This window comes from Oncorhynchus gorbuscha, linkage group LG02, assembly GCF_021184085.1.
Source record: "Oncorhynchus gorbuscha isolate QuinsamMale2020 ecotype Even-year linkage group LG02, OgorEven_v1.0, whole genome shotgun sequence".
NCBI lineage: Eukaryota > Metazoa > Chordata > Actinopteri > Salmoniformes > Salmonidae > Oncorhynchus > Oncorhynchus gorbuscha.
The window spans coordinates 111,466,631-111,599,143 of NC_060174.1; the positions used below are offsets into that span (position 1 = coordinate 111,466,631).

General features: G+C 44.0%; 3 protein-coding genes across 11 annotated transcripts; 2 read left to right on the top strand and 1 right to left on the bottom strand.

The window, feature by feature from the left end:
* Positions 1-11,780: 11,780 nt before the first annotated feature.
* Positions 11,781-58,986, bottom strand: alg9 (ALG9 alpha-1,2-mannosyltransferase). Of its 2 annotated transcripts, none has more exons than XM_046331038.1 (15): positions 58,947-58,986; positions 42,753-42,888; positions 37,670-37,804; positions 36,274-36,344; positions 36,019-36,107; positions 31,908-32,043; positions 31,447-31,534; positions 31,080-31,185; positions 29,126-29,248; positions 23,879-24,033; positions 22,995-23,124; positions 20,618-20,765; positions 20,194-20,323; positions 13,181-13,308; positions 11,781-12,178 (listed from the first exon to the last, which is right to left on the bottom strand). In XM_046331038.1, exons 3-15 carry the CDS (start codon positions 37,802-37,804, stop codon positions 12,055-12,057), a joined length of 1,563 nt encoding a protein of 520 aa, XP_046186994.1. In that variant the 5' UTR covers positions 42,753-42,888; positions 58,947-58,986; the 3' UTR covers positions 11,781-12,054. The 2 variants fall into 2 exon arrangements, with proteins under 2 accessions (XP_046186994.1, XP_046186985.1); XM_046331029.1 differs by lacking the exon at positions 58,947-58,986 and adding an exon at positions 56,493-56,993.
* On the top strand, positions 56,502-74,222 carry lg02h11orf1 (linkage group 02 C11orf1 homolog). 8 transcript variants are annotated; one of them, XM_046331091.1, is made up of 5 exons: positions 61,736-61,940; positions 65,119-65,174; positions 65,510-65,762; positions 73,450-73,519; positions 73,713-74,222. In XM_046331091.1, coding segments are annotated over exons 1-5 (471 nt in total). In that variant the 5' UTR covers positions 61,736-61,850; the 3' UTR covers positions 73,715-74,222. The 8 variants fall into 8 exon arrangements, with proteins under 8 accessions (XP_046187030.1, XP_046187023.1, XP_046187047.1 ...); XM_046331083.1 differs by having other exon boundaries at positions 61,742-61,940; positions 73,450-73,546; positions 73,708-74,222; XM_046331050.1 differs by having other exon boundaries at positions 61,811-61,940; positions 73,708-74,222.
* A 3,358-nt stretch (positions 74,223-77,580) lies between these two features.
* LOC124015704 (dihydrolipoyllysine-residue acetyltransferase component of pyruvate dehydrogenase complex, mitochondrial-like) lies at positions 77,581-116,206 on the top strand. The gene is made up of 14 exons (XM_046331116.1): positions 77,581-78,054; positions 92,962-93,063; positions 94,216-94,340; positions 95,201-95,342; positions 95,607-95,733; positions 97,010-97,185; positions 97,916-98,057; positions 98,163-98,233; positions 103,756-103,857; positions 107,346-107,453; positions 108,009-108,127; positions 108,216-108,378; positions 108,506-108,642; positions 115,283-116,206. Exons 1-14 carry the CDS (start codon positions 77,791-77,793, stop codon positions 115,410-115,412), a joined length of 1,908 nt encoding a protein of 635 aa, XP_046187072.1. The 5' UTR covers positions 77,581-77,790; the 3' UTR covers positions 115,413-116,206.
* The last annotated feature ends 16,307 nt before the right edge of the window (positions 116,207-132,513 follow it).

The following is a 132,513-nucleotide window of genomic DNA, read 5'->3' on the forward strand; positions in this document are numbered from 1 at the left end:
GTCTGATATTATGATGTATAGCTGGGTCTGATATTATAGATGTATAGCTGGGTCTGATATTATACATGATATATAGCTGGGTCTGATATTATAGATGTATAGCTGGGTCTGATATTATAGATGTATAGCTGGGTCTGATATTATAGATGTATAGCTGGGTCTGATATTATAGATGTATAGCTGGGTCTGATATTATAGATGTATAGCTGGGTCTGATATTATACATGATATATAGCTGGGTCTGATATTATAGATGTATAGCTGGGTCTGATATTATAGATATATAGCTGGGTCTGATATTATAGATGATATATAGCTGGGTCTGATATTATACATGATATATAGCTGGGTCTGATATTATAGATGTATAGCTGGGTCTGATATTATAGATGATGTATAGCTGGGTCTGATATTATAGATGATGTATAGCTGGGTCTGATATTATAGATGTATAGCTGGGTCTGATATTATAGATGATGATATTATAGATATAGCTGGGTCTGATATTATAGATGATATATAGCTGGGTCTGATATTATAGATGTATAGCTGGGTCTGATATTATAGATGATATATAGCTGGGTCTGATATTATAGATGATGTATAGCTGGGTCTGATATTATAGATGTATAGCTGGGTCTGATATTATAGATGATATATAGCTGGGTCTGATATTATAGATGATATATAGCTGGGTCTGATATTATAGATGTATATGATATTATAGATGTATAGCTGGGTCTGATATTATAGATGATGTATAGCTGGGTCTGATATTATAGATGATATATAGCTGGGTCTGATATTATAGATGATATATAGCTGGGTCTGATATTATAGATGATATATAGCTGGGTCTGATATTATAGATGATATATAGCTGGGTCTGATATTATAGATGATATATAGCTGGGTCTGATATTATAGATGATATATAGCTGGGTCTGATATTATAGATGATATATAGCTGGGTCTGATATTATAGATGATATATAGCTGGGTCTGATATTATAGATGTATAGCTGGGTCTGATATTATAGATGTATAGCTGGGTCTGATATTATAGATGTATAGCTGGGTCTGATATTATAGATGTATAGCTGGGTCTGATATTATAGATGATATATAGCTGGGTCTGATATTATAGATGATATATAGCTGGGTCTGATATTATAGATGATATATAGCTGGGTCTGATATTATAGATGTATAGCTGGGTCTGATATTATAGATGATATATAGCTGGGTCTGATATTATAGATGTATAGCTGGGTCTGATATTATAGATGTATAGCTGGGTCTGATATTATAGATGATGTATAGCTGGGTCTGATATTATAGATGATATATAGCTGGGTCTGATATTATAGATGTATAGCTGGGTCTGATATTATAGATGTATAGCTGGGTCTGATATTATAGATGATGTATAGCTGGGTCTGATATTATAGATGATATATAGCTGGGTCTGATATTATAGATGTATAGCTGGGTCTGATATTATAGATGATATATAGCTGGGTCTGATATTATAGATGATATATAGCTGGGTCTGATATTATAGATGTATAGCTGGGTCTGATATTATAGATGTATAGCTGGGTCTGATATTATAGATGACATATAGCTGGGTCTGATATTATAGATGTATAGCTGGGTCTGATATTATAGATGACATATAGCTGGGTCTGATATTATAGATGACATATAGCTGGGTCTGATATTATAGATGATGTATAGCTGGGTCTGATATTATAGATGACATATAGCTGGGTCTGATATTATAGATGATATATAGCTGGGTCTGATATTATAGATGTATAGCTGGGTCTGATATTATAGATGACATATAGCTGGGTCTGATATTATAGATGACATATAGCTGGGTCTGATATTATAGATGTATAGCTGGGTCTGATATTATAGATGATATATAGCTGGGTCTGATATTATAGATGTATAGCTGGGTCTGATATTATAGATGATATATAGCTGGGTCTGATATTATAGATGATATATAGCTGGGTCTGATATTATAGATGATATATAGCTGGGTCTGATATTATAGATGATATATAGCTGGGTCTGATATTATAGATGTATAGCTGGGTCTGATATTATAGATGATATATAGCTGGGTCTGATATTATAGATGATATATAGCTGGGTCTGATATTATAGATGTATAGCTGGGTCTGATATTATAGATGATATATAGCTGGGTCTGATATTATAGATGTATAGCTGGGTCTGATATTATAGATGTATAGCTGGGTCTGATATTATAGATGTATAGCTGGGTCTGATATTATAGATGATATATAGCTGGGTCTGATATTATAGATGTATAGCTGGGTCTGATATTATAGATGATATATAGCTGGGTCTGATATTATAGATGTATAGCTGGGTCTGATATTATAGATGATATATAGCTGGGTCTGATATTATAGATGATGTATAGCTGGGTCTGATATTATAGATGATGTATAGCTGGGTCTGATATTATAGCTGGGTCTGATATTATAGATGTATAGCTGGGTCTGATATTATAGATGTATAGCTGGGTCTGATATTATAGATATATAGCTGGGTCTGATATTATAGATGTATAGCTGGGTCTGATATTATAGATGTATAGCTGGGTCTGATATTATAGATGTATAGCTGGGTCTGATATTATAGATGATATATAGCTGGGTCTGATATTATACATGATATATAGCTGGGTCTGATATTATAGATGTATAGCTGGGTCTGATATTATAGATGATATATAGCTGGGTCTGATATTATAGATATATAGCTGGGTCTGATATTATAGATGTATAGCTGGGTCTGATATTATAGATGTATAGCTGGGTCTGATATTATAGATGTATAGCTGGGTCTGATATTATAGATGATATATAGCTGGGTCTGATATTATAGATGTATAGCTGGGTCTGATATTATAGATGTATAGCTGGGTCTGATATTATAGATGTATAGCTGGGTCTGATATTATAGATGATATATAGCTGGGTCTGATATTATAGATGATATATAGCTGGGTCTGATATTATACATGATATATAGCTGGGTCTGATATTATAGATGATATATAGCTGGGTCTGATATTATACATGATATATAGCTGGGTCTGATATTATAGATGTATAGCTGGGTCTGATATTATAGATGTATAGCTGGGTCTGATATTATAGATGATATATAGCTGGGTCTGATATTATAGATGATATATAGCTGGGTCTGATATTATAGATGTATAGCTGGGTCTGATATTATAGATGTATAGCTGGGTCTGATATTATAGATGTATAGCTGGGTCTGATATTATACATGATATATAGCTGGGTCTGATATTATACATGATATATAGCTGGGTCTGATATTATAGATGATATATAGCTGGGTCTGATATTATAGATGATATATAGCTGGGTCTGATATTATACATGATATATAGCTGGGTCTGATATTATAGATGATATATAGCTGGGTCTGATATTATACATGATATATAGCTGGGTCTGATATTATACATGATATATAGCTGGGTCTGATATTATAGATGATATATAGCTGGGTCTGATATTATAGATGATATACTGATATTATGTATAGCTGGGTCTGATATTATAGATGATATATAGCTGGGTCTGATATTATAGATGATATATAGCTGGGTCTGATATTATAGATGATATATAGCTGGGTCTGATATTATAGATGATATATAGCTGGGTCTGATATTATAGATGATATATAGCTGGGTCTGATATTATAGATGATATATAGCTGGGTCTGATATTATAGATGATATATAGCTGGGTCTGATATTATAGATGATATATAGCTGGGTCTGATATTATAGATTATAGCTGGGTCTGATATTATAGATGTATAGCTGGGTCTGATATTATACATGATATATAGCTGGGTCTGATATTATAGATGATATATAGCTGGGTCTGATATTATAGATGATATATAGCTGGGTCTGATATTATAGATGTATAGCTGGGTCTGATATTATACATGACATATAGCTGGGTCTGATATTATAGATGTATAGCTGGGTCTGATATTATACATGATATATAGCTGGGTCTGATATTATAGATGTATAGCTGGGTCTGATATTATACATGATGTATAGCTGGGTCTGATATTATAGATGTATAGCTGGGTCTGATATTATAGATGTATAGCTGGGTCTGATATTATACATGATATATAGCTGGGTCTGATATTATAGATGTATAGCTGGGTCTGATATTATAGATATATAGCTGGGTCTGATATTATACATGATATATAGCTGGGTCTGATATTATACATGATATATAGCTGGGTCTGATATTATACATGATATATAGCTGGGTCTGATATTATAGATGATATATAGCTGGGTCTGATATTATAGATATATAGCTGGGTCTGATATTATAGATGATATATAGCTGGGTCTGATATTATAGATATATAGCTGGGTCTGATATTATACATGATATATAGCTGGGTCTGATATTATAGATGATATATAGCTGGGTCTGATATTATAGATGATATATAGCTGGGTCTGATATTATAGATGATATATAGCTGGGTCTGATATTATACATGATATATAGCTGGGTCTGATATTATACATGATATATAGCTGGGTCTGATATTATAGATGATATATAGCTGGGTCTGATATTATAGATGATATATAGCTGGGTCTGATATTATAGATGATATATAGCTGGGTCTGATATTATAGATGATATATAGCTGGGTCTGATATTATACATGATATATAGCTGGGTCTGATATTATACATGATATATAGCTGGGTCTGATATTATAGATGTATAGCTGGGTCTGATATTATAGATGATATATAGCTGGGTCTGATATTATAGATGATATATAGCTGGGTCTGATATTATAGATGATATATAGCTGGGTCTGATATTATAGATGATATATAGCTGGGTCTGATATTATACATGATATATAGCTGGGTCTGATATTATAGATGATATATAGCTGGGTCTGATATTATAGATGTATAGCTGGGTCTGATATTATAGATGTATAGCTGGGTCTGATATTATAGATGATATATAGCTGGGTCTGATATTATACATGATATATAGCTGGGTCTGATATTATAGATGTATAGCTGGGTCTGATATTATAGATGTATAGCTGGGTCTGATATTATAGATGATATATAGCTGGGTCTGATATTATAGATGATATATAGCTGGGTCTGATATTATACATGATATATAGCTGGGTCTGATATTATAGATGATATATAGCTGGGTCTGATATTATAGATGATATATAGCTGGGTCTGATATTATAGATGATATATAGCTGGGTCTGATATTATAGATGATGTATAGCTGGGTCTGATATTATATGATATATATAGATTATAGATGATATATAGCTGGGTCTGATATTATAGATGATATATAGCTGGGTCTGATATTATACATGATATATAGCTGGGTCTGATATTATAGATGTATAGCTGGGTCTGATATTATAGATGTATAGCTGGGTCTGATATTATAGATGATATATAGCTGGGTCTGATATTATACATGATATATAGCTGGGTCTGATATTATAGATGTATAGCTGGGTCTGATATTATAGATGATATATAGCTGGGTCTGATATTATAGATGTATAGCTGGGTCTGATATTATACATGATATATAGCTGGGTCTGATATTATAGATGTATAGCTGGGTCTGATATTATAGATGTATAGCTGGGTCTGATATTATAGATGATATATAGCTGGGTCTGATATTATAGATGATATATAGCTGGGTCTGATATTATAGATGATATATAGCTGGGTCTGATATTATAGATGATATATAGCTGGGTCTGATATTATAGATGTATAGCTGGGTCTGATATTATAGATGATATATAGCTGGGTCTGATATTATAGATGATATATAGCTGGGTCTGATATTATAGATGATATATAGCTGGGTCTGATATTATACATGATATATAGCTGGGTCTGATATTATAGATGATATATAGCTGGGTCTGATATTATAGATGATATATAGCTGGGTCTGATATTATAGATATATAGCTGGGTCTGATATTATAGATGATATATAGCTGGGTCTGATATTATAGATGATATATAGCTGGGTCTGATATTATACATGATATATAGCTGGGTCTGATATTATAGATGATATATAGCTGGGTCTGATATTATAGATGATATATAGCTGGGTCTGATATTATAGATTATAGCTGGGTCTGATATTATACATGATATATAGCTGGGTCTGATATTATAGATGATATATAGCTGGGTCTGATATTATAGATGTATAGCTGGGTCTGATATTATAGATGATATATAGCTGGGTCTGATATTATAGATGATATATAGCTGGGTCTGATATTATACATGATATATAGCTGGGTCTGATATTATACATGATATATAGCTGGGTCTGATATTATACATGATATATAGCTGGGTCTGATATTATAGATGATATATAGCTGGGTCTGATATTATAGATGATATATAGCTGGGTCTGATATTATACATGATATATAGCTGGGTCTGATATTATAGATGATATATAGCTGGGTCTGATATTATAGATGTATAGCTGGGTCTGATATTATAGATGATATATAGCTGGGTCTGATATTATAGATGATATATAGCTGGGTCTGATATTATAGATGTATAGCTGGGTCTGATATTATAGATGATATATAGCTGGGTCTGATATTATAGATGATATATAGCTGGGTCTGATATTATAGATGATATATAGCTGGGTCTGATATTATAGATGATATATAGCTGGGTCTGATATTATAGATGTATAGCTGGGTCTGATATTATACATGATATATAGCTGGGTCTGATATTATAGATGATATATAGCTGGGTCTGATATTATAGATGTATAGCTGGGTCTGATATTATAGATGATATATAGCTGGGTCTGATATTATAGATGATATATAGCTGGGTCTGATATTATAGATGATATATAGCTGGGTCTGATATTATACATGATATATAGCTGGGTCTGATATTATAGATGATATATAGCTGGGTCTGATATTATAGATGATATATAGCTGGGTCTGATATTATAGATGATATATAGCTGGGTCTGATATTATAGATGATATATAGCTGGGTCTGATATTATAGATGATATATAGCTGGGTCTGATATTATAGATGATATATAGCTGGGTCTGATATTATAGATGATATATAGCTGGGTCTGATATTATAGATGATATATAGCTGGGTCTGATATTATAGATGATATATAGCTGGGTCTGATATTATAGATGTATAGCTGGGTCTGATATTATAGATGATATATAGCTGGGTCTGATATTATAGATGATAGCTGGGTCTGATATTATAGCTGGGTCTGATATTATAGATGTATAGCTGGGTCTGATATTATAGATGTATAGCTGGGTCTGATATTATAGATATATAGCTGGGTCTGATATTATAGATATATAGCTGGGTCTGATATTATAGATGATATATAGCTGGGTCTGATATTATAGATGATATATAGCTGGGTCTGATATTATAGATGATATATAGCTGGGTCTGATATTATAGATGATATATAGCTGGGTCTGATATTATAGATGATATATAGCTGGGTCTGATATTATAGATGATATATAGCTGGGTCTGATATTATAGATGATATATAGCTGGGTCTGATATTATAGATGATATATAGCTGGGTCTGATATTATAGATGATATATAGCTGGGTCTGATATTATAGATGATATATAGCTGGGTCTGATATTATAGATGATATATAGCTGGGTCTGATATTATACATGATATATAGCTGGGTCTGATATTATAGATGTATAGCTGGGTCTGATATTATAGATATATAGCTGGGTCTGATATTATAGATGTATAGCTGGGTCTGATATTATAGATGTATAGCTGGGTCTGATATTATAGATATATAGCTGGGTCTGATATTATAGATATATAGCTGGGTCTGATATTATAGATATATAGCTGGGTCTGATATTATAGATGTATAGCTGGGTCTGATATTATACATGATATATAGCTGGGTCTGATATTATAGATGATATAAAGCTGGGTCTGATATTATAGATGATATATAGCTGGGTCTGATATTATAGATGTATAGCTGGGTCTGATATTATACATGATATATAGCTGGGTCTGATATTATAGATGATATAAAGCTGGGTCTGATATTATAGATGATATATAGCTGGGTCTGATATTATAGATGTATAGCTGGGTCTGATATTATAGATGATATATAGCTGGGTCTGATATTATAGATGATATATAGCTGGGTCTGATATTATAGATGATATATAGCTGGGTCTGATATTATAGATGATATATAGCTGGGTCTGATATTATAGATGATATATAGCTGGGTCTGATATTATAGATGTATAGCTGGGTCTGATATTATAGATGATATATAGCTGGGTCTGATATTATAGATGATATATAGCTGGGTCTGATATTATAGATGATATATAGCTGGGTCTGATATTATAGATGTATAGCTGGGTCTGATATTATAGATGATATATAGCTGGGTCTGATATTATAGATGTATAGCTGGGTCTGATATTATAGATGATATATAGCTGGGTCTGATATTATAGATGATATATAGCTGGGTCTGATATTATAGATGATATATAGCTGGGTCTGATATTATAGATGTATAGCTGGGTCTGATATTATAGATGATATATAGCTGGGTCTGATATTATAGATGATATATAGCTGGGTCTGATATTATACATGATATATAGCTGGGTCTGATATTATAGATGATATATAGCTGGGTCTGATATTATAGATGATATATAGCTGGGTCTGATATTATAGATGTATAGCTGGGTCTGATATTATAGATGATATATAGCTGGGTCTGATATTATAGATGATATATAGCTGGGTCTGATATTATAGATGTATAGCTGGGTCTGATATTATAGATGATATATAGCTGGGTCTGATATTATAGATGTATAGCTGGGTCTGATATTATAGATGATATATAGCTGGGTCTGATATTATAGATGTATAGCTGGGTCTGATATTATAGATGATATATAGCTGGGTCTGATATTATAGATGTATAGCTGGGTCTGATATTATAGATGATATATAGCTGGGTCTGATATTATACATGATATATAGCTGGGTCTGATATTATACATGATATATAGCTGGGTCTGATATTATAGATGTATAGCTGGGTCTGATATTATAGATGATATATAGCTGGGTCTGATATTATAGATGATATATAGCTGGGTCTGATATTATAGATGATATATAGCTGGGTCTGATATTATACATGATATATAGCTGGGTCTGATATTATAGATGATATATAGCTGGGTCTGATATTATAGATGATATATAGCTGGGTCTGATATTATAGATGTATAGCTGGGTCTGATATTATAGATGATATATAGCTGGGTCTGATATTATAGATGTATAGCTGGGTCTGATATTATAGATGATAGCTGGGTCTGATATATATGCTGGGTCTGATATTATACATGATATATAGCTGGGTCTGATATTATACATGATATATAGCTGGGTCTGATATTATAGATGATATATAGCTGGGTCTGATATTATAGATGATATATAGCTGGGTCTGATATTATAGATGTATAGCTGGGTCTGATATTATAGATGATATATAGCTGGGTCTGATATTATAGATGATATATAGCTGGGTCTGATATTATAGATGTATAGCTGGGTCTGATATTATAGATGATATATAGCTGGGTCTGATATTATATGATATATAGCTGGGTCTGATATTATAGATGATATATAGCTGGGTCTGATATTATAGATGTATAGCTGGGTCTGATATTATAGATGATATATAGCTGGGTCTGATATTATAGATGATATATAGCTGGGTCTGATATTATAGATGATATATAGCTGGGTCTGATATTATAGATGTATAGCTGGGTCTGATATTATAGATGATATATAGCTGGGTCTGATATTATAGATGATATATATGATATATAGCTGGGTCTGATATTATAGATGATATATAGCTGGGTCTGATATTATAGATGATATATAGCTGGGTCTGATATTATAGATGATATATAGCTGGGTCTGATATTATAGATGTATAGCTGGGTCTGATATTATAGATGATATATAGCTGGGTCTGATATTATAGATGATATATAGCTGGGTCTGATATTATACATGATATATAGCTGGGTCTGATATTATACATGATATATAGCTGGGTCTGATATTATACATGATATATAGCTGGGTCTGATATTATAGATGTATAGCTGGGTCTGATATTATAGATATATAGCTGGGTCTGATATTATAGATGTATAGCTGGGTCTGATATTATAGATGATATATAGCTGGGTCTGATATTATAGATGTATAGCTGGGTCTGATATTATAGATGATATATAGCTGGGTCTGATATTATAGATGTATAGCTGGGTCTGATATTATAGATGATATATAGCTGGGTCTGATATTATAGATGTATAGCTGGGTCTGATATTATAGATGATATATAGCTGGGTCTGATATTATAGATGATATATAGCTGGGTCTGATATTATAGATGATATATAGCTGGGTCTGATATTATAGATGTATAGCTGGGTCTGATATTATAGATGATATATAGCTGGGTCTGATATTATAGATGATATATAGCTGGGTCTGATATTATACATGATATATAGCTGGGTCTGATATTATAGATGTATAGCTGGGTCTGATATTATAGATGATATATAGCTGGGTCTGATATTATAGATGATATATAGCTGGGTCTGATATTATAGATGTATAGCTGGGTCTGATATTATAGATGATATATAGCTGGGTCTGATATTATAGATGATATATAGCTGGGTCTGATATTATACATGATATATAGCTGGGTCTGATATTATACATGATATAAAGCTGGGTCTGATATTATACATGATATATAGCTGGGTCTGATATTATAGATGTATAGCTGGGTCTGATATTATAGATATATAGCTGGGTCTGATATTATACATGATATATAGCTGGGTCTGATATTATACATGATATATAGCTGGGTCTGATATTATAGATGATATATAGCTGGGTCTGATATTATAGATGTATAGCTGGGTCTGATATTATAGATATATAGCTGGGTCTGATATTATAGATATATAGCTGGGTCTGATATTATACATGATATATAGCTGGGTCTGATATTATAGATGATATATAGCTGGGTCTGATATTATACATGATATATAGCTGGGTCTGATATTATAGATGATATATAGCTGGGTCTGATATTATAGATGTATAGCTGGGTCTGATATTATAGATGATATAAAGCTGGGTCTGATATTATAGATGATATATAGCTGGGTCTGATATTATAGATGATATAAAGCTGGGTCTGATATCTTCTCCCTCATCCCCCCCATCCTCCACCTTTCTCCCTCATTCCCCCACCCTCCTCTCCTCCTCCCCAGTCATTACTGCATTGTTGGGGAAGAGCTTGCAAGAAAGGCATTTCATTGTCCTTGTACACGGGACAATAACATTTGAATAGATAACAAGGAAATGAGAACTATGGTTGCCACTGATTAAAGTGTGTGTACTCCCTAAATAAAGGTATCTGAACTCAGTCTGTTTTACTTAGAGGTTTTTATTCTCCAATTAAAGTCTCGTACACTCGCTCTCTGACACACACACACACACACACCTTAATTACGCTATCACACATGTCAACATCACTTTCAAACATTTGATGGTCAGGACATGTCTCTTTCACACTCACATGACTTATGTTCTTAAAGGGTCAGAAATCTTTAACACACCCATCCCACCCAGAGGAATGAGTGGAGATGTTTGGGGTGGAGGGGGAACAGGGCAGACTTCAGAGCTGAGGGTCAGGGATCAGAGGTCAGGCGTGGCTGCGTTTGCGAGGCTGCTTTGGTCGTCGTGGTTTCAGGATGACATATCGTGTGTATGTGGTGTGATGCTCAGAGAGGAAGGGAATGAAGAACGCTCTGAACAGAGGAGACGACCTGAGAGATAGGGAGAGGACAGGAGGAGAGAGAGGGAGAGGACAGAGGAGAGAGCGAGAGGACAGGAGGAGAGAGAGGCGAGAGGAGGAGAGAGAGGACAGGAGAGAGGGAGAGGACAGAGGAGGGAGAGGACAGAGGAGGAGGGAGAGGACAGAGGAGGAGAGAGAGGAGAGCGAGAGAGAGGACAGAGGAGGAGAGAGAGAGGACAGAGGAGGAGAGAGAGAGGAGAGAGAGAGGAGAGAGGAAGTAAATATCACATTACCATTATATTTACTGCTGTCACACATTTAACCTCTCATTGTATGTGTCTAAATTAAAGAACAAACCAGTAAAAAGTTGACACCTACTCATTCAAGGGTACATGTACTCATTCAAGGGTACATGTACTCATTCAAGGGTACATGTACTCATTCAAGGGTACATGTACTCATTCAAGGGTACATGTACTCATTCAAGGGTACATGTACTCATTCAAGGGTACATGTACTCATTCAAGGGTACATGTACTCATTCAAGGGTACATGTACTCATTCAAGGGTACATGTACTCATTCAAGGGTACATGTACTCATTCAAGGGTACATGTACTCATTCAAGGGTACATGTACTCATTCAAGGGTACATGTACTCATTCAAGGGTACATGTACTCATTCAAGGGTACATATACTCATTCAAGGGTACATATACTCATTCAGGGGTACATATACTCATTCAAGGGTACATATACTCATTCAAGGGTACATATACTCATTCAAGGGTACATATACTCATTCAAGGGTTTTTATTTTGAGAACATTTGCAAAAACTTCTAAAAACCTGTTTTCGCTTGTCATTATGGGGTATATTGTGTAGATTGATAAGGGGAAAAAAACTTTTTCCTAATTTTAGAATGAGGCTGTAACATAACAAAATGTGGAAAAGGGAAGGGGTCTGAATACTTTCTGAATGCTCTGTGTGTATAAATATATATCTATCATCTATATATCTCATGTCTGTTTGTACCTGGCAGCGTTTAGAAAGGGTTTCGATGCGATGACGCTCCAGTCTGTGTTGTCAGCGTAGCGCGGCTCTCTGGGTGCCGAGGTCTCTAGGTCCAGATCCACAAGGTAATGGCACTGACGCACGTCCACCTGAAACAACACAACCAGAAGCTCTGTTGGAATCACTTTGACACATTCTGGAAACTGCTTTTACAGGAATGATGGAGTCCATCCAAATCATTTTGGCTACTGGACACTGTCCACGTTTTTCAAGGCTGTGTTGAGAGATTAATTTATCAATGATTCAAGCCCAGTTTAGATAATCCCCTCCATTGTGTCGCTGAGTTGTCATAATGCTTCATTAAATGTACATTATACCAGGGGTGTTGGTAGACACAATGTAAGTAACCTAATGTGTGCCCCTCTTAACTGCCCTGAATGCCTCTGCTGTTGTATGCAGTAATCATGTGCCTATGAACCAGAGTTATACTGTTAGCAATGAGGTTGTGTGTCCTAGTAGGAAGACCACTGTGTGCACTATCAGCTCAAACATAAATAACATTGTCATACCTACTTCTGACAAGCCTTCAAGTAAAGCAGTGAAAACAGTAAAGCAACCCAGAAGTGCTCAAAATAACCCATATTAACATATGTAGCCTAAAATACAAGGGTCATGAAGTCAATAACTTGCTAGTAACAAATGACACTCCTATTCTGTCATTTGCATCTTTATTTTGGTATTTTTCAGTCAGTAGAAAGGCCTCTTTAGTGTCCTAAGTTTTCATGTCTGTAAGCTGTTAGTGTCTTAACGATCGTTCCACAGGTGCATGTTCATAAAAATGTTTTGGTTCATTGAACAAGGGAAACTGTGTTTAAACACTTTACAATGAAGATCTGTGAAGTTATTTGGATTTTTATGAATTATCTTTGAAAGACAGGATCCTGAGTTTATATGGAAAAGAAGAAACTGCACTGGGCCGGCAGTGGAAGTTTCCGGAAAAGAGATGGACTTTGGATTATTAATGGGACGTGAGGCGGAAAGCGGGAGATATAGATCTTACAAACTAGGCGTGCATGTGGACTTCCATTTAATGTGGACTTCCATTTAATGTGGACTTCCATTTAATGTGGACTTCCATTTAATGTGGACTTCCATTTAATGTGGACTTCCATTTAATGTGGACTTCCATTTAATGTGGACTTCCATTTAATGTGGACTTCCATTTAATGTGGACTTCCATTTAATGTGGACTTCCATTTAATGTGGACTTCCATTTAATGTGGACTTCCATTTAATGTGGACTTCCATTTAATGTGGACTTCCATTTACAATTACAAGATGACAGACTGAGAATGGGATTGATTAAGTGAAGTTTAGGAAACACAAAAAACGTGTGGGTGCTGTGACCGTTCTTCCGAGTTCCTGACTGAGATAAATGGCAAAGGTATGTAGAAAATTAGCATTAACCACTGGTGTAGTAATGACTGCGATGGGGAAATGATTTATGGGTTAAGTTAGTGGGTTATCGTGGTTTTAGGTTGCTTTTTGTGATTTATTTTGATGATTGTTTTGTAATGGAGATGCTTAAAGCATTTTCTGCTGTTTTATTTAACATTGATGGAAAGTTATTATTATTTTTTAATTGTCTTGATATAAGTTTGAAGACAATTAGAAAATTAGCCTTGAAGTATATGACATTTGTTTAAGAGGAATTCATTTGGTATTGGAATGAATAAGAGTACTGTTGTAACTCAGGACTCCTTTAGACCTTCCTAAAGGTTTTAAAATCTACAAGGACTGTAGTTTTACAAACGTATAACTAAGCTACTGCCTGAAGGAGTTATGACTGATTTCCAACAATACCATTTTCTGTCCACCTGCTTGTGAAGTGGTAGCAGTATTGTCCCAACTAACCTTTGCTTCACAGCACTACCGGAAAAGATTTTAGAGTTCTACGTTTTAAAAGTTAATGATTTGAGCCTTGTGTAGAGAAGGCCTGTGTACAAAATGTGAAAAGGCGTTGTTGATGTAACTGATTCCTGGTTTTCAAGTGAGTTGACAGAATAATACCTGAAATCTTAGGAATTTAATTTAAGTAGTGAGAATTGAGTTGACAGATATTTGGAATTTAATTTAAGTAGTGAGAATTGAGTTGACAGATATTTGGAATTTAATTTAAGTAGTGAGAATTGAGTTGACAGATATTTGGAATTTAATTTAAGTAGTGAGAATTGAGTTGACAGATATTTGGAATTTAATTTAAGTAGTGAGAATTGAGTTGACAGATATTTGGAATTTAATTTAAGTAGTGAGAATTGAGTTGACAGATATTTGGAATTTAATTTAAGTAGTGAGAATTGAGTTGACAGATATTTGGAATTTAATTTAAGTAGTGAGAATTGAGTTGACAGATATTTGGAATTTAATTTAAGCGAACCAAATTAAAATAAGCCTGGAATTAGTTAACTGATTAAGACATTTAAATACAGTTATAGAACTAAACAAATAAAGAGGGTACCCCATTAATTAATGTGTGTAATGAATGAGTGCATCGTGAATTCATGTTTCACACTAATGTCACCCATGGCCACAAGATGGAGATGAAGGACAAGATAAAGTCCTGAGGGTTTGCAGCCACTTGACAAACGTTTTAGCCCTTTTTGTTTGTGAAAACGTGCCAACTGTTCATGTCGTTCATGCTCTCATTTCACAGGCACAGACTGCTCACTTCATCCCAGCAAGGCTGCTCCATTACCACAATGTGCTGTGAACAATGTCTCATGTCACACTGAAGCACTGAGCGTCCTAAACCCTGCCACTCTTTACCAACTGATGATGATGGTGAGCCCTATGATTGTGCTGTCTGAGTTGAGCAGGTCTGTAAGCCACGCCCCGATTTATCTGATGTGCCTTTAATTAAATGAGGATTTGGAACTATTTGTTGATGATTCCACTCAAAAATCACCACAAGGTGAACCATTCGTGGCTTATGCAGTACCTACAGCTGCCACTAGCTTAGAAAGTGTTAAACTACCACCCCATCTGTCAGCTCAGGCTGCCACTAGCTTAGAAAGTGTTAAACTACCACCCCATCTGTCAGCTCAGGCTGCCACTAGCTTAGAAAGTGTTAAACTACCACCCCATCTGTCAGCTCAGGCTGCCACTAGCTTAGAAAGTGTTAAACTATCACCTCATCTGTCAGCTCCGCCATCGATAAAAGACAGTACTGTGCAGCCGTCTTCATCGACCTCGCCAAGGCTTTCGACTCTGTCAATCACCATATTCTTATCGGCAGACTCAACAGCCTCGGTTTTTCGGATGACTGCCTTGCCTGGTTCACCAATTACTTTGCAGACAGAGTTCAGTGTGTCAAACCGGAGGGCATGCTGTCCGGTCCTCTGGCAGTCTCTATGGGGGTGCCACAGGGTTCAATTCTCGGGCCGACTCTTTTCTCTGTATATATCAATGATGTTGCTCTTGCTGCGGGCGATTCCCTGATCCACCTCTACGCAGACGACACCATTCTATATACTTTCGGCCCGTCATTGGACACTGTGCTATCTAACCTCCAAACGAGCTTCAATGCCATACAGCACTCCTTCCGTGGCCTCCAACTGCTCTTAAACGAGAGTAAAACCAAATGCATGCTTTTCAACCGATCGCTGCCTGCACCCACATGCCCGACTAGCATCACCACCCTGGATGGTTCCGACCTTGATTATGTGGACATCTATAAGTACCTAGGTGTCTGGCTAGACTGCAAACTCTCCTTCCAGACCCACATCAAACATCTCCAATCGAAAATCAAATCAAGAGTCGGCTTTCTATTCCACAACAAAGCCTCCTTCACTCACGCTGCCAAGCTTACCCTAGTAAAACTGACTATCCTACCGATCCTCGACTTCGGCGATGTAATCTACAAAATGGCTTCCAACACTCTACTCAGCAAGCTGGATGCAGTCTATCACAGTGCCATCCGTTTTGTCACTAAAGCACCTTATACCACCCACCACTGCGACTTGTATGCTCTAGTCGGCTGGCCCTCACTACATATTCGTCGCCAGACCCACTGGCTCCAGGTCATCTACAAGTCCATGCTAGGTAAAGCTCCGCCTTATCTCAGTTCACTGGTCACGATGGCAACACCCATCCGTAGCACGCGCTCCAGCAGATGTATCTCACTGATCATCCCTAAAGCCAACACATCATTTGGCCGCCTTTCGTTCCAGTACTCTGCTGCCTGTGACTGGAACGAATTGCAAAAATCGCTGAAGTTGGAGACTTTTATCTCCCTCACCAACTTCAAACATCAGCTATCCGAGCAGCTAACCGATCGCTGCAGCTGTACATAGTCTATAGGAAAATAGCCCACCCATTTTCACCTACCTCATTCCCATACTGTTATATACTGTTTTTATTTATTTATTTTTCTGCTCTTTTGCACACCAATATCTCCACCGGTACATGACCATCTGATGATTTATCACTCCAGTGTTAATCTGCAAAATTGTATTATTCGCCTACCTCCTCATGCCTTTTGCACACATTGTATATAGACTGCCCATTTTTTCTACTGTGTTATTGACTTGTTAATTGTTTATTCCATGTGTAACTCTGTGTTGTCTGTTCACACTGCTATGCTTTATCTTGGCCAGGTCGCAGTTGCAAATGAGAACTTGTTCTCAACTAGCCTACCTGGTTAAATAAAGGTGAAAAAAAATAAAAATAATAAAAGCTCAGGCTGCAGAATTGTTTGCTCTTACTAGAGCATTGATTTTGGCTAAGGGTAAAACTGATACGATTCATACTGACAGGTCATTTGGAGTTGTGCATGACTTCGGAATGCTCTAGAAGCAACGTGGGTTCCTCACCTCATCTGGTAAGACAATTTCATATTCTGAATTGGTTGAAAACTTGGAGGCTATTTTGTTGCACTTCCTTTCTCTGTTAAAACCTCTCTGGGATATGTGGGATTCTAGCGTCCCACCAAGAAAACAGCCAGTGAAATTGCAGGGCGCCAAATTCAAAACAACAGATCCCATAATTAAAATTCCTCAAACATACAAGTATTATACCAAAGAGAGGATTCACAAAAAGCAGAAAGAGAAAATGAATCACTAACCTTTGATGATATTCATCAGATGGCACTCATAGGACTTCATGTTACAGAATACATGTATGTTTTGTTCGATAAAGTTCATATTTATATCCAAAAATCCGAGTTTACATTGGCGCGTTATGTTCAGAAATGCATTGTCTCAAACAAACATCCGGTGAAAGTGCAGAGAGCCACATCAAATTACAGAAATACTCATCATAAACATTGATAAAAGATACAAGGGTTAAACTTACGAATAAAAATGAACTTCTCCTTAATGCAACCGCTGTGTCAGATTTCAAAAAGGCTTTACGGAGAAAGCACACTTTGCGATTATGTTAGGCCTGCACCTAGCCACAGAAACCCATACAGCCATTTTCCAGCCAAGGAGAGTGTCACAGAATTCAGAAATAGCATTAAAATTAATCAGTTATCTTTGATGATCTTCATCTGGTGGCACTCCCAGGTCTCCATGTTAGACAATAAATGTTTGCTTTGTTCGATAATGTCCCTCTTTATGACCAAATACATCCTTTTTGTTTGCACATTTTGTCCAGTAATTTGAATGCTTAATTAAGGCGCGTACACTAATTCCAGACAATTAAAAATAAAGTACAATAAAAGTTAGTAGAAACATGCCAAACAATGTTTAAAATCAATCCTCTGGTTGTTTTTGTCATAAATAATCAATGATATTTAAACCGGACAAAAGCTTTGTGAATAGGAAAGGAGAAACAAGAAAGGCCGATCAGGCGAATGGCTGCTGAATGGAAATTTCCACTGGCCACTGATTGAAAGTACTGTATCTCCCTCATTCTTCAGAGTAAAAGACTGAAACAATGCCTAAAGATTGGCCACATGTAGAGGAAGCCACAGAGCCCGTGGACTGGATCCTAAGTCTTTGTATGGTGGATAGGCTTTCAATGGAAAAACAGCCTTTCAAAATAATAGTACTTCCATGTTGGATTTTCCTTGGGTTTTCACCTGCCATATCAGTTCTGTTACACTCACATACATTATTTTAACAGTTTTGGAAACTTTAGTGTTTTCTATCCAAATCTACTAAATTATATGCATATCCTAGCTTCTGGGCCTGAGTAGCAGGCAGTTTAATTTGGGCATGCTTTTCATCCAAAATTCCAAATGCTGCCCCCTACCCCAGTGAAGTTAAAAACATGTTTTTCTTTACAGGATGTATCTGACCTACAGTCTACTGCTGGGCCAATGGAATTTGGCATTTGACGCTTTAAAAAAAGACTAAGAATGAAAGTGGGAGTCTATGGGCCTTAGGCATAGGCTATTCACAATCACAGCTTTATGAGAGATGCATATTAAGAGACGATGAGGCAAATCAAGTTCTGAAGACGGTACACTTCGCTTCTGTCCAGCCCATGATTTATAATCTAACTCATGACACACAACCTAGGCTTCAACGGTAAGACAGCCCGTTCCTCATCAGGTGACTCAACTCGGTTCCATCATGTGTTCACCACACAGACACACCTGTTCCATGCTGAAGCTCCACCACAAAGGAATACTGGAAAAGATTTGCCTCTACTTTAGTTTAGCCACTTTGCCCAGGCTTTCAACAACATTATCTTTCAACAACATTATCTTTCAACATATTTTTTTTATACCATCGTATATCAATGTTTTATTGAGTACATAACCACGATATTACAAAGGTTGACATCTCCCAACCCTACTTTGTACGTGACAAATAAAAATGTATTTGATTTAAGTAAATTTAAAACTTGATGGCTTTACTCAATACAAGTAGTATTTTACTGGGTGACTTTCACTTGAGTCATTTTCTATTAAGGTATCTTACCTCTTAAGTATGACAATTGGGTACTTTTTAAACCTCTGCCAACACACCCGCCACACAACACAGCCGCCACACAACACAGCCGCCACACAGAGGTCAGAGACTCACGTATCTTGTTGGCTCCTCCAGGTTCTGGTCGTTCATGTGGGCGGGGATAGTTTGAGTAGCAAATGGGCCGTCAGCGTATGGCTGGGGCAGCTGCCCTCTGAACTCTGATTGGATGAACTGCAGCTGCCAGCTGAAGAGAGGGCGGAGTCACACACTGGCATTCTAACACAATGAAATCAAGAACACTCAGAAACCGAAAGCCTTGTGGGAAGCTGCTATAGATGACACAGAGACACTCAGAAACCTAGTCTTGTGGGAAGCTGCTATAGACCACACAGAGACACTCAGAAACCTAAAGCCTTGTGGGAAGCTGCCATAGTGCTAAGTCAGTATCTAGATAATATGTGTGAAATGCTTGACAATGTATGTGGTATCAACAAAGAGGTATACAAAGAGACACTCAGAGAGAGCGAGAAAGACTGACTTGTTGGGCAGCAGAAAGCTGGAGGGGAACCGGTACCACTCTTTCCCAACACAGACACTGACGGGCCGGCCCTTTGGGACCGCGTGGAGAGACGGGTCCCGGGAGATACGGTGGAACTCTGGGTACAGATCCAGTGGCGCGTGGTAGCCTGGAGGGATAAACACACATATTCAAGGGTTTTTCATTTATTTTGACTATTTTCTACATTGTAGAATAAAAGTGAAGACATCAAAACTTTGAAATAACACATATGGAATCATGTAGTAACCAAAAAAGTGACAAACAAATCAAAATATATTTTATATTTGAGATTCTTCAAATAACCACCCTTGATGACAGCTTTGCAGTTTGGCCAGCTCTAGGAAGAGTCTTGGTGGTCCCAAACTTCCATTTTAAGAATGATCGAAGCCACTTTGTTCTTGGGGAACTTCAATGCTGCAGAAATGTTTTGGTACCCTTCCCCAGATCTGTGTGTCGTCACAATCCTCTCGGAGCTCTACGAACAATGCCTTCAACTCATGGCTTTATTTTTGCTGACATGCCCTGTCAACTGTGGGACCTTATATAGACAGATGTGAGCCTTTCCAAATCATGTCCAATCAATTAAATTTACCACAGGTGGACTGAGAACACATTCCCATTTACAGCAACGGGAATAGTTACAGGGGAGAGGAGGGGGATGAATGAGTCAATTGGAAGCTGGGGATGATTAGGTGGCCATGATGGTTTGAGGGCCAGATTGGGAATTTAGCCAGGACAGTGGAGTTAACAACCCTACTCTTATGATAAGTGCCATGGGATCTTTAGTGACCACAGAGAGTCAGGACACCCGTTTAACGTCCCATCCGAAAGACGGCACCCTACATAGGGCAATGTCCTCAATCACTGCCCTGGGGCATTGGGATATTTTCTTTAGACCAGAGGAAAAGGTGCCTCCTACTGGCCCTCCCAAATTGTAGAAACATTTCAAGGATGATCAATGGAAACAGGATTCACCGGAGCTGAATTTCGAGTCTCATAGCAAAGGGTCTGAATACTTACGGAAATAAGGATTTTATTATTTGTTATAAATTTGAACATTTTTTAAAATATTTTTTTACTTTGTCTTTATGAGGAATTTTGTGTAGATTGATGAGAAAAAACAACAATTTAATACATTTTAGAATAAGGCTGTAAAGTAACAACAACTACATAAACTAGTTTTAATGACTTCAACCTACATGTTTCAACCACTCCACAAATGTCTTGTTAACAAACTATAGTTTTGGAGAGTCAGTTATTGTAGGACATCTACTTTGTGCACGACACAAGTCATTTTTCCAACAATTGTTTACAGACAGATTATTTCACTTATAACTCACTGTATCACAATTCCAGTGGGTCAGAAGTTTGCATACACTAAGTTGACTGTACCTTTAAACAGATTGGAACGTTCCAGAAAATGATGTCATGGCGGCAGGGTAGCCTAGTGGTTAGAGCGTTGGACTAGTAACCCGAAAGGTTGCAAGTTCAAATCCCCGAGCTGACAAGGTACAAATCTGTCATTCTGCACCTAACTCACTGTTCCTAGGCAGTCATTGAAATTAAGAACTTGTTCTTAACTGACTTGCCTAGTTAAATAAAGGTAAAATAAAAAAAATACCCCTCATGAAGGAGATGCATTCGGTGTCCTAGAGATGAACGTACTTTGGTGCGAAAACAACAGCAAAGGACCTTGTGAAGATGCTGGAGGAAACAGGTACAAAAGTATCTATATCCACAGTAAAACGAGTCCTGTATCGACATTACCTAAAAGGCCGCTCAGCAAGGAAGAAGCCACTGCTCCAAAACCGCCATAAAAAAATCCAGACTACGGTTTGCAACTGCACATGGGAACCAAGGTCGTACTTTTTGGAGAAATGTCCTCTGGTCTGATGAAACAAAAATAGGCCATAATGACCATCGACCATTTCCAAGTTGTTTAAAAGGCACTGTCAGGTGCAGGTAAACGTCTTACCCCTTGGAATTGTGATACGGCGAATTATAAGTGAAATAATCTGTTTGTAAATAATTGTTGGAAAAATTACTTGTCATGCACAAAGTAGAGGTCCAAACAGACTTGCCTAAACTATAGTTTGTTAACAAGATAATTTGTGGAGTGGTTGAAAAACTAGTTTTAATGACTCCAACCTAAGTGTATGTATGTATGTATGTATGTATGTATGTATGTATGTATGTATGTATGTATGTATGTATGTATGTATGTATGTATGTATGTATGTATGTATGTATGTATGTATGTATGTATGTATGTATGTGTGTATGTGTGTATGTGTGTATGTGTGTATGTGTGTATGTGTGTATGTGTGTGTGTGTGTGTGTGTGTGTATGTCTGGACCTCTGAACAGGGCTACTGATCTGGACAGAGACAGCAGAGTGAAGAGGATCAGGGTTCCCACAGCCAGCCAGTTAGACAACACCGTGTAGTGTTCTAGACGATACCGCTGGAACAGGAAGTGGTAACACTTCTACAAAACACAGAAAACACTTGATCAATACACAGGAAACGTATGTCTTTATCCATTGTCTGACGTCAGAGCGACGGCCGTCTGCATCGATTGGTCTGTTAACTCGCAAACACTCATGGGAATAGATGAAAAGTAGTTAGGCTTTAACAACATTACCACGGTGACATCGTCTCATGAATCACCTTTCATCCTCAAAAGAGTAGCTGTTCTGCCATGAGTAGTGCATCGAGTTCTGCAGCACAGCTGACAGCTTTCTGCTGTGTTATCGAGTTGGCCAAATGTTCCAAAGTAACGAGGCACAGTGCCAGCTGTCAGAGTCAGATACATGCTGATTTCTGAGAACAGCCCCACAACTTTGGTGCCGTACAACTTCATCATCAAGCTGGCAACCTAGTAAACGTAACGGCCAATCAAACAAGCCAGCAGTAACCTAACTGGAACAAGTTTGCCCTGCTGATCAAGCACGGTTGATTGAGATAGTTTGCCTGATGAATTTGTACTGCACCAAAGTAATAGGACTGTTCTCAGAAATCAGTTGGTTTGCGTAGTTGTCTGCCGGTGTCCCATAGCTACATCAGTCATTGGAGACTGCAGTGATTTTCAGAAGGTAAGAACTAGTGTTAGGCTGATGAACAAAAATATTCATTTTTAGAGATGAGCTCCACGATTTGCCAGACAGGATCCTGGCGCTACTTGTTGGAAGACAATGGTCTTTAACAGCAAACTATGCGTCTGTCTATGTGTGTGTGTGTACCTGTAGTGAAGACAGTGCTATGGCCCCTGCCAGACAGATGAGAGGGTAGATGGGGAACAGGAAACGTTCCTCTTTATGAGGTCTGGTGAAGAAAACCAGCATCCACAGGTACATAGGAGACAGAGTCAACCAGTATGGCTTCCCCAGGTTCTGCACTGTAAAACACACACACACTATGTTAGAGTAAAGAAACATTTATTGGACATGTTAAGAATTTATATTTATTATTGAATATACAGTACCAAATGTTTGGACACACCTACTCATTCAAAGGTTTTCTTTATTTTTTTACTATTTTCTACATTGTAGAAAAATAGTGAAGACATCAGAACTATGAAATAACACATATGGAATCATGTAGTAACCATCCTTTGCCTTGATGACAGCTTTGCACACTCTTGGCATTCTCGCAACCAAGCTTCACCTGGAATGCTTTCAAACAGTGTTGAAGGAGTTCCCACATATGCTGAGCACTTGTTGGCTGCTTTTCCTTCACTCTGTGGTCCAACTCAATTGGGTTGAGGTCTGGTGATTGTGGAGGCCAGGTCATCTGATGCAGCACTCCATCGCTCTCCCTCTTGGTCAAATAGCCCCTACACAAGCCTGGAAGTGTGTTTTGTTTCATTGTTCTGTTGAAAACCAAATGATAGTCCCACTAAGCTCAAACCAGAATGCTGTGTTAGCCATGCTGTTTAAGTGATAGCTTTCCAAGATGGTGTAGCAGTCTGACGTCTGTTTTGTCTCTGTCTTGTCCCGTCCCGTGTATATATCGTTTTCAGATATATTTTTAAAATCAATTTCCATCTACAGACTGAACATACTCTCCTCCAACCCGCCTCACCCAATGTGGTACGGGGGTTTCAGCAGGTTCTTCTGTTGCGATGTCCCCCCGTGGCCCATCTGCTAGCCCCGGCCTGCTAGCTGTCTGAATCGCCATATCGCTAGCTCGCCTAGCTACTCACTGGACCCTATGATCACTCGGCTACACATTTCTCTCCCTAATGTCAATATGTCCATTGTTGTTTTGGTTACTGATTATCGTCTTATTTCACTGTAGAGCCTCCAGCCCTGCTCAATATGCCTTAGCTAGCCCTTTAATACCACCCCCCACTCATGCGGTGACCTCACCTGGCTTAAATGGTGCCTCTAAAGACAAAACCTCTCTCATCGTCACTCAATGCCTAGGTTTACCTCCACTATACTCACATCCTACCATACTCGTCTGTACATTATGCCTTGAATCTATTCTTCCGTGCCCAGAAATCTGCTCCATTTACTCTCTGTTCCTAACTACTAGACAACCAGTTCTTATAGCCTTTAGCTGTACCCTTATCCTACTCCTCCTCTGGTGTAGTAGAGGTTAATTAAAAGGTGAAATAAATTAAATAAAAAGTGTTCCATGAATTCTAAATAAATCACGGAGAGTGTCACCAGAAAAGCACCCCAACACCGTCACACCTCCTCCTCCATGCTTCACGGTGGGAAACACACATGCGGTTATCATCCGTTCACGTACTCTGCGTCTCACAAAGACACGGCAGTTGGAACCAAAAGTCTTGAATTTGGACTCCACCCGTCTAATGTCCATTGCTTGTGTTTCTTGGCCCAAGCAAGTCTTTTCTTATTGGTGTCCTTTAGTAGTGGTTTCTTTGCAGGAATTCAACCATGAAGGCCTAATTCACACAGTCTCCTCTGAACAATTAATGGTGAGATGTGTCTGTTACCTGAACTACGTGAAGCATTTATTTGGGCTACAATTTCTGAGATGCAGTTAACTCTAATGAATTTATTCTCTGCAGCAGAGGTAACTCTGGGTCTTACTTTCCTCTGGCGGTCCTCGTGAGAGCATCATAGCGCTTGATGGTTTTTGCTACTGTACTTGAAGAAACGTGAAAAATAAATAAAAGAAATGGACTGTTGTTTCTTTTGCTTATTTGAGCTGTTCTTGCGATAATATGGGGTTATCTTCTGTATACCCCCCTACCTTGTCACAACACAACTGATTGGCTCAAACTCATTAAGAAGGAAATCAATTCCACATATTAACTTTTAACAAGGCACACCTGTTAATTGAAATGCATTCCAGGTGACTAACTCATGAACCTGGTTGAGAGACTGCAAAGCTGTCATCAAGGCAAAGGGAGGCAACTTTGAAGAATCTCAAATATATTTTCATTTGTTTAACACTTTTTTGTTTACTACATGATTCCATGTGTTATTTCATAGCTTTAATGTCTTCACGATTATTCTACAATGTAGAAAATAGTAAAACATGTAAGAAAAACATGCCACAAGAAGTCTCTTCACAGTCCCAATTCACAGCCCCAAGTCCAGAACAGACTATTTAAGGCGCACAGTACTATATAGAGCCATGACTACATGGAACTCCATCCCACATCAAGTAACTAATGCAGCAGTAAAATTAGATTTAACAAACAGATTAAAAAAAAAACACCTTATGGAACAGCGGGGACTGTGAAGCAACACAAACATTGGCACAGACACATGGATACACATACACATGGATTTAGTACTGTAGATATGTGGTAGTGGTGGAGTAGGGCCTGAGGGCACACAGGAGGTTGTGAAATCGGTGAATGAATTATAATGATTTTAAAATGGTAGAAACTGCCCTAATTTTGCTGGACCCCAGGAAAATTCCTTGGCAGCAGCTAATGGGGATCCATAATAAATACAAATACAAAAAACCTGCAATGAGTAGGTGTCCAAACTTTTGACTGGTTCTGTAAATGTTTGGAAATTATACTGTTGTGTATAGAAATGCTTATTGAAGACATCATGTAGAGCAGTTTACTGTTTTAAACAGTAGGTTGTCTGTTTATACGTCTCCATGTTTCAAGTCACTTCACTGTGGTTAAATGCGGTGATTCGTGCTTTCAGTTATGTGCGAATGCTGCCATCTTTACACGGTTTTTGGTTTGGGTATGTTCAACACCCTCTATGCACTTCCTGATGAACCCAGAGACAGTATATTCGTCAATGTTATTCCCAGAAACTGCACGGAACATATCCCAGTCCGCATGATCAAAACAGTTGTATAGCATGGATTCCGAATGGTCAGCATTGGACAGACCTAAACACGGGTGCTTCCTGTTTTCATTTCTGCCTATGGGCGGGGACGAGCAGAATGGAGACATGGTCTGATTTGCCAAAGGAGGGCTTTGAATCCATCTCAGAATGGTGAAGAACAATGATCCAATGTATTATTCACGCGTGTGAGGCAAGAGATGCGTTGGTGGAAATTCTGTAGAATTTTCCTTAACAGTCCGTTGTTAAAGTACCCGGCTATGATGAATGAATGCGGCCTCTGGATATTTTGTTTCCAATTTCTTCAAAGTCCCATGTAATTCCTTCAGTGCCAGCGGGGTATCGGCTTGTGCGTGTGTGTGAGGGATCATAAATACTCCTCCGGCTTTGCTTTTCCCTCGAAACTCGTATACGATGTCCATGCAATGTACCAAGAACCCCGTAAACTGCCTGATCAAGCATCTCCCCCGATAACCAAGTCTCTGTGAGGCAGATTACGTTAGTCTCTCTTATCTCTCCGAGCTCACAAAGTTTATTGTCTAGAGACTGTACATTAGCAAGTAATATACTAGGAAGCGGAGAGTGGTTTTTCCTTTTCCTTAAATCAGACTAGAACTCCAGCTCGCCTTCCCCTCCTCCAGTAGTGTTTTTTCGTGATGAATGGAACTACTGCAGTCTAGACCGAGGATTCCGCTCTGGAAAGTCATCTCAGATTTGATGTCCAGAGGTGCTTGTCGGTCATAGGAAATAATACTAGTAAATAATACTAGTAAATAATACTAGTAAATAATACTAGTAAATAATACTAGTACATTTGTGACCAGATCATTATTTACAAAGATAAACAAAAGACTGCAAAGTCAGCTGGGAGCGAGCGGCAGGGCAACCATCGTCGGCGCCATCTTGCTGCAAATTCAGGGCTTTGGGGCTGAAGTCCTCCCTGTGCAATTGGATCCTAGATTTCCTGACAGGACAACGCCAGGTAGTGAGGGTAGACAACAACACTTTCGCCACGTTGATCCTCAACACAGGGACCCCCAGGGGTGTGTGCGCAGACTGCATAGCAACGCACGACACCAACTGCATCACCGCCTGGTACGGCAACTGCTCCGCCCTCAACCACATGGCTCTCCAGAAGGTGGTGCGGACAGCTAAACGCATCACCAGGGCCACGCTGCCTGGCCTCCAGGACATCTACAGCACCTGGTGTCAAAGGAAGGCCAAGAAGAAGATCACCAAGGACCTCAGCCACCCGAGTCACGGACTGTTCACTGGGCAGACGGCGACAGTACAGGTGCATCAGAGCTGGGACCGAGAGACCAAAAAACAGCTTCTATTACCAGGCCAGATTTTTGAACCGCCATCACTAGCGTCTACCAGGTGATGCACACTCACTCACACAAAAGCTAATCACACACACCTCATACTCACCAACACCTTTGTTGCTTTTATTAATTTTGTCTTGCTGCTTTTTGTTCTATGTTGCTCTGTCTGTGTGCTACGTCTTGCTTGTTCTATGTTGCTCTGTCTGTATGCTACGTCTTGCTTGTCCTATGTTGCTCTGTCTGCATGCTACGTCTTGCTTGTCCTATGTTGCTCTGTCTGCATGCTACGTCTTGCTTGTCCTATGTTGCTCTGTCTGTATGCTACGTCTTGCTTGTCCTATGTTGCTCTGTCTGTATGCTACGTCTTGCTTGTCCTATGTTGCTCTGTCTGTATGCTACGTCTTGCTTGTCCTATGTTGCTCTGTCTGTATGCTACGTCTTGCTTGTCCTATGTTGCTCTGTCTGTATGCTACGTCTTGCTTGTTCTATGTTGCTCTGTCTGTATGCTACGTCTTGCTTGTTCTATGTTGCTATTGTCTATATTGTAATGGTTTTTAATAACCTGCCCAGGGACTGCGGTTGAAAATTAGCCGGCTGGCTAAAACCGGCACTTTCACTGAAACGTTGATTAATGTGCACTGTCCTTGTAAAAATAAAATAAACTCAAACTCAAACACGCTTACAACCAAAGCTGCTGTCCCATGTTGTAGAGACATTGAACCACTTGTCACTTCCTGTTTCAGTGAATTTAAATACCGTATCACCGACATTGCTTATTGTAATATTTCTACTACTGCACATTGTTTATACACACCAAATATTTCTTTATAAAGTAGATGGTGGGTGTGTGGCTGCGTGGGTGGGTGCGTGTTACCATTGAAGCGCTGTAGTAGCGCCTCCATCAGAGCAGTGAGAGGTAGAGACAGCAGCGCCAGGACAAACACCACATTGAAGTTCAGGAAACCATTTATAAAGTAGAACGGCCACGGCTCTGTACCTAAACACATAATGCACAACGCCACACAGTGTTAGATCAATGTTATGATACAAAACACAGTATAAGTCAATCATAAACAGCTAACTCCTTCAGAAGAGGACCTAGCTAGCTAGCTAGCTCCTTCAGAAGAGGACCTAGCTAGCTAGCTAGCTGCTTCAGAAGAGGACCTAGCTAGCTAGCTAGCTGCTTCAGAAGAGGACCTAGCTAGCTAGCTAGCTGCTTCAGAAGAGGACCTAGCTAGCTAGCTAACTGCTTCAGAAGAGGACCTACCTAGCTAGCTAACTGCTTCAGAAGAGGACCTACCTAGCTAGCTAACTGCTTCAGAAGAGGACCTACCTAGCTAGCTAACTGCATCAGAAGAGGACCTACCTAGCTAGCTAACTGCATCAGAAGAGGACCTAGCTAGCTAGCTAACTGCATCAGAAGAGGACCTAGCTAGCTAGCTAACTGCATCAGAAGAGGACCTAGCTAGCTAGCTAACTGCATCAGAAGAGGACCTAGCTAGCTAGCTAACTGCATCAGAAGAGGACCTAGCTAGCTAGCTAACTGCATCAGAAGAGGACCTAGCTAGCTAGCTAGCTAACTGCATCAGAAGAGGACCTAGCTAGCTAGCTAACTGCATCAGAAGAGGACCTAGCTAGCTAGCTAACTGCATCAGAAGAGGACCTAGCTAGCTAGCTAACTGCATCAGAAGAGGACCTAGCTAGCTAGCTAACTGCATCAGAAGAGGGCCTAACTAGCTAGCTAGCTAACTGCATCAGAAGAGGACCTAACTAGCTAGCTAGCTAACTGCATCAGAAGAGGACCTAACTAGCTAGCTAGCTAACTGCATCAGAAGAGGACCTAACTAGCTAGCTAGCTAACTGCATCAGAAGAGGACCTAGCTAGCTAGCTAACTGCATCAGAAGAGGACCTAGCTAGCTAGCTAACTGCATCAGAAGAGGACCTAGCTAGCTAGCTAACTGCATCAGAAGAGGACCTAGCTAGCTAGCTAGCTAACTGCATCAGAAGAGGGCCTAACTAGCTAGCTAGCTAACTGCATCAGAAGAGGACCTAACTAGCTAGCTAGCTAACTGCATCAGAAGAGGACCTAACTAGCTAGCTAGCTAACTGCATCAGAAGAGGACCTAACTAGCTAGCTAGCTAACTGCATCAGAAGAGGACCTAACTAGCTAGCTAGCTAGCTGCATCAGAAGAGGACCTAACTAGCTAGCTAGCTAGCTGCATCAGAAGAGGACCTAGCTAGCTAGCTAGCTAACTGCATCAGAAGAGGACCTAGCTAGCTAGCTAGCTAGCTAACTGCATCAGAAGAGGACCTAGCTAAATCCTTCAGATGAGGACCTAGCTAGCTAGCTAGCTAACTGCATCAGAAGAGGACCTAACTAGCTAGCTAGCTAACTGCATCAGAAGAGGACCTAACTAGCTAGCTAGCTAACTGCATCAGAAGAGGACCTAACTAGCTAGCTAGCTAGCTGCATCAGAAGAGGACCTAACTAGCTAGCTAGCTAGCTGCATCAGAAGAGGACCTAGCTAGCTAGCTAGCTAACTGCATCAGAAGAGGACCTAGCTAGCTAGCTAGCTAGCTAACTGCATCAGAAGAGGACCTAGCTAAATCCTTCAGATGAGGACCTAGCTAGCTAGCTAGCTAACTGCATCAGAAGAGGACCTAACTAGCTAGCTAGCTAACTGCATCAGAAGAGGACCTAGCTAGCTAGCTAGCTAGCTGCATCAGAAGAGGACCTAGCTAGCTAGCTAACTGCATCAGAAGAGGACCTAGCTAGCTAGCTAACTCCTTCAGATGAGGACCTTGCTAGCTAGTGTGTGTGTTTACCGTAGAGATCGGGGCCATGGGGGGTGAAGACATTATAGAGTAGAATATTGAGGGGAGCAATGACCAGTTTCCCATAGCAACAAGAATCCACCACCATCAGAGGCACCTGGAAAACACACACACACACACACACACACACACACACACACACACACACACACACACACACACACACACACACACACACACACACACACACACACACACACACACACACACACACACACACACACACACACACACACACACACACACACACACAGTTCTGAGTGCTTCTTCCTCGTACACAGCGATTAACTAAAGATAATGACAAAGTTCTTAACAAACATTCATAGCTCAGTGGGTAGTGTGTGTGTGTGTGTGTCACCAGGAACAGCAGCAGAGAGACGGTTGCCCAGGTGATGAAACTATTCCACTTCCTCTTCAGCACAAGCAGGTCGAAGGCGATCGGTAGCCTAGTAACCACATCAACCAATCAGAGACAGCATGACTTTTTATTTGAACTTTATTTAACTAGGAAAGTCAGTTATGAACAAATTCTTATTTAGAATGACGGCATACCCTGGTCAAACCCTAACCCTGCCTTAGACCACTGCAACAATCAGGAGACCCTACATAGAACCCCTGACCTCAAACCCAGTCGTATTCAAACTTTTTCAGCAGGGACTCAAATTTCTTGTACATTTCTAGATCAACAAATCAACAAAACATAGCCCTGACCTGGTAGTAAATTATTCTCTACTTGCTGCCAGCTGAAACTTACTATACAGTAGATGTTTTTATATCATACTTCTTTACAATTAACTCTGCACAAGGAACAGCTCTTACCCAAGCAGAGCGGAGAATGGCCAGCCAATGATAGCCCCAGCTGCCACACCCATCACAGCCAGGAAGGGCGTGTCTTGGAACCATCCAGTCATGGCAACCAGAGTAGAATACATACAGAAGGAAGAAGGCAGGAATGCTGGAGAGAGAGACGAGAGACAGAGAGAGAGCGCGAGGGACGCAGAGAGAGAGGGACGCAGAGAGAGAGGGACGCAGAGAGAGAGGGACGCAGAGAGAGAGGGACGCAGAGAGAGAGGGACGCAGAGAGAGAGGGACGCAGAGAGAGAGGGACGCAGAGAGAGAGGGACGCAGAGAGAGAGGGACGCAGAGAGAGAGGGACGCAGAGAGAGAGGGACGCAGAGAGAGGGACACAGAGAGAAACAGAGAGGAGAGAGAGAGCAAGAGAAGTGTGAGAGGTCATGAGCAGATGAGCTCTTACATTTTTCAACATGTTTTTACGAAAAGATAGATTTAGAATAAGATAAACTTGGATAAACAAGATAAACCTGTTTTTGGACAAAATGACATGGAAGGATTTCATTCCAAGGACTATAGTGAATAATCTGGCAAACCATGGCCAGCAAAATAAGCAAAAACTAAACCTGAGAATAGCATCCAACCTGGAACTGAGTAATATTTAGTATGAAGCTATTTTTAAAGGCAAGAAGAAAAACCGTGTGAAGTGGGAGGTGTCAAAGCTCCCATCAGAGAGTACTACTCTCTCAATGACATGAAGGATAAATTCACCCAGCTGGAGGTAAGGCAGGTGGAGCTGGAATAGCAGATGAACACACTCCAGTCAACACTAAAACAATAGTCCAGCTCAACAACACCCCCTCAACCAGACCCAGAGAGCTGCAGGTGAATATATCTGCTCTCTGGAATGTGGTGAGACAACATCAACAGAAAAAAGAGCAGGAGAAGAACAGACTAGAGAAGGAGGTGAAAACGATGATGTGTGACAGAGAACAGCCCATTGGAGAGGTGGCCACCCCCACAGAGAAGCCAGCAGAACAGCCCATTAGAGAGGTGGCCACTCCCGCAGAGAAGCCAGCAGAACAGCCCATTAGAGAGGTGGCCACTCCCGCAGAGAAGCCAGCAGAACAGCCCATTAGAGAGGTGGCCACCCCCGCAGAGAAGCCAGCAGAACAGCCCATTGGAGAGGTGGCCACCCCCACAGAGAAGCCAGCAGAACAGCCCATTAGAGAGGTGGCCACTCCTACAGAGAAGCCAGCAGAACAGCCCATGAGAGAGGTGGCCACCCCCACAGAGAAGCCAGCAGAACAGCCCATGAGAGAGGTGGCCACCCCTACAGAGAAGCCAGCAGAACAACCCATTGGAGAGGTGGCCACCCCCACAGAGAAGCCAGCAGAACAGCCCATGAGAGAGGTGGCCACCCCCGCAGAGAAGCCAGCAGAACAGCCCATTAGAGAGGTGGCCACCCCCACAGAGAAGCCAGCAGAACAGCCCATTAGAGAGGTGGCCACCCCCGCAGAGAAGCCAGCAGAACAGCCCATTGGAGAGGTGGCCACCCCCACAGAGAAGCTAGCAGAACAGCCCATGAGAGAGGTGGCCACTCCTACAGAGAAGCCAGCAGAACAGCCCATTAGAGAGGTGGCCACCCCCACAGAGAAGCCAGCAGAACAGCCCATTAGAGAGGTGGCCACCCCTACAGAGAAGCCAGCAGAACAACCCATTAGAGAGGTGGCCACCCCTACAGAGAAGCCAGCAGAACAACCCATTAGAGAGGTGGCCACCCCTACAGAGAAGCCAGCAGAACAGCCCATTAGAGAGGTGGCCGTCCCCACAGAGAAGCCAGCAGAACAGTCCACCCCAGACCCTGACCCTATCCTCAACACCACAGCAGAACAGTCCACCCCAGACCCTGACCCTATCCTCCACATCACAGCAGAAGTCCACCCCAGACCCTGACCACAGCCTCGACACCACAGCAGAACAGTCCACCCCAGACCCTGACCACAGCCTCAACACCACAGCAGAACAGTCCACCCCAGACCCTGACCACAGCCTCGACACCACAGCAGAACAGTCCACCCCAGACCCTGACCTCCACATCACAGCAGAACAGTCCACCCCAGATCCTGACCATAGCCTTGACGCCACAGGGGCCCAGAGGATCCCACCCCCTCTGAGAACCCCCCCCCCCCTCCCCCACACACACACACACACTGAGGACACACACAAGCCACAGATCGTACTCCTTATGGACTCAAACTGGAAATATATACAAGAAAATAAACTTTTCCCCACACACACTCTGGTGTCCAAACACCCATCGCCCTAGAACTAGGGTCACCCAGCCACATAACAATACACATAGGCACAAGGGAGTGATTGAAGAGGCGTGATTGAAAAGTGATTGAAAAAGCTTCTTATATTTTCCCCAACGCACAAGTGGTGATCTCTCCACCCTGCTAGAGGCAAAATAAACACACACCTATTTAGACGAGGTGCTGGCTAGTGGAGTTGAACACTTGAACAAAAATATTTATGTCCAACGTTTCAACAGACAAGCTGTCTTCATCTCCACCCTGCTACCATACAGCGGGTAAATGCAAGTATGTTCCTGTGACTGTGCCTCAAAACCAAATGTCTACCTGGCCCACCATCCACCCTGGACTTGACGAGCTGGTCCACCTATACAAGGCAGCAGTGCCCACCAACGCCCGGACCCTGAAGGATATCGCCCTCAACCGCAGCCCCGTCACCTCACACAGGAGCAACAGGTCAATAGACACCCGCCCAGACCAGCGAGACACTCTCCCAGACCTGCGGGACCCCCCCAGACCAGCGAGACACTCTCCCAGACCTGCGGGACCCCCCCGGACCCACGCCGAGAGGAACTACATTCCGACCACAGCACCAGCCACATCCACATCCCCCCCAAGTTGACCATGCCCACAACCCATTTAGGCCCCCTCAGATCAGACCTATGCCCCTCCTGCCCACCCCTTGCCCCCCCACTCTCACAAAGAGGGCCTCAACATGAAAGTCACACATACACCCAGGCCGTGAGCAGGCAAACAGGCCCAACCCCCACTCTTACACTAGCCCAAGCCAATCAAATCAAATAAAATTATATTTGTCACAGACAGAGATACAGGCAGAGAGGGAGAGACAGAGGAGAGGGAGAGAGATGGAGGGAAGGAGAGATGAAGGGAAGGAGGGCGGAAAGGAGATGAAGGAAGAGAGATGGAGGGGAGGAGGGAGGAAGAGAGATAGAGGGGAGGAGGGAGGAAGAGAGATAGAGGGGAGGAGGGAGGAAGAGAGATGGAGGGGAGGAGGGAGGAAGAGAGATGGAGGGGGAGGAGGGAGGAGAGAGATGGAGGGGAGGAGGGAGGAAGAGAGATGGAGGGGAGGAGGGAGGAAGAGAGATGGAGGGGAGGAGGGAGGAAGAGAGATGGAGGGGAGGAGGGAGGAAGAGAGATGGAGGGGAGGAGGGAGGAAGAGAGATGGAGGGGAGGAGGGAGGAAGAGAGATGGAGGGGAGGAGGGAGGAAGAGAGATGGAGGGGAGGAGGGAGGAAGAGAGATGGAGGGGAGGAGGGAGGAAGAGAGATGGAGGGGAGGAGGGAGGAAGAGAGATGGAGGGGAGGAGGGAGGAAGAGAGATGGAGGGGAGGAGGGAGGAAGAGAGATGGAGGGGAGGAGGGAGGAAGAGAGATGGAGGGGAGGAGGGAGGAAGAGAGATGGAGGGGAGGAGGGAGGAAGAGAGATGGAGGGGAGGAGGGAGGAAGAGAGATGGAGGGGAGGAGGGAGGAAGAGAGATGGAGGGGAGGAGGGAGGAAGAGAGATGGAGGGGAGGAGGGAGGAAGAGAGATGGAGGGGAGGAGGGAGGAAGAGAGATGGAGGGGAGGAGGGAGGAAGAGAGATGGAGGGGAGGAGGGAGGAAGAGAGATGGAGGGGAGGAGGGAGGAAGAGAGATGGAGGGGAGGGAGGGAGGAAGAGAGATGGAGGGGAGGGAGGGAGGAAGAGAGATGGAGGGGAGGGAGGGAGGAAGAGAGATGGAGGGGAGGGAGGGAGGAAGAGAGATGGAGGGGAGGGAGGGAGGAAGAGAGATGGAAGGGAGGGAGGGAGATGGAGGAGTAGCACCCACCTGCTGAGGAGCAGAACATTCCAGAGCTCAGGAGGAGGAAGGCCAGCATCAGACGACCCACATGCAGCCCAAACTTCTTACACACCGCCCTGCAACACACACACACCTACCTTACACTAAAGATAAAATAAGAGAGAGACTGACACACACACACACACTAAAGATAAAATAAGAGAGAGACTGACACACACACACCTACCTTACACTTAAGATAAAATAAGACACACACACACACACACACACACACACACTGACTTGTAGAAGTAGAGTTCACAGATGCAGCAGGAGAAGGCCAGGACACAGCGCACAAAGTAGAACACCAGCACCTAAAACACAACATCACAACCTCAACATCACAACCTCACAACCTCAAACTCACAACCACATAAACATCAAAACCTCAACCTCACAACCTCACAACCACATAAACATCAACCACATAGACATCACAACCTCACAACCACATAAACATCACAACCTCACAACCACATAAACATCACAACCTCAAACTCACAACCACATAAACATCACACAGCCACAACTGTGAGTGTGTGTTGCTACCTTGTTGGTCTGTAGGGTGTGTGTGTGTGGATGTGTTTAACTATACTTGAAAAGTCCCCACAAGAATAGTAAACAAACAAACATTTGTCTAACTGGGGACATTTTGTTAGTCCCTACGAGATCAAATGCTATATGTAGAGGGTTTAGGGTTAAGGTTAGAATTCGGTACAGGGTTAGGAGCTAGTTTTAGGAACTAAAGTTTAGGAGCTAGGGTTAGTTTTAGGAGCTAGGAGCTTAGGGTTAGTTTTAGGAGCTAGGTTTAGGAACTAAAGTTTAGAAGCTAGGGTTCGTTTTAGAAGCTAGGGTTCGTTTTAGAAGCTAGGGTTCGTTTTAGAAGCTATGGTTCGTTTTAGAAGCTAGGGTTAGGGGCTAGGGTTAGTTTTAGGAGCTAGGGTTAGTTTTAGGAGCTAGGGTTAGGTATAGGGTTAGTTTTAGGAGCTAGGAGCCTAGGGTTAATTTTAGGAGCTAGGGTTATGTATAGGGTTAGCTTTAGGAGCTAGGAGCCTAGGGTTAATTTTAGGAGCTAAGGTTAGGTATAGGGTTAGCTTTAGGAGCTAGGAGCCTAGGGTTAATTTTAGGAGCTAGGGTTAGGTATAGGGTTAGCTTTAGGAGCTAGGAGCCTAGGGTTAGGAGCTAGGGTTAGTTTTAGGAGCTAGGGTTAGGGCTAGGGTTAGGGTTAGTTTTAGAAGCTAGGTTAGGTATAGGGTTAGGAGCTAGGGTTAGGGGCTAGGGTTCGGTATTGGGTTAGTTTTAGGAGCTAGGGTTAGGTATAGGGTTAGGGGCTAGGGTTAGGTATAGGGTTAGCTTTAGGAGCTAGGGTTAGGTATAGGGTTAGCTTTAGGAGCTAGGGTTAAGGGCTAGGGTTAGTTTTAGGAGCTAGGGTTCGTTTTAGAAGCTAGGGTTAGTTTTAGGAGCTAGGGTTAGGGGCTAGGATTAGTTTTAGGAGCTAGGGTTAGTTTTAAAAGCTAGGTTAGGTATAGGGTTAGGAGCTAGGGTTAGGTTTTCAGTCAGGGTTAAGAGAATGCAAATGAATTGTGTTCCCCACACAAGGTTAGTTATACAATACTGTGTGTGTGTCTGTCTGTGTTACCTTGTTGGTCTGTAGGATGTGAGAGTGTAGTGAGGCAGGGAGGGCGTGCAGCCACAGGTAACCGTAGGAACGGATGGCGTTAAGCGGGGAATACTCCCACGTCTGCATCCCATAGCCATACAACAAGAAGTGCATCTACAGGACAGGAAATTACATTATCAAATTAGTGAGGGAGAGACAACAAGGTTTTCTACTGGACAAATGTAGGTGGTTCCCTCTACGTTTGATTCCTTGTGTTAGATCAGTCTCTGAAATACCTGTAGTGTTAGTCTTCTAAAAAGATGCAACCACAGTAGTCTATGTAAAAAGCAGAGACCGAAAAGAAAAAAAAATATTCAAAAGCTTCTCAGTTTATCAAAAAAATAAATACGTGAAGAGAAATAGTCACATCTATAGGTTGGGTCCAATTCTGCAAGATGGAATACTGAGTAGGTGGACGGCTGAATAAATCTGCTAATGACAGAGGAGGCTAAGCACCGAGCTACTATGTCTAAGGACCTTCGAGTTGCCAGTCTTATTCTTCAGCACATCCACAGAGAAGTTGGAACCTGGGGACGGAACAACATGCTTGCGAAGCTTCTAGGTTTGGGATTCCACAAGCTAACTGCAGTAAGACACATCCTCTCAGAATGTACTGTATGCAGAAGACTTTATGCTAAAGCTGCAGAGCACAAAATAGCAGACAATCCTTCGCGAACGTCGGAATGGATGACTTCGGACCCTTCGAGGTCAAGAGAGAACGTAGTCTGGTGAAAAGATACGGTGTGGTCTTCACATGTCTGACAATCAGAGCAGTTCCCAATGAAGTTGCTCACTCTCTAGACACTGATTCTTGATCCTCTGCGTTGCTTCATCTGCAGAAGAGGTTAGGTGACCATCATGCGATCTGACAATAGGACAAATTTTGTCCGAGCAGAGAGATACCTGCGTGAGGCCATTGAAAAGGACTGGCTACAGCTCATAGCCTGGTTCCTCTCTAGGTTACTTCCTAGGTTCTGGCCTTTCTAGGGAGTTTTTCCTAGCCACCGTGATTCTATACCTGCATTGCTTGCTGTTTGGGTTTTCAGGCTGGGTTTCTGTACAGCACTTTGAGATATCAGCTGATATCAGTATTATAAATACATTTGATTTGATTATTTGATTTGAAGATCTGAACCAGACAAAGATACCATGATGCAAAAAGGAATCAAGTGAATTTTCAACCCACTTGATGTGCTTGCCAACTTTCCTGGGGAAAGTGATCTGTTTCAGCGTTGCCCCTGGATTTTCCCCAGCAGGAAGGAACTGTTTCTTGCCTTATTCTTTCGTCAGCTGTGCAGGAGCATCCTCACTGGCATCGGAAAAGTGGCGTCGCTGTGCTGTCTTCATAGGTCAGAAACTTGCAGGCTTGATACTAGAGGTCGACCGATTATGATTTTTCAACGCCGATACCGATTATTGGAGGACCAAAAAAGACGCTACCGATTAAATCGACCGGTTTGTTTAAATTTGTAATAATGACAATTACAACAATACTGAATTAACACTTATTTTAACTTAATATAAAACATCAATAAAATCAATTTAGCCTCAAATAAATAATGAAACATGTTCAATTTGGCTTAAATAATGCAAAAACACAGTGTTGGAGAAGAACGTAATATGTGACATTTAATAAAGTGAACGTTTCAGTTCCTTGATCAGAACATGAGAACGTTGGTGGTTCCTTTTAACATGAGACTGCAATATTCCAAGTAAGACGTTTTAGGTTGTAGTTAATATAGTATTTATAGGACTCTCTCTCTCTATACCATTTGTATTTCATATACCTTTGACTATTGGATGTTCTTATAGGCACTATAGTATTGCCAGTGTAACAGTATAGCTTCCGTCCCCTTCCTCGCCCCTACCTGGGCTCGAACCATTGCACAACCTTCACTATGTCATAATTACGTAAAACTCTGGCAAATTAGTTCGCAATGAGCCAGGCAGCCCAAATTGTTGCATATACCCTGACTCTGCGTACAATGAACGCAAGAGAAAAGACACAATTTCACCTGGTTAATATTGCCTGCTAAACTGGATTAGTAGTTATAACTAGTGATTATGATTGATTGTTTTTATAAGATAAGTTCAATGCTAAAATAGCAATGTACCTTGGCTTCTACTGCATTTGCGTAACAGGCAGGCTACTCGTGGAGTGCCATGGTTAGAGAGTTGGACTAGTTAACTGTGCGGTTGCAAGATTGGAACCCCTGAGCTGACAAGGTAAAAATCTGTCGTTCTGCCCCTGAACAAGGCAGTTAACCCACAGTTCCTAGGCTGTCATTGAAAATAACAATGTGTTCTTAACTGACTTGCCTGGTTAAATAAAGGTTAAAAAAATATATATATATATATATATATTTTTTTTTTAATTATCGGAAATCGGCGCCCAAAAATACCGATTTCTGATTGTTGTGAAAACTTGAAATCTGCCATTCCGATTAATCGGTCGACCTCTACCTGACACACCTGCTTACATGAATTGTTAGATATTAATGCACTGTTGGAGCTAGAAACACAAGCATTTCCCTTTTCCCGCGCGCTTCTCTCTACATCTCTGTCAGCTTCACTGGTAGAATGAATAGTGCCAGACGGTCATAGACAATGTTCCCTCTAAGCTCCCTTGGACTCCTGCATGGAAGAAACATGAGCCGGTGACGCTGAACTTTCTAGAGTTTTCCCCTTTAGTTATCACTATCAACGTTTCGCTCTATTGTGGGAATTGTGATCGAATCAACGCCATATTAGCCACTTTCAATGTAATATACCGAAACACAATGAACTAGGCAAGATTTAGTATGCTAAACTAAACTGTTCAAGGATTCTATTGCATTGAAAAGCACAAGACAAACCCATACTCTACACAGAATATAAAATCTATATTACTACATGATTCCATATGTGTTATTTCATAGTTTTTCATGTTTTCGCTATTATTCTACAATGTAAAAACTAGTAAAAATATAGAAAAACCCTGGAATGAGTAGGTGTGTCCAAACTTACTGTATTCCTCAACTTTCATTATATGAAGCACATTCCTTTGCTTTACAACAGGAGTATAGCCTATCTGGCGGACATGAAAATGAACCGCAGGAAGTGTCCTCCATTCAAGTGCATACAGATGACATGCATTTCTTTCCCTTGCCCCTGTTCCAACAGGTGAATTATAATGGCCCATTCTAAATCAGAACTCATTTATTATTTTGGTATATGTACAGACCAGATTAAATTGAGAATAGTCTGATGGGTGACAACATTATGACCAGTGAATGATATATTATCACTTGTGAATGATACCCAGTCTCAGGCAAGAAACAGCACGCCTTTTTTGTGTGCAAACTTTTAAAATCACAAATCACACACACGTGGCCTAGCCCACCGGCCTAACTGTTTTGATAAGGTTTATATCACAACTAAAGGGGCTAAATACAGCGTATGTTACCCCTTGGCAGTGTTTCTGCCACCAGAGTAATTTAGCTCCACGGATAAATTATTAGACTGTATGGGTGATTTTAAATACTTGGGTGGCTCAAAACTTCCTCCAGCTAAATCAAGACAAGACCGAGGTACTTATTGTTGGAGTCAAAGCACAGAGAGAATCTAACACATTATAATTCATGGGAAATAAAGATAAGAGGTGTTATTTTAGATTCTGAACACAGTTTAGAATCACACATCAGGAATGTGACCACAACAGCTTTTTACTACCTGAGGAACATTGCCAAGGTGAGGCTGTTTCTCTCTCAGACTGATCCATGCTTTTATTACAAGCAGGCTTGACTACTGTAATGCTCTTCTCTCTGGTCTACCCAAGAAAATGCAAAACATACATAATGCAGCACAGGTACTGACCAAGACCAGACGGAGAGCACACATTACACCGGTTTTAAGGTCTCTGCACTGAATGTCTGTGGGTTTAAAAATACATTTTAAGATACTTCTATTGGTTTTTAAGTCAATACACGATTGTGCACCCAAATACATGTCACACATGCTTTTAAGTTACAGTGCATTCGGGAAGCATTCAGACCCTCTCATGTCTGGAGGAAGCCTGGCACCATCCTTATGGTGAAGCATGGTGGTGCCACCATTATGCTGTTTTTCAGCGGCAGTGACTGGGAGACTAGTCAGGATCGAGGGAACGATGAATGGAACATAGTGCAGAGATGCTTGATGAAAACTTGCTCCGGTGCACTCAGAACCTCAGACTGGGGCGAAGGTTTCTATTTGTATTCATATTTATTATGGATCCCCATTAGTTCCTGCCAAAGCACTAGCTACCAAATGCACTGCATTACTTAATTTAGTAGCTAGTGAGCTTTATGGCTAAGTGGTAAGCTTCTTCCAAAAATCAAGCATTCACTTAGTAATAGCAGAGAATTCCCTCCAGGATCAAGAGCCTTGATGTCTAATATTGTTTTTAGCATTTTTGAATTACTTATTTATATTTATACAGTTTAGGTCAAAGACCGTATAAAATGTTTGCAATGTGATTGTTAGCATTAAGTTAGCATTCTCTATGGGATTGTACATGTACTTGTTAGCATGGCTAACTTTTGGACTACAGAGAAAGGTTTGAAAGCAGCGCCCCTTGTGTTCAGTGCCGGTATTCCAAAATATCCCAGTACGGCACAAATTTGGTATGAAGGTATGACAATCTAGATACCGCCCAAGCCTACTTAAAACATGCGTTGGTCGCACACTGATGTCAGCGCCATCACGTAGCTTTGAGGTTAGAGGGTTGGGCCAGTAACCGAATACCAGAACCAACAAGATGAAATAAATAAATACATCTGCCACTGTACCCTTGAGCAAGGCACTTAATCCTAATCGCTCCAAGGGTGGCCGTGACCCCAATCCTTGCGGGTGACTTTAAAAATATATAAATATTTTACCTTTTAACTAGGAAAGTGAGTTAAGAACAAATTCTTATTTACAATGACAGCCTACAATGTCTCATGGGGAGTTGGGCAAAAATACACATTTCCATTACACATGTGTGAGTAACAGGACAAATAAACACCACCCAAATAATCATTATTGTATTATTATTACTCACCGGCTCCCAGTAGTTGTAGGTCTCGTCACAGTCGGAGATGTTGCTAAGCAACGCTGCACAGAACCGGGCTGACAGGAGACATTTAAATGCCGTGGAACCTTCAGGAGCCCACACCTGGCCTCCTCTACTGACACACCTACACACAGACAGAGAAAGAGGGAGAGAAAGAGAGAGAGTGTGAGTCCTACTACAGCTACCCTCCACCAGACCTAAAGAGCAGCGACTTAGCAAAGGTATCGACACACAGACAGACAGACAGACACACAGACGTGCCGTACCGGGAGAAGATGGAGCCGGAGAAGAAGGCAGACGTTTTAGGTGCCCACGGCCAAATGTGTCTTTTTGTTTGTAACTTATTTCTGTACGTAATGTTGCCGCTTTTTTCCTTTCACGACTCTGACGAGCCCAACGCGAAGGATATCCTGCTTCCTCGGGAGAAGGCTCCGATCCCTGTGATCTGCGTGAAGTCTGCGTGAAGTCTGCGTGAAGAGGAGGCGGAGAAAGAGGTGCCGAAGGGAGGGGCTGCCTTCTGAGAATTCGTAGGCAATCAAATAAACCCCCAGTTCCCTCCATTCTGCTAGCAAACGTACAATCTTTGGAAAATAAAATTGACGCGTTAAGCAGAAGATTAAACTACCAATGGGACATTAAAAAAACTAATATCTTATGCTTCACGGAGTCGTGGCTGAACGACGACAATATCAACATACGATGTACCGGCAGGATAGAACAGCGGTGTCTGGTAAGATAAGAGGCGGCGGGCTATGTATTTTTGTAAATAACAACTGGTGCACAATATCTAAGGAAGTCTCAAGCTATTGCTCGCCAGAGGTAGAGTATCTCACGATAAGCTGTAGACCACACTACCGACCGAGAGAGTTTTAATCTGTATTCCCCGTAGCTGTTTATGCAGCAAGGGGCCAAGGTAAGGTGCTAGCTAGCGTTAAACGTATATATTGTAAAAAACAATCAATCTTAACATAATCACTAGTTAACTACACATGGTTGATGATATTACTAGTTTATCTAGCTTGTCCTACGTTGCATATAATCGATGTGGTGCCTGTTAATTTATCATTGAATCATAGCCTACTTCGCCAAACGGGTGATTTAATAAGCGCATTCGCAAAAAAAAGCACTGTCATTGCACCAATGTGTACCTAACCATAAACATCAATGCCTTTCTTAAAATCAATACACAAGTATATATTTTTAAACCTGCATATTTAGTTAATATTGCCTGCTAACATGAATTTCTTTTAACTATGGAAATTGTGTCACTTCTCTTGCGTTCTGTGCAACAGAGTCAGGGTATATGCAGGAGTTTGGGCCACCTGGCTCATTGCGAACTATGGGAAGACAATTTCTTCCTAACAAAGACAGCCAACGTCGCCAAAACGGGGGATGATTTTCGCATTTGCGAAAAAAGCACAATCGTTGCACGAATGTACCTAACCATACACATCAATGCCTTTCTTCGTGCGTTTGCCAGCAGCACTTAGCTGTGCTTCAAGCATTGAGCTGTTTATGACTTCAAGCCTATCAACTCCTGAGATTAGGCTGGTGTAACCGATGGGAAATGGCTAGCTAGTTAGCGGGGTGCGCGCTAATAGCATTTCAATCGGTTACGTCACTTGCTCTGAGACCTTGAAGTAGTTGTTCCCCTTGCTCTGCAAGGGCCGAAGCTTTTGTGGAGTGATGGGTAACGATGCTTCGAGGGTGGCTGTTGTCGATGTGTTCCTGGTTCGAGCCCAGGTGGTCCTCCAACAAATCGGTATCGGTATTGGCGTTGAAAAATCATAATCGGTTGACCTCTAGTACCCAACCTGAAGCCATGAATTACAGGAAGCATCCGCACTGAGCTAACGGCTAGAGCTGCCGCTTTCAAAGAGTTGGAATCTAAACCGGAAGCTTATAAGAACTCCAACTATGCCCTCCGACGAACCATCAAACAGGCAAAGCGTCAATACAGGACTAAGATCAAATCCTACTACACTGGCTCTGACGCTCCTTGGATGTGGCAGGGCTTGCAAACCATTACAGACTACAAAGGGAAGCACAGCCATGAGCCACCCAGTGACACAAGCCTACCAGATGAGCTAAACCACTTCTATGCTCGCTTTGAGGCAAATAACACTAAAACATGCATTAGAGTTACCAGCTGTTCTGGAAAACTGTGTGATCACGCTCTCCCCAGCCGATGTGAGGAACACCTTTAAACAGGTCAACATTCACAAGGCTGCAGGGCCAAACGGATTACCAGGACGTGTACAGCGAGCTGGCGCTGACCAACTGGAAAGTGTCTTGGCTGACATTTTCAACTTCTCCCTGTCCAAGTCCGCAATACCAAGTTTTTTTTTAAGCAGACCACCATAGTGCCTGTGCCCAAGAACACTAAGGTAACCTGCCTAAAAGACTACCGACCAGTAGCACTCACATCTGTAACTATGAAGTGCTTTGAAAGTCTGGTCATGGCTCACATCAACACTATTATCGCAGAAACACTAGACCCACTCTAATTTCCATACCACCCCAACAGATCCACAGATGACACAATCTCTATTGCACTCCACACTGCCCTTTCCCACCTAGACAAAAGGAACACCTATGTGAGAATGTTATTAATTGACTACAGCTCAGCGTCCAACACCATAGTGGCCCTCAAAGCTCATCACTAAGCTAAGGACCCTGGGACTAAACACCTTCCTCTGCAACTGGATCCTGGACTTCCTGATGGGCCGCCACCAGGTGGTAAAGGTAGGTAACAACTCCTCACTCTGCAACTGGATCCTGGACTTCCTGATGGGCCGCCCCCAGGTGGTAAATGTAGGCAACAACACCTCCCTCTGCAACTGGATCCTGGACTTCCTGATGGGCCGCCCCCTGGTGGTAAAGGTAGGTAACAACACCTCACTCTGCAACTGGATCCTGGACTTCCTGATGGGCCGCCACCAGGTGATAAATGTAGGTAACAACACCTCCCTCTGCAACTGGATCCTGGACTTCCTGATGGGCCGCCACCAGGTGGTAAATGTAGGTAACAACACCTCACTCTGCAACTGGATCCTGGACTTCCTGATGGGCCGCCACCAGGTGGTAAAGGTAGGTAACAACACCTCCCTCTGCAACTGGATGCTGGACTTCCTGATGGGCCGCCCCCAGGTGGTTAAAGGTAGGTAACAACACGTCCCTCTGCAACTGGATCCTGGACTTCCTGATGGGCCGCCCCCAGGTGGTAAAGGTAGGTAACAACACCTCCCTCTGCAACTGGATCCTGGACTTCCTGACGGGCCGCCACCAGGTGGTAAAGGTAGGTAACAACACCTCCCTCTGCAACTGGATCCTGGACTTCCTGACGGGCCGCCACCAGGTGGTAAAGGTAGGTAACAACACCTCCCTCTGCAACTGGATCCTGGACTTCCTGACGGGTCGCTACCAGGTGGTAAAGGTAGGTAACAACACCTCACTCTGCAACTGGATCCTGGACTTCCTGATGGGCCATCACCAGGTGGTAAAGGTAGGTAACAACACCTCCCTCTGCAACTGGATCCTGGACTTCCTGATGGGCCGCCACCAGGTGGTAAAGGTAGGTAACAACACCTCACTCTGCAACTGGATCCTGGACTTCCTGATGGGCCGCCCCCAGGTGGTAAAGGTAGGTAACAACATGTCCGGCATGCTGATCCTCAACACAGGGGTCCTTCAGGGGTATGTTCTCAGTCCCCTCCTGTACTCCCTGTTCACTCATGACTGCACATTCCCAGTTTCCCTGTTTTCTCCAGCATCTTCACAAGGTCCTTTGCGTTTTTTCTGGGATTGATTTGCACTTTTCGCACCAAAGTATGTTAATCTCTAGGAGACAGAACGAGTCTCCTTCCTGAGCGGTATGACAGCTGCATGGTCCCATGGTGTTTATACTTGCGTACTATTGTTTGTACAGATGAACGTGGTACCTTTAGGCGTTTGGAAATTGCTCCCAAGGATGAACCAGACTTCTGGAGGTCTACAATTTATTTTCTGAGGTCTTGGCTGATTTATTTTGATATTCCAGTGATGTCAAGCAAAGAGGCACTGAGTTTGAAGGTAGGCCTTGAAATACATCCACAGGTACACCTCCAATTGACTCAAATGATGTCAATTAGCCTATCAGAAGCTTCTAAAGCCATGACACCATTTTCTGGAATTTTCCAAAGTGTTTAAAGGCACAGTCAACTTAGTGTATGTAAACTTCTGACACACTGGAATTGTGATACAGTGAGTTATAATGGGTCTGGAAGAAACTCATTCCACAATTTTAGATGAAGTTTTGTGGAAAAAGGACGAGGGGGGCAAAATACACTGCTCAAAATAATAAAGGAAAACTTAAACAACACAATGTAACTCCAAGTCAATCACACTTCTGTGAAATCAAACGGTCACTGATTGACAATAAATGTCACATGCTGCTGTGCAAATGGAATAGACAACAGGTGGAAATTATAGGCAATTATAGCAAGACACCCCCAATAAAGGAGTGGTTCTGCAGGTGGTGACCACAGACCACTTCTCAGTTCCTATGCTTCCTGGCTGATGTTTTGGTCACTTTTGAATGCTGGTGGTGCTTTCACTCTAGTGTTAGCATGAGACGGAGTCTACAACCCACACAAGTGGCTCAGGTAGTGCAAATGTGCATGTGTCTGCTCAAACGGTCAGAAACAGACTCTATGAGGGTGGTATGAGGGCCCGACGTCCACAGGTGGGGGATGTGCTTACAACCCAACACCGTGCAGGACGTTTGGCATTTGCCAGAGAACACAAAGATTGGCAAATTCGCCACTGGCGCCCTGCGCTCTTCACAGATGAAAGCAGGTTCACACTGAGCATGTGACAGACATGACAGAGTCTGGAGATGCCGTGGAGAAAATTCTGCTGCCTGCAACATCCTCCAGCAAGACCGGTTTGGCGGTGGGTCAGTCATGGTGGGCCGCACAGCCCTCCATGTGCTCGCCAGAGGTAGCCTGACTGCCATTAGGTATCGAGATGAGATTCTCAGACCCCTTGTGAGACCATATGCTGGTGCGGTTGGCCCTGGGTTCCTCCTAATGCAAGACAATGCTCGACCTCATGTGGCTGGAGTGTGTCAGCAGTTCCTGCAAGAGGAAGGCATTGATGCTATGGACTGGCCCGTCCGTTCCCCAGACCTGAATCCAATTGAGCACATCTGGGACATCATGTCTCGCTCCATCCACCAACTCCACGTTTCACCACAGACTGTCCAGGAGTTGGCGGATGCTTTAGTCCAGGTCTGGGAGGAGATCCCTCAGGAGACCATCCGCCACCTCATCAGGAGCATGCCCAGGCGTTGTAGTGAGGTCATACAGGCACGTGAAGGCCACACACACTACTGAGCCTCATTTTAACTTGTTTTAAGGACATTACATCACAGTTGGATCAGACTGTAGTGTGGTTTTCCACTTTAATTTTGAGTGGGATTCCAAATCCAGACCTCCATGGGTTGATACATTTGATTTCTATTGATCATTTTTGTGTGGTTTTGTTGTCAGCACATTCAACTATGTAAAGAAAAAAGTATTTAATAAGAATATTTCATTCATTCAGATCAAGGATGTGTTATTTTAGTGTTCCCTTTATTTTTTTGAGCAGTGAATATTTCTCCCATGGGCAAAGACATTCAAAAGGGGTGATGGTATTAATTAACAGTAATTTTGATCCAAATGTGCAAATTGTCCAAACAGATCATCAAGGTAGATGGATTATTTTAAATATGTTATTGGACAATAAACAGGTATGGCTTATTATTATGATCCAAGCTTCTTTGAAAATAGAAAAAATAATTTATCAACTCTACAACCAACACTAGACTCTATTATTATGGTGGGAGATTTTAATACCGTTTTAAATACCTCTATGGACTGGAAATCACACCATCACCCTCATGCACTTAAGGAAATCATGAATGTCATGGATATATTGGAATTGGTGGATATATGGAGGCTTAAATACCCTGCGTAATATATTATAAAAATAAAGTGAACTGGATGGAATATGGGGAAAACAACGCACCAAATTATCTTCAATCTTCAATCTAGAAATGCTCCCCCAAAAATGTATTGAAACTTGTTACAAATGGAGTCAACGAATGATATTTTGAAAGCGAAAGTAGAATGTTTTCGTTTCAGTCTCCTCCATCTCCACTAACTGAAACTAATTGTATGGATTTTTTTCCTAATAATAATGTAAAATTAACATCTGTACAGAAAGACTCATGTGAAGGCCAAATTACAGAGGAACTTCTTGATGCAATTAAAGACTTTAAGGCTGGGAAAACTCCAGAGCAGATGTCATACCAGTGGAAGTAAACCAACCCATTATTAGCATGTTTTAACCACTCCTATAGAAATGGTAGATTATTGGACATGCAACAAAAAGGTCTGATATCACTATTACTGAAACAGGACCCAAGGGGTTATATATAAAGATCCAGTCCATTTAAAAATTGGAGGCCTCTTACACTTGCTTGGTGCATAGAATTAAAAAAGTATTGTCAGATATTATTCATCCAATTCAGACAGGTTTTTTTTACATGGACGATACATTGGAGATAATATAAGACAAGTACTGGAAACAATAGAATACTATGAAATATCAGAGACAACAGGCCTGGTTTTCATAGCTGATTTTGAAAGGGCTTTTGATAAAGTACAACTGAAGCATTTCTATAAATTTTGGGGAATCTTTTATAAAATGGGTTAAAGTTATGTATAGTAACCCTAGGTGTAAAATAGTAAATAATGACTACATCTCAGAAAGTTTTAAACTGTCTAGAGGAGTAAAACAAGGTTGTCTACTATCGGCAAATCTATGTATTATTGCAATCGAAATGTTAGCTGTTAAAATTAGAGCCAACAATAATATTAACCTCTCTTGGGTAGGGGGCAGTATTTTGATGTCCGGATGACAAGCCCTAAGTAAACTGCCTGTTACTCAGGCCCAGAAGCTAGAATATGCATATCATTGGTAGATTTGGATAGAACATTCTAAAGTTTCTAAATCTGTTAAAATGATGTCTGTGAGTATAACAGAACTGATATGGCAGGCAAAACCCCAAGGACAAACCACCCCCCCCCCCCCCCCCAAAAAAAAAAAAAAATTCAGCCTACCAATATTTGCAATGGCTATCACTTTTATTATAAGGCCAAGTCCTCCCAGATTGAAGTTCCTAGGGCTTCCACTAGATGTCAACAGTCTTTAGAAAGAGTTTCAGGCTGGTTTTTGGAAAAATTATCCAGGAATTCTAGTTTTTCTAGGTGGCTCCCATTTTGGCTGTAGTGTTTCCAAGCACGTGGAAGAGCATGCGTTCTTTGGTATTTTTTCTCCGGTAAAGATAATAAGAGAGATCTAGTCTCTAGAGATGTTTAAACCAGGTGATGTCATCGCATATGTAGGTGGTGGAACAACATGGTTGGTTAAGGCATATTGAGCAGGGCTAGAGGCTCTACAGTCAAATAAGACAGTAATCACTAACTAGGACAGTAATGGACAAGGCATATTGATATTAGGGAGAGGCATGCATAGCCAAGTGAACATATGGGTCCAGTGAGGGGTTGGGCTGGCTGGGGTCCCGACGATTCAGACAGTTAGCAGGCCGGGGCTAGCATAAGGGCCTTAGAGGGATGGGGAAAAGTCTGTTTTTGCCTCCTCGTACGGTGACGTCGATAGACCAGTCGTGGAATAAGTAGGGTTCCAAAGTTCAAAGAGTTACGTTACACATGCAGCTAACACAGACATATGGACAATTCTGCTCTACCCAAAATTACAACCAACTAACTGCAGCATTACCACAAAAATGGAAGAGGCAAGTAGAAGGGGAAAAAAGTAAGGAACTTGTCTGACCGTCCTGCATTAAAGAAAAGTGTGATAAATAAAAAAACATACCAATTTTATTTAAGGACCAAAAAATTGACAGCTGTGCCATATAAATTGCAAAATAGTTGGTTAGAGATTTGATGTACCCAGTCCATGGCACATGGTTTATGAATTGATATTGAAAAAAACGCTAGATTTAAAACCTACTATACAAAATTCTTGCAACCAATTGAATGTTATATATATGGGGGATACAATCTTCCCAGCTCTACAGATTTTGCTGTGAGGAGGCAGAGTCATTAGCTAATTTATTTTGGTATTGTCCGTATGTAGCTCGTTTTTGGTCACAGGTCCAGGAATGGCTGAAGAATTGCAACCTTTGCCTAGAACTATGTATACTATGTATATAAACTGAAGGTAGAAGCCTAAGTGTTATTGTTTATTAGTTTACTCCAATTGGGGGAAGGGTGGTAGGGTTTGCGGGGAATAATAAAGGTATATTCTAAAAAAAAGTACGTATATCTATATTAGAGTTCGACCGATTATGATTTTTCAACACCGATACTGATGCCGATGCCGAAATTGTGTCACAATTTCCATAGTTAAAAGAAATTCCTGTTAGCAGGCAATATTAACTAAATATGCAGGTTTAAAAATATATACTTGTGTATTGATTTTAAAGAAAGGCATTGATGTTTATGGTTAGGTACACATTGGTGCAATGACAAGTGCTTTTTTCGCAAATGTGCTTATTAAATCATCACCCGTTTGGCGAAGTAGGCTATGATTCAATGATAAATTAACAGGCACCACATCGATTATACGCAACGCAGGACACGCTAGATAATCTAGTAATATCATCAACCATATGTAGTTAACTAGTGATTATGTTAAGATTGATTGTTTTTTATAAGATAAGTTTAATGCTCCTAGCAGCTTACTTTGGCTTCTTGCTGCCCTCGCGAATCAGGTAATCAGCCTGCCATGCAGGCTCCTCGTGGAGTGTAATGTAAGGCAGGTGGTTAGAGCGTTGGACTAGTAACCGGAAGGTTGCAAAAATGAATCCTTGAGCTGACAAGGTAAAAATCTGTCGTTCTGCCCCTGAACAAAGCAGTTAACCCACCGTTCCTTGATCGTCATTGAAAAAAAGAATGTGTTCTTAACTGACTTGTCTAGTTAAATATAGTTCTATTTTTAAAATTAAAAATAATGTAAACATCAGTTATGAAAAATTGAAATCGGCACTAATTAAATCGGCCATTCCGATTAATCGGTCGACCTCTAATCTATATAGGTATGTGTATGTATATATGTATGAATGTTTATGTATGCATATGTACACTGCTCAAAAAAATAAAGGAAACACTGAAAAAAACACATCCTAGATCTGAATGAAAGAAATATTATTATTAAATACTTTTTCCTTTATATAGTCGAATGTGCTGACAACAAAATCACACAAAAAGTATCAATGGAAATCAAATTTATCAACCCATGGAGGTCTGGATTTGGAGTCACACTCAAAATTAAAGTGGAAAACCACACTACAGGCTGATCCAACTTTGATGTTATGTGCTTAAAACAAGTCTAAATGAGGCTCAGTAGTGTGTGTGGCCTCCACATGCCTGTATGACCTCACTACAACGCCTGGGCATGCTCCTGATGAGGTGGCGGATGGTCTCCTCAAGGGATCTCCTCCCAGACCTGGACTAAAGCATCCGCCAACTCCTGGACAGTCTGTGGTGCAACGTGGCGTTTGTGGATGGAGCGAGACATGATGTCCCAGATGTGCTCAATTGGATTCAGGTCTGGGGAACAGGCGGGCCAGTCCATAGCATCAATGCTTTCCTAATGCAGGAACTGCTGACACACTCCAGCCACATGAGGTCTAGCATTGTCTTGCATTAGGAGGAACCCAGGGCCAACCGCACCAGCATATGGTCTCACAAGGGGTCTGAGGATCTCATCTCGGTACCTAATGGCAGTCAGGCTACCTCTGGCGAGCACATGGAGGGCTGTGCGGCCCCCCAAAGAAATGACTGACCCACCGTGCGGCCCCCCACACCATGACTGACCCACCGCCAAACCAGTCATGCTGGAGGATGTTGCAGGCAGCAGAACGTTCTCCACAGCGTCTCCAGACTGTCACGTCTGTCACATGTGCTCAGTGTGAACGTGCTTTCATCTGTGAAGAGCACAGGGCTCCAGTGGCGAATTTGCCAATCTTGGTGTTCTCTGGCAAATGCCAAACGTCCTGCACGGTGTTGGGCTGTAAGCACAACCCCCAGCTGTGGACGTCGGGCCCTCCTACCACCCTCATGGAGTCTGTTTCTGACCTTTTTGAGCAGACACATGCATATTTGTGGCCTGCTGGAGGTCATTTTGCAGGGCTCTGGCAGTGCTCCTCCTGCTCCTCCTTGCACAGGCGGAAGTAGCGGTCCTGCTGCTGGGTTGCTGCCCTCCTTGTACGGCCTCCTCCACGTCTCCTGATGTACTGGCCTGTCTCCTGGTAGCGCCTCCATGCTCTGGACACTGACACGCTGACAGACACAGCAAACCTTCTTTCCACAGCTCGCATTGATGTTCAACCCTGGATGAGCTGCACTACCTGAGCCACTTGTGTGGGTTGTAGACTCCGTCTCATGCTACCACTAGAGTGAAAGCACCGCCAGCATTCAAAAGTGACCAAAACATCAGCCACGAAGCATAGGAACTGAGAAGTGGTCTGTGGTTATCACCTGCAGAACCACTCCTTTATTGGGGGTGTCTTGCTAATTGCCTAAAATTTCCACCTGTTGTCTATTCCATTTGCACAACAGCATGTGAAATTTATTGTCAATCAGCGTTGCTTCCTAAGTGGACAGTTTGATTTCACAGAAGTGTGATTGACTTGGAGTTACATTGTGTTGTTTAAGTTTTCCTTTTATGTTTTTGATCAGTGTATATCACTACTCTGGATGGTTCTGATTAGAATATGTGGACAACTACAAATACCTAGGTGTCTGTTTAGACTGTAAACTCTCCTTCCAGACTCACATTAAACATCTGCAATCCAAAATTAAATCTAGTCGCTCTGGATAAGAGCGTCTGCTAAATGACTTAAATGTAATGTAAATGTAGAATTGGCTTCCTATTTTGCAACAAAGCATCCTTCACTCATGCTGCCAAACATACCCTCGTAAAACTGACTATCCTACCAATTCTTGACTATGGCGATGTCATTTACAAAATAGCCTCCAACACTCTACTCAGCACATTGGATGCAGTCTATCACAGTGCCTTCCGTTTTGTCACCAAATCCCCATATACTACCCACCACTGCGATCTGTATTCCCTGTAATGCTCTCGTTGGCTGGCCCTCGCTTCATACTCGTCGCCAAACCCACTGGCTCCAGGTCATCTATGAGTTCATGCTTGGTAAAGCCCCGCCTTATCTCAGCTCACTGGTCACCATAGGAGCACCCACCCGTAGCACGCGCTCCAGCAGGTATATTTCACTGGTCACCATAGCAGCACCCACCTGTAGCACACGCTCCAGCAGGTATATTTCACTGGTCACCATAGCAACACCCACCCGTAACACGCGCTGCAGCAGGTATATGTCACAGGTCACCCCCAAAGCCAATTCCCCCTTTGGCCGCCTTTCCTTCCAGTTCTCTGCTGCCAATGACTGGAACGAATTGCAAAAATCACTGAAGCTGGAGACTCATATCTCCCTCACTAACTTTAACCATCAGCTATATGAGCAGCTTATAGATTACTGCACCTGTACATAGCTCATATGTAAATAGCCCACCCAACTACCTCATGCCCATATTGTTATTTATTTAATTTAAATTTTTTAGCTTCTTTGCACCCCAGTATCTGTACTTGCACGTTCATCTTCTGCACATCTATCACTCCAGTGTTTACTTGTACTTGTAATTACTTCGCCACTACGGCCTATTTATTGCCTTACCTCCCTAATCTTATTTAATTTGCACACACTGTATATAGACTTTTCTATTGTGTTAGTGACTGCACGTTTGTTTGTCCCATGTGTAACTCTGTGTTGTTGTTTGTGTCACACTGCTTTGCTTTATCTTGGCCAGGTCGTAATTGTAAATAAGAACTTGTTCTCAACTGGCCTACCTGGTTAAATAAAGGTGCTCTCAACTAGCCTACCTGGTTAAATAAAGGTGTTCTCAACTGGCCTACCTGGTTAAATAAAGGTGTTCTCAACTGGCCTACCTGGTTAAATAAAGGTGTTCTCAACCGGCCTACCTGGTTAAATAAAGGTGTTCTCAACCGGCCTACCTGGTTAAATAAAGGTGTTCTCAACCGGCCTACCTGGTTAAATAAAGGTGCTCTCAACTGGCCTACCTGGTTAAATAAAGGTGTTCTCAACTAACCTACCTGGTTAAATAAAGGTGTTCTCAACTGGCCTACCTGGTTAAATAAAGGTGTTCTCAACTGCCCTACCTGGTTAAATAAAGGTGTTCTCAACTAGCCTACCTGGTTAAATAAAGGTGGAATAAAAAATAAAAAAATGTATGGGTGTGTGTGTATATATATATTTACCAAAAAAAGACATGGGGGATTGGAAATAATGCAGACAATTACAATGATCCACCCCTAAAAAAATACAATTAACATGGTCCAAGCACACCAAGACAGTCGTGAAGAGGGCACGACAAAACCTATTCCCTCTCAGCAGACTGAAAAGATTTGGCATGGGTCCTCAGATCCTCAACAGTTTCTACAGCTGCACCATTGAAAGCATTCTGACTGGTTGCATCACTGTCTTGTATGGCAACTGCTCGGCCTCTGACCGCAAGGGCACTACAGAGGGAAGTGCGAATGGCCCAGTACATCACTGGGGCTAAGCTTCCTGCCATCCAGGAGGTGTCAGAGGAAGGCCCTAAAAATGGTCAAATACTCCAGTCACCCTAGTCATAGACTGTTCTCTCTGCTACCGCACGGCAAGCTGAACCGGAGCACCAATTCTAGGTCCCAGAGGCTTCTAAACAGCTTCTACCCATAAGACTCCTGAACATCTCGTCAAATGGCTTCCCAGACTATTTGCATTGCCTCCCTCACCCTCTTTACACCACTGCAGCGCTCTATTGTTATCATCTATGCATAGTCACTGTAATAACTATACCTACATGTACATACTACCTCAACTAACCGGTGCCCACGCACATTGACGCTATTGTCATTTTACTGCTGCTCTTGAATTACTTGTTACTTTTCTCTCTTATTCTTATCCATATATATTTTATTTTAAACTGCATTGTTGGTTAGGGGCTCGTATGTTGTATTCGGCGCATGTGACTAATACAATTTCATTTCATTTGAAGATCATCTCTGTGGGCTCCAAGTAATATGGAGGGGCTCATAACACGGAGCATGCGCAGTGTGGAGCGTCACTTGGAAAACGTCATCCTTAATGCGCTCTTCGAGTCTGACTGGACTAGGTACAAATAAATACACACTGACCTCTGAGTTACAAGACCAACTGTAGAAGCTGTGTCTGTCAGAGAAGAAGAAAGAAGTGTATTTGTCAGAAGGGTCGGCTGGCTGCAGCTAAATTCAGTGTAGATGGAAGCAGCGGCAGACAGAATAAATAAACTGAAGAAGAGTGACAGAGATGAAGATAGCTAACTACTGACTGTGGCTAATTAGCTTCGAGACTGGCTGATACAACTAACTTAAAACACGTCCTGTATAAACGCAATGTTTCACAAGCAATACTCACGTTTAGCAACATATGGGTTGGTTGTCACTGACAGTGCAGTGAGCCAACATTAGCCAGCTAACTGAGCATTGACCCAATAGCATCTCCTGGACCTGAAGCTGGCTATCACTACCGGAAACATGTACTGTACTCACTCAGTCCGTGTGTCGGGGTTTTTGGTCTCCTCTCCGGCCTTCTCCTCTCTCTGCACCCGGGTTTCGCTCAGTAGATTCCCGCTGTTATTAGCATCTTGTCTACTGACTCGTCGCGTTTTTTGCTTACCCCCCTTAGCCGCCATGTCTACTACTGGCGCTCCCGTGCCTCGCCTTGTCCTCAATATGGTGTTTTATGGCAAAAGGCACCGCCATGTTTAGTGATGGCAAGTTAACTAGTGTAGACTGCGTGCTGTTCTGGACTTCCCTGAAAGCTACAATTAAGCAAGAAGCCACGAGGAGGTGTGTATATTATGGTGTCCTTTCCGTCTCATAATTCAACAAAAAGTAGGGAGGAATGTTGAGCCAACGTGGAGAGAGTTGATAAATCATAAAACATGGCCAGGAAGCAGATTATCATGTTGAGGAGCTGAGAGACAGTTGATGACATATTCTTATTCATTCCTTTACACTTGTGTGTATAAGGTAGATGTTGTGAAATTGTTAGATTACTTGTTAGATATTACTGCATGGTCGGAACTAAAAGCACAAGTGTAACGGCTAGTTTAGTTAGCGGTGGTGCGCTGAATAGCGTTTCAATTGGGACGTCACTCGCTCTGAGACCTTGAAGTAGTAGTTCCCCTTGCTTTTGTGGAGTGATGGGTAACGATGCTCCGATGGTGACTGTTGTTGATGTGTGCAGAGGGTCCCAGGTTCGTGCGGACGGTTTAAAGTAATACTGTTACACAAGGATTACTGTCTACACTCACAGTAGCATCTGCTAACCAATAGCATCTGCTAACCATGTATATGTGACCAATAGCATCTGCTAACCATGTGTATGTGACCAATAACATCTGCTAACCATGTGTATGTGACCAATAGCATCTGCTAACCATGTGTATGTGACCAATAGCATCTGCTAACCATGTGTATGTGACCAATAGCATCTGCTAACCATGTATATGTGACCAATAGCATCTCCTAACCATGTGACTGTGACCAATAACATCTGCTAACCATGTGTATGTGACCAATAACATCTGCTAACCATGTGTATGTGACCAATAACATCTGCTAACCATGTGTATGTGACCAAATACATTTGATTTGATTTGGAAATACTTTATACTTTTGATGAAATAATTTATTTACAGTACTCTTCAAAAGTTTAGACAAAAATGTTGCAGAGTTACTGTCATGTTTAGGGGTCGACCGATTATGATTTTTTTTCAACACCGATACCGATTATTGGAGGACCAAAAAAGCCAATACCGATTACCCGGCCAATTTTTTTCCCCCCATTTTTTATTCGTAATAATGACAATTACAACAATACTTATTTTAACTTCATATAAAGCATCAATAAAATAAATTTAGCCTCAAATAAATAATGAAACATGTTCAATTTGGTTTAAATAATGCAAAAACAAAGTGTTGGAGAAGAAAGTAATGTGTGCCATGTAAAATATGTGCCATGTAATATGTGCCATGTAAAAAAAGCTAACGTTTCAGTTCCTTGCTCAGAACATGAGAACATATGAAAGCTGGTGGTTCCTTTTAACATGAGACTTCAATATTCCAAGTAAGACGTTTTAGGTTGTAGTTAATATAGTATTTATAGGACTATTTCTCTCTATACCATTTGTATTTCATATACCTTTGACTATTGGATGTTCTTATAGGCACTATAGTATTACCAGTGTAACAGTATAGCTTCCGTCCCCCTCCTCGCCCCTACCTGGGCTCGAACCAGGAATACATCGACAACAGCCACACTCGAAGCATCGTTACCCATCGCTCCACAAAAGCCGCGGCCCTTGCAGCGCAAGGGGAATAACTACTCCAAATCTAAAAGCGAGTGGGGTTTGAAACAGTATTAGCACACACCCAGCTAACTAGCTAGCCATTTCACATTGGTTACACCAGCCATTAGGCTGATAGGCTTGAAGTCATAAACAGCGCTGTGCTTGCGAAGATCTGCTGGTGAAACGCACAAAAGTGTTGTTTATTACGGGCCTGCTGTTGCTCAGTCAGACTGCTCTATCAAATCAGACTTAATTATAACATAACACACAGAAATACGAGCCTTTGGTCATTAATATGATCGAATGCGGAAACTATAATTTTGAAAACAAAACGTTTATTATTTCAGTGAAATACGGAACCGTTCGGTATTTCATCTAACGGGTGGCATCCCTAAGTCTAAATATTCTTGTTACATTACACAACCTTCAATGTATGTCATAATTACGTAAAACTCTGGCAAATTAGTTCGCAATGAGCCAGGCAGCCTAAATTGTTGCATATACCCTGACTCTGCGTGCAATGAACGCAAGATAAATTACACAATTTCACCTGGTTAATATTGCCTGCTAAACTGGATTAGTAGTTATAACTAGTGATTATGATTGATTGTTTTTTATAAGATAAGTTTAATGCTAGCTAGCAATTTACCTTGGCTTCTACTGCATTTGCGTAACAGGCAGGCTACTCGTGGAGTGCCATGGTTAGAGAGTTGGACTAGTTAACTGTGCGGTTGCAAGATTGGATCCCCTGAGCTGACAAGGTGAAAATCTGTCGTTCTGCCCCTGAACAAGGCAGTTAACCCACAGTTCCTCGGCAGTCATTGAAAATAAGAATGTGTTCTTAACTGACTTGCCTAGTTAAATAAAAGGTATAAAAAAATTATAATAATCGGAAATTGGCGCCCAAAAATACAGATTTCCAATTGTTATGAAAACGTGAAATCGGCCCTAATTAATCGGCCATTCCGATTAATCGGTCGACCTCTAGTCATGTTGCATAGTTACTGTCATGTTACTGAGTTACTGCCATGTTGCTGAGTTGGACTTACTGTCACGATGCAGAGTTACTGTCACGATGCAGAGTTACTGTCACGGTGCAGAGTTACTGTCACGGTGCAGAGTTACTGTCACGATGCAGAGTTACTGTCACGATGCAGAGTTACTGTCACGGTGCAGAGTTACTGTCACGATGCAGAGTTAATGTCACGATGCAGAGTTACTGTCACGATGCAGAGTTACTGTCACGATGCAGAGTTACTGTCACGATGCAGAGTTACTGTCATGTTGCTGAGATAGACTTGTTGCAGAGTTACTGTCACGATGCAGAGTTACTGTCACGATGCAGAGTTACTGTCACGATGCAGAGTTACTGTCATGTTGCTGAGATAGACTTGTTGCAGAGTTACTGTCATGTTGCTGAGATAGACTTGTTGCAGAGTTACTGTCATGTTGCAGAGTTACTGTCATGTTGCTGAGATAGACTTGTTGCAGAGTTACTGTCACGATGCAGAGTTACTGTCACGTTGCAGATTTACTGTCACGGTGCAGAGTTACTGTCACAGTGCAGAGTTACTGTCACGATGCAGAGTTACTGTCACGATGCAGAGTTACTGTCACGATGCAGAGTTACTGTCACGGTGCAGAGTTACTGTCACGATGCAGAGTTAATGTCACGATGCAGAGTTACTGTCACGATGCAGAGTTACTGTCACGATGCAGAGTTACTGTCACGGTGCAGAGTTACTGTCACGGTGCAGAGTTACTGTCACGGTGCAGAGTTACTGTCACGTTGCAGAGTTACTGTCACGATGCAGAGTTACTGTCACGATGCAGAGTTACTGTCACGATGCAGAGTTACTGTCACGATGCAGAGTTACTGTCACGTTGCTGAGATAGACTTGTTGCAGAGTTACTGTCACGATGCAGAGTTACTGTCACGATGCAGAGTTACTGTCATGTTGCTGAGATACCTTACATTATTCATCTCATATGTATATACTGTACTCTATACCATCTACTGCATCTTGTTTACATACCTTACATTATTCATCTCATATGTATATACTGTACTCTATACCATCTACTGCATCTTGTTTACATACCTTACATTATTCATCTCATATGTATATACTGTACTCTATACCATCTACTGCATCTTGTTTACATACCTTACATTATTCATCTCATATGTATATACTGTACTCTGTACCATCTACTGCATCTTGTTTACATACCTTACATTATTCATCTCATATGTATATACTGTACTCTGTACCATCTACTGCATCTTGTTTACATACCTTACATTATTCATCTCATATGTATATACTGTACTCTATGTAATTACTTCGCCACCATGGCCTATTTATTGTCTTAACACACCTCATTTGCACTCACTGTATATAGACTTTTTGTTTTATTTTTTACTGTATTATTGACTGTTTTGTTTATCCCATGTGTAACTCTGTGTTGTTGTTTACTCCATGTGTAACTGTTGTTTACTCCATGTGTAACTCTGTGTTGTTGTTTGTGTCGAATTGCTATGCTTTTTCTTGGCCAGGTCAAAGTTGCAAATGAGAACTTGTTCTCAACTAGCCTACCTGGTTAAATAAAGGTAAAATAAATAAATAAAATGACCCCAAGCATACTTCCAAAATTCTGGCAAAATGGCATAAGGACAACAAAGTCAAGGTATTGGAGTGGCCATCATAAAGCGTGTGCAAGCAAGGAGGCCTATAAACCTGACTCAGTTACACCAGCTCTGTCAGAAGGAATGGGCAATAATTCACATATACTTATTGTGGAAAGCTTGTGAAAGGCAACCTGAAACGTTTGACCGAAGTTAAACAATTTTAAGGCAAACTACCAAATACTAAATGAGTGTATGTAAACTTCTGACCCACTGGGAATGTGATGAAAGAAATAAAAAGCTGAAATAAATCATTCTCTCTACTATTATTCTGACATTTCACATTCTTAAAATAAAGTGGTGATCCTAACTGACCTAAAACAGGGAATTGTTTTACTGGGATTATAAGACAGAAATGGTGAAAAACTGAGTTTAAATGTATATGGCTAAGGTAGAGTCGACGATATATGCGCTTTTAAACCCAGGATCGTTACACAACTCTCTCCTTTCAGAGGGCGTCCTTGCGCTAGTTTGTGACTCAACATCTTATAGGAACGCGCTCACCAGCAGAGGACACGCATGTTCGTGGATGCAAGGTCCGATCACTTCTGAGACCAATGTAATGAAACAGGCAGGAAGCAGGTAGACCGATGTCCGGCGCGCTATCGAATGTGCCCCAAAAGTATGTTCAAAACGCGGAGTCGATATCCGCGCCTATAAACCCAGGCTCGTTATAATACTTATTCCAAGTGAGAAAGGTTTTAGGAATGTATGTGTATGTATGTATATATATATGTTTTTTAAAAATAAAATATATATATTTAACTGTATATATTGTAATCTTGATTTGTTGTTAATGAAATAAAAAATAAAATCACTTTTAAATTTTGAAACTGTAAATTTACGAAGGCACCCATAGGGCTTATGTGGACGGCTGGTTGTGTCACATCGCCAAGGAAACGCTTGACAATAAAGGAGCGTGCAGGAGTTCTGTCCAGTTCACGCTGTCAGCAGGTAAGAAGTATGTAGGTAGAAATGTAGATATTTACTTTAGGCCATTACCAACTAAATACATCACGTTGTACCGTTTATCCCGGTCAAAAGGGACATTTACACATTCCTGGGTGGAAATTCGGTTTACTGTTTGGAAAATATGGTCCAGTTTCTACTGGGGCCTGCGTGTGTGTGTGATCGTGCACTCTTGTTCTCCTTGCCATTGAGATGTGAATTACAGCAAGGCTATTTGTTAGTAGGATATTTAGATATGATTAGGCTGGACACTTTACAACAAACTAGTTCATTGCATCTGCCGTGGAGCCCAGTTTCATAAAATTACAATATGTCCCAGCTGTTTGGTGTAGTTTTGAAGTAGCTGCTGAAAAACAGGACTTGTTTTATGGCATTATTCAAACTGCCAGCTCCCTATTAGTTGTGTTGAACTCCGTGGAAACAACTGCCTTCAGGACGCTCTTTTCCCAGGTCTTTATTCTGCGTCACAATGTCTGCTTCGCGGTGGCCAGACACCTTCAACTCGTACGATTACATCATATAATGTATCATTAACAGGGTTACAGCTACTTGATGTGCAAACTCATTGTTCACCTGGGTGGGTACACGTTGTGTTGACCAACATATCTATCGATGGCTGGCGCAAAGTGTTCAAACGGTAAACATTTTTTGGTCATAGTTAACCATATTTTATTTCAGAAAAAATGTCTAAACATAAAGAAAACGCATGTCCCTGTACTCTTTTTCAAGATGTGATTACATTTTTTAATTAAGAAATACACTGACGATTTGTTGTTTCTAAATGGCCGATGGATAATTTGATATGCGTCGAAATCGTTGTTGGTCGGCGGCGAATTGAGCGAATACTGTGCAGGTTCATTGCGTTGTAAGCAAAATGGATAGGTCAAGCTCATTGATTTGTAGGTCTGACGCAGTTTCAACTTCAGATTATGAGCCTAGTCGCAAATGAGGTATGAAGTAACCAGAGAAGACCTTAAAAACCCTAAACCTAATAATCAAATGTATTTATAAAGCCCTTTTTACATCAGCAGATGTTACAAAGGGCTATACAGAAACTCTAACCCTATGTATAACCTATTTTACCCTTAACCCTAACCCTAATTCTAGGGTAGGGTGGACTAGAACACTATTAGAAACATTTACATTTAAGTCATTTAGCAGACGCTCTTATCCAGAGCGACTTACAAATTGGTGCATTCACCTTATGACATCCAGTGGAACAGTCACTTTACAATAGTGCATCTAAATCTTAAAGGGGCGGGGGGGGTTGAGAGGGATTACTTATCCTATCCTAGGTATTCCTTAAAGAGGTGGGGTTTCAGGTGTCTCCGGAAGGTGGTGATTGACTCCGCTGTCCTGGCGTCGTGAGGGAGTTTGTTCCACCATTGGGGGGCCAGAGCAGCGAACAGTTTTGACTGGGCTGAGCGGGAGCTGTACTTCCTCAGTGGTAGGGAGGCGAGCAGGCCAGAGGTGGATGAACGCAGTGCCCTTGTTTGGGTGTAGGGCCTGATCAGAGCCTGGAGGTACTGAGGTGCCGTTCCCCTCACAGCTCCGTAGGCAAGCACCATGGTCTTGTAGCGGATGCGAGCTTCAACTGGAAGCCAGTGGAGAGAACGGAGGAGCGGGGTGACGTGAGAGAACTTGGGAAGGTTGAACACCAGACGGGCTGCGGCGTTCTGGATGAGTTGAAGGGGTTTAATGGCACAGGCAGGGAGCCCAGCCAACAGCGAGTTGCAGTAATCCAGACGGGAGATGAAACTATTTTAGTAATCATATAATGTTAGTTAACATCATTGTAGTACTAAATAACATTTTATTAGTTATTATATTTATTGTTGTAAGGCAGAACACTTAACAAGCCACATTTTTTTTATTTTTAAATTGTGGTTTGAACTGCATGGGATAGGTGGGGCAGGTTTGAGACTGATCTAAGGAATTGCAGAAAAAATACACTATTTCTCAGCTGCCTCACCAATGGCTTTATGTAAATGAATAACTTTGAATTTGGTAGCATTGCCTTTAAATTGTTTAACTTGGGTCAAACATTTTTGGTAGCCTTCCACAAGCTTCCCACAAAAAATTGGGTAATTGGACTTTTACATAAGCCCTTTGTATTGGTGTAGACTTGACGGACCAGATGGGACTCATTCCCACCCAAACCAAAAGGAGAAACCAATGTTTTCTCTGGTAGGCACAACCTACCTGGCACCCCTATAAATAATAACCTCAAATCAAAAGCGTTACAATATATATTCAAAATGTCCATTTATTTGGCGCTTTGGTCCAGAAAAAACAGCTTCCAAAATGCGCAACGTCACTACAAAATGTTTCAAAAGTTGCCAATAAACTTTGCCAAAATATTTCAAACTACTTTTGTAATACAACTTTAGGTATTTTTAAACGTTAATCGATCAAATTGAAGACGGGTCTGTGTTCAATCACAGGAAAACAACCAAGCAAGTTACTTTTCAAGTCTTGCGCAACTCTCAACAGTGTTACGCAGTTCCTAGTTGGCCCCACTCCTTCATTGCACAAATGAATAACCTCAACCAAATTCCAAACACTGGTGACATCCAGTGGAAGTGGTAGTATCCGAAATATCGTTTGCCAATAAGAACTCACTGAACAGAGACCTAAAAAAAACATTCTGAACAGTTAGTCCTCGGGGTTTTGCCTGCTACATAAGTTCTGTTATACTTACAGACATGATTCAAACAGTTTTAGAACCTTCAGAGTGTTTTCTATCCAAATCTACTAATAATATGCATATCTTATTCTTGGCATGAGTAGCAGGAAGTTGAAATTGGGCACGCTATTTATCCAAAAGTGAAAATGCTGCTCCCTATACAGTATATATTGATATTTGTCAATAAAACTCATGAATGCAACTGTTTATGTAAAATGTTGTGTTCTACTTGTAGCCCTGGTGTCCTGAAAATAACATATTTAGCCTCACAATGAAGTGTTTTACCATAAGGCCTGAACATGCAGATAAATGAAAAGTCCATTTTTGCTGGTCTCTCAGTGGGTTAGAAGTCTTACTCACATCAGCTACTGAGAGTGAGACCATATAGCCAGGTTGAAATGCTTACGTTTTCTCATAATTTGGTTGGGTCTAATTATGTTGCTGTCCTGGGGCTCTGTGGAGTCTGTTTGTGTACAGAGCCTCAGAACCAGCTGGCTGAGGGGACTCTTCTCCAGGTGCATCTCTCTCTATAGGTGAGTGCTTTGTTAGGAAAGGTTTGAGAATCGCATCCTTTTATGTAATTGTAGAATTTAATGTCTCTGTTCTGGATTTTTATAATTAGTGGGAATTCTGCTCTGAATGCAATATTTGGTGTTTTACGTTGTAAACGGAGGATGGTTTTGCAGAATTCTGCATGCAGTCTCAATTTGGTATTTGTCCCATTTTGTGAATTCTTGGTTGGTGAGTGAACCTCACAACCAGACTTCACAACCATAATGGTTGATGTGTTATATAACTGATTTGCGTATTTTTAGGCAATAAAATATTGTATTCACTCACTCATGTACTACCCTTGTCTCCCTCGCAGCAGGATGCCGTTCCCATGGACCTTCTCCTCTCCTCCGTTCCACTACATGCTGCGTGCGTCTGGGCAGAGTGAGGTATGGAGCGACGCTCGGCCGGAGGACAAGTTCCATCAGTACGGCTGGCGCTGCGGAACCAGTGAGGACGGATATGGTACCAGGACTCTGATTGGTAACTGGGTCGAACAACAAAAAGACATCACTCAATACCGGAAAGCCAGACCCCTTCCTTCACAGGTTAGACCCCTTCCTTCACAGGTTAGACTCCTTCCTTCACAGGTTAGACCCCTTCCTTCACAGGTTAGACCCCTTCCTTCACAGGTTAGACTCCTTCCTTCACAGGTTAGACCCCTTCCTTCACAGGTTAGACCCCTTCCTTCACAGGTTAGACCCCTTCCTTCACAGGTTAGACTCCTTCCTTCACAGGTTAGACCCCTTCCTTCACAGGTTAGACTCCTTCCTTCACAGGTTAGACCCCTTCCTTCACAGGTTAGACCCCTTCCTTCACAGGTTAGACCCCTACCTTCACAGGTTAGACCCCTACCTTCACAGGTTAGACCCCTTCCTTCACAGGTTAGACTCCTTCCTTCACAGGTTAGACTCCTTCCTTCACATCAGACTCCTACCTTTACAAGTTAGACTAATCAGGTTAGTGGGGGGAACTTCTAATTACTAGTCCAACGCTCTAACCACTAGTCTACCTGCTGGTTACTGGTCCAATGCTCTAACCACTAGCCTACCTGCTGGTTACTGGCCCAATGCTCTAACCACTAGCCTACCTGCTGGTTACTAGTCCAACGCTCTAACCACTAGTCTACCTGCTGGTTACTGGTCCAATGCTCTAACCACTAGGCTACCTGCTGGTTACTGGCCCAATGCTCTAACCACTAGCCTACCTGCTGGTTACTAGTCCAACGCTCTAACCACTAGACTACCTGCTGGTTACTGGTCCAATGCTCTAACCACTAGGCTACCTGCTGGTTACTGGCCCAATGCTCTAACCACTAGCCTACCTGCTGGTTACTAGTCCAACGCTCTAACCACTAGACTACCTGCTGGTTACTGGTCCAATGCTCTAACCACTAGGCTACCTGCTGGTTACTGGCCCAGCGCTCTAACCACTAGGCTACCTGGTGGTTACTGGTCCAATGCTCTAACCACTAGGCTACCTGCTGGTTACTGACCCAATGCTCTAACCACTAGACTACCTGCTGGTTACTGGCCCAACGCTCTAACCACTAGGCTACCTGCTGGTTACTGGTCCAATGCTCTAACCACTAGGCTACCTGCTGGTTACTGGCCCAACGCTCTAACCACTAGGCTACCTGACACCTCTATTACAATGTAAGGACCATGTGAGAATCTCTGGGAATTTAAACTATTTCTGAAGTTATTTTTGCACATTTGATAGTGACAATAAGGCATAAAATTGCTGGGACCCTGGCTGGCAGGTGAGCTGGGACCCTGGCTGGCAGGTGAGCTGCGTCACATAGCCTACAATAACAATGCTGGACTGCAGTTGGGTTTGGAACCAGTTGTTGGGTTTGGGACCGGTAGCGGATGGGAGTCGGACAGAAAGGAGGAGTGCAGTATGAAAATGTGGACGGGATGAAGAAATGGGCCTGTTATGTCAGAGCTGTTTTACTGTCCGTGTGAAAAGTAGGGAACTAGCTAGGGAAACTGACAGATCAATAATGTTACATTGCCATACTGACTAATAAAACTCATTGCACTGAAGAAATGTCAGAATATCAATCTTCTGGTTGATGTTTTCAACATTTAATTCAGGTCTAGTGTGATTGAGGCAAAAGAAAAATAATAGCTAACGTTAAACTTTTGGCTCTCTCTGTCTCTGTCTCTCTCTCTCTCTCTCTCTGTCTCTGTCTCTCTCTCTCTCTGTCTCTCTCTGTCTCTCTCTCTCTCTCTCTCTCTCTCTCTCTGTCTCTCTCTCTCTCTCTCTCTCTCTCTCTCTCTCTCTCTCTCTCTCTCTCTCTCTCTCTCTCTCTCTCTCTCTCTCATATATATATATTTGGCACAACTGGAGAAAGCTAGTCAAGTTCAATTATGGGTCAAAACAAAGGCTACAAAAATGTCCATACAAACAACAGCTGTTAGTGATATGACGTGGCTATTAATGCTATCTGACCGATATCTAGAGGCTAGAGCTGACCTGGCTGTGGTAGCTACTAGCTAGCGTAGCTTATTCATTCACCTCATTCGAGAGGGTATGAAACATTGGCTAACATTACATGACAGTTAGAATACGAGCTCAGCACTGTGAATAAAAACACTACTTTTGTTTTTTTTAAATGTTATTTTTAAAATTTTATTTTACCTTTATTTAACTAGGCAAGTCAGTTAAGAACCAATTCTTATTTTCAATGATGGCCTAATGTTAAATGACGCTTATGTTAAACAGCAGTTACCTTGCCAGCTACATCAGTCAACTAAAGAGTAGCTAGTTTCTGCTCTGCTTGCTTTTACAACTCAGTGAAAGAGTGCAACACACACACTGAACTTTGCTGAACTCTCCCGTGCTGGTCCAGCCAGCCTTCCAGAAGCTTTGCCTTCACACAGCCTGTCAGCCTGCTCTGTGGTGTCCTTGGTCCTAAATCCAGTCAACGGACTTCTCCAAACAGCCCACCCGACCACTCGGAGGTGTCCGCATGGTCCGAAAGCAGATCCTTTTTTGTATCACATTGCAATGTTAAAACAGGGGGGGACAAAAATGTCAGAATGTGGGGTGAATGTTTGTCTATGGAGATTGCATGGCTGTGTGCTCAATTTTATACATTACCAGTTTGGATACACCTACTCATTGAAGGGTTTTTATTTATTTGTACTATTTTTTACATTGTCGAATAATACTGAAGACCTCCACCTATGAAATAACACGTAGTGTTATCATGTAGTGACCAAAAACAAATCAAAATGTATTTTATGTTTGAGATTCTTCAAAGTAGCCACCCTTTGCCTTGACAGCTTTGCATTCTCTGAACCAACTTCATGTGGTAGTCACCTGGAATGCATTTGAATTAACAGGTGTGCCTTGTTAAAAGTTTAATTGTGAAATGTATTTTCACTACAGACAGAGGAAGGGGGAGAGAGAGAGACACAGCTGCATATTTCTTTACGAAAGGATAGATTTGGAGTTAGATAAGCTTGGACATATACAGCATAACCTTCACTCCAGATCAAAACTCCAAACCTACAAACTCATTTTAGACAATATTACCTGGAAGGATTACTACTACCGAGGATTCCTTTTGTCCAAGCTGTACAGAGGGTGCTGTGGCCTGTAAACAGCAGAGACCGGAGGACACCATCCAACATGGAACTGAGACGGAACAGATACAACTTCAATTAGTACTGAGGTGTGAAGTGAGCTGTGTCGAAGCCTTTGAGCACAACAAATGTCAGGAGTCTCACAGGCTACCCACCCAAATCCAGAGGCCTTGAAGCCCTCTCCCACTGTTCAGAGACCGTCCACTGGCATGTTCTACAAGAGATCTGCCTCCAGAAGTAATTCTCCCTAGTGGGTGTGACGCCTACTCCCGTTGCCTACTACACTGCTGCTTGGATTCCATCTGGCGATATGTACCTTGTCTGCCCTCTCCTGTCTCCCCCTGTCTGGCACAGGTACCCCCACCACACTCACCCCTCTCTACCTGGCCTGTCTCCCCCTGTCTGGCACAGGTACCCCCACCACACTCACCCCTCTCTACCTGGCCTGTCTCCCCCTGTCTGGTACAGGTACCCCCACCACACTCACCCCTCTCTCTGTTCACCATCTGCCCTCTCCTGTCTCCCCCTGTCTGGTACAGGTACCTCCACCACACTCACCCTCTCTCTGTTCACCATCTGCCCTCTCCTGTCTCCCCCTGTCTGGTACAGCTACCCCCACCACACTCACCCCTCTCTCCCTGACCTGTCTCCCCCTGTCTGGCACAGGTACCTCCACCACACTCACCCCTCTCTCCCTGGCCTGTCTCCCCTGTCTGGCACAGGTACCCCCACCACACTCACCCCTCTCTCCCTGGCCTGTCTCCCCTGTCTGGCACAGGTACCCCCACCACACTCACCCCTCTCTCCCTGGCCTGTCTCCCCCTGTCTGGTACAGGTACCTCCACCACACTCACCCCTCTCCCTGGCCTGTCTCCCCCTGTCTGGTACAGGTACCTCCACCACACTCACCCCTCTCCCTGGCCTGTCTCCCCCTGTCTGGTACAGGTACCCCCACCACACTCACCCCTCTCCCTGGCCTGTCTCCCCCTGTCTGGTACAGGTACCCCCACCACACTCACCCCTCTCTCCCTGGCCTGTCTCCCCCTGTCTGGTACAGGTACCTCCACCACACTCACCCCTCTCTCCCTGGCCTGTCTCCCCCTGTCTGGTACAGGTACCCCCACCACACTCCGCTTTCGCTCGCCTCCAGCACACAGACACTGTTGGGGCGAGTGACTCTGAACTTACAATGGCCAGCTCCAAGTATTTTTTTTTCATTCTGTTTTTTATACCATTTGCCTCAGGGCTCCTGAATGCTTTGTTGACGATGAACATTCTTGTTTACCTAACCATGGGATAGACTGTTTGTTCCCACCCTCGGGACTCTGACTCTCTATTGGTTACACAGACTCTTGGCCTCCCATCCTATTCTAACCACCTCTCGTATTCATGTTACCTGGTGAAATTGCTGTACAATATGATCTTGTTGCCATCTGATGCACATTCAGATGTCATAAATCAACACTGCAGAGATCTCCCTGTCCTCTGCCGTGCTTTGATTGTTTTACTGCTGATGATATCTGGGAATGTGTATGTACACCCTGGCCCATCTGTTGCTAGCCCCAATTCTGACTTGTGCGCTATTTGCTTCACTGATTTGTGCTCTCATAAAAGCCTGGGTTTTCTGCACGTTAACATTAGAAGCTTATTACCTAAAATGTACCAATTGAAAGTGTGGGTTCACAGCTCCAATCCAGATGTGTTGGTCATTACTGAGACGTGGTTAAGGAAGTGTCAGGGTTTTCCTGTGGTGAAGTAGAGGAGGACCAAAACGCAGCGTGGTTATATTGACTCATGTTTAATAAACACGGATAAACATGAACACTACAAAACAATGAACGTGGAAAACCAAAAACAGCCCTATCTGGTGCAAAACACAGAGACAGGAACAATCACCCACAAAACCCAACACAAAACAGGCTACCTAAATATGGTTCCCAATCAGAGACAATGACTAACACCTGCCTCTGATTGAGAACCATATCAGGCCAAACATAGAAATAGACAAACCAGACACACAACATAGAATGCCCACCCAGCTCACGTCCTGACCAACACTAAAACAAGGAAAACACATACGAACGATGGACAGAACGTGACAGAACCCCCCCCCAAGGTGCGGACTCCGAACGCACAACCTAAACCTATAGGGGAGAGTCTGGGTGGGCATCTCTCAGTGGTGGCGGCTCTGGCGCTGGACGTGGACCCCACTCCATAATTGTCTTAGTCCACCTCCTTAGTGTCCCTTGAGTGGCAACCCTCGCCGCTAACCTTGGCCTAGGAAACCTAACAATGGGCCCCACTGGACTGAGGTAGCTCGGGACCGAGGGGAAGCTCGGGACCGAGGGGAAGCTCAGGAGTGAGAGGAAGCTCAGGATTGAGAGGAACCTCAGGAGTGAGAGGAACCTCAGGAGTGAGAGGAAGCTCAGGAGTGAGAGGAAGCTCAGACAGGTTGATGGATCTACCAGATCCTGGCTGGCTGGTGGTTCCGGCAGATCCTGGCTGACTGGCACTTCTGGCGGATCCTGGCTGACTGGTGGATCCTGGCTGACTGGCGGATCCTGGCTGACTGGCGGACCCTGGCTGACTGGCGGACCCTGGCAGACTGGCGGATCCTGGCTGACTGGCGGACCCTGGCAGACTGGCGGATCCTGGCAGACTGGCGGATCCTGGCAGACTGGCGGATCCTGGCAGACTGGCGGATCCTGGCAGACTGGCGGATCCTGGCTGACTGGCAGATCCTGGCCGGCTGGCAGATCCTGGCCGACTGGCAGATGCTGGCAGACTGGCGGATCCTGGCCGACTGGCACTTCTGGCGGATCCTGGCTGACTGGCAGATCCTGGCCGGCTGGCAGATCCTGGCCGACTGGCAGATGCTGGCAGACTGGCGGATCCTGGCCGACTGGCACTTCTGGCGGATCCTGGCTGAATGGCGGATCTAACTGATCCTGGCTGACTGGCAGATCCTGGCCGACTGGCGGATCCTGGCTGACTAGCAGATCCTGGCTGACTGGCAGATCCTGGCCGACTGGCAGTTCTGGCGGATCCTGGCAGACTGGCGGATCCTGGCAGACTGGCGGATCCTGGCAGACTGGCGGCACTGGCGGCGCTGGGCAGACTGGCGGCACTTGCGGCGCTGGACAGACTGGCAGCACTTGCGGCGCTGGGCAGACTGGCGGCCTGGCGGATCCTGGCTGATTAGCAGATCCTGGCTGAATGGCTGATCTAACTGATCCTGGCTGACTGGCTGATCCTGGCTGACTGGCAGATCCTGGCCGACTGGCGGATCCTGGCTGACTAGCAGATCCTGGCTGACTGGCAGATCCTGGCCGACTGGCAGTTCTGGCAGATCCTGGCAGACTGGCGGCCTAAATATGGTTCCCAATCAGAGACAATGACTAACACCTGCCTCTGATTGAGAACCATATCAGGCCAAACATAGAAATAGACAAACCAGACACACAACAAAGAATGCCCACCCATCTCACGTCCTGACCAACACTAAAACAAGGAAAACACATACGAACGATGGACAGAAAGTGACAGGAAGAGTGTTTTGAATACTGATGTTAACCTTTCTGGTTATAACCTTTTTCGGCAAGACGGATCTTCCAAAGGTGGAGGAGTGGCAATCTTTACCAAGGATCACCTTCAGTGCTCGGTCGTCTCCACCAAGTCTGTCCTCAAACAATTAGATTTTCTGGTTTTAAGCATTAAACTTTCAAATAGTTATTTGTTGACTGTTGCTGGGTGTTAATCGTCCTCCATCAGCCCCAGCCTGTATCTTACCTGACCTAAGCTCTCACCCAGAAAAGGCTACTCTCCTCGATGTTATCCTCACAAATATTCCTGATAGGTATCAGTCTGGTGTTTTCTGTAATGACCTTAGTGATCACTGTTTTACAGCCTGTGTTCGTGATGGCGGATCAGTGACACAACCTGTCCTGATTTTGTAATAGACGCTTGGTAAAAAAACATCCTTCATGAACTGGCCTCTGTAAATTGGTATAGAATCAGCTTGATCCCCTCTGACGAAGACGCCTGGACCTTCTTTTTTGATATTTTCAGTGGTATTGTTAACAAACGCCCCCATTGAAGAAAATTAGAATTAAAAACAGGTTCAGCCCCTGGTGCGACCGTGATCTTGCAGAGTTACTCCACCTCAAGAATCGCATTTGGCAAAAGGCTCAGCCACGCATACTCAGGCTGACTGGCTCTTGTTCAGGCAAATGAGAAATAAGTGCACTAAGGCTATCCGGAAGGTCAAAGGTAGTTACTTTCTCTCTCTGTGGGTCTCACCCCAAGAAGTTCTGGAATATGGTTACAGACCTGAAGAATAAACCCTCCTCACAGCTGCCCATGTCCTTTAATGTTGATGATGTGGTTGTTACTGACAAGAAGCACATGGCTGAGCTCTTTAATCACCACTTCATTAAGCCAGGATTCCTATTTGACTCAGTCATGGCTCCTTGCCTGTCCAACATTTCCTCATCTCCCACCCATTCTAATGTGACTAGGCCGATGCTCCTCCCTCTTTTTCCCCTGCCCCGCTACAAAGATTCTCCCTGCAGGCGGTCACTGAAGGGGTGTCCACATACTTATGGCCATAGTATTTATTTCTTCCACCTCCCTGATATCTGTCCATTCCTCTCTTTCACAGTTCTCTCACTACTTTGACTCCACCTACTCCTCCTCCTTTAACCGTGAAAAGAAGAGACCCATCAACAGCTGTGAATAATACTACTGCATATTACTGAGTATTACAGAATTTTACTGAATATTACTTGGTACTACTGAATATTACTGATGCTAATAGTATTTTGTCATAATATTACTGATGCTAATAGTATTTTGTCATAATATTAGTGATGCTAATAGTATTTTGTCATATTACTGATAATGCATGTGTGTGTTCCAGTGAAGGAGTCCAAGAGTTTCCCGGGCCAGCAGCTGGAGTTAGACCTCCCCCAAGAGGGACTACACCAACACCAGTCACACACACACCACACCCCACCCCGTCTGGGACTGTGACGCTGCAGGATGCCAGGGGACAGCAGGAGAACACAGCAGACAGAGCAGCATCCTTCTGACCCCTCAATAAATACTGATAAGAGTGGTTCACTTTTAGTAGTGCATCAGTGAATGTGGACTACAGTGTGTGTGTGTTTTACTGTATTTGCAGCCTTTGGAGCCAAACGTTCTTTTGGATCAACTCCCCCTGTTCCCTCTCTTACCCCATCTCCCCTCGTCCCCTCACGCACTCCCACTCTCTCTCTCCCTCCGTCTATCTCTCTCCACCTCCACCTGTCTCTCTCTCCACCTCCCCTGTGTGTCTCTCTCTCTCCACCTCTCCCCTCTCAAATAGCATTGTAGTTTTCTTTGTTTTTTTGTGAATTCTTTCAGTGTCAAGTAAATCTCTTTTTGTTTTCCTCATTATTGGGTTGGGTCTAATTATGTTGCTGTGTTGGGGCTCTGTAGGAAGCAAATCAAATTTGATTTGTCACATACACATAGTTAGCAGATGTTAATGCGAGTGTAGCGAAATGCTTGTGCTTCTAGTTCCGACAATGCAGTAATAACCAACAAGTAATCTAGCTAACAATTCCAAAACGACCTTATACACACAAGTGTAAAGGGATAAAGAATGTGAACATAAAGACATATGAATGAGTGATGGTACAGAGCGGCATAGGCAAGATACAGTAGATGGTATCGAGTACAGTATATACATATGAGTATGTAAACAAAGTGGCATAGTTAAAGTGGCTAGTGATACATGTATTACATAAAGATGCAGTAGATGATATAGAGTACAGTATATATGTATACATATGAGATGAATAATGTAGGGTATGTAAACATATTAGGTAGCATTGTTTAAAGTGGCTAGTGATACATTTACATCAATTTCCATCAATTCCCATTATTAAAGTGGCTGGAGTTGAGTCAGTGTCAGTGTGTTGGCAGCAGCCACTCAATGTTAGTGGTGGCTGTTTAACAGTCTGATGGCCTTGAGATGGAAGCTGTTTTTCAGTCTCTCGGTCCCAGCTTTGATGCACCTGTACTGACCTCGCCTTCTGGATGATAGCGGGGTGAACAGGCAGTGACTCGGGTGGTTGTTGTCCTTGATGATCATTATGGCCTTCCTGTGACATCGGGTGGTGTAGGTGTCCTGGAGGGCAGGTAGTTTGCCCCCGGTGATGCGTTGTGCAGACCTCACTACCCTCTGGAGAGCCTTACGGTTGTGGGCGGAGCAGTTGCCGTACCAGGCGGTGATACAGCCCGACAGGATGCTCTCGATTGTGCATCTGTAGAAGTTTGTGAGTGCTTTTGGTGACAAGCCAAATTTCTTCAGCCTCCTGAGGTTGAAGAGGCGCTGCTGCACCTTCTTCACGATGCTGTCTGTGTGGGTGGACCTATTCAGTTTGTCTGTGATGTGTACGCCGAGGAACTTAACTTACTACCCTCTCCACTACTGTTCCATCGATGTGGATAGGGGGGTGTTTGTGTTTGTGAACAGAGCGACCGGACCAGCTTGCTTAGGGGACTCTTCTCCAGGTTCATCTCTCTGTAGGTGATGGCTTTGTTATGGAAGGTTTGGGAATTGCTGCCTTTTAGGTGGTTGTAGAATTTAACAGCTCTTTTTGATCATTAGTGGGTATCGGCCTAATTCTGCTCTGCATTATTTGGTGTTTTACGTTGGACACAGAGAATATTTTTGCAGAATTCTGCATCAGAGTCTCAATTTGGTGTTTGTCCCATTTAGTGAAATCTTGATTGGTGAATGGAACCCAGACCTCACAACCATGAAGGGCAAAAACTGATTCAAGTATTATTATTTTTGTTGATGGCATAGAAGGCTCTTCTTGCCTTGTCTCTCTGCAGTCGTTGGTAACGTTTTGTACTATTAACTATAGTCGCTACTGCATATGGAACATACAAATCTACTAATGGAGGGGATGTTATGCAGAACCATTTCAGTTGCTTGTACTAATAGTCATGGTGGCATTTCTCTTGCCACTAAGTCGATTTCCTCCAGTGCCTGACTTGTCTTTTCCTCCATGGTTCTGTGTAACTACCGCGCTACAGTGCCATTCCTGTTCATGCATAAACATTTTAAAGGGTAATTCTACCCCAATGCAGGCGCTGAACACAATTGCTTGTTTAACTCCCTCTGACTCGGGATCCCTGCTTTATTAAGGCACTTGTTTCCCATTGTCCCCTTTGCTTACAATAATGACAGAATGTATATCGGTCAGAAGACATTGTTCTAACATTCTCCACAGATATATATATCTCTATATACTTATAAATATATTATCAGTTGTGTAATTAAGTGGACCACAATAACCAAAGACAATCAATGCTGTCTTGGAGCTCAATAACCAGAGACAACGGTTGCCTTAGGGTGTTTTCACATATTAACAACTGATCTCAGTCCTCTTTAAAGTGAACTAAGAACCAAACAAGAAAAATTAATCTGTTCTCGTTGTATTTACACTGCCCTTGCCTTTGAATGAGGACTTAACTATTTTGCCAGTTCACTTCACCTATTTTGTGGTCCGAGTCCTCTTTTGCATTCACATTGCTATGTTTGGAAAAAGATCTTGATTCCTTTCTAACATTCACTCAATGAACTCTGGGTTTTTACAAAGTGCAGGACAAGCCATTCCATCAGAATGTGTTATCGGACAGCTAGTTATACCTACTTACATTGTGAAAGGTAATAGATTGCATTTTGTTTTAAGATGAGACATAATTGTTATCAAAAGATACGAATAACATGTAAATATTATTATTACCAGAATAATAACTACAGATTAAATAATGGAGTATTTGAACATTGTAGAGCCAATGGTGTGTGTTCACATTGCCCTAAAAAGGGAACCGGTTCAACTGTGAAAATACCCCTCGACCACAATAAACCAAAATACAGCCATTCACGTTCGTCAACGTTCATTCATATTCAAACCAAAATCCAGATTGGGTCTATTCCAGTAACCGGTTATAGTATCATTATTCTTAACTCATACCGCCCGGTATTTTGAGAAGGGAAAGCCAATTTGTAGATCTCTTACGACGGGAAACCCCCACCACCCATTAGACACAGACATCTCTCAAAGGGATTTAGAAAAAGTGTCCCTTACCTCTTAGTTTGGGCCAGGAGAAGTTGTCTGGTACCCAGCGGGCAATATGTTAAGCGGAAACATTAAATAGTGGTCCTAGCTGTTAAAAGCTAACCGTGTCGTGAAATCCATGCAAAAACAAGTTCAGTATTCATCACTAACGAAGATGGGTTGTTGTTTTTTTAATCAAAAACAACAAACCGAGTGTTTCCAGCAGACAGTGTTCAGCTGCACACAGTTGTAAACTTTACGGCACAAGTCTCAAAGAAATCTAAGAAACTGGACATTATTGTGGCTGCAGCAGAAACTTTTTTTGGGGACTTAAGAATTTTACATCTAAAGACCTGCAAGCGGTACTGGCGCCGGAAGACCCACCCTCCCAGGTTTCCCTTGAGCCTTTGTTGGGATCAGATCTTTTTTTTTTTTACTAAAGTTGTCTGATTTAGTTTATTTATCTTTTGGTAGTTTGGTAGTGGTTTTGTTATTTTATTCCATATTTAGGAATCCTGTTTTCATCCCGCACAGTAGGTGGCAGAATGAGCATGAAGTTGTGTGATCACCAATGTACCAGAGCAGCAGAAGAGCTGTGTTGCGACTTTATTTTACGACAGTGGAGTCCTCAACGTTTCCAGCTCCTTTACGGTTTTCTTTTTAGAATCTTCTGCCCAATGCCACTGTAACATGTCCGGAAGGACAGCCGTAAAGCGTTGTGGTTAAGGAGGTCATTGGAAAGTGAGCTGTTTGCTAGCTACCTGGGCCGGTTCGGGGGGACAGAAAGACGCTTTATTGCTACCATTGGTATCAGACATTCTGTTACCTGAGTAGCTCAAACTGAATCTAAAAGCTGGTTCAGCGACTAAACTTATAAAGGCGAAATGCTCCGTCTGGTCCTGCGGCTGAGGCCGTCTGCAGGGTTGCCTCGGTCCCGCGGTGCCCAACCTGAGCTTGCCCTGAGCTCTCGTCCCGTTCGGGGACCCTGTCATCTGAGGCGCTACCACGGCTCTGTCCGGTCCAGGGCTGTTTGCAGTGGAGGTCGTTTCAACACGGTGGTCTTCGCCAGCAGAGCCCTGCTACAGCCCCCCCAGCCCGCCATGGGAGCCCGGACACAGCGCTTCTACAGCCTACCACCGCACCAGAGGGTATGTTGACTTAACTAGCTAGCTGTGTCCCTGGTAGTAGGGGGAACTAACCAACTAGCTAGCTGTGTCCCTGGTAGTAGGGGGAACTAACCAACTAGCTAACTGTGTCCCTGGTAGTAGGGGGAACTAACCAACTAGCTAGCTGTGTCCCTGGTAGTAGGGGGAACTAACCAACTAGCTAACTGTGTCCCTGGTAGTAGGGGGAACTAACCAACTAGCTAGCTGTGTCCCTGGTAGTAGGGGGAACTAACCAACTAGCTAGCTGTGTCCCTGGTAGTAGGGGGAACTAACCAACTAACTAACTGTGTCCCTGGTAGTAGGGGGAACTAACCAACTAACTAACTGTGTCCCTGGTAGTAGGGGGAACTAACCAACTAACTAACTGTGTCCCTGGTAGTAGGGGGAACTAACCAACTAGCTAGCTGTGTCCCTGGTAGTAGGGGGAACTTACCAACTAGCTAGCTGTGTCCCTGGTAGTAGGGGGAACTTACCAACTAGCTAGCTGTGTCCCTGGTAGTAGGGGGAACTAACCAACTAGCTAACTGTGTCCCTGGTAGTAGGGGGAACTAACCAACTAACTAACTGTGTCCCTGGTAGTAGGGGGAACTAACCAACTAACTAACTGTGTCCCTGGTAGTAGGGGGAACTAACCAACTAACTAACTGTGTCCCTGGTAGTAGGGGGAACTAACCAACTAACTAACTGTGTCCCTGGTAGTAGGGGGAACTAACCAACTAACTAACTGTGTCCCTGGTAGTAGGGGGAACTAACCAACTAACTAACTGTGTCCCTGGTAGTAGGGGGAACTAACCAACTAACTAACTGTGTCCCTGGTAGTAGGGGGAACTAACCAACTAGCTAGCTGTGTCCCTGGTAGTAGGGGGAACTTACCAACTAGCTAGCTGTGTCCCTGGTAGTAGGGGGAACTTACCAACTAGCTAGCTGTGTCCCTGGTAGTAGGGGGAACTTACCAACTAGCTAGCTGTGTCCCTGGTAGTAGGGGGAACTAACCAACTAGCTAGCTGTGTCCCTGGTAGTAGGGGGAACTAACCAACTAGCTAACTGTGTCCCTGGTAGTAGGGGGAACTAACCAACTAGCTAACTGTGTCCCTGGTAGTAGGGGGAACTAACCAACTAGCTAGCTGTGTCCCTGGTAGTAGCGGGAATTTACCAACTAGCGGTGTCCTAGGTAATTGCGGGAGCTAACCAACATACTAACTAGCGGTGTCCATAGTAGTAACAGTAGTAGCCAGTAGATCCGACCTGCTTGCTTACAGCTGCACTAAGGTCAGGCAGCATTCCTGTGTATATTAGGACATATCATCCTGACCAACCTGCCCTCCAAATACACCTCCGCTGTCTTCAACCAGGATCTCAGCGATCACTGCCTCATTGCCTGCATCCATAATGGGTCTGCGGTCAAACGACCACCCCTCATCACTGTCAAACGCTCCCTAAAACACTTCTGCGAGCAGGCCTTTCTAATCAACCTGGCCGGGGTATCCTGGAAGGATATTGACCTCATTCCGTCAGTAGAAGATGCCTGGTTATTCTTTAAAAGTGCTTTCCTCGCCATCTTAAATAAGCATGCCCCATTCAAAAATTGTAGAGCTAAGAACAGATATAGCCCTTGGTTCACTCCAGACCTGACTGCCCTCGACCAGCACAAAAACATCCTGTGGCGTACTGCATTAGCATCGAATAGCCCCCACAATATGCAACTTTTCAGGGAGATTAGGAACCGATATACATACAGACAGTCAGGAAAGCAAAGGCTAGCTTTTTCAAACAAAGTTACACCCTGTAGCACAAACTCCCAAAATGTCTGGGCACTGTAAAGTCCATGGAGAATAAGAGCACCTCCCATCTGCCCACTGCACTGAGGCTAGAAAACACTGTCACCACTGATAAATCCACAATAATTGAGAATTTCAATAAGCATTTTTCTATGGCTGGTCATGCTTTCCACCTGGCTACCCCAACCAACAGCCCTGCACCCCCCACAACAACAAAATATGTGTGGAGATGTGCAGCGGCATCTCATGCTGTACCTAGTTCCCACCTCAAGCAAAACCGCGCACCCTGGGCAGGATGTTGCAGTGAGAGGGATGGATGGCACTCATCCCTTTTAACTGGGAGAGAAGAAAATCATCATTTTGGACTCTATCTACTGATTAGTGTGTGTGAGATAACGTGTATGTGTGTTAGGATTTCCGTTACGAAAATATGGCGCCATTTGACCAGCAGCATTTTAATTTACCAGACATTGAAATGTACCTGATTTAGGGTGTCCACCCACAGGGCTGAGAATGACAGAACTAATGTATAGATTACGGTATTTAATGATGTGTGTCCTTACCACACACTTTGAAGATGTTAGAATAATTGTCCACATTTACTTTCCCTCAGCCAACAAGACCGGTAATGAACCACAAAATCACTATGCATCTGCGGCGCATCAGTTTCAAGTTGGGGAAGAACATTTTCACCATAAAAATGCACCTTTATAATAAAGCTTTCCATTAATCATTACGTTGGCAGACTTATGTAATATGCTACTGTTCTTAACACGATGATTAGATTAAGGCTCTGCCCGAATTTAAAAAATAAAATAAATAAATCAATGAAAGATTGGTCAACCATAAATTAGAGTAGGGCTCTCCCTGAAAAAAATGAATGCATCTTAGTCGACTGCAAGTCATCTGTTCTTTCAACCAATCGATTGGTATTTTTCCATATATGGACACACCCTATGTGTTTTAATCAAATCAACTATATGCAGTGAGCTTGTCAGATGTTTTAATTAAGCTTAAGGTTTGATATAATAAGAAAAATGCTCCCACTCCTGCTGGGATTCGCAATTTCTGCCATTCCTCTCCTGAAGTTGCCAGTAATAGGCAACATGAGTAGTCGGCAACATTTCACATGTGGAATGCCAATTTTTCTTGCCATTTCTAACGACTGTTACGGACTACAAAGGGAAACCCAGACGTGAGCTGCCCAGTAATGCGAGCCTACCAGAGGAGCTAAATGCCTTTTTATGCTCGCTTCGAGGCAAGCAACACTGAAGCATGTATGAGAGCACCAGCTGTTCCGGATTACCTTGTGTTCACGCTCACATCATCTACGGTGAGCGTGAAGACCTTTTTCAACAGATCAACAGTCACAAATCCGCGGGGCCAGACAGATTACCAGGACATGTACTCAAAACGTGCACGGACCAACTGGCAAGTGTTTATTGATATTTTCAACCTCTCCCTGACAGTCTGTAAAACCTACATCTTTCAAACAGACCACCATAGTCCATGTGCCCAATAAAGCGAATGTAACCTGCCTAAATGGTTACGGCCCCAAACAACATATTCTCAGTATAAACTATTCCTGCAACAACTCTTTGCCTATGACAAAACCCAGGTATCACTCGAATGTAGTCAACCTGTTATCTACCCAGACTGCTCTCCTCCAGGTATAACTCTACTGTAACCCTGTTACCTACCCAGACTGCTCTCCTCCAGGTATAACTCTACTGTAGTCAACCTGTTACCTACCCAGACTGCTCTCCTCCAGGTATAACTCTACTGTAGTCAACCTGTTACCTACCCAGACTGCTCTCCTCCAGGTATAACTCTACTGTCGTCAACCTGTTACCTACCCAGACTGCTCTCCTCCAGGTATAACTCTACTGTCGTCAACCTGTTACCTACCCAGACTGCTCTCCTCCAGGTATAACTCTACTGTCGTCAACCTGTTACCTACCCAGACTGCTCTCCTCCAGGTATAACTCTACTGTCGTCAACCTGTTACCTACCCAGACTGCTCTCCTCCAGGTATAACTCTACTGTAACCCTGTTACCTACCCAGACTGCTCTCCTCCAGGTATAACTCTACTGTAACCCTGTTACCTACCCAGACTGCTCTCCTCCAGGTATAACTCTACTGTAACCCTGTTACCTACCCAGACTGCTCTCCTCCAGGTATAACTCTACTGTAACCCTGTTACCTACCCAGACTGCTCTCCTCCAGGTATAACTCTACTGTCGTCAACCTGTTACCTACCCAGACTGCTCTCCTCCAGGTATAACTCTACTGTAACCCTGTTACCTACCCAGACTGCTCTCCTCCAGGTATAACTCTACTGTAGTCAACCTGTTATCTACCCAGACTGCTCTCCTCCAGGTATAACTCTACTGTCGTCAACCTGTTACCTACCCAGACTGCTCTCCTCCAGGTATAACTCTACTGTCGTCAACCTGTTACCTACCCAGACTGCTCTCCTCCAGGTATAACTCTACTGTCGTCAACCTGTTACCTACCCAGACTGCTCTCCTCCAGGTATAACTCTACTGTCGTCAACCTGTTACCTACCCAGACTGCTCTCCTCCAGGTATAACTCTACTGTAACCCTGTTACCTACCCAGACTGCTCTCCTCCAGGTATAACTCTACTGTAACCCTGTTACCTACCCAGACTGCTCTCCTCCAGGTATAACTCTACTGTAACCCTGTTACCTACCCAGACTGCTCTCCTCCAGGTATAACTCTACTGTAACCCTGTTACCTACCCAGACTGCTCTCCTCCAGGTATAACTCTACTGTAACCCTGTTACCTACCCAGACTGCTCTCCTCCAGGTATAACTCTACTGTAACCCTGTTACCTACCCAGACTGCTCTCCTCCAGGTATAACTCTACTGTCGTCAACCTGTTACCTACGCAGACTGCTCTCCTCCAGGTATAACTCTACTGTAGTCAACCTGTTACCTACCCAGACTGCTCTCCTCCAGGTATAACTCTACTGTAACCCTGTTACCTACCCAGACTGCTCTCCTCCAGGAATAACTCTACTGTAGTCAACCTGTTACCTACCCAGACTGCTCTCCTCCAGGTATAACTCTACTATAACCCTGTTACCTACCCAGACTGCTCTCCTCCAGATATAACTCTACTGTCGTCAACCTGTTACCTACCCAGACTGCTCTCCTCCAGGTATAACTCTACTGTCGTCAACCTGTTACCTACCCAGACTGCTCTCCTCCAGGTATAACTCTACTGTAACCCTGTTACCTACCCAGACTGCTCTCCTCCAGGTATAACTCTACTGTAACCCTGTTACCTACCCAGACTGCTCTCCTCCAGGTATAACTCTACTGTAGTCAACCTGTTACCTACCCAGACTGCTCTCCTCCAGGTATAACTCTACTGTCGTCAACCTGTTACCTACGCAGACTGCTCTCCTCCAGGTATAACTCTACTGTAGTCAACCTGTTACCTACCCAGACTGCTCTCCTCCAGGTATAACTCTACTGTAACCCTGTTACCTACCCAGACTGCTCTCCTCCAGGAATAACTCTACTGTAGTCAACCTGTTACCTACCCAGACTGCTCTCCTCCAGGTATAACTCTACTATAACCCTGTTACCTACCCAGACTGCTCTCCTCCAGATATAACTCTACTGTCGTCAACCTGTTACCTACCCAGACTGCTCTCCTCCAGGTATAACTCTACTGTCGTCAACCTGTTACCTACCCAGACTGCTCTCCTCCAGGTATAACTCTACTGTAACCCTGTTACCTACCCAGACTGCTCTCCTCCAGGTATAACTCTACTGTAACCCTGTTACCTACCCAGACTGCTCTCCTCCAGGTATAACTCTACTGTAGTCAACCTGTTACCTACCCAGACTGCTCTCCTCCAGGTATAACTCTACTGTAGTCAACCTGTTACCGACCCAGCCTGCTCTCCTCCAGGTATAACTCTACTGTAGTCAACCTGTTCCCTACCCAGACTGCTCTCCTCCAGGTATAACTCTACTGTAACCCTGTTACCTACCCAGACTGCTCTCCTCCAGGTATAACTCTACTGTAGTCAACCTATTACCTACCCAGACTACTCTCCTCCGGGTATAACTGTACTGTAACCCTGTTACCTACCCAGACTGCTCTCCTCCAGGTATAACTCTACTGTAACCCTGTTACCTACCCAGACTGCTCTCCTCCAGGTATAACTCTACTGTAACCCTGTTACCTACCCAGACTGCTCTCCTCCAGGTATAACTCTACTGTAACCCTGTTACCTACCCAGACTGCTCTCCTCCAGGTATAACTCTACTGTAGTCAACCTGTTACCTACCCAGACTGCTCTCCTCCAGGTATAACTCTACTGTAGTCAACCTGTTACCTACCCAGACTGCTCTCCTCCAGGTATAACTCTACTGTAGTCAACCTGTTACCTACCCAGACTGCTCTCCTCCAGGTATAACTCTACTGTAGTCAACCTGTTCCCTACCCAGACTGCTCTCCTCCAGGTATAACTCTACTGTAACCCTGTTACCTACCCAGACTGCTCTCCTCCAGGTATAACTCTACTGTAGTCAACCTATTACCTACCCAGACTACTCTCCTCCGGGTATAACTGTACTGTAACCCTGTTACCTACCCAGACTGCTCTCCTCCAGGTATAACTCTACTGTAACCCTGTTACCTACCCAGACTGCTCTCCTCCAGGTATAACTCTACTGTAACCCTGTTACCTACCCAGACTGCTCTCCTCCAGGTATAACTCTACTGTAACCCTGTTACCTACCCAGACTGCTCTCCTCCAGGTATAACTCTACTGTAGTCAACCTGTTACCTACCCAGACTGCTCTCCTCCAGGTATAACTCTACTGTAGTCAACCTGTTACCTACCCAGACTGCTCTCCTCCAGGTATAACTCTACTGTAGTCAACCTGTTACCTACCCAGACTGCTCTCCTCCAGGTATAACTCTACTGTAGTCAACCTGTTACCTGCCCGTTCTGCTGTCTCCCAATTTGATTGTTATTATAATAATATATTTCACATTGCTAGAGCATGTACATTTAAATGGGCAGCTTTATACAGTGTAGAAACATTTATCAAGTTACATTGTGTTAGTACCTGGCGTGCGCAACAAACACTCGGCTTTGGTGCCATATGTCAAAGTATTGTTGGCAAACGGAATGCGCTACTCAATCCAACAATATTTTTGGTTTAAGGCTTCTTGACTTTACCTTGAAGACATACAAATACAATAGTCTTTCTTCAACCAATAATTTGTTTCAGTGTCATTGTCTACAAGTCATGGACATGCGCTCCATGACAGACCCGTAGCACTCATGTTGGTAGCCATGAAGTGCTTTGAAAGGCTGGTCATGGCTCACATCAACACCATAATGCCGTAAACCCTAGATCCACTCCCGTTCTCATACCGCCCCAACAGATCCAAAGATGACGCAGTCTCAATCGCACTCCACACTGCCATTTACCGTCTGTACTAAAGGAACACCTATGTGAGAATGCTGTTCATTGACGACAGCTCAGTGTTCAACACCATAGTGCCCTCAAAGCTCATCACTAAGCTAAGGACCCTGGGGCTAAACACCTCCCTCTGCAACTGGATCCTGGACTTCCTGACGTGCCTCCCGCAGGTGATAAGGGTAGTCATCAACACCACTGCCACGCTGATCCTCAACACTGGGGCTCCCCAGGGGTATGTGCTCAGTCCCCTCCTATACTCCCTGTTCACCCACGACTGCGTGGCCAAGCACGACTCCAACACTACAACAGTGGGAGTCTTGTTTTCAGATTAGCCTTGTTAAAATCCCCAGCTACAATGAATGCAGCCTCCGGAAAAATGGATTCCAGTTTGCAAAGAGTCAAATAAAGTTTGTTCAGAGCCATCGATGTGTCTGCTTGGGGGGGGAATATATACGGCTGTGATTATAATCGAAGAGGATTCCCTTGGAAGATAATGCGGTCGACATTTGATTGTGAGGAATTCTAAATCAGGCGAACAGAAGGATTTGAGTTCCTGTATGTTTCTTTCATCACACCATGTCTCGTTAGCCATAAGGCATATGCCCCCGCCCCTCTTCTTACCAGAAAGATGTTTGTTTCTGTCGGCGCGATGCGTGGAGAAACCCGCTGGCTCCAGTGAGCCATGTTTCCGTGAAGCAAAGAACGTTACAGTCTCTGATGTCCCTCTGGAATGCTACCCTTGCTCGGATTTCATCAACCTTGTTGTCAATAGACTGGACATTGGCGAGAAGAATGCTAGGGAGTGGTGCACGATGTGCCCGTCTCCGGAGTCTGACCAGAAGACTGCTCCGTTTCTCCCTTTTACGAAGTCGTTTTTTTGGGTCGCCGGCTGGGATCCATTCAGTTGTCCTGGGTGAAAGGCAGTACACAGGATCCGCTTCGCAAAAGTCATATTCTTGGTCGTACTGATGGTGAGTTGACGCTGCTCTTATGTTCAGTAGTTCTTCTCGACTGTATGTAATGAAACCTAAGATGACCTGGGGTACTAATGTAAGAAATAACACGTAAAAAAAACAAAAAACTGCATAGTTTCCTAGGAACGCGAAGCGAGGCGGCCATCTCTGTCGGCGCCGGAAGTACTAAATTTTATCAGCATATCGATTGCGCAACCAGGGCTGGAAAAACCTTGGATCACTGATATTCTAACTTGCGCGACGCCTTCCTTTCGGAAAAGCTGACCACGACTCCATTTTGTTGATCCCTGCCTACAGACAGAAACGAAAACAAGAAGCTCCCGCGCTGAGGTCTGTTCAATGCTGGTCCGACCAATCTGATTCCACACTCCAAGACTGCTTCCATCACGTGGACTGGGATATGTTTCGTATTGCGTCAGACAACAACATTGACGAATACGCTGATTCGGTGAGCGAGTTCATTAGAACGTGCGTTGAAGATGTCGTTCCCATAGCAACGATTAAAACATTCCCAAACCAGAAACCGTGGATTGATGGCAACATTCGCATGAAGCTGAAAGCCCGAACCACTGCTTTTAATCAGGGCAAGGTGACCGGAAACATGACCGAATACAAACAGTGTAACTATTCCCTCCGCAAGGCAATCAAACAAGCTAAGCATCAGTATAGAGACAAAGTAGAATCTCAATTCAACGGCTCAGACACGAGGTATGTGGCAGGGTCTACAGTCAATCACGGATTACAAAAAGAAAACCAGCCCAGTCACGGACCAGGATGTCTTGCTCCCAGGCAGACTAAATAACTTTTTTGCCCGCTTTGAGGACAATACAGTGCCACTGACACGGCCCGCAACTAAAACATGCGGACTCTCCTTCACTGCAGCCGACGTGAGGAAAACATTTAAACGTGTCAACCCTCGCAAGGCTGCAGGCCCAGACGGCATCCCCAGACGCGCCCTCAGAGCATGCGCAGACCAGCTGGCTGGTGAGTTTACGGACATATTCAATCAATCCCTCTCCCAGTCTGTTGTTCCCACATGCTTCAAGAGGGCCACCATTGTTCCTGTTCCCAAGAAAGCTAAGGTAACTGAGCTAAACGACTACCGCCCCGTAGCACTCACTTCCGTCATCATGAAGTGCTTTGAGAGACTAGTCAAGGACCATATCACCTCCACCCTACCTGACACCCAAGACCCACTACAATTTGCTAACCGCCCAAATAGGTCCACAGACGATGCAATCTCAACCACACTGCACACTGCCCTAACCCATCTGGACAAGAGGAATACCTACGTGAGAATGCTGTTCATCGACTACAGCTCGGCATTTAACACCATAGTACCCTCCAAGCTCGTCATCAAGCTCGAGACCCCGGGTCTCGACCCCGCCCTGTGCAACTGGGTACTGGACTTCCTGACAGGCCGCCCCCAGGTGGTGAGGGTAGGCAACATTTCCACTCCGCTGATCCTCAACACTAGGGCCCCACAAGGGTGCGTTCTGAGCCCTCTCCTGTACTCCCTGTTCACCCACGACTGCGTGGCCATGCACGTCTCCAACTCAATCATCAAGTTTGCGGACGACACAACAGTGGTAGGCTTGATTACCAACAACGACGAGACTGCCTACAGGGAGGAGGTGAGGGCCCTCGGAGTGTGGTGTCAGGAAAATAACCTCACACTCAACAAAACTAAGGAGATGATTGTGGACTTCAGGAAACAGCAGAGGGAACACCCCCTATCCACATTGATGGGACAGTAGTGGAGAGGGTAGTAAGTTTTAAGTTCCTCGGCGTACACATCACAGACAAACTGAATTGGTCCACCCACACAGACAGCATCGTGAAGAAGGCGCAGCAGCGCCTCTTCAACCTCAGGAGGCTGAAGAAATTCGGCTTGTCACCAAAAGCACTCACAAACTTCTACAGATGCACAATCGAGAGCATCCTGTCGGGCTGTATCACCGCCTGGTACGGCAACTGCTCCGCCCACAACCGTAAGGCTCTCCAGAGGGTAGTGAGGTCTGCACAACTCATCACCGGGGGCAAACTACCTGCCCTCCAGGACACCTACACCACCCGATGTCACAGGAAGGCCATAATGATCATCAAGGACAACAACCACCCGAGCCACTGCCTGTTCACCCCGCTATCATCCAGAAGGCGAGGTCAGTACAGGTGCATCAAAGCTGGGACCGAGAGACTGAAAAACAGCTTCTATCTCAAGGCCATCAGACTGTTAAACAGCCACCACTAACATTGAGTGGCTGCTGCCAACACACTGACTCAACTCCAGCTACTTTAATAATGGGAATTGATGGGAAATGATGTAAAATATATCACTAGCCACTTTAAACAATGCTACCTAATATAATGTTTACATACCCTACATTATTCATCTATTATGCATATGTATATACTGTACTCTATACCATCTACTGCATCTTTATGTAATACATGTATCACTAGCCACTTTAACTATGCCACTTTGTTTACATACTCATCTCATATGTATATACTGCACTCAATACCATCTACTGGTATGCCGCTCTGTACCATCACTCACTCATATATCTTTATGTACATATTCTTTATCCCCTTACACTTGTGTCTATAAGGTAGTAGTTTTGGAATTGTTAGCTAGATTACTTGTTGGTTATTACTGCATTGTCGGAACTAGAAGCACAAGCATTTCGCTACACTCGCATTAACATCTGCTAACCATGTGTATGTGACAAATCAATGTGATTTGATTTGGTAGGCCTGATCACCGACAACGATGAGACTGACCTCCTCCCTATAGGCTGAGACGACAACAACCTCTCCCTCAGTGTGATTTAAGATAAAGGAGCTGATCGTCTCCCTGGACCTCCTCAATGTCCACCTCTTGAACATCAGACTCTGAGGCCTCATCTTCACTGTCACTTTCCAACTTTGTTGAGGATGGCTCATTGTCAGGCTCAAAAAGACTCATTTTCCTGGATGGCCACCAATTTTTCAACCCAAACAAGGACCAGTTGTGCTCGGAGTTGGCTGATGTTGGTGGGATTAGAAGGGTGATGGAGGCGATGAATGAGCCTCAGATCCACAAAGTCCCTTCCACCAGGTGGCTGATGAGACATGTTGGCACGAGTGCCATATTGCATCTCCATCCCAAAGCCCTTGCTTGGAAGTGTACTTTGCCAGACTGCCAAGAACCGTGCCCTCATCCAGGCCAAGGTGGCGAGACACTGTAGTGATGACACCATAGGCCTTGTTGATCTCTGCACCAGACAGGATGCTCTTGCCAGCATACTTGGGGTCCAACATGTATGGGCTTCATGCTTTTTGATGTATTTCAGAACTGCAGTTTCCTGGCCTGGGCAGTATGGATTTGTTCTCTTACATCTGCAAGCAGGGTCTGAACATCAGACAGGATGGCATTGTCTCCCTCAATCCGTGCAATGGCTTGTGCTATTGGTTTCAGGCTGCTTACCACTCTCTCCCAAAATACATCCTCCAGGAGGATCCTCTTGATGGGGCTGTCCATATCGGCAGACTGTGATATGGCCCTTTCTTGGAGAGACTCCAAGACTCCATGTCAAACATGATGACAACACCACCCCTACAGGTGTTTTTGGGAAGCTTCAATGTGATGCTCTTGTTCTTCTCATTTTGCTTGGTAATGTAGATTGCTGCAAAAACTTGATGACCCTTCACATACCTAACCATTTCCTTGGCTCTCTTGTAGACTGTATCCATTGTTTTCAGTGCCATGTCCTTGAGAAGATTTAGAAGGCCAGCATCCCGGAGTCGCCTCCTCACTGTTGTCATTGAGACGGGTATTATTTAATGAAGCTGCCAGTTGAAGACTTGTGAGGCGTGTCTAGTTTGTGAAACAAACACTAATGTACTTCTCCTCTTGCTCAGTTGTGCACCGGGCCTCCCACTCCTCTTTGTATTTTGGTTAGGGCCAGTTTGCGCTGTTCTGTGAAGGGAGTAGTACACAGTGGTGTACGAGATCTTTAGTTCCTTGGCAATTTCACAGATGGAATAGCCATCATTTCTCAGAACAAGCATTGACAAGTTTCAGAAGAAAGGTCTTTGTTTCTGGCCATTTTGAGCCCGTAATCGAACCCACAAATGCTGATGCTCCAGATACTCAACTAGTCTAAAGAAGGCCATTTTTTTTTATTGCTTCTTTAATCAGTACGACAGTTTTCAGCTGTGCTAACATAATTGCAAAAGGGTTTTCTAAGGATCTTTTTTTTCTTATTTCACCTTTATTTAACCACGTAGGCTAGAAAGCAATCCAAACGTTTGTATGTTTATCGATAGCATAGCATAACATCATGTACACTTAGCATCAGGAAGCTTGGTCACGAAAATCAGAAAAGCAATCAAATTACTCGTTTACCTTTGATGACAACGCAGCCGTATATTCCAAATAATATCCATAATGTCCACAGAAACATGTCAAACATTTTTTATAATCAATCCTCATGTTGTTTTTAAAATATATATTCGATAATATATCAACCGAGTGTGTAGGTTTTTCAATAACAGCAGGAGGAACGATGGCGGCTTAACTCAGTTGCGCAAAAACTCACTCTTGAGAGCCCCAACCTATCCACTTATGCAATGTGATCCTTCACGCTAATTTTTCAAAAATATAAGCCTGAAACTATGTCTAAAGACTGTTGACACCTTAGGGAAGCCGTAGAAAAAGGAATCTGGTTGATATCCCTTTAAATGGAGGATAGGCTTGCATAGGAACAGAGGTTTCAAAATAAGAGGCACTTCCTGATTGGATTTTCCTCAGGCTTTCGCCTGTAATATCAGTTCTGTTATACTCACAGACAATATTTTTACAGTTTTGGAAACTTTAGAGTTTTCTATCCTGATCTGACAATTATATCCATATTCTAGTTTCTGGGGCTTAGAAATAGGCAGTTTCAAATGGGTATGTTTTTTAGCCAAAAATGAAAATACTGCCCCTCTACACGCAAAAGGTTAACAATGTCTACACTGTATTTCTGATAAATGTTATGTTATAATAATGGACAAAAAATTTGCTTTTCTTTAAAAAACAGGGACATTTCTAAGTGACCCAAAACTTTTTCAACGTGTGTGTACAGTTGAAGTTGGAAGTTTACATCCACTTAGGTTGGAGTCATTCAAACTTTTTTTCAACGCCTCCACAAATGTCCCGTTAATAAACTATAGTTTTGGCAAGTCGGTTAGGACATCTACTTTGTGCATGACACAAGTAATTTTTCCAACAATTGTTTAGACAGATTATTTAACTTATTCACTGTATCATAATTCTCGTGGGTCGGAAGATTACATACACCCTAAGTTGACTGTGATCCTCCTCAGGAAGGAGACTCATTCTGTCTCCTAGAGATGCAAATCAATCCAAGAACAACAGCAAAGAACCTTGTGAAGATGCTGGAGGAAACAGGTACAAAAATAGCACTGTTTGGCCATAATGACCATTGTCATGTTTGGAGGAACAAAGGGGGAGGCTTGCAAGCCGAAGAACACCATCCCAACCATGAAGCACGGGGGTGTCAGCATCATGTTGTGGGGGTGCTTTGCTGCAGGTTGGACTGGTCCACTTCACAAAATGGATGACATCATGAGGGAGGAAAATTATGTGGAACCATTGAATGACCCCAAGCATACTCCCAAAGTTGTGGCAAAATATGGCTTAAGTACAACAAAGTCAAGGTGTTGGAGTGGCCATCACAAAGCTCTGACCTCAACCCTATAGAGCAGAAGTGAAAAAGCATGTGTGAGCAAGGAGGCCTACACCAGCTCTGTCAGGAGGACTTTTACTATGATTAAATGTCAGGGAATTGTGAAAAACTGAGTTTAAATGTATTTAAATTTTTTAATTTGACCTTTATTTTACTAGGCAAGTCAGTTAAGAACAAATTTTTATTTTCAATGACAGCCTAGGAACAGTGGGTCAACTGCCTGTTCAGGGGCAGAACGACAGATTTGTACCTTGTCAGCTCGGGGATTCGAACTTGCAACCTTTCGTTTACTAGTCCAACACTCTAACCACTAGGCTACCCTGCCGCCCCTCCACTCTAACCACTAGGCTACCCTGCCGCCCCTCCACTCTAACCACTAGGCTACCCTGCCGCCCCTCCACTCTAACCACTAGGCTACCCTGCCGCCCCTCCACTAACCACTAGGCTACCCTGCCGCCTAACCACTAGGCTACCCTGCCGCCCCTCCACTCTAACCACTAGGCTACCCTGCCGCCCCTCCACTCTAACCACTAGGCTACCCTGCCGCCCCTCCACTCTAACCACTAGGCTACCCTGCCGCCCCTCCACTCTAACCACTAGGCTACCCTGCCGCCCCTCCACTCTAACCACTAGGCTACCCTGCCGCCCCTCCACTCTAACCACTAGGCTACCCTGCCGCCCCCGGCTAAGGTAAACTTCCGACTTCAACTGTATATAAATAAGGGATGTAGACAATTACTTTGATGGAAGGAAGCTACAATCTATCTGCAATGTTAATGCTGATCTACCCCTAAATAAAACATAATACTAATTACATAACACATATGGAGTCATGTAGTAGCCACCCTTTGAGCAGCTATCAAGCTATCAAAGCCTTTGATAGCTTTGCACACATTGATCGTGTGTGTGTGTGTGTGTGGCAGGTGGAGCTTCCTGCTCTGTCCCCCACCATGCAGACTGGAACCATCGCTCGCTGGGAGAAAAAGGAGGGAGACAAGATCAACGAGGGAGACCTGATAGCAGAGGTGACTAGTACACACACAGAGAGACCTGATCAGTTCCGATACTAACCCTGACCTAATTACTGAGGTGATAATCAGTGACGTAGTGGCAACAAAATAAGTGGGTAAACGCTGATTGCCGTTCCATTTATTAAAGTTACTCACACTACACTTTCAATGCATTTTCCCGCTAAAATAAAGGTGTTTAAACACTTCTAACTACCTAACCCTTCCATTTCCTGTTTAGATACTAAGGCAGCTTTATAATAGTTGATTGAATCAGAAGAAAGTTCCTTATTCACTTGGTGACCTGGAAGTTTTTGACTTAAAGCAAGAAGAAGATTGTTTGAATTTGTCGAATGAATGGAAGGACGCTGCGTCAATCCTTATCTACCCCCTCCTTCAAAAGATGCACAGGAGTGGCCTTGGCTGCCGGTTATTGCGGGAGTGGCCTTGGCTGCCGGTTATTGCGGGAGTGGCCTTGGCTGCCGGTTATTGCGGGAGTGGCCTTGGCTGCCGGTTATTGCGGGAGTGGCCTTGGCTGCCGGTTATTGCGGGAGTGGCCTTGTGAAAAGATAAACATCATACCTGGTTTGAAAGTTTTAAATAATTTTGGGAATTTCTCTGAGGTTTGAATGTCACAATCATAATAATATTAAATATATTGAAATGTTACTTTATTCATGCTTTATATTTCATTGTTTTATATTTTCTCTCTTCATCTTCTCTCTCTTCCTCTTCTTTCTTCTCCTCTCCATCTTCTCTCTTTCTTCCACGTCTCTCTCTTCCCTTCTTTGAACTCTGTTGTTTTGAACTTGTGTTCCTCAGTTTCATACGTGATGAACACAGACCTGGCTAACTGTGTGTGTGTGTGTTAGGTGGAGACTGACAAGGCCACGGTGGGGTTTGAGCTGTTGGACTGTTACCTGGCTAACTGTGTGTGTGTGTTAGGTGGAGACTGACAAGGCCACGGTGGGGTTTGAGCTGTTGGAAGACTGTTACCTGGCTAACTGTGTGTGTGTGTTAGGTGGAGACTGACAAGGCCACGTGGGGTTTGAGCTGTTGGAAGACTGTTACCTGGCTAACTGTGTGTGTGTGTTAGGTGGAGACTGACAAGGCCACGGTGGGGTTTGAGCTGTTGGACTGTTACCTGGCTAACTATGTGGTGTGTGTTAGGTGGAGACTGACAAGGCCACGGTGGGGTTTGAGCTGTTGGAAGACTGTTACCTGGCCAAGATCCTGGTACCTGAAGGAACTAGAGACGTCACCGTGGGAGCAGTCATCTGCATCACCGTCGACAGGTACATCTGTGATCGTTTGATTTGTACTTTGACCCCTTTTTCTCCCCAATTTTGTGATATTGAATTGATAGTTAGTCTTGTCCCATCGCTGCAACTCCCGTACGGACTCGGGAGAGGCGGAGGTCGAGAGCCATGCGTCCTCAGAAACACAACCCTGCCAAGCAGCACAGCTTCTTATCACACTGCTCGCTTAACCCGGAAGCTAGCCGCACCAATCTGAAACACCATTAAGCTGGCGATCAGTCAGCTTGCAGGCGCCCGGACCGCGATAAGGAGTCGCTAGAGCGCGATGGGACAAGAAAATCCCGGCCGACCAAACCCCCCTCCCCAATTGTGCGTCACTTCATGGGTCTCCCGGTCACTGCCGACTGTAACACAGCCTGGGATCGAACCCGGGTCTGTAGTGACTCCTGAAGCACTGGGATGCAGTGTGTATTCTAACCTGTGCGTGTGTCTTTTGACCTGTGCGTGTGTCTTTTGACCTGTGCGTGTGTCTTTTGACCTGTGCGTGTGTCTTTTGACCTGTGCGTGTGTCTTCTGACCTGTGCGTGTGTCTTCTGACCTGTGCGTGTGTCTTCTGACCTGTGCGTGTGTCTTCTGACCTGTGCGTGTGTCTTCTGACCTGTGCGTGTGTCTTCTGACCTGTGCGTGTGTCTTCTGACCTGTGCGTGTGTCTTCTGACCTGTGCGTGTGTCTTCTGACCTGTGCGTGTGTCTTCTGACCTGTGCGTGTGTCTTCTGACCTGTGCGTGTGTCTTCTGACCTGTGCGTGTGTCTTCTGACCTGTGCGTGTGTCTTCTGACCTGTGCGTGTGTCTTCTGACCTGTGCGTGTGTCTTTTGACCTGTGCGTGTGTCTTCAGTGCTGATCTGATCCCGGCCTTTAAGGACCTGACATTGGAGAAGCTTGCTGCTAGCTCCGCCTCTTCTGCAGCTGTCCCTCCCCCTGTAGCAGCCCCGCCTCCTGCTCCCTCCCCTGGAAGCTCCCTACCCACTCACATGAAGGTAGGACACACACACCATACATGTTGCTGGACTAAACACTTTCACTGGAGATTCTCTGTGAAGATGCATTATATTTAACCAGAAACCCTCCCAACCTGTCTGTCTGTCTGTCTGTCTGTCTGTCTGTCTGTCTGTCTGTCTGTCTGTCTGTCTGTCTGTCTGTCTGTCTGTCTGTCTGTCTGTCTGTCTGTCTGTCTGCCTGCCTGCCTGTCTCTCTGTCTGTCTCTGCCTGCCTGCCTGTCTGTCTACTCATCTGTGTGTTAGGTGTGTCTGCCAGCCCTGTCTCCTACTATGACCATGGGGACAGTGCAGCGCTGGGAGAAGAAGGTTGGAGAGAAACTCAGTGAAGGAGATCTACTGGCAGAGATAGAGACCGACAAGGCTACCATTGGTCAGTACACACCACCCACGGGGTATACACACCACCCACGGGGTATACACACCACCCACGGGGTATACACACCACCCACGGGGTATACACACCACGCACGGGGTTTACACACCACGCACACCACCCACGGGGTATACACACCACGCACACCACCCACGGGGTATACGCGCACCACCCACGGGGTATACGCGCACCACCCACGGGGTATACGCGCACCACCCACGGGGTATACGCGCACCACCCACGGGGTATACGCGCACCACCCACGGGGTATACGCGCACCACCCACGGGGTATACGCGCACCACCCACGGGGTATACGCGCACCACCCACGGGGTATACGCGCACCACCCACGGGGTATACGCGCACCACCCACGGGGTATACGCGCACCACCCACGGGGTATACACGCCACACCATAGTGATGCCTGGATTGACTCAGAACTCACAGTCCCATTTGGTTATATACGTGGGGTTTTAGGGTCCTGAAATAATGTGTGGATTTTTGGTTGGTTGAATAAAGAGTGAACATAAAAACTGCCAGAACCACAGTCTGTTTGGGAAGATTAGGTGAAGTACACAAATTCCACAGTCACAAGACAGGGAATTCAAAATGGCACGTGAAGTGAACTGCAGGCTACTGTAATTGGGGCGGCAGGGTAGCCTAGTGGTTAGAGCGTTGAACTAGTAACTTAAAGGTTGCAAGATCGAATCCCCGAGCTGACAAGGTACAAATCTGTCGTTCTGCCCCTGAACAGGCAGTTAACCCACTGTTCCTAGGCCGTCATTGAAAATATAGGATTTGTTCTTAACTGACTTGCCTGGTTAAATCAAATTTAAAATTTAAAAAAGAAACATGTAGTTTTCTAATTTTAACAGCTTTTAATTTCTAGAAACATGTCAAACTGATTTCATTTGAAAATGTTCTGTTTTTTTGTTTATGCATTTTCTCCCCGGTCCCTAAGCAGAGAGGAGAGAACTAGATGTCAATTACATTGAAGCAATCATCGATTTTATGACATTGGTGTACAAGGATTTATTTAGTCTTGTAGGGCAGTAATGACCGAGAAGCTGCATGTATCTAATTATAAACAAGTTGACAAAGTAATAGCCTAGCCTACCAAAACATTGGAAATGGTTTGATTGTCACTATCACAGAGTCAGGCGGTTGTCGATGGGTTATTAGCTATTGCGGGCAGATGTGGATAAGCAAAACAGCTGACCCACGCAGCACTACCACACTGTACACATTGATGTTAGTCGTGTGTGTGTGCAGGGTTTGAGGTGCAGGAGGAGGGTTACCTGGCGAAGATCATGGTGTCTGAGGGAACGCGTGACGTTCCTCTGGGCGCTCCTCTCTGCATCATCGTGGAGAAGGAGAGTGACATCGCTGCCTTCAGTGACTACGTAGAGACAGCAGGGGCTGATGTCTCCACCCCACCCCCCGCCCCGGTAACACACACAACATTCTGATGGCTTGTACTATAACTTGTTAGCTAGCATTGTTAGAGATCTTGTACTATAACTTGTTAGCTAGCATTGTTAGAGATCTTGTATTATAACTTGTTAGCTAGCATTGTTAGAGATCTTGTACTATAACTTGTTAGCTAGCATTGTTAGAGATCTTGTATTATAACTTGTTAGCTAGCATTGTTAGAGATCTTGTACTATAACTTGTTAGCTAGCATTGTTAGAGATCTTGTATTATAACTTGTTAGCTAGCATTGTTAGAGATCTTGTATTATAACTTGTTAGCTAGCATTGTTAGAGATCTTGTACTATAACTTGTTAGCTAGCATTGTTAGAGATCTTGTACTATAACTTGTTAGCTAGCATTGTTAGAGATCTTGTATTATAACTTGTTAGCTAGCATTGTTAGAGATCTTGTACTATAACTTGTTAGCTAGCATTGTTAGAGATCTTGTATTATAACTTGTTAGCTAGCATTGTTAGAGATCTTGTACTATAACTTGTTAGCTAGCATTGTTAGAGATCTTGTATTATAACTTGTTAGCTAGCATTGTTAGAGATCTTGTACTATAACTTGTTAGCTAGCATTGTTAGAGATATTGTACTATAACTTGTTAGCTAATTAGACATTTTCTAGATGGTTATCTGACAGACTGGAGAATACCTGTAAGTCAACTCATAGATACAACAACATTGTGTGTGTGTGTGCTAGGTTGCAGCCCCAACTCATGCAGCGCCCCTCCCTAGCCCAGCCCCCGTTGCCCCAGCAACCCCCAGGAAAGGGCGTGTTTTCGTCAGCCCGCTCGCCAAAACGCTCGCTGCTGAGAAGGGCATTGACCTGGCCCAGGTCAGCGGTGAGTTTACACACACACACACACACACACACACACACACACACACACACACACACACACACACACACACCTTCTCTCTGACGCGTGTCTGGGTTTGTTTTTCAGGCTCTGGTCCTGATGGTAGAGTCACCAGGAAAGACATTGAGACCTTTGTTCCTCCCAAGGCTGTCCCTGCTGTAAGTCACCACATACACACTTTACTGTGTTTTTCCTAGATGGGTTTTAATGCTGAGTATTGATGATGATGATTATTAATGCTTAGTATTGATGATGATGATTATTATTAATGCTTAGTATTGATGATGATGATTATTAATGCTTAGTATTGATGATGATGATTAATGCTGAGTATTGATGATGATGATTATTAATGCTTAGTATTGATGATGATGATTATTATTAATGCTTAGTATTGATGATGATGATTATTAATGCTTAGTATTGATGATGATGATGATTATTAATGCTGAGTATTGATGATGATGATTATTAATGCTTAGTATTGATGATGATGATTATTATTAATGCTTAGTATTGATGATGATGATTATTAATGCTTAGTATTGATGATGATGATTATTAATGCTGAGTATTGATGATGATGATTATTAATGCTTAGTATTGATGATGATGATTATTATTAATGCTGAGTATTGATGATGATGATTATTAATGCTTAGTATTGATGATGATGATTATTATTAATGCTTAGTATTGATGATGATGATTATTAATGCTTAGTATTGATGATGATGATGATTATTAACGCTGAGTATTGATGATGATGATGATTATTAATGCTGAGTATTGATGATGATGATTATTAATGCTTAGTATTGATGATGATTATTAATGCTGAGTATTGATGATGATGATGATGATGATTATTAATGCTTAGTATTGATGATGATGATTATTATTAAAAATGCTGAATACAACAGGTGTAGTAGACCTTACAGTGAAATGCTGAATACAACAGGTGTACTAGACCTTACAGTGAAATGCTGAATACAACAGGTGTAGTAGACCTTACAGTGAAATGCTGAATACAACAGGTGTAGTAGACCTCACAGTGAAATGCTGAATACAACAGGTGTAGTAGACCTTACAGTGAAATGCTGAATACAACAGGTGTAGTAGACCTTACAGTGAAATGCTGAATACAACAGGTGTAGTAGACCTCACAGTGAAATGCTGAATACAACAGGTGTACTAGACCTTACAGTGAAATGCTGAATACAACAGGTGTAGTAGACCTCACAGTGAAATGCTGAATACAACAGGTGTAGTAGACCTCACAGTGAAATGCTGAATACAACAGGTGTAGTAGACCTCACAGTGAAATGCTGAATACAACAGGTGTAGTAGACCTTACAGTGAAATGCTGAATACAACAGGTGTAGTAGACCTTACAGTGAAATGCTGAATACAACAGGTGTAGTAGACCTCACAGTGAAATGCTGAATACAACAGGTGTAGTAGACCTCACAGTGAAATGCTGAATACAACAGGTGTAGTAGACCTCACAGTGAAATGCTGAATACAACAGGTGTAGTAGACCTCACAGTGAAATGCTGAATACAACAGGTGTAGTAGACCTTACAGTGAAATGCTGAATACAACAGGTGTAGTAGACCTTATAGTGAAATGCTGAATACAACAGGTGTAGTAGACCTTACAGTGAAATGCTGAATACAACCGGTGTAGTAGACCTCACAGTGAAATGCTGAATACAACAGGTGTAGTAGACCTCACAGCGAAATGCTTACTTACGAGCCCCTAACCAATAATGCAGTTAAGGGAAAAAAAGAAAACATTTAAATAACAAATAATTAAATAGTAACAATAAAATGTCAGTAACGAGGCTATATACAGGGGGGTACCAGTGCAGAGTAGGCACTGTCATGCCCTCTTCACGACTGTCTTGGTGTGCTTGGACCATGTCAGTTTGTTGGTGATGTGGACACCAAGGAACTCAACCTGCTCCACAACAGCCCTGTCGATGAGAATGGGGGCGTGCTCGGTCCTCCTTTTCCTGTAGTCCACAATCATCTCCTTTGTCTTGATCACGTTGAGGGAGAGGTTGATGTCCTTGCACCAAATGACAAGGTCTCTGACCTCCTCCCTATAGGCTGTCTTGTCGTTGTCGGTTATCAGGCCTTCCACTGTTGTGTCGTCGGCAAACTTAGTGACTGTGTTGGAGTCGTGCTGGAGGCGGCCCGCCAGGAAGTCTAGGATCCAGTTGCAGAGGGAGATGTTTTGTCCCAGGGTCCTTAACTTAGTGATGAGCTTTGAGGGCACTATGATATGAGCGCTGAGCTGTAGTCAATGAATAGCATTCTCACATAGGTGTTCCTTTTGTCCAGGTGAGAAAGGGCAGTGTGGAGTACAATTGAGATTGCGTCGTCTGTGGATCTGTTGGGGCGGTATGCGAATTGGAGTGGGTCTAGGGTTTCTGGGATGATGGTGTTTGTGTGAGCCATGACCAGCCTTTCAAAGCACTTCATGACCTCAGACGTGAGTGCTACGGGTCTGTAGTAATTTAGGCAGGTTACCTTGGTGTTCTTGGGCACAGGGACTATGGTGATCTGCTATGGTGGTATTCCAGACTGTCAGGGACCAGTTGAAAATGTCAGTGAAGACACTTGCCAGTTTATTTTTATTTATTTTTTATTTTACCTTTATTTAACCAGGCAAGTCAGTTAACCTCTTGCTCCTACCTGACACGCAGGCGTCCCAACTAGACATCTGGAAATGCAAATGCGCTACGCTAAATGCTAATAGCACTCGTTAAAACTCAAACGTTCATTAAAATACACATGCAGGGTATTGAATTAAAGCTACACTCGTCGTGAATCCAGGCAACGAGTCAGATTTTTAAAATGCTTTTCGGCGAAAGCATGAGAAGCTATTATCTGATAGCATGTAACACTCCAAAAGACCCGCAGGGGACGTAAACAAAATAATTAGCATAGTCGGCGCTACACAAAACGCACAAATAAAATATAAAACATTCATTACCTTTGACCATCTTCTTTGTTGGCACTCCTAGATGTTCCATAAACATCACTATTGGGTCTTTTTTTCCGATTAAATCGGTCCATATATAGCCTAGATATCGATCTATGAAGACTGTGTGATCAACTAAAAAAATAGCGTTTTATAACGTAACGTCATTTTTTTTTTATTAAAAAAGTCGACGATAAACTTTCACAAAACGCTTCGAAATACTTTTGTAATGCAACTTTAGGTATTAGTAAACGTTAATAAGCGATCAAATTGATCACGAGGCGATGTATATTCTATAGCTGTACGTCTGGAAATAATGTCCTGGTAAATCTCAACCAAAATATCCGGTCGTAGACCGGAAGAACTGCGCTGCCTTGTGTCTGTTTGACCAAGAAACAAATAGTAGGCAAATGACAAGACTGTTGACATCGTGTGGAAGCTGTAGGTATTGCAACCTCGGCCCCATTTAATGTGGTTCACGTTTAACAATTGGTTGAAGTGGCGCATGGATATATTTTCCCATTTTCAGTGATCAGATTTTCCTGCACATTTCGATGAAATGCACGTTCTGTTATAGTCACAGCCATGATTTATCAGTTTTATAAACGTCTGAGTGTTTTCTATCCACACATACTAATCATATGCATATACTATATTCCTGGCATGAGTAGCAGGGCGCTGAAATGTCGCGCGATTTTTAACAGAATGTTCGAAAAAGTAGGGGGTAGGAGTAACAGGTTAAGAACAAATTCTTATTTTCAATGACGGCCTGGGAACAGTGGGTTAACTGCCTGTTCAGGGGCAGAACGACAGATTTGTACCTTGTCAGCTCGGGGGTTTGAACTTGCAACCTTCCGGTCACTAGTCCAACGTTCTAACCACTAGGCTACCCTGCCGCCGTTGGTCAGCGCATGCTCGGAGTACATGTCCTTGTAATCCATCTGGCCCTACAGCCTTGTGGATGTTGATCTGTTTAAAGGTCTTACTCACATCGGCTATGGAGAGTGTGATCACACAGTTGTCCGGAACAGCTCACGACTGTGCTTCCCTTTTGTAGTCCATAATGGTTTGCAAGCCCTCCCAAATCCGACGAGCGTTGGAGACGCTGTAGTAGGATATCTACTTGCACATCCTCACCTGCACATGTCACTCCAGTGTAAGTTGCTAAATTGTTGGCCTATTTATTGCCATGCCTCCTTACTTCATTTGCACACACTGTATACAGATTTTTTCTATTCTGTTATTGACTGTATTTTTGTTTATCCCATGTGTTTATCCTCTGTTGTTTTTGTCCCACTGCTTTGCTTTATCTTGGCCAGGTCGCAGTTGTAAATGAGAACTTGTTCTCAACTGGCCAACCAGCTTAAATAAAGGTGATCTGGTCTACCTGGTTAAATAAAGGTGATCTGGTCTACCTGGTTAAATAAAGGTGATCTGGCCTCCCTGGTTAAATAAAGGTGATCTGGCCTCCCTGGTTAAATAAAGGTGATCTGGCCTCCCTGGTTAAATAAAGGTGATCTGGCCTACCTGGTTAAATAAAGGTGATCTGGCCTCCCTGGTTAAATAAAGGTGATCTGGTCTACCTGGTTAAATAAAGGTGATCTGGTCTACCTGGTTAAATAAAGGTGATCTGGTCTACCTGGTTAAATAAAGGTGATCTGGTCTACCTGGTTAAATAAAGGTGATCTGGTCTACCTGGTTAAATAAAGGTGATCTGGCCTCCCTGGTTAAATAAAGGTGATCTGGTCTCCCTGGTTAAATAAAGGTGATCTGGTCTCCCTGGTTAAATAAAGGTGATCTGGCCTACCTGGTTAAATAAAGGTGATCTGGCCTACCTGGTTAAATAAAGGTGATCTGGCCTACCTGGTTAAATAAAGGTGATCTGGCCTACCTGGTTAAATAAAGGTGATCTGGCCTACCTGGTTAAATAAAGGTGATCTGGCCTACCTGGTTAAATAAAGGTGATCTGGCCTACCTGGTTAAATAAAGTTGAAATAAAAAGGATCGTCTTGATCGGAGCTCATCTTGTTTATTCTCCAGTGATGGCACGTTGGTTAATAGGAATGATGGTAGAGACGGGTTATCCACTCGCCGTCGGATTCTTATTACCAATGCTTTGCTTGGTATTGGGTTATTACCAATGCTTGGTATTGGGTTATTACCGATGCTTGGTATTGGGTCATTACCAATGCTTGGTATTGGGTTATTACCGATGCTTGGTATTGGGCCATTACCGATGCTTGGTATTGGGTCATTACCGATGCTTGGTATTGGGTCATTACCGATGCTTGGTATTGGGCCATTACCGATGCTTGGTATTGGGTCATTACCGATGCTTGGTATTGGGTCATTACCGATGCTTGGTATTGGGTCATTACCGATGCTTGGTATTGGGCCATTACCGATGCTTGGTATTGGGCCATTACCGATGCTTGGTATTGGGCCATTACCGATGCTTGGTATTCGGCCATTACCGATGCTTGGTATTGGGCCATTACCGATGCTTGGTATTGGGCCATTACCGATGCTTGGTATTGGGCCATTACCGATGCTTGGTATTGGGCCATTACCGATGCTTGGTATTGGGCCATGAGACTTTCATTGATTAATTGTCTGTAGACACAGATCTGATGCGATGTTCACTCAAAATGGGATGTAATTTTGTGGGTGTTTCTGTGTGTTTGTGTAGGCTCCAGTGTCAGCTGCTCCTAGCCCTGCCTCTACTCCCTCCCCAGCCGTTGCCATGTCAACAGGCACCTTCACCGACATCCCCATCAGCAACATCCGACGGGTGAGCTGAGCTAGCAAGCCAAGGAGGGATCTGGCACCTGTTAGCGGCATTAACAAGTCCAAATCATGCTAAAAGCATACAAAGAAAAGTCCTCTGTTTAGTTCAACAAAATATATTTTGGCTGAGCATTGTTAAGCTGGAGGCATCAAGGTCACACGATCATACCATGTTTTTTAAATATAAAATGTACGTTACTTAAACATACATTTATTGAAAATACAAACCATATGTTATTGAAATCAATGAAAAAAGATTGATTTACAGTTTTCATAGTTATTTCACCATTTAATATGTTCGCTGGGCTGTTTATTGATCCACATTTTGGGTGAGTGTGTGAATCAACGACGTGGAAGGTGTGTTACACAACGCACTAGCGGAGGAACTAACCTTTCACAGAGTGGCATTATTTTACGGAGAACGCATAGAGCCCCGAGTTGGTTATCCCTTTTATACCATGGTTATAATTTCACACATTTACCACTAGAAATGGGTTTAACATCAGCTAGAAATGGATTCAACATCCGCTAGAAATGGGTTCGTTTACCACTAGAAATGGGTTCGTTTACCACTAGAAATGGGTTCGTTTACCACTAGAAATGGGTTTAACATCCGCTAGAAATGGGTTCGTTTACCACTAGAAATGGGTTTAACATCCGCTAGAAATGGGTTCAACATCCGCTAGAAATGGGTTCAACATCGGCTAGAAATGGGTTCAACATCGGCTAGAAATGGGTTCAACATCCGCTAGAAATGGGTTCAACATCCGCTAGAAATGGGTTTGTTTACCACTAGAAATGGGTTTAACATCAGCTAGAAATGGATTCAACATCCGCTAGAAATGGGTTCGTTTACCACTAGAAATGGGTTCGTTTACCACTAGAAATGGGTTCGTTTACCACTAGAAATGGGTTTAACATCCGCTAGAAATGGGTTCGTTTACCACTAGAAATGGGTTTAACATCCGCTAGAAATGGGTTCAACATCCGCTAGAAATGGGTTCAACATCGGCTAGAAATGGGTTCAACATCGGCTAGAAATGGGTTCAACATCCGCTAGAAATGGGTTCAACATCCGCTAGAAATGGGTTTGTTTACCACTAGAAATGGGTTCGTTTACCACTAGAAATGGGTTCAACATCCGCTAGAAATGGGTTTGACATCCGCTAGAAATGGGTTCAACATCCGCTAGAAATGGGTTCGACATCCGCTAGAAATGGATTCGACATCCGCTAGAAATGGGTTCGACATCCGCTAGAAATGGGTTCGACATCCGCTAGAAATGGATTCGACATCCGCTAGAAATGGGTTCAACATCCGCTAGAAATGGATTCGACATCCGCTAGAAATGGGTTCGACATCCGCTAGAAATGGGTTCGACATCCGCTAGAAATGGGTTCGTTTACCACTAGAAATGGGTTCGTTTACCACTAGAAATGGGTTCAACATCCGCTAGAAATGGGTTTGACATCCGCTAGAAATGAGTTCGACATCCGCCAGAAATGGGTTCGACATCCGCTAGAAATGGGTTTAACATCCGCCAGAAATGGGTTCGACATCCGCTAGAAATGGGTTTAACATCCGCCAGAAATGGGTTCGACATCCGCTAGAAATGGGTTTAACATCCGCCAGAAATGGGTTTGACATCCGCTAGAAATGAGTTCGACATCCGCTAGAAATGGGTTTGACATCCGCTAGAAATGAGTTCAACATCCGCTAGAAATGGGTTCAACATCCGCTAGAAATGGGTTCAACATCCGCTAGAAATGGGTTCGACATCCGCTAGAAATGGGTTCGTTTACCACTAGAAATGGGTTCAACATCCGCTAGAAATGGGTTTGTTTACCACTAGAAATGGGTTCGTTTACCACTAGAAATGGGTTCAACATCCGCTAGAAATGGGTTTGACATCCGCTAGAAATGGATTCGACATCCGCTAGAAATGGGTTCGACATCCGCTAGAAATGGGTTCGTTTACCACTAGAAATGGGTTCGTTTACCACTAGAAATGGGTTCAACATCCGCTAGAAATGGGTTTGACATCCGCTAGAAATGGGTTTGACATCCGCTAGAAATGGGTTTGACATCCGCTAGAAATGGGTTCAACATCCGCTAGAAATGGGTTTGACATCCGCTAGAAATGGGTTCGTTTACCACTAGAAATGGGTTCAACATCCGCTAGAAATGGGTTCAACATCCGCTAGAAATGGGTTTGACATCCGCTAGAAATGGGTTTGACATCCGCTAGAAATGGGTTCAACATCCGCTAGAAATGGGTTCAACATCCGCTAGAAATGGGTTCGACATCCGCTAGAAATGGGTTTAACATCCGCCAGAAATGGGTTCGACATCCGCTAGAAATGGGTTTAACATCCGCCAGAAATGGGTTTGACATCCGCTAGAAATGAGTTCGACATCCGCTAGAAATGGGTTTGACATCCGCTAGAAATGAGTTCAACATCCGCTAGAAATGAGTTCGACATCCGCTAGAAATGGGTTCAACATCCGCTAGAAATGGGTTCGACATCCGCTAGAAATGGGTTCGTTTACCACTAGAAATGGGTTCAACATCCGCTAGAAATGGGTTTGTTTACCACTAGAAATGGGTTCGTTTACCACTAGAAATGGGTTCAACATCCGCTAGAAATGGGTTTGACATCCGCTAGAAATGGGTTTAACATCCGCTAGAAATGGGTTTAACATCCGCCAGAAATGGGTTTGACATCCGCTAGAAATGAGTTCGACATCCGCTAGAAATGAGTTCGACATCCGCTAGAAATGGGTTCAACATCCGCTAGAAATGGGTTTGACATCCGCTAGAAATGGGTTCGTTTACCACTAGAAATGGGTTCAACATCCGCTAGAAATGGGTTTGACATCCGCTAGAAATGGGTTCGTTTACCACTAGAAATGGGTTCAACATCCGCTAGAAATGGGTTTGACATCCGCTAGAAATGGGTTTGACATCCGCTAGAAATGGGTTCAACATCCGCTAGAAATGGGTTTGACATCCGCTAGAAATGGGTTCAACATCCGCTAGAAATGGGTTCGACATCCGCTAGAAATGGGTTCGACATCCGCTAGAAATGGGTTCAACATCGGCTAGAAATGGGTTTAAGTTGGATAGAAAGCTACAGTAGGAGCCGTGGTAACCAAACAGACTCGCTAGTTTAGCTAACCAAACCATCATTCCTAGCTTGCCATTATGAAAATGGAATTTAACAATGCCAATAATGTTTTCAATTCGACTAGCTTTCAAAAGCAGCTCAGACATAGAACATTTAAGACTGAACTACAGCCATTGAATTCTACCGTGCTGATATACTGTGTGTTGTAGGGAAATGCATGCTCTAGAATGCCCTTCGAGCCAATCAGAAACAAGTATTCAACGATGTCATGGTATAAATATGTATTAGTCAGCGTTATATCTGACTGGAGGTGGAAGGGGTGTGGCATGTGACTTTAATGTCAGGTGATATTGTTGTTACCTAGGTGATAGCCCAGAGGTTGATGCAGTCTAAACAGACCATTCCCCACTACTACCTGTCTGTTGACGTCAACATGGACCAAGTTCTGGGACTACGCACGGAGCTCAACGCTGTGAGTGTCTGTCGTCTGGCTGGCTGTCTGTCTGTCTCTCTGTCTGTCGTCTGGCTGGCTGTCTCTCTGTGAGTCTGTCGTCTGGCTGGCTGTCTCTCTGTGAGTCTGTCGTCTGGCTGGCTGTCTCTCTGTGAGTCTGTCGTCTGGCTGGCTGTCTCTCTGTGAGTCTGTCGTCTGGCTGGCTGTCTCTCTGTGAGTCTGTCGTCTGGCTGGCTGTCTCTCTGTGAGTCTGTCGTCTGGCTGGCTGTCTCTCTGTGAGTCTGTCGTCTGGCTGGCTGTCTCTCTGTGAGTCTGTCGTCTGGCTGGCTGTCTCTCTGTGAGTCTGTCGTCTGGCTGGCTGTCTCTCTGTGAGTCTCGTCTGGCTGGCTGTCTCTCTGTGAGTCTGTCGTCTGGCTGGCTGGCTGTCTCTCTGTGAGTCTGTCGTCTGGCTGGCTGGCTGTCTCTCTGTGAGTCTGTCGTCTGGCTGGCTGGCTGTCTCTCTGTGAGTCTTGTCTGTCTGTAACCTCTCCCCCCTCTCGCTCTCTCTCACCCCCTCTCTCCCGCCCTTCCTCCTAGGAGGTAAAGGCCCAGAACATCAAGCTGAGTGTGAATGACTTCATCATTAAAGCCAGTGCTCTAGCCTGCCTTAAGGTCCCTGAAGCCAACTCCTCATGGCTTGACTCTGTTATCCGACAGTGAGTACACACACTGACACCATGCAAAAACACATTTTTTCAAGAGGTCAGGTTTTACCTGTGTGTGTGTGTGTGTGTGTGTGTGTAGGAACCATGTGGTGGATGTGAGTGTGGCGGTGAGTACACCCAACGGTCTGATAACGCCCATCGTGTTCAACGCCCACACCAAGGGACTGGCTGCTATCAGCTCTGATGTCTCCGCCCTGGCTGCCAAGGCCCGCGATGGGAAACTACAGCCGCACGAGTTCCAGGTAGATTATACACACAAACAAAATATATATATATACACACACTAAAAAAAATGTGGTAAACACTCACACAACATTAGTTGGTCCCACAGGTTGCAGGAGCTGAATCCTCTAAAACTGTGTGTTTCAGGGAGGCACGTTTACCATCTCTAACCTGGGAATGTTTGGTGTCAAGAACTTCTCAGCCATCATTAACCCTCCCCAGGCCTGTATACTGGCAGTAGGGGGCTCAGAGAAGAGACTGCTGCCCGCTGACAATGAGAAAGGGTAACTACACTACCACTATACAATACTACTACTATAACAACACTAGACTATAGTACAACCCCAGGCCTGTATACTGGCAGTAGGGGGCTCAGAGAAGAGACTGCTGCCCGCTGACAATGAGAAAGGGTAACTACACTACCACTATACAATACTACTACTATAACAACACTAGACTATAGTACAACCCCAGGCCTGTATACTGGCAGTAGGGGGCTCAGAGAAGAGACTGCTGCCCGCTGACAATGAGAAAGGGTAACTACACTACCACTATACAATACTACTACTATAACAACACTAGACTATAGTACAACCCCAGGCCTGTATACTGGCAGTAGGGGGCTCAGAGAAGAGACTGCTGCCCGCTGACAATGAGAAAGGGTAACTACACTACCACTATACAATACTATACTACTATAACAACACTAGACTATAGTACAACCCCAGGCCTGTATACTGGCAGTAGGGGGCTCAGAGAAGAGACTGCTGCCCGCTGACAATGAGAAAGGGTAACTACACTACCACTATACAATACTACTACTATAACAACACTAGACTATAGTACAACCCCAGGCCTGTATACTGGCAGTAGGGGGCTCAGAGAAGAGACTGCTGCCCGCTGACAATGAGAAAGGGTAACTACACTACCACTATACAATACTATACTACTATAACAACACTAGACTATAGTACAACCCCAGGCCTGTATACTGGCAGTAGGGGGCTCAGAGAAGAGACTGCTGCCCGCTGACAATGAGAAAGGGTAACTACACTACCACTATACAATACTACTACTATAACAACACTAGACTATAGTACAACCCCAGGCCTGTATACTGGCAGTAGGGGGCTCAGAGAAGAGACTGCTGCCCGCTGACAATGAGAAAGGGTAACTACACTACCACTATACAATACTACTACTATAACAACACTAGACTATAGTACAACCCCAGGCCTGTATACTGGCAGTAGGGGGCTCAGAGAAGAGACTGCTGCCCGCTGACAATGAGAAAGGGTAACTACACTACCACTATACAATACTATACTACTATAACAACACTAGACTATAGTACAACCCCAGGCCTGTATACTGGCAGTAGGGGGCTCAGAGAAGAGACTGCTGCCCGCTGACAATGAGAAAGGGTAACTACACTACCACTATACAATACTACTACTATAACAACACTAGACTATAGTACAACCCCAGGCCTGTATACTGGCAGTAGGGGGCTCAGAGAAGAGACTGCTGCCCGCTGACAATGAGAAAGGGTAACTACACTACCACTATACAATACTACTACTATAACAACACTAGACTATAGTACAACCCCAGGCCTGTATTCTGGCAGTAGGGGGCTCAGAGAAGAGACTGCTGCCCGCTGACAATGAGAAAGGGTAACTACACTACCACTATACAATACTACTACTATAACAACACTAGACTATAGTACAACCCCAGGCCTGTATACTGGCAGTAGGGGGCTCAGAGAAGAGACTGCTGCCCGCTGACAATGAGAAAGGGTAACTACACTACCACTATACAATACTACTACTATAACAACACTAGACTATAGTACAACCCCAGGCCTGTATACTGGCAGTAGGGGGCTCAGAGAAGAGACTGCTGCCCGCTGACAATGAGAAAGGGTAACTACACTACCACTATACAATACTACTACTATAACAACACTAGACTATAGTACAACCCCAGGCCTGTATACTGGCAGTAGGGGGCTCAGAGAAGAGACTGCTGCCCGCTGACAATGAGAAAGGGTAACTACACTACCACTATACAATACTACTACTATAACAACACTAGACTATAGTACAACCCCGGGCCTGTATACTGGCAGTAGGGGGCTCAGAGAAGAGACTGCTGCCCGCTGACAATGAGAAAGGGTAACTACACTACCACTATACAATACTATACTACTATAACAACACTAGACTATAGTACAACCCCAGGCCTGTATACTGGCAGTAGGGGGCTCAGAGAAGAGACTGCTGCCCGCTGACAATGAGAAAGGGTAACTACACTACCACTATACAATACTACTACTATAACAACACTAGACTATAGTACAACCCCAGGCCTGTATACTGGCAGTAGGGGGCTCAGAGAAGAGACTGCTGCCCGCTGACAATGAGAAAGGGTAACTACACTACCACTATACAATACTACTACTATAACAACACTAGACTATAGTACAACCCCAGGCCTGTATACTGGCAGTAGGGGGCTCAGAGAAGAGACTGCTGCCCGCTGACAATGAGAAAGGGTAACTACACTACCACTATACAATACTATACTACTATAACAACACTAGACTATAGTACAACCCCAGGCCTGTATACTGGCAGTAGGGGGCTCAGAGAAGAGACTGCTGCCCGCTGACAATGAGAAAGGGTAACTACACTACCACTATACAATACTCCTACTATAACAACACTAGACTATAGTACAACCCCAGGCCTGTATACTGGCAGTAGGGGGCTCAGAGAAGAGACTGCTGCCCGCTGACAATGAGAAAGGGTAACTACACTACCACTATACAATACTATACTACTATAACAACACTAGACTATAGTACAACCCCAGGCCTGTATACTGGCAGTAGGGGCTCAGAGAAGAGACTGCTGCCCGCTGACAATGAGAAAGGGTAACTACACTACCACTATACAATACTATACTACTATAACAACACTAGACTATAGTACAACCCCAGGCCTGTATACTGGCAGTAGGGGGCTCAGAGAAGAGACTGCTGCCCGCTGACAATGAGAAAGGGTAACTACACTACCACTATACAATTCTACTACTATAACAACACTAGACTATAGTACAACCCCAGGCCTGTATACTGGCAGTAGGGGGCTCAGAGAAGAGACTGCTGCCCGCTGACAATGAGAAAGGGTAACTACACTACCACTATACAATACTACTACTATAACAACACTAGACTATAGTACAACCCCAGGCCTGTATACTGGCAGTAGGGGGCTCAGAGAAGAGACTGCTGCCCGCTGACAATGAGAAAGGGTAACTACACTACCACTATACAATACTACTACTATAACAACACTAGACTATAGTACAACCCCAGGCCTGTATTCTGGCAGTAGGGGGCTCAGAGAAGAGACTGCTACCCGCTGACAATGAGAAAGGGTAACTACACTACCACTATACAATACTACTACTATAACAACACTAGACTATAGTACAACCCCAGGCCTGTATACTGGCAGTAGGGGGCTCAGAGAAGAGACTGCTGCCCGCTGACAATGAGAAAGGGTAACTACACTACCACTATACAATACTACTACTATAACAACACTAGACTATAGTACAACCCCAGGCCTGTATACTGGCAGTAGGGGGCTCAGAGAAGAGACTGCTGCCCGCTGACAATGAGAAAGGGTAACTACACTACCACTATACAATACTACTACTATAACAACACTAGACTATAGTACAACCCCAGGCCTGTATACTGGCAGTAGGGGGCTCAGAGAAGAGACTGCTGCCCGCTGACAATGAGAAAGGGTAACTACACTACCACTATACAATACTATACTACTATAACAACACTAGACTATAGTACAACCCCAGGCCTGTATACTGGCAGTAGGGGGCTCAGAGAAGAGACTGCTGCCCGCTGACAATGAGAAAGGGTAACTACACTACCACTATACAATACTACTACTATAACAACACTAGACTATAGTACAACCCCAGGCCTGTATACTGGCAGTAGGGGGCTCAGAGAAGAGACTGCTGCCCGCTGACAATGAGAAAGGGTAACTACACTACCACTATACAATACTACTACTATAACAACACTAGACTATAGTACAACCCCAGGCCTGTATACTGGCAGTAGGGGGCTCAGAGAAGAGACTGCTGCCCGCTGACAATGAGAAAGGGTAACTACACTACCACTATACAATACTATACTACTATAACAACACTAGACTATAGTACAACCCCAGGCCTGTATACTGGCAGTAGGGGGCTCAGAGAAGAGACTGCTGCCCGCTGACAATGAGAAAGGGTAACTACACTACCACTATACAATACTCCTACTATAACAACACTAGACTATAGTACAACCCCAGGCCTGTATACTGGCAGTAGGGGGCTCAGAGAAGAGACTGCTGCCCGCTGACAATGAGAAAGGGTAACTACACTACCACTATACAATACTATACTACTATAACAACACTAGACTATAGTACAACCCCAGGCCTGTATACTGGCAGTAGGGGGCTCAGAGAAGAGACTGCTGCCCGCTGACAATGAGAAAGGGTAACTACACTACCACTATACAATACTATACTACTATAACAACACTAGACTATAGTACAACCCCAGGCCTGTATACTGGCAGTAGGGGCTCAGAGAAGAGACTGCTGCCCGCTGACAATGAGAAAGGGTAACTACACTACCACTATACAATTCTACTACTATAACAACACTAGACTATAGTACAACCCCAGGCCTGTATACTGGCAGTAGGGGGCTCAGAGAAGAGACTGCTGCCCGCTGACAATGAGAAAGGGTAACTACACTACCACTATACAATACTACTACTATAACAACACTAGACTATAGTACAACCCCAGGCCTGTATACTGGCAGTAGGGGGCTCAGAGAAGAGACTGCTGCCCGCTGACAATGAGAAAGGGTAACTACACTACCACTATACAATACTACTACTATAACAACACTAGACTATAGTACAACCCCAGGCCTGTATACTGGCAGTAGGGGGCTCAGAGAAGAGACTGCTGCCCGCTGACAATGAGAAAGGGTAACTACACTACCACTATACAATACTACTACTATAACAACACTAGACTATAGTACAACCCCAGGCCTGTATTCTGGCAGTAGGGGGCTCAGAGAAGAGACTGCTACCCGCTGACAATGAGAAAGGGTAACTACACTACCACTATACAATACTACTACTATAACAACACTAGACTATAGTACAACCCCAGGCCTGTATTCTGGCAGTAGGGGGCTCAGAGAAGAGACTGCTGCCCGCTGACAATGAGAAAGGGTAACTACACTACCACTATACAATACTACTACTATAACAACACTAGACTATAGTACAACCCCAGGCCTGTATACTGGCAGTAGGGGGCTCAGAGAAGAGACTGCTGCCCGCTGACAATGAGAAAGGGTAACTACACTACCACTATACAATACTACTACTATAACAACACTAGACTATAGTACAACCCCAGGCCTACTCCATTGACACTATACTACCTCTACATATACAGTGCATTCGGAAAGTATTCACACCCCTTGACTTCTTCCACATTTTGTCACGTTACAACCTTAGTTTAAATAAATACTAATCCATTTTAGAATATCTACACACAATACCCCAAGTTTATCATTTTAAAAGGTTAATTGATTATTGCGTCTTCCGAAACATGACCCGCCAAACCGCACTTAACACCCAGCCGACATCACAATACCCCATAATGACAAAGCGGAAAAAAATATATATATATTTTTTACAAATGTATTAAAATGATACAGAAATACCTTATTTACATAAGTATTCAGACCCTTTGCTATGAGACTCTAAATTGAGGAGCATCCTGTTTCCATTGCTCGTCCTTGAGATCAAATCAAAAATGGAATTAAATTGTATTTGTCACATGCGCCTAATACAACAGGTGTAGACTTTACAGTGAAATACTTAAGTCCTTAACCAACATGATTTAACAAGGGGGGGGCAATTACTTTGTCACATAGGGCCATGAAGGTTCGGATAGCTTTATTCCCTTAATAAATCAAATGATCACTTAACTGCATTTTGTGTTTACTTGGGTTGTCTTTGTGTAATATTACAAATGGTTTGATCTGAAACATTTTAAGTGTGACAAATGTGCAAAAAATAAGAAATCGCGAAGGTGTTTAGTTTTTCACAGCACTGTACTTTACTCTGCTAGACTACACTACTATCATACCACACTGGTAAATATAAGGGCTCTCAAACTAACGAGTGGATATTTTCAGCACCACCAGAGATCAAATCAAATGTATTCATAAAGCCCTTCTTACATCAGCTGATATCTCAGTGCTGTACAGAAACCCAGCCTAAAACCCCAAACAGCAAGCAATGCAGATGAAGAAGCACGGTGGCTAGGAAAAACTAGAAAGGCCAGAACCTAGGAAGAAACCTAGAGGAACCAGGCTGAGGGTTGGCCAGTCCTCATGCAGGGCTAGGAAAAACTAGAAAGGCCAGAACCTAGGAAGAAACCTAGAGAGGAATCAGGCTGAAGGTTGGCCAGTCCTCATGCAGGGCTAGGAAAAACTAGAAAGGCCAGAACCTAGGAAGAAACCTAGAGAGGAACCAGGCTGGGGGTTGGCCAGTCCTCATGCAGGGCTAGGAAAAACTAGAAAGGCCAGAACCTAGGAAGAAACCTAGAGAGGAACCAGGCTGAGGGTTGGCCAATCCTCATGCAGTGGGCCTGGTTAGATTGACAGGTGGAAGCGATGGTGATGTCATTGACATGATTTAATGTGATTTCATAATGTGACGTCATCATGATATTGACGGTTTACGGACAGGGCTTTTAAAACTAATGGTGATCATACTGTGCTCTGTCGTGTGTGTAGGTTTGATGTGGCCAGCATGATGTCGGTGACGTTGAGTTGTGACCATCGCGTGGTGGACGGAGCGATCGGAGCTCAGTGGCTCGCAGAGTTCAGGAAGTTCCTGGAGAAGCCTGTCACCATGCTGCTCTGATTGGACAACTCTCTCACCAGGCCAAGCTGTGGTTGGCTGCAGCCGTCGGCAAGCTGATCTGACTGGTGGAAACCATTTCATCATGCTTCTGTGATTAGCTGGCCCACCACAATGACACTCCCCCTTAAAGGGGTGAGGCAGGACTCACTCCCTTCCCAGAGTATAACACCCCTCCCCATCTCTCTCTTTATTTATTGCGACCAGGTAGTTAGTTTAGACCAGAAGCCATAATGTCACTCATGTTTATAAAGGGAACTGTTACAGACCCGCCCCTGTGTGTGTGTACAAAGAGTATTGGAGATTGTGTTTAAAAGCCAAAGTAAGATGTAGAATGCCCCCTAGACTCACTCACATGCCCACTGCAGACCACCGCAGCTCCTCTGAAGAACCATATGTTGTGAACACATTGACAGTTCTGCTGGTTGTATGTTCTCCCTTGTAGTTTGTTCATTGATTGATTGGCCAGAGTTCACTCACCTATATTAAGTCTTCAGAGGGGAAGATCGCCAACCGGCCATGCTGCTTATCTCCAGGTGTGGAGCTGATCTATTGGTACCTTCTATAATGCTCTATGATTGGTGGAATCTTCATTTACAGAGTAGGAGAGGCTTTATTCATGACATCACTCCTGACTAAGCTCTCTGCCAATCCCCTTCTTCTCCAGGGCATGTTCTTGTTTTCTAACCCTTGATAGAGAACATTCTATTTACATGACATCATCTGTAAACAAGTGAAACTGGATATATGGTTTCCATGGAAATTACTGCTGAATAAATTGAAATGAGTGAAAATGAGCTACTATGGTGCTGTTGTGGAGAGTAATTCTGTATACAGATTAACTGGGTTAGGGTTATTAACTCCCATAGACAACAATGCATTTTATGTATTTAACCAGGCAAGTCAGTTAAGAACAACTTATTTACAATGACGGCCTACTAAAATGTCTCCTGCAGGGACGGGGGCCTGGTTAAAAAATGATACAATTAAATATAGGACAAAACACATATCACTACATAAAGAGACCTAAGGTAGCAACACAAACATGGTATAAACATTATTGGGCACAAAGAACAGCACAAAGATCAAGAAGGTAGACAACAATACATCACACAAAGCAGCCACAACTGTCAGTAAGAGTGTCCATGATTGAGTCTTTGAATGAAGAGATGGAGGGAAAACTGTCCAGTTTGAGTGTTTGTTGCAGCTCGGTCCAGTCGCTATCTGCATCGAACTGAAAAGAGGAGCGACCCAGGGATGTGTGTGCTTTGGGGACCTTTAACAGAATGTGACTGGCAGAACGGGTGTTGTATGTGAAGAATGAGGGCTGCAGGAGATATCAAATTTTACATACACATGGTTAGCAGATAATGCAAGTGTAGGGGAGTGGGGCCTAAAAGGGTTTTATAAATAAGCATCAACCAGTAGGTCTTGTGACGGGTATACAGAGATGACCTGTTTACAGGGGAGTATAGAGTGCAGTGATGTGTCCTATAAGGAGCATTGGTGGCAAATCTGACGACTGAATGGTAAAGAACATCTAGCCGCTCGAGAGCACCCTCACCTGCCGACCTATAAATTATGTCTCCGTAATCTAGCAGGATGGTCATCTGAATCAGGGTTAGTTTGGCAGCTGGGGTGAAAGAGGAGCGATTTACGATAGAGGAAACCAAGTCTAGAATTAACTTTAGCCTGCAGCGTTGATATGTGCTGAGAGAAGGACAGTGTACCATCTAGCCATACTCCCAAGTACTTGTATGAGGTGACTACCTCAAGTTCTAAACCCTCAGAGGTAGTAATCACACCGGTGGGGAGAGGGGCATTCTTCTTACCAAACCACATGACCTTTGTTTTGGAGGTGTTAAGAACAAGGTTAAGGGTAGAGAAAGCTTGTTGGACACTAAGAAAGCTTTCATTAGGGGTGTAGTATATCCTATAGGACACCATATTTGGTCGGAGAGCGACGCATGGCACGCCGATGACGCGGGCGGCCATCATTTGAATGACTATCTTTGTCAAATAAGCACCAAAGGTAAACAAAGCTAGCCAGATAGCCAATGAGCTGGGCTTTACAGGAGTATCCGGAAACAATGTATATTTTGTAAAAATGTAGCTTCTAACCTTGTACGACATCATGCCTTTTCATTTTGGAGTTTTATGAAGGTATGAAAACTGGTTGTTTTGCAAATATTGAACTTATAATATGGCTACTAATACTTGAAAGCTAAATCAAAGTCCAAGTATACAGATTTGATGATATTCTTGCAGAAAAATGGAATATGAATGTCTCCATGATTTGCCCAAATCTACCTGGGGACTTTTTCATTCACTTTTCAAGTTATCCAACTGAAACTTTGCACATACACCGCTGCCATCGTGTGGACACTATCAGAATTACAACCAGAGTGATGGCCAGAACGACGATTGTTCTCTTGCATTTCAAAGATGGTGGTAGAAAAAGACCGGTTGGTTTTTTTCTTTGTATTTTCTTCTACCAGATCTATTGTGTTATTTTCTCCTACATTCAATTCACATTTACACAAACTTCAAAGTGTTTCCTTTCAAATGGTACCAAGGAAATATCCTTGCTACAGGCAGTTAGATTTGTGTCATTTAGGGGAACATTTTTAAAAAGCAGCCTATCCCTAAGAAGTTTAAGCATGTCCCAGTTTAGTGTAAGGGGCCAGGAGATGGGTTAGGGCAGGTAGGGTACAGGCTGGTGCTGATGGACACCCAGCAACAGTCAACAAAACCAGCTAATCAAATTTTTTGGGGACAGACTCAGTTGGGACAACCGAGCGCTGAAGGTGATCCTTGGTAAGGATTGCCACTCCACCACCTTTGGAAAATCTGTCTTGCTGAAAAAGGTTTTAAATAGAAAGGTTAACATCAGTATTCAAAACACTCTTCCTTAACCAAGTCTCAGTAATGACCAACACATCTGGATTGGAGCTGTGAACCCACACTTTAAATTGATCCATTTTAGGTAATAATCTTCTAGTGTTAACGTGCAGAAAACCAGGCTTTTACGAGTGCAGAAATCAGTGAAGCAGATCTCAGAATTGGGGCTAGCAACAGTAGATGGGCCAGAGTGTACATGCACATTTCCAGATATCATCAACAGTAATACAATCAAGGCATGGCAGAGGACAGGGAGAGCTCTGCAGTGCTGGTTTATGACATCTGAATACAGAGAGGGAGAAGCGAGAGGCTTTACTCCGCCCAAAATCTGGCCATGTTAAGTATATCATTAGTTATTCTGTTTTTGTACGTGGGGGAATTGAGTACCACAGTATGAGTTATAATACCCATAAAACCAAGCGGTAAAACCCGGAAATGGTTCCAATCGTTTTTCCACCATTCATTTTTCCGTAGGGGATTTTAGTACTACTTCATATAAAGGCTGAGTTTTGTGAAGGCTTACCGTGGATTGACGTTTTGGTAACCGCGCAAATCTCTCTCAGACAAGGTCACTTTTATCAATATATCCACCTGTAATTACGCCCCAAAGATTACATCCTAATTAGCCTCTAATGTGGCCATCATACAGAACCACACATCCTGTCGCACGCTGTGATGTAATCACTCAAGGCCGGGAAAACCTTTCTCCATGCAAACGCTCATTGACAAGTAGCAAGTAACCTAGCGAGTAGATATTATAGACTTTTTACTTTGTTGTGTAAATCATTTATATAATGAATTAGTTACCTTAGCATTTTTTAATTGCTATAATGTTTTGAATGACCCTGGCCTTTGTAGCTAACGTTAACCTTAGCTCTCTCCGTCGATCAGAAGCAAGGATGTTTCTCCCTGTCCTAGACTGTCCTGATCATCTAGTTGATGATCCCTGTCCTAGACTGTCCTGATCTAATGGATGATCCCTGTCCTAGACTGTTCTGATCTAATGGATGATCATCTAGTTGATGATCCCTGTCCTAGACTGTCCTGATCATCTAGTTGATGATCCCTGTCCTAGACTGTCCTGATCTAATGGATGATCCCTGTCCTAGACTGTCCTGATCATCTAGTTGATGCTCCCTGTCCTAGACTGTCCTGATCATCTAGTTGATTATCCCTGTCCTAGACTGTCCTGGTCATCTAGTTGATGCTCCCTGTCCTAGACTGTCCTGATCCAATGGATGAACCCTGTCCTAGACTGTCCTGATCATCTAGTTGATGCTCCCTGTCCTAGACTGTTCTGATCTAATGGATGATCCCTGTCCTAGACTGTCCTGATCTAATGGATGATCCATGTCCTAGACTGTCCTGATCTAATGGATGATCCCTGTCCTAGACTGTCCTGATCTAATGGATGAACCCTGTCCTAGACTGTCCTGATCTAATGGATGAACCCTGTCCTAGACTGTCCTGATCTAATGGATGAACCCTGTCCTAGACTGTCCTGATCTAATGGATGATCCCTGTCCTAGACTGTCCTGATCTAATGGATGATCCCTGTCCTAGACTGTCCTGATCTAATGGATGAACCCTGTCCTAGACTGTCCTGATCTAATGGATGATCCCTGTCCTAGACTGTTCTGATCATCTAGTTGATTATCCCTGTCCTAGAATGTTCTGATCTAATGGTTGATCCCTGTCCTAGACTGTCCTGATCCAATGGATGAACCCTGTCCTAGACTGTCCTGATCTAATGGATGATCCCTGTCCTAGACTGTTCTGATCTAATGGATGATCCCTGTCCTAGACTGTCCTGATCTAATGGATGATCCCTGTCCTAGACTGTCCTGATCTAATGGATGATCCCTGTCCTAGACTGTCCTGATCTAATGGATGATCCCTGTCCTAGACTGTTCTGATCATCTAGTTGATTATCCCTGTCCTAGAATGTTCTGATCTAATGGTTGATCCCTGTCCTAGACTGTCCTGATCCAATGGATGAACCCTGTCCTAGACTGTCCTGATCTAATGGATGATCCCTGTCCTAGACTGTCCTGATCTAATGGATGATCCCCGTCCTAGACTGTTCTGATCTAGTTAAGCATTCCAGATAATTCCTCCATTCCAGCAGAAATGTCTCATCCACATAATAGGATTTTAGATGTACAGATAGTAACGTTAACATAGCCTGGACTTTGGTCTTTGGTCTATGGACTTTGGTCTATAGTCAAGTCTATAGTCAAGTCTGTGGGTTATGATGACTCCTTGCTGTCCCCAGTCCACCTGACTGTGCTGCTGCTCCAGTTTCAACTGTTCTGCCTTTATTATTATTCGACCATGCTGGTAATTTATGAACATTTGAACATCTTGGCCATGTTCTGTTATAATCTCCACCCGGCACAGCCAGAAGAGGACTGGCCACCCCACATAGCCTGGTTCCTCTCTAGGTTTCTTCCTAGGTTTTGGCCTTTCTAGGGAGTTTTTCCTAGCCACCGTGCTTCTACACCTGCATTGCTTGCTGTTTGGGGTTTTAGGCTGGGTTTCTGTACAGCACTTTGAGATATCAGCTGATGTACGAAGGGCTATATAAATAAATTTGATTTGATTTGATTTGGATTTGATGTTTTAGTAATCAGCTAGCTAGTAAAAGTTTAAAAAAACATTCTTTCAGATGGACCGGAAAACCAGTGACAACACTTGGGTCTGCAGCTGCTATTTTCCAGTGGAAAAGAGAAATGGTCCTGTATTTACCAGAAAGGGTAGCTCATCCATCGTGACAGAAGAGGATCCAGACTCCTCCACTGTGACAGAAGAGGCTCCAGACTCATCCACCATAACAGAAGAGGATCCAGACTCATCCACCATGACAGAAGAGGACCCAGACTCCTCCACCATAACAGAAGAGGATCCAGACTCCTCCACCATAACAGAAGAGGATCCAGACTCCTCCACCGTGACAGAAGAGGATCAAGACTCCTCCACCATAACAGAAGAGGATCCAGACTCCTCCACCATAACAGAAGAGGAGGATCCAGACTCATCCATCATAACAGAAGAGGAGGGTCCAGACTCATCCATCATAACAGAAGAGGATCCAGACTCCTCCACCATAACAGAAGAGGGGGATCCAGACTCCTCCACCATAACAGAAGAGGATCGAGACTCCTCCACCATAACAGAAGAGGATCCAGACTCCTCCACCATAACAGAAGAGGAGGATCCAGACTCATCCATCGTGACAGAAGAGGATCCAGACTCCTCCACCATAACAGAAGAGGAGGATCCAGACTCCTCCACCATAACAGAAGAGGAGGATCCAGACTCATCCATCGTGACAGAAGAGGATCCAGACTCCTCCACCATAACAGAAGAAGAGGATCCAGACTCCTCCACCATAACAGAAGAGGAGGATCCAGACTCCTCCACCATAACAGAAGAGGATCCAGACTCCTCCACCATAACAGAAGAGGAGGATCCAGACTCATCCACCATAACAGAAGAGGATCCAGACTCCTCCACCATAACAGAAGAGGAGGATCCAGACTCATCCATCGTGACAGAAGAGGATCCAGACTCCTCCACCATAACAGAAGAGGAGGATCCAGACTCATCCATCGTGACAGAAGAGGATCCAGACTCCTCCACCATAACAGAAGAGGAGGATCCAGACTCATCCACCATAACAGAAGAGGAGGATCCAGACTCATCCACCATAACAGAAGAGGGTCCAGACTCCTCCACCATAACAGAAAAGGATCCAGACTCCTCCACCATAACAGAAGAGGATCCAGACTCCTCCACCGTGACAGAAGAGGATCCAGACTCCTCCACCATAACAGAAGAGGAGGATCCAGACTCATCCATCGTGACAGAAGAGGATCCAGACTCCTCCACCATAACAGAAGAGGAGGATCCAGACTCCTCCACCATAACAGAAAAGGATCTAGACTCATCCACCATGACAGAAGAGGAGGATCCAGACTCCTCCACCATAACAGAAGAGGATCCAGACTCCTCCACCATAACAGAAGAGGAGGATCCAGACTCCTCCACCATAACAGAAGAGGATCCAGACTCCTCCACTGTGACAGAAGAGGAGGATCCAGACTCCTCCAACATAACAGAAGAGGAGGATCCAGACTCCTCCACCGTAACAGAAGAGGATCCAGACTCCTCCATCATAACAGAAGAGGAGGATCCAGACTCATCCATCGTGACAGAAGAGGATCCAGACTCCTCCACCATAACAGAAGAGGATCCAGACTCCTCCATCATAACAGAAGAGGAGGATCCAGACTCATCCATCGTGACAGAAGAGGATCCAGACTCCTCCACCATAACAGAAGAGGATCCAGACTCATCCACCATAACAGAAGAGGATCCAGACTCATCCACCATGACAGAAGAGGACCCAGACTCCTCCACCATAACAGAAGAGGATCCAGACTCCTCCACCATAACAGAAGAGGATCCAGACTCCTCCACCATAACAGAAGAGGATCCAGACTCCTCCACCGTGACAGAAGAGGATCAAGACTCCTCCACCATAACAGAAGAGGATCCAGACTCCTCCACCATAACAGAAGAGGAGGATCCAGACTCATCCATCATAACAGAAGAGGAGGATCCAGACTCATCCATCATAACAGAAGAGGATCCAGACTCCTCCACCATAACAGAAGAGGGGGATCCAGACTCCTCCACCATAACAGAAGAGGATCCAGACTCCTCCACCATAACAGAAGAGGAGGATCCAGACTCATCCATCGTGACAGAAGAGGATCCAGACTCCTCCACCATAACAGAAGAGGAGGATCCAGACTCCTCCACCATAACAGAAGAGGAGGATCCAGACTCATCCATCGTGACAGAAGAGGATCCAGACTCCTCCACCATAACAGAAGAAGAGGATCCAGACTCCTCCACCATAACAGAAGAGGAGGATCCAGACTCCTCCACCATAACAGAAGAGGATCCAGACTCCTCCACCATAACAGAAGAGGAGGATCCAGACTCATCCACCATAACAGAAGAGGATCCAGACTCCTCCACCATAACAGAAGAGGAGGATCCAGACTCATCCACCATAACAGAAGAGGATCCAGACTCCTCCACCATAACAGAAGAGGAGGATCCAGACTCATCCATCGTGACAGAAGAGGATCCAGACTCCTCCACCATAACAGAAGAGGAGGATCCAGACTCATCCATCGTGACAGAAGAGGATCCAGACTCCTCCACCACAACAGAAGAGGAGGATCCAGACTCATCCATCGTGACAGAAGAGGATCCAGACTCCTCCACCATAACAGAAGAGGATCCAGACTCCTCCACCATAACAGAAGAGGAGGTTCCAGACTCCTCCACCATAACAGAAGAGGATCCAGACTCATCCACCATAACAGAAGAGGCTCCAGACTCATCCACCGTGACAGAAGAGGACCCAGACTCCTCCACCTTAACAGAAGAGGAGGATCCAGACTCATCCACCATAACAGAAGAGGATCCAGACTCCTCCACCATAACAGAAGAGGGTCCAGACTCCTCCACCATAACAGAAAAGGATCCAGACTCCTCCACCATAACAGAAGAGGATCCTGACTCCTCCACCATAACAGAAGAGGGGGATCCAGACTCCTCCACCATAACAGAAGAGGATCCAGACTCCTCCACCATAACAGAAGAGGAGGATCCAGACTCATCCATCGTGACAGAAGAGGATCCAGACTCCTCCACCATAACAGAAGAGGAGGATCCAGACTCCTCCACCATAACAGAAGAGGAGGATCCAGACTCATCCATCGTGACAGAAGAGGATCCAGACTCCTCCACCATAACAGAAGAAGAGGATCCAGACTCCTCCACCATAACAGAAGAGGAGGATCCAGACTCCTCCACCATAACAGAAGAGGATCCAGACTCCTCCACCATAACAGAAGAGGAGGATCCAGACTCATCCACCATAACAGAAGAGGATCCAGACTCCTCCACCATAACAGAAGAGGAGGATCCAGACTCATCCACCATAACAGAAGAGGATCCAGACTCCTCCACCATAACAGAAGAGGAGGATCCAGACTCATCCATCGTGACAGAAGAGGATCCAGACTCCTCCACCATAACAGAAGAGGAGGATCCAGACTCATCCATCGTGACAGAAGAGGATCCAGACTCCTCCACCACAACAGAAGAGGAGGATCCAGACTCATCCATCGTGACAGAAGAGGATCCAGACTCCTCCACCATAACAGAAGAGGATCCAGACTCCTCCACCATAACAGAAGAGGAGGTTCCAGACTCCTCCACCATAACAGAAGAGGATCCAGACTCATCCACCATAACAGAAGAGGCTCCAGACTCATCCACCGTGACAGAAGAGGACCCAGACTCCTCCACCATAACAGAAGAGGATCCAGACTCCTCCACCATAACAGAAGAGGAGGATCCAGACTCCTCCACCATAACAGAAGAGGATCCAGACTCCTCCACTGTGACAGAAGAGGAGGATCCAGACTCCTCCACCATAACAGAAGAGGAGGATCCAGACTCCTCCACCGTAACAGAAGAGGATCCAGACTCCTCCATCATAACAGAAGAGGAGGATCCAGACTCATCCATCGTGACAGAAGAGGATCCAGACTCCTCCACCATAACAGAAGAGGAGGATCCAGACTCATCCATCGTGACAGAAGAGGATCCAGACTCCTCCACCATAACAGAAGAGGATCCAGACTCCTCCACCATAACAGAAGAGGAGGATCCAGACTCCTCCACCATAACAGAAGAGGATCCAGACTCATCCACCATAACAGAAGAGGATCCAGACTCATCCACCATGACAGAAGAGGAGGATCCAGACTCCTCCACCATAACAGAAGAGGATCCAGACTCCTCCACTGTGACAGAAGAGGAGGATCCAGACTCCTCCACCATAACAGAAGAGGAGGATCCAGACTCCTCCACCGTAACAGAAGAGGATCCAGACTCCTCCATTATAACAGAAGAGGAGGATCCAGACTCATCCATCGTGACAGAAGAGGAGGATCCAGACTCCTCCACCATAACAGAAGAGGATCCAGACTCCTCCATCATAACAGAAGAGGAGGATCCAGACTCATCCATCGTGACAGAAGAGGATCCAGACTCCTCCACCATAACAGAAGAGGATCCAGACTCATCCACCATAACAGAAGAGGATCCAGACTCATCCACCGTGACAGAAGAGGACCCAGACTCCTCCACCATAACAGAAGAGGATCCAGACTCCTCCACCATAACAGAAGAGGAGGATCCAGACTCCTCCACCATAACAGAAGAGGATCTAGACTCATCCACCATGACAGAAGGGGAGGATCCAGACTCCTCCGCCATAACAGAAGAGGATCCAGACTCATCCACCATAACAGAAGAGGATGATCCAGACTCCTCCACCATAACAGAAGAGGAGGATCCAGACTCCTCCACCATAACAGAAGAGGATCCAGACTCCTCCACCATAACAGAAGAGGAGGATCCAGACTCATCCACCATAACAGAAGAGGATCCAGACTCCTCCACCATAACAGAAGAGGATCCAGACTCATCCACCATAACAGAAGAGGAGGATCCAGACTCCTCCACCATAACAGAAGAGGAGGATCCAGACTCCTCCACCATAACAGAAGAGGATCCAGACTCATCCACCATAACAGAAGAGGAGGATCCAGACTCCTCCACCATAACAGAAGAGGAGGATCCAGACTCCTCCACCATAACAGAAGAGGATCCAGACTCCTCCACCATAACAGAAGAGGATCCAGACTCCTCCACCGTGACAGAAGAGGATCCAGACTCCTCCACCATAACAGAAGAGGAGGATCCAGACTCCTCCACCATAACAGAAGAGGATCCAGACTCCTCCACCGTGACAGAAGAGGACCCAGACTCATCCATCATAACAGAAGAGGAGGATCCAGACTCCTCCACCATAACAGAAGAGGAGGATCCAGACTCCTCCACCATGACAGAAGAGGAGGATCCAGACTCCTCCACCATGACAGAAGAGGAGGATCCAGACTCCTCCACCATAACAGAAGAGAATCCAGACTCCTCCACCGTGACAGAAGAGGATCCAGACTCCTCCACCATAACAGAAGAGAATCCAGACTCCTCCACCGTGACAGAAGAGGATCCAGACTCCTCCACCGTGACAGAAGAGGACCCAGACTCCTCCACCATAACAGAAGAGGAGGATCCAGACTCCTCCACCATAACAGAAGAGGAGCCAGACTCCTCCACCGTGACAGAAGAGAATCCAGACTCCTCCACCGTGACAGAAGAGGGGATCCAGTGTTTTCTGTCCTGATAATGATGTTGATACGGCATTGAAAAATAATTACCGCTGACCAAATGTGTCTGTTTTCCAATCCAACACGAGTGAACCCCTCAGGACATCCTCTGCCAGTGGGATCTTGCGCATGGACATCCTGTGCATGGACATCCTGTGCATGGACATCCTGTGCCAGTGGGATCCTGTGCATGGACATCCTGTGCATGGACATCCTGTGCCAGTGGGATCCTGTGCATGGACATCCTGTGCATGGACATCCTGTGCCAGTGGAATCCTGTGCATGGACATCCTGTGCCAGTGGGATCCTGTGCATGGACATCCTGTGCATGGACATCCTGTGCCAGTGGGATCCTGTGCATGGACATCCTGTGCCAGTGGGATCCTGTGCATGGACATCATGTGCCAGTGGGATCCTGTGCATGGACATCCTGTGCATGGACATCCTGTGCCAGTGGGATCCTGTGCATGGACATCCTGTGCCAGTGGGATCCTGTGCATGGACATCCTGTGCATGGACATCCTGTGCCAGTGGGATCCTGTGCATGGACATCCTGTGCCAGTGGGATCCTGTGCATGGACATCCTGTGCCAGTGGGATTCTGTGCATGGACATCCTGTGCCAGTGGGATCCTGTGCATGGACATCCTGTGCATGGACATCCTGTGCCAGTGGGATCCTGTGGATGGACATCCTGTGCCAGTGGGATCCTGTGCATGGACATCCTGTGCCAGTGGGATCCTGTGGATGGACATCCTGTGCCAGTGGGATCCTGTGGATGGACATCCTGTGCCAGTGGGATCCTGTGCATGGACATCCTGTGCCAGTGGGATCCTGTGCATGGACATCCTGTGCCAGTGGGATCCTGTGCATGGACATCCTGTGCCAGTGGGATCCTGTGCCAGTGGGATCCTGTGCATGGACATCCTGTGCCAGTGGGATCCTGTGGATGGACATCCTGTGCCAGTGGGATCCTGTGCATGGACATCCTGTGCCAGTGTGATCCTGTGCATGGACATCCTGTGCATGGACATCCTGTGCATGGACATCCTGTGCATGGACATCCTGTGCATGGACATCCTGTGCCAGTGGGATCCTGTGCATGGACATCCTGTGCATGGACATCCTGTGCCAGTGGGATCCGAGCGTATAAAGACCCTGTGGATGGACAGGTCAGTAACTGAAATACAATAGTGTAAAACATTGAATTAATAGATGTCCAGTTTCCCCCCATGTTTTAGGCATGATGTATTTATTAGGATGCCAAGGCAGCAGCTACTCTTCCTGGGGTCCAAACATATGAAAGCACTTACATTACTTATAAAACTGTACATCATACTGTATATTATTACACCACTACAGATCCAATACCACCATTACAACAATATGCACATGTCTGTACCTTTGTGTTACGTTACATTGAGATACATTCACGAGAAGCAGTGGTGAACATCTGCTGGAAGGAGATCTGTCCTCACTGGGGGTAAGACCTCATGTAGACATCACAGATAGAAATTCCCCCCAGCACAAGGTGCACCTGTGTAATGATCATGCAGTTTAATCATCTTCTTGATATGCCACCCCTGTCAGGTGGATAGATTATCTTGGCGAAGGAGAAATGCTCGCTAACAGGGATGGAAACACATTTGTCAGAAATAAGCTTTTTGTGCCTATGGAACATTTCTGGGATCTTTTAATTCAGCTCATGAAACATGGGACCAACACTTTACATGTCGCGGTTATATTTTTGCTCAGTATAGTATAGCCTATTGTTTGCATATGATCTTTATTCATTCACTTGTTTTGTCAACAAGGCCAAATACAGACAGGGATGACTTGGGCCTTCAACAAGTAAGACAGGGGGTAAGAAATAAGGAGAACATCACAGATAGAAATTCCCACTGTGCCCATGATAACATTAACTACATTACTTTAGTTGGCTGCTTTGAGTAACATTTGTATGTAATGTAACATGTTCTGGGAGCCTAGTGTTTGTGTGTGAACTATGTGGAATATTTTTGGACTATTGTCTTCCCTGAAAACAGGTACTGACAGGAGGAGCAATATGAGTCTGTCAGAGGTCGTCACGCTGGATGGAGATGGTGACGGAGGCTTTGGTGGTCCACACAACGAAGAAGCAGGTGTCCCTTCCAGTGATGTGGACCTGACCTTGGACCTGGTACCAGTAAGGATGGTCTTTACGGAGGCAGTAAGACCCTCGCTCCTTGATATAGAAATCCTTCGACTTTACTGCCTCTTCAACGGTAAGGTCTGTTGCACCATAGGGACACTTGACCTCCACCAGACCATCCGGTGAGGCACCCAGGATCCCAGACTCAAAGCCCTGACTCCTGCTTGCCCCAGGTGCCCTTATTTTTTAACATTGCCCGGTACAGACAGGGATGACTGGGAGGGTAGGGGATTTTCTGACTCAGGTTCAAGGAGACGGGCGGCAGGTAGCCTAGTAGTTAGAGCGTTGGACGAGTAACCGAAAGGTTACAAGATCGAATCCCCGAGCTGACAAGGTCAAATCTGTCGTTCTGCCCCTGAACAAGGCAGTTAACCCACTGTTCCTGTTCCACTGACTGCACCTGGTTGGGCACGGCTGGCTTCCTCCACATTCCACATCCATATGTCGGATATTATGAACCACCAAAATAGGCTACATGGCACCGCTAATGAGCACCATGGAGGCATTCACATGTGGTAGAGAGAATCCCCTGCCAACAGGAAGTGGTCACCTATAGAGACCTGCCAACAGGAAGGAGGATGACCTACCCCAGTCAAACCCTAACCCGGACGACGCTGGGCCAATTGGGAGCTGCCCTATGGGACTCCCAATCATGGCCGGTTAGGATACATCCTGGAATCAAACCAGGGTCTGTAGTGAGATGCAGTGCCCTAGACCACTGCGCCACTCGGGAACTCAGCTGTAGAATTTTTAAGCACATTTTCACATCAGGACAAGTGCAACTTTTCTATAACTTGTAATTTTATCAATTAAAATTCTATCACTTAATCCTATAAATTCACTGTATGAATGAATGTACCACTCTGAATAAATAAACACTATGCTTTTGAAGATTTGTCTCTGCTCATGAAACTACAATACAGACTGGATGTCTAAACAAAGGGAATTCTGAGTCAATAGACTTTTAGATTCATTCTCATCAATGACAACATTCTAGAACTGAGTTATCAGTCATCTAAGTCTGGTATCCGGGGTAATCTGGTTCATCATTATATCATTGATTAAGTGACTCTTTCCTTCTAGAATGTTGACAGCTGAAATGAACACATGGTATTGCTGAGATGCTCACACTTGACTTAACAGCTACGCTCACCGACACAGGATAAAAGTTACCCCTCATGCTGGCACAGACCAAACCCGCTCGATTGCCCCTCACTATTGCTGCACTTCTCCACATGGCCAGACTTCTGATGGTCTTCTCCACATGGCCAGACTTCTGGTGGTCTTCTCCACATGGCCAGACTTCTGGTGGTCTTCTCCACATGGCCAGACTTCTGGTGGTCTTCTCCACATGGCCAGACTTCTGGTGGTCTTCTCCACATGGCCAGACTTCTGGTGGTCTTCTCCACATGGCCAGACTTCTGGTGGTCTTCTCCACATGGCCAGACTTCTGGTGGTCTGCTCCACATGGCCAGACTTCTGGTGGTCTTCTCCACATGGCCAGACTTCTGGTGGTCTTCTCCACATGGCCAGACTTCTGGTGGTCTTCTCCACATGGCCAGACTTCTGGTGGTCTTCTCCACATGGCCAGACTTCTGGTGGTCTTCTCCACATGGCCAGACTTCTGGTGGTCTTCTCCACATGGCCAGACTTCTGGTGGTCTTCTCCACATGGCCAGACTTCTGGTGGTCTTCTCCACATGGCCAGACTTCTGGTGGTCTTCTCCACATGGCCAGACTTCTGGTGTTCTTCTCCACATGGCCAGACTTCTGGTGGTCTTCTCCACATGGCCAGACTTCTGGTGGTCTTCTCCACATGGCCAGACTTCTGGTGGTCTTCTCCACATGGCCAGACTTCTGGTGGTCTTCTCCACATGGCCAGACTTCTGGTGGTCTTCTCCACATGGCCAGACTTCTGGTGGTCTTCTCCACATGGCCAGACTTCTGGTGTTCTTCTCCACATGGCCAGACTTCTGGTGGTCTTCTCCACATGGCCAGACTTCTGGTGGTCTTCTCCACATGGCCAGACTTCTGGTGGTCTTCTCCACATGGCCAGACTTCTGGTGGTCTTCTCCACATGGCCAGACTTCTGGTGGTCTTCTCCACATGGCCAGACTTCTGGTGGTCTTCTCCACATGGCCAGACTTCTGGTGGTCTTCTCCACATGGCCAGACTTCTGGTGGTCTTCTCCACATGGCCAGACTTCTGGTGTTCTTCTCCACATGGCCAGACTTCTGGTGGTCTTCTCCACATGGCCAGACTTCTGGTGGTCTTCTCCACATGGCCAGACTTCTGGTGGTCTTCTCCACATGGCCAGACTTCTGGTGGTCTTCTCCACATGGCCAGACTTCTGGTGGTCTTCTCCACATGGCCAGACTTCTGGTGTTCTTCTCCACATGGCCAGACTTCTGGTGGTCTTCTCCACATGGCCAGACTTCTGGTGGTCTTCCACATGGCCAGACTTCTGGTGGTCTTCTCCACATGGCCAGACTTCTGGTGGTCTTCTCCACATGGCCAGACTTCTGGTGGTCTTCTCCACATGGCCAGACTTCTGGTGGTCTTCTCCACATGGCCAGACTTCTGGTGGTCTTCTCCACATGGCCAGACTTCTGGTGGTCTTCTCCACATGGCCAGACTTCTGGTGGTCTTCTCCACATGGCCAGACTTCTGGTGGTCTTCTCCACATGGCCAGACTTCTGGTGTTCTTCTCCACATGGCCAGACTTCTGGTGGTCTTCTCCACATGGCCAGACTTCTGGTGGTCTTCTCCACATGGCCAGACTTCTGGTGGTCTTCTCCACATGGCCAGACTTCTGGTGGTCTTCTCCACATGGCCAGACTTCTGGTGGTCTTCTCCACATGGCCAGACTTCTGGTGGTCTTCTCCACATGGCCAGACTTCTGGTGGTCTTCTCCACATGGCCAGACTTCTGGTGGTCTTCTCCACATGGCCAGACTTCTGGTGGTCTTCTCCACATGGCCAGACTTCTGGTGGTCTTCTCCACATGGCCAGACTTCTGGTGGTCTTCTACCCTTTTAATTCTCTTATGCTCATCCTTGAAAAATGTCATAAAGTCTGAAATAGACACAAGTCGACATACTGTACAAACATATCCAGACGAAGTCATACAAAAATATATTTTGCTCTCCTAACTAGCAAGCTAAAGTGTAGTCAGTGGCTAGCTAAGAGAGAGAAAGGGGATGGAAGAAGTTCAACACTTTAGTCAATTCATTTCAATACAGCACATGGATTCATCATGGATTGGGCACAGATCTCTGATTGCGCTGGTGAACAGTAGCTGACTGTCAGCTAGAGATGATGTGCAGCACCTCCCTGCAGGAATTTGTAGTCTTGCTGAGGTCTTCTCTGTTGCTAGTTTGCATTTCAATTGTTTTAGAGTAAATTGAGGCGAATATATATTGACAAAACTCATATTGTCCGAGAGAGAATTACACTGTTATCAAAACATCACGCCAAGGTAAGCCCATACCAGATTCACAACTTTATCGGAGTTGTCCTTGTTGATATTCAAGACAGGCTATGCATATCATGAGGCTAGCATAACATCTCTCCATTAAATACAGGTGGGTGATGTCAGCACCCCTCAAGTATTCAAATAAGATTGAGACCAATCCAAAGAGAAGAATTTGTGGGAGCTTCTGAGTTAGAGGCTTTACAATCGTTTGTGTACA

Bases quoted from the DNA above. Each gene is read 5' to 3' on its own strand.
- alg9 (XM_046331029.1), bottom strand. From the start codon at position 56,635: ATGGCGGCTAAGGGGGGTAAGCAAAAAACGCGACGAGTCAGTAGACAA. The intron at 20,324-20,617 runs GTCAGTCTTTCT...CCCTCTCTTCAG, and splicing joins AGCTTTCTGCTGCCCAACAA to CTGGCAGCTGCAGTTCATCC. The intron at 13,309-20,193 runs GTGAGTCTCTGA...GTGTTGTTTCAG, and splicing joins TGGAGGAGCCAACAAGATAC to GTGGACGTGCGTCAGTGCCA.
- LOC124015704 (XM_046331116.1), top strand. From the start codon at position 77,791: ATGCTCCGTCTGGTCCTGCGGCTGAGGCCGTCTGCAGGGTTGCCTCGG. The intron at 78,055-92,961 runs GTATGTTGACTT...TGTGTGTGGCAG, and splicing joins GCCTACCACCGCACCAGAGG to GTGGAGCTTCCTGCTCTGTC. The intron at 98,234-103,755 runs GTAAGTCACCAC...GTGTTTGTGTAG, and splicing joins CTCCCAAGGCTGTCCCTGCT to GCTCCAGTGTCAGCTGCTCC.
- lg02h11orf1 (XM_046331050.1), top strand. From the start codon at position 61,851: ATGTGGACGGCTGGTTGTGTCACATCGCCAAGGAAACGCTTGACAATA. The intron at 61,941-65,118 runs GTAAGAAGTATG...GTTTGTGTACAG, and splicing joins CCAGTTCACGCTGTCAGCAG to AGCCTCAGAACCAGCTGGCT. The intron at 65,763-73,449 runs GTTAGACTCCTT...TCTCTTTCACAG, and splicing joins TTAGACCCCTTCCTTCACAG to TTCTCTCACTACTTTGACTC.